The sequence below is a fragment of the Macaca nemestrina genome, chromosome 2 (assembly GCF_043159975.1).
Source record: "Macaca nemestrina isolate mMacNem1 chromosome 2, mMacNem.hap1, whole genome shotgun sequence".
Lineage (NCBI taxonomy): Eukaryota > Metazoa > Chordata > Mammalia > Primates > Cercopithecidae > Macaca > Macaca nemestrina.
The window spans coordinates 138,254,729-138,356,031 of NC_092126.1; the positions used below are offsets into that span (position 1 = coordinate 138,254,729).

Consider the following 101,303-nt stretch of genomic DNA (forward strand, 5'->3'; position numbering starts at 1 on the left):
GAGATAAAAAGTAAATGAAATGACATAGAGTATGAGAAAGAGAAGCACTAATGTCACAGCCATGAATTCCAATGAAGAATTAATAATCAAAATTCTTTGTGATCTATTTTTTCAACAAATATTTAAATACTTATGTTGCAAGCCCTATTGTAAACTTTGGGGTACATCAGCGAACAAAAGAAAAAAAATCCTTGTACTGGTGGGGCTAACACACTAGTTGGGTGAGACAGAAACTAAACCATAACTACTGTAAATAAGAAAATTTTAAGAAAAAATGAAAAAAACAAAAGCAACAACCACAAAAAAGAAAATTATGAAATATGCAATTTTTGATTCACCATTTTTCCTCCTTCAAAGCAACTAAACTTTAATCTCAATAAAAGTAAATATTTAGTAATTTTTTAAATGATTTAATTTAAATTATCCATGTTGGATATTCAAGTGTGTTGGAAAAAATATAAAATAAGTTCTAGTTTGACTTTTCCAAATTTCATATATTTTGCTGTTCAGAAACACATTTTCCCATGCTGGGTGGCACTGAAAACAGACCGTTTCTATGAATCAATAGGATGCAACAATCATCCGCAGGACAGCAGATGCAATGCAAGTTAACACGGGCTGTGTAGGCACAGACTGGTATTTAATTCATGGTGGCAGGAGGGGTAATCACTACCCCTTGCCCTTGCAGTTAAAGCATCATCTATGAAAGAATACAAATCCTGGTTGTGGACTGAAACCTTCCATTAGTCCCATGTGTATGGTCAAGAAAATACCAAATCTAAACTTGCAAGAAGCATGTCTTAGGGCAAAAACAATAAAACAACAACAAACCACTGCAGACATTAAGGCAGCAGTATTTTGAGAAGTACATATCACCAATGTTGTTGACGATATTGTTCGGATGATATTGTATGGGAAAAACATAGATACACACGGTTATGAGTAGAAAAGGCATTCAGGAAAACTGTACTCTGAGAGTAAAAATGTTTTGAGAATACTCTAACAATTTTTTTTTTTGGTTTATATTTCCCTTTTAATGTATACACAAGCGTGATATGCTAAAGATGTTAGCTATATTTAAAAGTGTTCTGCAATATTTAAGACAAAAACTACAGACACTGTAGTAAGAATGGATAATCAGTCAAATCAGCAACTTTTTCTCATTTTCAGTAGAGCGTGAATTATTGGTTCTTCTTATAATCATCAATTATAGATGTCCTAAGTTATATGAAATACAATAATTTTATAACCAATAGCTTTTAACTTTTATTCATGCAAATAGGTATTTTCAAATGGGGACAAAACTATCCTTCTATTTGAAAACCACTACCAAAAAAATCACCCTTTTGGATTTTTACACGTGAACACTCACTGATCAGCAGGTACAAAAGCTAGAGAATCTGCTGCAATTAAACAAGGAAGGTTTTATTCAAATTACTAAATAATACCTGTAAGCTATCAGCAGGAAAATAAAAAATCAATGCACTAGCTCATTTTGTCATTCAGAATAGTTGTCAGGTTTTTGAAAACCATTATATCTTTTTCTTTAACGCATTCATTCTAGCATGATGTAGATTTTTTTCATTTCTACCACTGTGAGAGCTTATTCAAGTTGCTTATAAAAATGATGCAGTTTTCTCTGTGAATTTAATTATGTTTTCGTAGCTGTTGCTGTGTTGTGCAGGTAGACTCGAAGTTTTCAACCACTGTGATTATGACAATTAAGTACAATTGATTGTCTAACAGCATGATTAAAGAGAAATAGCAGGGTGGTTAAGAATGAAAACATGCCTTAACTGCTTTTGATGACTATCACAGTTTCAGTTTCGCTTCCAGCTTCTCTGGTTCCTGGTCTTTAGTTGTAAAGACTATAGACTTTCCTCCCGCTTCCTCCCCCATGCCAAACCATGCACAAGACATGTAAAAACTTAGCATTTTTCTTAAAAAAAAAAAAAAAAAAAAAAAAAGGACACAGACATTTTTCCGTAATTTTTGGTGCAATGAGGAAGGAAATAATTTTTCCTGATGCATCTCAAATTATGCTCAGTGGCTGCCACCTTTAGAGTTTTTTGATCAATTCAGCTATTGACAGATAAAATTAAGTCTTTTTAATTATCAAAAGAATCTGAATTTTCAATTATCGATTTTGATTTAAGAATGTAATACTTGGCCAGGTGTGGTGGCTCACAACAGTAATCCCAACACTTTGGGAGGCCAAGGCGGGGGGATCATGAGATCAGGAGTTTGAGACCATCCTGGCCAACATGGTGAAATCCCGTCTATACTAAAAATACAAAAATTAGCTGGGCATGGTGGCAGGCACCTGTAATCCCAGCTACTTGGGAGGTTGAGGCAGGAGAATCGCTTGAACCCAGGAGGCAGAGGTTGCTGTGAGCTGAGATCGTGCCATTGCACTCCAGCCTGGGCAACAAGAGCAAGACTCAGTCTCAAAAAACAAACAAACAAACAAACAAAAAGTAATACTTTTCTACTTTTATGAGCAAATGTCATTTTAAAAAGTACATAAGGGATTGTATTATTTATGCACTGTATTTTATGTGTTAAATGTCAGTAATAAAATAAATGTTCTCCATATCATATGGTAAAACTACCATTAACATTTCCTCAAAAATTCATTTCTAATTTTATTGCTAGAAGTTTCTCTTTGTAAATTACATAATTTCCTTTTGTAGTTGCAGATATGGTGAAATTACAGAAAGTCTAAATAATACACATGAAGCCATTTCTGAGCAATTGTGATGTATTTGTTACACAGCAAGCCAAGTATACCAGGAAATGCAGAACCATGAGACTTTTAGGTAACAGACAAATTTCTCTTTAATTGGTATAACTTTATTCCACTTGGATGAAATTTCTTTCTGCAAATGTATTGTTTTCTGTTCTGTCTTAAACAGATCATACTCAACTTTATTTCACAGGACCCCCAAATCAGGATCATCTTTACAAACATCAGTTTCTCAATGGCAATTATAAAAATGTAAAACAAAACAAAACAAATGTTTTGTGAGAGCTTTTATGTGCCAGTTAATTCTGTTATGAACATGCGTTTATGGCTGTATTTGTTTTGTTTAAGGCCATCTCTTTCGCCTACTTTTTATTCAAAGTGTTTTTCTTAGTCTCTCCGTACCTCCAAGGGACAAGACTACCAGCTATCTTTTTCACATTCACTGTTTTCTTTCCAGTTTTATCCACTCTTTACTTTCCTTCTATTTTCTTTTCATGATAGCTTTTTACTTTATCTTCCAGACTCTTTCATCTTCTCATGCTTAAGACTTGGCTGATAGTTATCATTAGACAGTAAGAGCAAGTCCTTGTTTGGATTAACATTCTGTCTTCAGTACTTCTTGGCTAGGTTCATTGGTGGGGTTTTCTATTCCCTCTCTGTTAGGACCAATTCACAACGTCAGCCATGCCTGTTATCCAAGTGCTGAATATACACAGTGTTCCTGTTATAAAAATGGGAGCCTTTGGATACCAATTTTATTAGCTTACCAAAATGTGAATTCTCTATGCCAATTTTATATAACTTGGCATTTAGATACATAACAATATTTATGAGGGACACTGTGTGTTGTTGCCAGAGTTTGTTTCTGATGTTCTAATGTCTGTAATTCATGTGCCAACAATATGGCTAATGAGTAGATTAAAAAAGCCAATCTGACAATTACCTGAAAAGAAGTATGTGGTTATTATAGGGTTTAATTTACATGATTCAGTGAGATAAGAAGTTAGTGCTGAAAGCTGTTTCTTAAAAATTTGAAGTTTACCTTCTACATGATTGATATATCTCTGTAACATCTCAGTCTTCTTGGATAAAGTTACCAGATTGATCACAAAACTTATAAATTAGAGTTTTTACCACTAGTCTCTAATTTAACAAGGACCCAAGTTTCACGAGGAGGTATACACTGGCCAAAACATGTAACAAGGCCCATATATCTTTTGTTTTAAAAATATGTGGTCTTTTCTATTGTGAAACTCTAGCATGTGCCTTTGTTTCTAATTATACATATATTTCTCAGCCAAAACATATAATCTTTAGAATTTATTCCCATTTTCTACATGTGAAAACATGAAAGAATTTTATAGATCAAGCCTATGCCCCTCTTTTGTAGTGGTTTCAGTAGGGAGGAAAAAAAAAATCTTTTCCCTCAACCCATCTTAGGCACTCTGTAAATTAGACTAACAAGAGATAGATTAATAAGAGAAAAACAAACAGAAGCTTATTACCGTGTGAATTGTGCATTCTTGTGTAGACAAACGGACACTCAGAAATGAGTAATTTAAGGGGGTAGTTAAAACTTGGGGCTTATATACCAGCTTAACAAAAGAACAATAAATGTTTCAAGAAGTGACAAGGTAAAGGAACATAACTCACTTTCTTGGGGCAGCAAATTGTGGGAAGGCAAATATACGGAAAACTAGATGTAGATAAGGGCTATTTTTATTCAGATTTGTTATGTAGATTCCTTGGTGCTGTCTCTAGCTGATTGACAAGAGAGTTGTCTCAGGTGATTAACTTCTGTCCTTCCTGGTTATTGGGGAGGTGGGGAATGTGACAATTATACGTCCTGCTTTTAAGCAAATAGGGAGGGCAGAGAGCTAATCCTGTATCTTCCCAATTGCTTTCAGATCAAAAATAATCTTTACGCAAAAGTGGCATATTTTGCTACTCTTTGCTTTGTAACTCCTGCTCAGTTCCAAAGCAGTTATATTTTCAAAGCAAGAGAAAATATGATGAAATACACAAGGTTTTTCAAATGAAGAGTTTAATGTAGAGGCGAAGAGGCTGGCTATAGAGTCACACTTGGTTCAAGACCTGATTTCATTACTTTTAATTGAGAACTATTGAGCAAGCCAAACTTTCAATTCCTGGGCTTCACTTTTCTCCTCTGTAAAATGGGAAGGGTTAGAGGATATTAAGGATACTTACAGGACTGTGAAGAGGATTGAGTGAGAAAACACATTTAAAGCACTTATATATGCCTGGACTATATAGGGAACATTCAATAAATGTTAGATCTGTTGACAAAAGGAATCAAACTCTGTAAAATATTTGAAGAGATAATACTGAGCCAAATATGACTGACAAATGACCCATGACATAGACCTCAGGAGATCCTGAGAACCTGTGGTCAAGGTGGTTGGGGCACAGCCTAGTTGCATACATTTTAGAAGACATGAGACATCAATAAAATACATATTAATATGTATATTGGTTCAGTCCAGAAAGGCAAGATTTGAGTCAGGGGCTTCTGGGTTATAGGTAAATTAAAAATTGTTCTAACTGGCAATTGGTTGAAAGAGTTAAGTTATTATATAAAAAGCTGGAATCAATAGAAAAGAATTTCTGGGTTATGATGATAAAGGGTTGTGGAAACCAAAGTTTGATCACGCAGATGAAGCCTCCAGTTGCAAGCTTCAGAGAGAATAGATAGTAAATGTTGTTCATCAGATTTAAGGTATGTGCTGATGTTAATGCTGGTCAGCTTTTTCTGAAATCCAAAAGGGAAGAGAGTATAATGAGGCATGTCCCTCCCTTCCCATCATGGTCTGAAACAGTTTATCAGGTAAATTTTGGAATGCCCTGGCTGACAGGAGGGGTCCATTCAGGTGTTTTGGGAGGCTTAGAATATTATTATTGGTTTGCGAATCATGTAAATATATTTTGAGGGTAACTGTGTTACATTCAGAGATGAAACGAGATGAAACAAGCATTTACAAATGTATTTATTGGGGAAGTCATGATTACATATGAGTTACAAGTAGAGGACAGAGTGATCTTTCCTTATATATATTTCATTGAATAATTCATTTTCTACAGTATACAATCTAACTCAGCTCCATGTGGAAAATCTTCATTATGTAGCCAGGAGGCTCAGGTTTTGCTTTCTAAATATTGTCACTGTGTTGGAAAGAAAACAGGGAATTATATTGAGTGAATTTGATGTTTTACTGTCTTGAAATTTACTGTCTAAAATGAGTTTGTATAAATAGTAGATGATCTTTTAGAAATTGTAACATGTAAAACATGCTTCAGTTAGAAACACGGTAGTCCCCTTTACTTCTAATGACTACAAGTAACCTATTTCAATTTTGACATGATATTTGTAGACTAAAAATAAAATCCTAAGTTCCCACAAGCTGAATGAACTTTCTTTTGGCCAAGAGGACCCGAGAGAAATGTTAAAAATCAAGTTCCTGGTTATGATGGAAAGGGAGATCCAACAGTCCTCATTATACCCTCTCCCTTTTGAGTTTAGACACAAGTAACTCACATTCATGTTAAAATAGAGGTCATAAGATGGCCAAAACAGATTCCTTGTGGCAAAGAAGTACCAAATTATAAATAAGAACTAAGGCCATGCAAAAAAAAGTTAACTCATGCCTGTAGACCATCAATCTTCCTTAACAGGTCATTGTATTGTGGCTGACTCTGACATAGCATTATTACCTTAAATTAAACATTCCTCCCAAAGTACTGGAATTGCAGGCATGAGGGACCACACCTGGCTAACAATGATATTTTAATTTTCTATTTGGAAGCCTTTGTGGGGTAATACTATACTTCTCATATCCTATGTAAAGTCTACGTAAAACTGCTATTTTGTCAAATCAAACATTAAGCTCTGTAAAACTTGGTAGCTCCTGTAAAATAAAATGGAGAACAGGTAGTTATTAGCAGATCATTTTTATTATAAAATGCTGAGGATATGCACAAGGCTTCAATGTGTGGTGGTGCAGGTTGTGCACTGTGCAAGTTTAGAGGACACTATTGACATTATCACACATAGAGAACACCCCTGTAGTTGTGCACAGGACACTTTCACTACCACATGCAGTAGCCCTGTGTGTATTAGTAACCTTCCTGTACTTAATCCTGGGGAGATTTTCAATTTTTAAACAAATATTTGATAAGAAGAATGAGTCCAAAGACCAAACTGAAGATTCATTACAAAGTAGATGGGCAGGATTTTCAAAACAGGAATGACTAAGTCAGTACAAGTGGTGGTAATGATGTAATTGTGCTATCAGTGGCTTATGTATCCCTTCAGGATCCATATGGCAAGATTCTGACACAGACTTTCCTGAAGGGATAGGAAAAATATTTTATTTCAGTTTCTGTTGTTTGTCTAGATTCTGTATCAGTTGCTTTTGAGAAATGAATTGGTGAAATGAACCTTATGTTTTTGTATGTCTGAATTGTTGTAGGATCTTCAGTGGAGTGGCAAGCAAATCTCTCTGCACAAAATGTGGCCATTACATATCAGCTTAACTCTTCTGTCTCTTTCTGGGTCTTTCCCAAACCACCCTCAAACTAATGCAGCAAGATTAAGATATTTTAAGTGACTGGAGACAAAAAAGCTTATTTTATTTGTACCTTCTGCATCAATGCATATAAGTTATAGTATAATATATTTGGATGCAATATCATAGACTGAAGAGCTGTGAACAGAGAAAAGAGTATTTAAGTGTACTAACATATGCTGTGTTCAGATTCAGCTGCCATCATTTTCCTTTGCCACACTTCTGCGCAGAGGAGGAACACATAGATAGAACTACTGTCATGGAAAGGTGAAATAGAGGGAAGAGTTTTCTGGATTATATACTTCTTACCTCTTACCAATTGAAATGATTTTATTTAGTTATAATGGAGATAAGAAATGTCTAATATTTTATGGACTTTACAAACTTAGCTCCCTGATCTACAGCGACGAAAAGAAGAATGGTCGAATAGGGATGGGTATTGGGTAGGTCATTGATTGGGAAACACCACAGGGGCATTCTGGGGCAATGGATAGGTTATATCTTGAATGTGGTGATAATTACATGGGTATATCCATTTGCCAAAACTCACTAACAATGTAAATATAATGGATGCATTTTATTGTATGTAATTTTATATTTCATTAAAGGTGATTTTGAAAAAATGGCTACCTATACCAAAAATAAACATTCCTATAGAAAAATATATATTTTTCTGTATTCTGAAGGAACAGTATTGTATTCTGTATACTGAAAAACACATGAATAATTCTTTTTGGGAATTAACTCATGAAGAGCTGAAAATTTAACTAAAAACAAAAAAATTACAAATTATTTTAAAAATTTTCAAATCATTATCTCTGTGATTGTGTATATGCATGAAAAAATTATTATCCCATAGTTAAATAAGCTAAAAAAATGTATAAATAGTTGGCTGTAAACATGGAGAATTTACTTTTCTTAAAAAATTGTTATATTGATAGAAATTAGTATTTTTTTGAAATATATGAACATGAAATATTCTTTTATTCTTCCCTGACTCTTAATAGCTACTGCTTATTTGAGACTTCACAATTTGAACTCAGACTCGATTGGAACTTTATAACTGGGAGTTCACATTTGTCTTTGGTGTGTATCATTTCATATTTTATTCACTCATTTGATGAAGATTTTTGGTACAAATGAATAAATGTATAAAGTAGGGATGTGCACACTCACATACATACACACATTCTGCAACTCATTCTTCACTTGTTTTAAAAATATTTCAAACATTACTAAGTAAAACTATGTCCAGATCCAAATTCATTTGGTTAATTTAAAACATATATCACCTCTGTATTAGTCCATTTTCATGCTACTGATAAAGACATACCTGAGACTGGGCAATTTACCAAAGAAAGAGGTTTAATGGACTTACAGTTCCATATGGCTGGGGAGGCCTCACAATCATGGCGGAGGGCAAAGAGGAGCAAGTCACATCTTACATGCATGGTGGCAGACAAAAAGATAGCTTGTGCAGGGAAACTCCCCTTTTGAAAACCATCAAATCTCGTGAGATCCACTCGCTATCATGAGAACAGTATGAGGGAAACTGCCTCCATGGTTCAATTATCTCCCACTGGCTCCCTCTCATAATACGTGGGGATTATGGGTGCAAAAGGTGAGATTTGGGTGGGGACACAGAGTCAAACCATGTCAACCTCCAAAGTTTATTCCAAAGGTATTTTGGTAAGTCAACATTTTAAACTTGTTAATTTCAAAGGGATATTATAACACATGTCTTAAAACTTTTAAATTATGAAATATATATGTCAAATTCAGTGAGTCTTGACAAATGCATACACATGCAATCCACAACCCTATCAAGACATAGAACTTTCTCATCATCCCAGCAACTTCTCTCTTGACCTTTTTCATCAATATCTTCTGTCCCTCTCCATGCCACAGATACATCAATATTTTTACTCCTTTCTCCACAGACTAGTTTTGTTTTTCCTAGGACTTCATATAAATAGAAACTGTACTCTGTGTCTAGCCTTCTTGGTTTATCACATGTTTTTGAGTTTCATATACATATCAGTAATATATATTTTTTACTGCTGAATAATATTCAATTGTAGGAATATGTCAGCATTTGTTTATCCATTCTTCTGTTGATGGATATTTAGGTTGCTTCTAACTTGGGGTTATTATGATTAAGAGTATGACCGTTTTTATACAAGTTATTTTTGTGCATGCATGCTTTATTTATTTGGAGTAAATACTTAAAAACAGAATTGCTGGGTCATACAGTTAGAGTATGCGTTAATTTTTGAGACTCTCCTAAACCACTTCTAAAGTGGTTGCATTGTTTTACACTTCCATCAGCACTGCATGCGAGTTCATGTTAATTTTAACAACTAATGTTTTAAAGTTATTAACTTCAAAGAGAATTTGGTACCCAGTATTTTTCAAGAACCATGAGTCTAACTGTCATCAAGTATAAGTGTCAACGAATTGGTCACTGTCATCACAGCTTGATAAAATGTAAAAATTAAAATAAGAGTGAGCTACTTTTAGCTGTAAGGGGTCATTTTGTAGGGCAAGAGTTAAATGTCAGAAACCAAAGAACAATTTGAGCTTCTGCTAATTGTCAGGTGGATTTATAAAAAGGATTTGACTTTACAGCTGTCCTTGGCAGATTTTATAACTACCACATATGCTTCAATATCAGATATATTTTGAAATATTACATAAAGTTTTAGTTGCTCAAAACAGAACTCTGATAACTTCCTACGCTTTTCTTCTCCAAAACCTGCACAAGCCATCATTTCTCACCGACTTAATTGTAAAGTGCATTACCCAGCCAGAAATAAACACCTGCCCTCAATTTTGTCCCAAATCTTTAGAGTCTTTGCCAGTTTTGACATTTCCTTATACCTCTCAAGTCTTCCAATAGAGGTTTTGGGGTCAAACAGATCTCAAATTCTTAACTCTACCCCATACTAGCTGTTAGAAACTTGGCAAATTATTTAACAGAGAAGGAGACAAACAGGAGCAGTAAAAACCACACAAAGTAACACAAATAAAGCACTTAATAAATAGGTAATGCCAGGAATGTGCAGCTATCAGTTATTGTAGCAGCAGGAATCTCGTTCCTGAACCCCATGCCATACACAAAGTGTGGTACTTCGTATTTTCTTAATGTATCCTGTTATCTCTCTGCAGTGCCTTTATCCATACTATTCCTCCCTCTGGCAGGCCTCTCTTACCTTTTGTTTTAGAAATCTAAATCCTTATGGTACTGTCCACCCAAAGGCCACCACCGTGGTGGTGAAACAAACTTACTTTCACATGAAGTCTAACCACCCTTGAGAAACAAATGAAAACATTTTTGATTGCATTGTCACTAATCATGTTTTATGCTACTAGTGAATAAATTACAATGAAAACAAAAGTTGTTTTGTTTTATTTTTATATCATACTCTTTGAGAGCTAGAAATAGTACGACACCATCTCATAGTGCCATCTTTATCATCACCATGGTAGCTAAGTGTTATTAACTGCTTTCTATGTGCCAGACTGGGTGTTAAGTACTGACATGTGTCATGTCATTTAATCCTTATCACTGACCTCCTAAAGTAACTGAAGAAAGCAAATTCTTGCCAAAGATTTTACAGCCTGTATCTAGTGCTCATTGTCTCTCAACCATAGCTGGTGCTCAGTAACTTTAAGTGAACACATCAAATGCACATAGAGAACAATAACAAAAAAATCACCTATATTAGCATCCTTCCTAAACACTTCCTTTTGAATATACTGATTTCCTGTAGTTGATTATTGAGTCTGAGGACGGATGTTGCATAAAAAACAAGCGCAGGAAATGCTACATTCACCTAGAGTTGTGACAGAGATTAACAAGCAATGTGTAATACTAATGTCTAATGTCCACTTCTTTTAAAAGTGTTCTTTTGGCCAGGCGCGGTGGCTCACGCCTGTAATCCTAGCACTTTGGGAGGCTGAGGAGGGTGGATCACCTGCAGTCAGGAGTTTGAGACTAGCCTGACTAACATGGTGAAACCCCATCTCTATTAAAAATACAAAAATTAGCAGGGCATAGTGGCAGGGGCCTGTAATCCCAGCTACTCAGGAGGCTGAGGCAGGAGAATGGCTTGTACCTGGGAGGCAGAGGTTGCAGTAAGCTGAGACTGCATCATTGCACTCCAGCCTGGGCAGTGGAGTGAGACTCCATCTCAAAACATAAAGGAAAATAAAAAATAAATTGTTCTTTCTCCATCCCTATCAATTTTCTCTACCTCTCTCCATCATTAATCCTAGTCTACATATACTTTTCAGTGTAAATACTCACAAATCGGATTATGAGGAGAATGAATGACTGAAATACTACACGAGCTCCTTAAATGTTTATCTGCAGTATAGGATTCAATGTGAATCTACAGGAAAGAGCACCTGTCTTTAGCATTGAATGTTTGTGACTCATCTGAAAATACAAATCTGTTTTTCAGACATTGAAGAGATAAATCCACACCCAAAAAGAAAAATTTCTTTATTTCTCTATGCCCTTGAAACTTTCTCTGATCTAATTAGAGATGTGTTGTCTGCATAAAAACTTGTGATTGAAATTGTTTGCTTCTTAACCATATTATAACTTTAAATATTGCATGCTTTAAAAAATCAATTTATTGAGGTATAATTTAAATGCAATAAAATGAACCCATGTAAGTGTACAGCTTAATGAGTTTTGACAAATGTGTATCCTTATTCAATCACCATGAATTAAGATGCTAGCTGTTTCCACCACCTTAAATAGTTCCTTGATTTCTCTTTGCAGTCATTTCCTCCCAGTTCTACCACCAGGCAACCACTGCATTTCTTTCTGACCCTGTAGATCAATATTACCTCTTTTACAATTTCACATAAATGAAATCATACAGTATGTACTCTTTTGTACCTGGCTTATTGAGCTTTCTATAATACATTGGAGATTCATTCAAATTCATTTTTTTCACATGATATGAGCTATCATAATTTATTTTTTGGTTATCAAGGACATAGAGTAAAATATCAGTTGATGTTCATTTTTTCTATATGGATATTTAGTTATTCCAGTCACTTGTTAAAACGTTTTTCACTTTTTACACTAAATTGACTAGGCATGTTTGTCAACATTTCGATTGGCTATCAACTTGCCAGTCTGTTTTAGGATTATCTATTCTGGTCCTTTGATTTATTGTCTATCCTCACAACTCTGTCTTAACTACCGTAGCTTTAAACAAAGTTTTGAAATTAGAAAATCAAGTAAGAACTTTGCTCTTATTTCAAGCTTGACTTTTTTTTTTTTCAAAAAAATTTTTTTTTTGGTCTATTCTGGGTGTTTGGTATTTTCCTATACATTTTAACATCAGCTTATCAATTTCTATTAAAAAGGAGAGATTTTGATCATGATTGCATTGGAACTATACATCAGTAAGGGAAAAATGGATATCTCAGCAATATTAAGTCTTCTAAAACATGCACAGTGCATATTACCATATTTATTTAACTCTTCATTAATTTTTTTAAATCTTGCAGTTTTTATTGTAGAGATAGCGCTCGATTTTTATTGCATTAATTCCTATGAAGTTGATGTTTTATGATGACTATATAAATGGCATTTTAAAGTTATTTTCTAATTGTTACTAAATAAAATATATAAATGCCATAGAATTTTATGTATATTGATCTTATATCTTGTAGCCTTACTAAATTCAGTTATTATTTCTAATAGTTTAAAATGTTTTGTACATTTCTTCAGGTTTTCTTTTTCTTCTCCTGTTTTTTTTTTTTTTTTTTTTTGAGACGGAGTCTTGCTCTGTTGCCCAGGCTGGAGTGCAGTGGCTGGATCTCAGCTCACTGCAAGCTCCGCCTCCCGGGTTCAGGCCATTCTCCTGCCTCAGCCTCCTGAGTAGCTGGGACTACAGGCGCCCGCCGCCTCACCCGGCTAGTTTTTTGTATTTTTTAGTAGAGACGGGGTTTCACCGTGTTAGCCAGGATGGTCTCGATCTCCTGACCTCGTGATCCGCCCGTCTCGGCCTCCCAAAGTGCTGGGATTACAGGCTTGAGCCACCGCGCCCGGCTTCTCCTGTTTTTGTTTGTTTGTTTGTTTGTTTTTGTTTTGAGATGGAGTCTCGCTCTGTTGCCCAGGCTGGAGTACAGTGGTGTGATATTGGCTCACTGCAACCTCCAACTCCCGGGTTAAAGTGATTCTCCTGCCTCAGCCTTTCGAGTAGCTAAGACTACAGCCACGCACCACGACCCCTGGCTAATTTTTGTATTTTTAGTAGAGACTGGGTTTCACCATGTTGGCCAGGCTGGTCTCAAACTCCTGACCTCAAGTGATCCACCTGCCTCGGCCTCCCAAAGTTCTGGGAGTACAGGTGTGAGCCACCGCACCCAGCCTTTCTTCAGGTTTTCTATGCACTTAATCATGTCCTCCAGAAATAATGTCATTTTCATTTCTTCCTTTTCAATCTGTATACTTTTTTTTTTCGTTGTGTTATTACGTAGACAAGGACTTTCAGCATAATGTTGAGTAGAAGTAAGGATAGCAGACAACCTTGAACTGTTCCCAATCTTTGGGGAAAAAGATTCAGTCTTTTACTGTTGTATGTGATATTGTAGTTTTTTCATAAATGTCATATTGCATTGAGAAAGTCTCATTCTGTTCCTATTTTTGTGAGACTTCCTTTAATTACTATGTGCTAATTTTCATCAAATGTTTTTTATGTATTATTTGAGATAATAATGGTTTTTGTCCTTTATTATAAAATATCCTGAAAATATGGGTGATTAATACCCTAATGATAAAGCAACCTTTGAGTTCTAGACTTAGTATCACTTGATCATGATGTATTATAGATTTTATGTGTTTCCAGGTATTATTTGCTAATTTTGGTAAATACTTTGCACCTATATTCACAGTGGATATTACTTTGCTTTCTTTGGATTGCCTTTGACTTGGTTTGTATCTTAGTAATGCTTCCTTATTAAGTTGAAAAGGAACTGTTATTTTCTCATCTATTTTTGAAAATAGTTTATTTAAGATTTTTATCTTAAATGTTTTAAATAATTCAACAGTAAAACACCTTGGCATGAATTTTTCTTCTGTTGGAAGGCTAGCAACAAATTCATTTTGTTTAACAGACATAGGATTATTTTATTAATTTTTATTTTTCTTGTATCAGTGTTAGTTTTATTTTTGTTGTGTCAGTGTTGGGAAAAAAGTACCTTTCAGGAAATTTGTCCGTTTCATTTGTTTTTATATTTATTGATAAAAATTGTTCTTAAATATTTTTCTCACTATTGGATACTATTTTTCTCTTTTAGTGTCTGTAGGATCTGTATGGAGGGCTCCCTTTTATTACTAATATGGATAGTTTTTAATCACTTCCACTCCATTAATGTACGTCTGTTCTTATGCCAGTATCACATTGTCTTGATTATTGTAGCTTCATAGTAAATACTGAAGTTTAAAGGAGTGTCAGTTCTCCAAATTTTTTCTTCAGTTTTCTGTTGGCTATGCTATTTTTTGACTTTTCTTATCAACGTTAGAATCAGTTTGGTAACATTCACAAAATAACTGCCTGGGATTTTGATTGATATTTCATTGACTCTATTAGACCAAGTAGGAAAGAATTGACATCATAACAATATTGAGTCTTTCTATTTGTTAACGTGATAGTAAACTATGTTCTTCTTTTTCAGTAATTTGTATTTCCATATTCACATTAAAATTATAAATCCATAAAATTCCTTCTTTCCTTCCTTCCTTCCTTCCTTCCTTCCTTCCTCTTTCTCTCTTTCTCACTTTCTTTCTTTCCTTGCTTTGCATTTCAACTTGGTTAGTTTCTCTTGTCCTGTTTTCAAACTCACTGATTCTTTCATCGGCTGTGGCCAGTCTACTGATAAGCCCATAAAAGGCATTCCTCACTTCTGAAACAGTGTTTTTATTTTCTAGCATTACTTTTCTATCTTTCTTAGAGATTCCATCTATACCCTTACAATATCTACCTGTGTCTTAAACATTTTCATTCAGATATAATTAACAGAAAGTAAAATTCACTATCTTAATTATTTTAAAGTGTATAATTTGGCTGATTTCAGTTTTGTCCATTAAAAGTATCCAATACCAGAATATTTTCATCAAAAAGAAAAAAAAATGCATATCTCTCAATTCCCTCCCTCTGCCATCCCCTGGTAACCAAACATTTACTTTTTGTCTTTATGGGTTTATCTATTCTGGACATGTTTTATAAATGGAATTGCATAATGTGTGACCTTTTGTGTTTCGCTTTATTCATTTGGCACTATGCATTCAAGATTTATCCATGTTGTAGTATTTATTAGTACTTCATCTATTTTTGTGTCTGAGTAATATTCTGTCATCTAGATATACTCTAATTTGCTTACCCATTCATGAGTTCCCATAAGTTTTGGTACATTGTGTTTCCATTCTTGTAAATTCTTTAGTAATTTTTGTCATTTTCCTTCTGATTTCTTTGACTCAGTGGTTATTCAGGAGTGTGTTAATTTCCATATATTTGATAATTTTTACAACTTTTTCCTGTTATTAATTTGTAATCTCATTCAATTGTGGGTGGAGAACATACTCTGAGTGACTTCAACCTTTTCAAAAACATCTTTTTTTTTTTTTTTTCTTGGAGACAGGATCTCACCCTGCCACCCAGGCTGGAGTGCAGTGGCACAATCACAGTTTACTGCAGCCTCAACTTTCTGGGCTTAGGTGATCCTCTCACCCCAGCTTCGTGGGCAGCTGAGACTGCAGGCACATGCAACCATACCCAGCTAATCTTTTGTATTTCTTGTAGAGAATGAGTTTTGCCATGTGATCTAGGCTGGTCTCAAAATCCTAGGTTCAAGTGATCTGACAGCTTTGGCCTTCCAAGTGCCTCTTGTAAGTGTGAACCACCACACCTAGCTTGTATGACTTCAGTCTTTGAAAATGCATCAGGACTTGTTTTGTGTCCTAACCTATGGTCTATTATGAATACTTTTCATGCCTATTTGAGAAAAATATATATTTACTCTTGTTGAGTGGAGTGCTATATAAATGTCTGCTAAGTCTACTTGATTTGTAGTGTTGTTCAAGCCCTTTATTTCTTTATTATCTTCTGTTTTGGTGTTCTGTCCTTTATTAAAAGTGGAATACTGAAATTCTCAACTATTATTATTAAACTATTTCTATTATTTATTTCTTCCTTCAGCTCTATCAGTTTTTTTGTTTCCTTCACTGTAGAGCTCTGTTTTAGGTGCATATGTGTTTAACATTGTTATCCCTTCTTGATGGAATGATTCTTTAATAATTATATTATGTCAAACTTTGCCTCTAGTAATAATTTGTGTTTTAAAGGCTAATAGCCACTTCAACTTTTTTTTGTTTACTATTTGTATGGAAAATCTTTTCCCATCCATGTACTTTCAACATATTTGTGGTTTGAATCTACGGTGAGTCTTTCTAGGCAGCATATATTTGGATTTTGATTTTATATCCATTCTTCTAATCTCTGCTTTTAATTGTGAGTTTAATCTATTTAATTTAATATATAATAATTACTGATAAGAAAGGGCTTACTTTTTATGTCTTGCTATTTGTTCTCTATTTGTCATATTTCTTCTCAATTCTTTTGCTACTGCCTTCTTTTGTGTTAGTTACTTTGTAGTATAGCATTTTAATTCTACTATTGTTTCTTTTACCTTAGTATTTTGAGTTATTCGGCCCTGGGGAATGATGATTGACATCTTAATTATAAAAATCTATTTTGAATTAATACCAACTTAATTTCCATAGCATACAAAAACTTTGTTCATATATAACTCTGTTCCCTACCCCTTTTGTGATGCTATTATTAATAAATTTCATCTATATGCATTGTTTGCCCATCAACATATATTTATAATTATTTATTTATGCAGTTGGATTCTATGTCATATAGGAGAAAAAATGAGACCAAAATACATTGATATCTTCTTTTATATACACCTGTATGGTTATAGTCATATGTCACTTAACAACGGGGACACATTCTAAGAAATACATTGGTAGGTGATTTTGTTAATGTGTGAACATCATAAAGTGTATTTACACAAACTAGATAGTATATATGTTTTTATATGTGTATATTTTTTCATTTGTATATATTTTTTCATGTGGAAAACCAAAAATCCCACACTATCACTGAATATCAATTATTCTTCCTACTTGATCTGTCATTGCAATATTGAGTGCCATATGTCAAATGTCTGTATATGTTTCAATATCATCTTATGCAACCACCATCTTATATGTAGGCTGTCATTGACAGCCAAATGTTGTTATGCAGCATATGACTGTATATACTTGATCTCTATTGTTTTGTTTTGTTTTGTTGAAACAGAGTCTCACTCTGTCGCCCAGGCTGGAGTGCAGTGGCACAATCTCGGCTCACTGCAAGCTCCGCCTCCCGGGTACACGCCATTCTCCTCCCTCAGCCTCCCAAGCAGCTGGGACTACAGGCGCCCGCCACCACACCCGGCTAATTTTTGTATTTTTAGTAGAAACGGGGTTTCACCATTTTAGCCAGGATGGTCTCGATTTCCTGACCTCGTGATCCGCCCGCCTCAGTCTCGGAAAGTACTGAGATTACAGGCGTGAGCCACCGCGCCGGGCCTACTTGATCTCTATTGTTTTGGATAAGATATTAGTTGCTAATCTTACCAAGGATCTCCTTTAGGAGCTGAGTTGCTTCTCTTTTGCTGTTTACAGAATTCTCTCTTTGTCTTTGATTTTTGACAATTGACTATAATGTGTCTCAGTGTGGATCTCTGAGTTTATCTTACTTGGGGTACATTGAAATTGTTGGAAGTGTAGATTAATATTTTCATCAAATTTGGGAATGTTGGGTCATTATTTCTGCAAATATTCTTTCTGTCCCTTTTTCTCCTCTCCCTCTGGTGCTCTTATTACGTGTATGTTGCTTTGTTTGATGGTGTCTCAATCCTTTTCTCTCATGTTTCTCAGACCTGAAAATTTCAATCAACCTGTCTTCAAGTTTGCTGATTCTTTCTTCTGTCATCTCAGCTATGCTGTTAAGCATTTTTTGTAAATTTTTTCATCTCAGTTAGTGTACTCTTCATATGTAGAGTTGCTATTTGGTCCCCTATTTGTAATTTCTATCTTCTTGGTGATATTCTCTGCTTGGTAAAGTATAATTCTCATGCTTTCATTTCTTTTGATGGAGTTACCTTAGCCTTGGAAATATTTAAATTGGCTGACTTAAGTGCTTTGACTTGTTAGGACAATGTCTGGATTTTCTCAAAAACAGGCTCTCTTGACTGCTTTTTTCCTGTGTACAGAACATCCTTTCTTGGTTTTTTTCATGCCTCTTAATTTTTTGTTGAACGCTGAAGATTTTTTAATACCATAATGTGGCATCTCTGGAAATTATATTAATCTCCCTTAGGATTTGTTGTGGTTGTTTGTTTAGTAACGTTTTTGAATAATTTTTAAAAATCTGTACTTTTTGCTGTTTGTGGTGATTGAGATCTCTTATCTGTCAGCTAGTGACTAGACAAATATTTATTTATTTATTTATTTATTTATTTTTTTTTTTTTTTTTTGAGACGAAGTCTCGCTCTGTCGCCCAGGCTGGAGTACAGTGGCCAGATCTCAGCTCACTGCAAGCTCCGCCTCCCGGGTTCATGCCATTCTCCTGCCTCAGCCTCCCGAGTAGCTGGGACTACAGGCGCCCGCCACCTCGCCTGGCTAGTTTTTTTGTATTTTTTTAGTAGAGACGGGGTTTCACCGTGTTAGCCAGGATGGTCTCGATCTCCTGACCTCGTGATCCACCCGTCTCGGCCTCCCAAAGTGCTGGGATTACAGGCTTGAGCCACCGCGCCCGGCCAACAAATATTTCTTTAAATTGCTTAAACAAAAAATTTCCTAGTCTTTGCAGATGGGCTCCATGTATATACGGGTATATTTTGAGCACCTCAGCCAGGCAATTTCCAACCCTACCTTAGCTTTCAGTTTCTGCTTGTGCAGATCCTGAAAGTGAGCTAGACATAAGACCTCCCTTAGAGACTTCTCATATCTTCTCTAAGCGTGCACTCAGTTCTGAACATGAATTTAGCCTTCTATATTCCCAATGATATCTCTGAAGTTCACCTAGCCCTTATTCTCCAAAGCATCTCATTTCTGAGCTTTTCCTCCCATGCTATATAGTCTATTTTTTGCTTCCCACCCTCCCCCGATTATCCCCTGCCTTAGTCAGCAAAGACTAAAAAGGTTTTCTGTACATGTTTTTGACAAATACCCTCTGGATGACTTTGGCACTGGGCCAATTCTGAGTTAGGCAAGCCTTTTGTGCCAGTGTTCTGTAATCACCAGAAAGATCCACTAAAGACAAATCTTTGCAAGTGAGGTCAGCTATGCTTTCACGGAAACTGGAGCCTAGAATGCAAGCTGTTATTTTCAAGGCTGCTGAGCTAAGGAGTGAAGTAGAGTGAAGAAATGTGGGTGTTGAGAGAAGAGGATAAGTAAGACTAGCACAAAGCTCACTGTTCTCACTGAGATTCTGTAAGTTGAATAAATACTCCCTGAATTGCTGCAAGCTTTTGGTTCATTTCCAGAGTTCTGAAAAAGTTGATTCTCACAGTCTTTGCCCATTTTTTTGGTTGCTTTTGTGGCTTTTGTGTAGGGGCAAATTTTGAGGACTTCTTACTCCATTTTTTTTCTGACATAATCTTGCAGTCTTATTTGTCTTTTTTTGCATGTTGTTCATTTTTTTCATTAGAACCTTTCACATATTAATCATCGTAGTTTTAAATTTCTTGCCAGAGAATTTTGACAACTGTATTACACCAGTGTCTAGTTCTGTTGTTTGTTTCGTCTCTTAAAACTGTGTTTTTCTTGCCCTTAAGCATGCCTATAATTTTTTTTAAGCGTTCATGGATATGTTCTATCATCTAATAGGAACTAAAGGAAACATGCTTTTAATGTGAGGATATATGTTAATCTGGCTAGGAATTGTGTTTGATATTTGTTGTAGCTATAGGTACCAGAGGGTTCACAGCTCCATTTTATTTTCTTTGTTGTTTTTTTTGGTCTTATTTGTCGACTTAGGTTTTCCCTTAATTCTTTTCCTCAAATACTGTCTTTTGCCACTTTTTCAACTGTAAGGCACTGCTATTGTGTGGAGCTCTATTAGTGTGGTGGTAAGGTATAGGAGAAGGGAAGCATTGTATAATCTTATGATTAAAGCTCAGTCTTTTACTGGGCCTGTGTTTCTGGGCCGGGCTTTGCCTTTTGCAAGTGTTTTTCTAGTGGTTATTTTTTCCCCGTGCTAGCTGGAGATGGGAAGACTGGAAGGGTCCAGAGTAGGAGGAATGACCCTCCCTTAACTGGGAGAAGGCTCTGGTAGGGACTTTACTCTTGAAGAATATACCTTTGTTGTGGAGGATGTTCTGAGAATATGTCACAATGATTACTCTTTCCTTCTCCTTTCTAGTGTTATGAGAGGATCTTTCTCTGATCTTTCCCAAGAAAATCCAGGGAGGTTTTCAGCGGTAAAGTCCACTAAAGTGCCAGGGATAAGAATGAGACCACAGGAGCTTTTCCCTTTTATGCTAGTCCACACTCAGCCTCCAGCAATTCTTTAAAATTACCATTAAAGTGCTTCTACCAGTTTATATCTTCTGCTCCAAGTAAAGTAAGTCTTTGCTTTGTTTCCCTTTATTTTCCTTTTTCTCCAGATTTAGGAGTGGTAGTTAATCCTGAAAATTCAGTTCACCAATGGGTCCTAAGAAAGTTGTTGAGTTTCAATTTGTTTACTTTTTATTATTATTATTATTATAAGGGCAGATTCCAAGTTCTTTTCATGTCAGAACTGAAAACAGAAATCTGTGCATTTATTTTTCAGTTTTCATTTTGTCTGTGCCTCTGTTTGGATAATTTCTGTTGTTTTAACTTCAAGCCCACTGAGCTTTCCTTCTTCAGTATCTCAGAGGATGTTAATTTAAATACATAATATTGTGTATTGCTCTAGAATTTCTATTTACTTCTTTTTTTATATATTTCATAAATCTCTTCTAAATCTCAAGATTTAGACAATGTTTTTGTCTAAATCCTTGAGTGTATGTCCTTCTCTGTTGTATCCCCCATTTCTCTCTTTTCTTTGCTTTTTTATTTTATAAACTGACTGATTTTCCTCAAGATTGTAGGATACAACAGGGGTCCCCAAACCCTGTGCAGCAGACCAGTACCTGTCCGTGGCCTGTTAGTAATGAGGCAGCAGGAGGCAAGTGGCAGGTGTGTGAGCATTACTGCCTGAGTTCTGCCCCCAGTCACATCAGCCACAGCATTAGACTGTCATAGGAGTGCAAACACTGCTGTGAACTGTGCATACGAGGGATCTAGGTTGCACATTCCTTATGAGAATCTAATGCTGGATGATCTGAGACGTAACAATTTCACCCCCAAACCACCACCCCTCACCATTCGTGGAAAAATTGTCTTCCAGGAAGCTGGTCCTTGGTGCCAAAAAGGTTGGGGACATTGGGTTACAATATTGTGTGCTGCTCTTTTGCATATCCATTGAAGCAGTTTCTTTGGTCAGGCAGTTAAGTTATTTGTTGATTATCTGCTTTATTCCTTTTGTTTCTTAAGATCCTTCTTTTTAAGCTTTGGCAGAATAGGTTTAGAATAACCTTTATGCTAAGGCTAGTTAGTCTGAATATTAATGGGTGACTCTGCTGTCTCTGCTGATTGCCTCAATGCTCGACAAAATCTTGTTGCTCTTTGTGAGTTGGGAGATTCTGTTTATAGATCTCCTGCTATTTTTTTGTTTTATTTTGTTTTGCATCAAATATTTTGATGAAATATTTCCGTTGAAAGTAATGATTAGTATTTAGCTGAAGGCTGAACAAACCTATGCGGGTTATTGGAGCCCTTTTTTTCTATAACACCTTCACAACCAATGCTCTGTCCCACGGATCACAACTGATTTAGCTTCCCCAAATTCCCAATAGCATCTCCTCATCTCCTCAACTTGGCAGTATCTCCGTTTACTGCTTGAGTTCCTCGTAACCATGGCATGATCCTGATATTGGCTCCAGGTGGAAGCTGTGGCAATTGTAAGACACCTCATTTCTTCCTTTTCTCTCAGTGGTCACACGTTCTGCACTGCTTCTTCTCCAAATGTGTGAAAGCACTTTTTCTCCCTATATTTGGTCAGTTTTTCTAATTATTTAAGGTAGGAGGGCAAGTTTCATACTAGTAATTCTTTCATAAGAATAAAATTTATCTCAATTATATTTCATGTCACTGAATTTCCATGATATAAACCGCCATAAGTTAATGGTACACTAAATTATGTATGCAGCCACAAAATAACCTTAATTTTATGAAGATTTATTTTTTAAGTTCTAAGGAACTTTGGTTTTCTTATTTGTAGCTAATTCTCTTCTTAAAATTTATTTCTTAATTTTCTGTTTTGCATTCTGTGCACATCCACATATTAATACTGTTTTTCAGATATTCAATTACTTGACAATTGATAGATCTGTTTCCAGAGTTTCTCAGTACATGATCAAAATTCACAAAAAATGTTTAAATTAACTAGAATAAATAATAACATTAACTAATATTTATCAAGACCTAATTATGTGCCAATCACTGAGCTAGATATTTACATAGTTTATTGCACTGAAACCCTACACTGTCTTTAAGGGTAATTACTATTATTTTACTGACATTACAGATGAGAAGACAGATAAAGTAGCAACTATTTTTACATGCATTTTATACACAAAAAAGTAAATGCTTAGAAAAATTACATGCTCACTAGGTCATGAACTTAGGTTCACTTCAGAAAAGTACAAATAGATGTTAGTTTCTCTTTAGGAAAAAATGTGAATTTATTAGGTATGATTTAGTATTTTTCTGAAAAAGTAATTTTAAAACCTAAAGCTAGAGGTCTTTTGGGAGAATATAAAGAACATTTCTCTGTTAAAATTATTTTCAGTATCCATTAGACATTCAAAGCCTCAGAAACATCATGTGGTTTATCTCAGTCTTTTATTTATTTTCATTTTATAGTTATTGGTATCATTATTTACAAATATATTCCCAATTTCTAATTCCTTTATATATAAATATTTATTTATAGTTAAGCTGACCACCATTTGCATTTCTCCAAAGATCTCCTTACCATGACAATCTGTTCTGTTTTACCCTAGACATAGATTTATTTCTATTCCAGCACCTCCCAATGCACTTTGCACATACTCTAATAGTATTCATTATGCGTTTGTTGAATAAATGAGTAAATGCAATAAGAAAGTAATGAAAGCCTGAAGTCTCATGTCCAAGTTCCCTACACCAATTACTTACTCTTTTTGATCATCACAGAATTCACCATCTCTATATCACATAGAGTAGGAACACATTATTATTCTTCCATAGACAGCTGAAATTCTAACATTTTATTCATTATTTCCTCCCTTCACCTCTTTAACCTGACCCCTCTCAATTACAGATGTGCACAACAGACACACATACACACACACTCACACTCTTTCACTCATGGAAAACTCCTTGCAGACAGGAACCACAACTTTTTCTCCTTCCAATATTTTACACCTCGGTTGCAATGAATGGAATCAATGTGTTCATCAAAGACTTCCTACTCTCAAGGAAAGTTCTATGTAGTATGATTTTTTGGTTGCTTAGCAGAGCAACATACGTCACCAAATTAGTTCATATTTAAGGATTTTTGCTGCATGTGACAGTTTATTATATACTCATTTTATTTTACAAAAAAAAAAAACCAGACACAATCCTCATTTCTAGAACTACATTGTAATAGAAAAAGGATCTCAAAAAGTTTAACCCAGGAATAACAATATAATAGAGAATATCTAAAATAATATTCCTTTAATACATAGCAAAGTGACTGAAATTAACTGATATTAGAACAATTCATAGGTTACTGTGTTAATACTACATATATGGTTGGAGGGGAGAGGGAAGTATGATATTGGAAATGTGTAAGAAGGGTTAACATAACATTAAGGGCATGGATTTGGGTATTGGCTCTGAGTTTAAGTGTTAGCTCTGCATATGTGAACCATAGGATCTTGGGGAAGTTAAATATAAATTCTCTGATCTTCAATACCTGTTTTATGTTACTGTTTTGATGATTTAATAATAAAAAGGAATCTCTCCAAAATATTAATTTTCCATTTATACTTTCATAATTGTTTCCATATTTATATATTACCTGTTATTTACTTAATATTTCTAAATGTACCTACATGTTGGCCTTTGTATTTAAAAGAAAAATATAAATGGAAGCTGTATTTCTTCTAATTCATATGAAAATGAATACATAAATACCAATATGAGAAATGTGTGTGTCTCCTAAGTGATACACATAGTATGACTACTGTCCTTGAGTTAACCGTGTGATAATTCTAAATTGAAATGACTTAGAATGGAATGTAGTATAATATATAATTGCTGCCCAGTAAATTATGACTGTAATTATTATTCACAATTCAAAAAGTACAGTCAGGCACTGCAAAATGATGTTTCAGTCAATGATGGACTGCCTATACAATGATGGTTCCGTAAGATTATAATACCATGTTTTTACTGGGTGATCAAAACTCAACAAAGGTTTTTAACTGCCCTGTGAAATAAAGATCATACTTTCAGGCCTGTCATTCAAAAGCCTGGAAGATTGTGTTTCAAGCTATGCTTCCAGTCTTGTATCCTAATACTTGCTTTCATTGAAATTCAACTACGGTATGTGTCACATAAGATTTTGATCAACAACAGACTGCATATATGACAGTAGTCACAAGATTGTGAGACCATACTTTTACTGTAACTTTACTATGTTTAGAAACACAAATACTAATCTTTGTGTTATGATTCAGTATTCAATGCAGTATTCAGTACAGTCACATACTGTACAGATTGGTAGCCTAAAAGCAGTAAGTTACACCATATATAGCCTAGGTGTGTAGTAGGCTGTCTCATCTAGGTTTGTCTGAGTTATACTCTGTGATGTTTGCACAATGACAGATTTGCCTAACAATGCATTAATCAGAACATTTCCCCATTGTTAAGGGATGCATAACTGTATAATAATAATAATAAATAAATGATGTATTATTCAAAGTAGTTTTTAGGGAAAAGATGAAATTTTACTGCAGTGGCTAAATACATTTGGTAAAGGGGTGCCAAAGTTTCAGGAAGTATCCTGATTTCTTTTATGCAAACTCTATTATGAGACCATGTCACAATTTTTGTTTTTAAATACTTAAGAAGGGAAATAATTTTGGTGCACAAGGTCTAGTGAGGTGAAAAGAGACTGCATTTCTAATAAATTTCCACATGCTGACACTGCTGTTTCATGGACCACACTTTATGAACCACTGCTCTAAGTTATTTGGTCCATCTTTCTTTCTTGTCCATTTGTTTATTGCAGTCCATCATGTGGGAATAAATCCATACCTAGAGGGAATAAATCCACATGAAATAATGAAAGACTATTTTAAGGTAAGGAGTGCCTCCAAATTATTTGCAATAAGTTAGTTCTTTTTTATCTTGACTTTGACAACCTAATTCACTGACCTGAGCTCACTAACCCTAATGATTCTGAATCTTAGGATAAATCTCCTACTGGATCTATTTCTGCTTATAGTACTTTAGGACCACAAAACTCTTGTTATCTGGAAAGACCAAATGACATCAATTTTATGAATAGATGAAATGTTCCTGTGCTCTGAATAGTTCAGGCTTTAAAAAAGGTTCAGTCACTAAATACTTTGCCCATTGACATAAAAAGGTCTGAATCACCTTCCACTTCCACCCATCCCCAGTCACAACCATGGAAAAAGGTCTTCGCATTTTGATATATTCTTAACCTTTCAAGGGCCTTAAGAAGAGTTAACTGGGACGAAGAAGACACCCTGGGAAGAATGACTTTTACCCCTAGCTTGAGTTCTATAGTTAACCCTACCCCGTGTTCTATCTTTCTGGTTATCCCCTACTGGTCTCACACACAAAAATGATCCTACTTGAAATTCATGTTTACTACAGATTCATCAGTATCTGCTATGGACTTGCAAAGTATGTAAACATCGATTTCTCCTTTAGCTGTTCCCTTGATTTTAGGTCCTTGTGATGCTTTTGCCTTACAAACCCTGTGAATGGTTCGTCTGGCTTTTCTTTATCTGATCTTTTTCTAATGTTTATGTCTTATAATATCAATTATCACTTCTTTAGCTAGCTGTCATTATTATTATCATTATTATTATTACTATAGAAATGGGGGTCTCACTGTGTTGCTCAGACTGGTATCAAATTCCAAGGCTCAAGCAATTCTGTTGCCTCGGCTTTCCAAAGTGCTGGGATTACAGGTGTGAGCCACTGTGCCTGGCCATGTTTGTTTTTGTGTTTTCTTGTTTTTGTTTTTTTCTTTTTCTTGTTTCTTTCTTTCTTTCTTTCTTTCTTTCTTTCTTTCTTTCTTTCTTTCTTTCTTTCTTTCTTTCTTTCTCTCTCTTTCTTTCTTTCTTTTTTTCTTTCTTTCTTTCTTTTTTTTGTTGTTGTTTTTTCTGTAGAGATGCGGTCTCACCATGTTGCCCAGGCTGGTCTCAAACTCCTGGGCTCAAGTGATCTTCTTGCTTTGGCCTCCCAAAGTGCTAGGATGACAGGCACTGGCCTAGTTCTCATTCATTTTTTATTGCAAATCTTTCTAGCTTTACCTTCACTGCTAAGGACCTAGAGTGAATTTTTCCTGCTAGTTCTCTCAAACCAGGTTTATATTTGATTGTCACATTTGATGATTGGCTTATAACATATGATAAAAATATACAAGGGTTTTCACATGATTCCTGAAGTTTCAGTTAGTGAGTGCTCTTGTTCTCATTCAGTTTTCATTATTTTCTTAATAATTTTTCTATCTGGATTTACTTTAATTGTGTCATTTGAATTTTACGTTGCTTTTTTTTTTTGGAATTTTGACCATCTGAATATTTTCCCTTTTTAAAAATTTGCAATTATATTTTTCAAATTTTATAAATATATATCATTTTCCTATGTGTATAGGAGCTAAGTCTTCAGTTTTGCCAACAGGGACAGACAACTGTATAATGATCCTTAGCTGAAGGTATTACATACTAACTTATGATATTCAAATAATCTTTTGTGTAACCACCACTGATTTAATAACAAAAAGGATTATTGTGTTATTCTTTGAGGGTTTTTAATATGGAAAACTGCTGCTCCTAGTTTGTATCTTTTTTTTTCTGTGCTCTAGTCCTTCCTCCTTTCCCTAACTCTCAATGCCTTCAGAGAACCCTCTGCTATCACAATTCCTAAATCCCTCTCCAAACCTTGCTCCTTTCTCACCCACACAAGAATGCATCCAAGTGGAATCTGCTTTTAGAATCCTTTTCTGAACTTCACTGATACTTCCATCAAAATTGACTGGTCCTTTGCCTCTCTTTGTGCTGTTAGTATATCAGATAAATGAGCTTATTCTGTGTCTGATAATGTATCTTTTAATAATAATAAATGGATAAATGGACACCGTATCAATGGAACATGAAGGTGTCTTAGAGTGTGACTGGACAGCCCAAGGACGGTCTAGAATCAAGAACTGGAGAGCTATTGGGCATTCGAGCAACTATTCCACTTGTTTACTCACCTGTGGATAATATGGTTTCTTGTCTGTTGCATTCGTCTCTTACATGAACAACACAACTGTTTCTCCATGCACGCGTCCATGCCAGAGCTCTCAATTTCATGTTTGTAGTAGAAAACTATATTATCAGTCTCTTTGTTACAAGTCAATAGGATAGAGATGTTGACCCAGGCTGGGATTGATGGTGCAGCAATTTCCAGGAGAAGGTGGTGTAGGACAATTACAACTGTTGAGGCCAACCCCTGGAGGTGAGGACAAGTTTGAGATGAATGTGGATTTTAGGCCATGGTAAATAAACATGGTTATTTAGGTTCTATTTATAAATATGTTTACATGAATCTTCACTTTATAAAAATAAGGCTTGCATATGATAAAACAAAACATAGTCCGATAGTCATTTTGTTTGTTTGTTTGTTTGCCCGTTTTTAAGACGGAGTCTCACTTTGTGGCCCAGGCTGGAGTGCAGTGGCACGATCTCGGCTCACTGCAACCTCCACCTCCCAGGTTCAAGCAATCCTCCCTGCCTCAGCCTCCCAAGTAGTTGGGATTACAGGAGCCAGCCACCACGTGTGCCTAATTTTTGTATTTTTTAGTAGAGATGGGGTTTCGCTATGTTGGCCAGGCTGGTCTAGAACTCCTGACCTCAGGTGATCCCCCTGCCTTGGCCTCCAAGAGTGTTGGGATTATAGGCGTGAGCCACTGTGCTGGGACCAGAGAGTCATTTTACTACCAAAGAAAATATACCATCCCGTCCCATCCCTGAAGTAACCATTTTAAAATTTTTTTTAGTTTGAGTGATGGTTTTCTTTTTTAATTTTTTTTTTTAACTTACATACAGGAAAGAGTTACTTAATGTGAAACTTCACACATTTTCATAAAGTTAACACACTCATGTTGTCAGTATCTGGATCAAGAATTTGCATATTACTAGCACCACGAAAACCTCCCTTAGTCATCACTCCTTTGCCCAAATGTAACCACTACTTTGTCTTCTAATACCTGAGATTAGTTTCTCCTGTTTTTATTTTGCCAATGGAATTAACACATACTTAAGGTTTTTTGTCTGGTTCTTTTGCTCAACATTATGTCTTAGGGGGTTTATCTGTGTTAATTTGCATTGTTGTTAATTTCTTTATTCTCATTGTTGTATGCAATTGTTTGAGAATACGATCTCCATTCTAATGTGGCTGGACACTTGCCTTATTTCCAGTATTTGGTAATTTCAACAAAAGCTGCTAGATATATTCTTTTACACATCCTTAGCTATACATATATGCACATGCCTGTTGGATGTACACCAAGAAGAGGTATTGCTGGGTCATGGAGCCAATTTAAGATAAACTGTAGCAAGTAGCTTTCCAAAGTGCTATAACAATTTTACACTCTGATAATCAGCATATGAGAATGATAGACTTTCTAGATCCTAGACAATAAGTAGGATTATTAGACTTTTTCATCTAAGTCTTTGGCTATATAATTATATTCCATTGTGGTTTTAGTTTGCATCTTCCTATGATTATTAAGGTTGAATATCCTTTCATATGAATTTTTTTCATAAAGTGATAATTAAAGTATTTTGCAAATTTCTTGTTTCTATTTTTATTATTGATACATATTCTTATTGATATATACTATATGCATGTGTGCATGTAATATATATAAATACAATGTATATTGTATATATTCTATATACAAATCTTGTGTCAAATACATGAATGACAATTATCATTTCCAAATTTGTAGATTGCCTTTTCTCTGTCTTAATGGTGTCTTTATGAACAGAAGTCAAATTTATCAATCTTTAACATTACAAAATTGGAGGTTTAATGAAGTCCCAATTTATTGATCTATGACTTCGTGGTAGGGTCTTTCGGTGTCTTATTTAAGAGTTTTTGACTACCTGAGATAACAAACATACCTTCCTGTGTTATCTTCTAGATGAATTTCTGTTATAGCTTTCACATTCAGATCTGCAATTTTTTTGTGTGTAAATTTTAAGGAAGGAGACATAATTATTTTCTTCCATGTGGATACTCCTACACCCAAAACCACTTTTTAGAAGATAATTATCTAACACTGCATTGCACTATCACCTTTGCCACCAATAAGGTGATGATATATGTGTGAATCTGATTATCAAATCTATTCTGTTCTGTTGGTCTATGACAATACTTCATTGTCTTAATTATAGTAAGTATTGCCATGTGGTACCATAAGTCCTCCATCTTTGTCGTCAAGAATGCCTTGTCTATTCTTGGCTTTGCATTATCATAGTATTTTGGAGTCAATGACCAATTTCCACAAAAAATCTGCAGAGCTATTGGGAGATTGCATTAATATGTAGATAAATTTTGAGGAATACTTAGATTTTATAATACTGTACCTTGCAGTCCATGAATATGGAATAGTTTTCATTTACTCATACCTTCTTCAATGCCTGATAATATTTAATACATTTACTGTTCATGAGAGTATTAATATTTGGCTATTAACACTGGCATTATATACTTAACCCAAAGGAGATTGTAGCTATTGATTTCAGATATGCAGTTTAGCTCTAGTTTGGTGGAATGACAGTAAAGAGATGAAGGGAAAAGGTTGCTTTATCTTTTTTGTATCATAATAGATAGTTGGCTAATTTCCTAGACTGCTCTAACTTTGGTAATGTCCTTAACTTGGCATTTTGAAGTGGCTGTGTTGGTATTTGCCTTATGTTAGTGTGGATTTGTTTCTCTTCTAAATCTTTGCTCTAGGATGAAAGATACTTATGTTTAACGTCTAATCACAAAGATTCATGCTGGAATAGAATATAGAATTTCATTTCTAGATGAACAAGGAAGCAGAAATAAACTCTATTTTTCACCAAATGCTCATGCTTCTAGATGAATTAGGCATATGGTTGGTGGAAATGTTTTTTCAGTCTTCCAAAGAAAAATGGTTTGTTTGATGCCTCTAGTGCCTAAGTGAGATATTGTCAAGAAAAGAAAATGATTTTAGCATATCAGTTTGCTGAATTTGATTTTCAAGTGAGAATTTTTACATTAAGAAAAGTAAGGTCTACTTATTTGTCATCAGAAAAATAAGATCTATCAATCTAAAAGATCTATCTATATATCTTTTTTATGTTGAAGACATTTGCAATATATTTCTACCCCCTTTTTTTGGTTCACTGTAGGAACAGATGTTTCACAGCTGACACATCTTGGATAAACGACATGGGATCTACAATATATATGAATTTCTATCTCTAAGATAATATTTATTGTTTTACTATAGAATCAAAAATAAGTTATAAGAGAAAAAAGAACATTCATTGACAAAGAATTCTTTATTCTCTACATTTAGCAATTTTGGGAAACCTCAGTGGATAAGAGTCCGGGTACATTTAGATCTGAATGAATTATTTAATAAAATTTCATATTAATATTAATAAATATTCTGACTTTTGGTTTATGTATAGTATTCTGGCCAAGCAAAATTCTGTTTTCATAAACCTTATAAATCTCCAAATTATTTCCTGATGATGCAAATATGTTCAATAAATACATTCCCAGGAATAATTTAGATATCACAATAATAACAATAGCTATAATATCTGTTTTATTATATGGCCCACATTCACAACAGGCATGCACTTTGTTCTATATTGCTTATTACTAACCTTATGAGGCAAGCAATGAGAATATTTCTATTTTGCAAATGAGGAAGCAGAAGTTCTGAGATAGTAATTGATTAGACCTGGCTCATATGGCTAGAAAAAGACTTAGTGATAGATTCAAATCTGGATTTACTTACTCAATAGTGTACTGACTAATGCTACTGCATCCCACAAGATCTGGCACAAAACACTCATTCTAGCTTTTTTGCAATGAATTTCTTATGACAGCATATTTATACGTATAACAGACATAACTCTTTACCATTGATGGGGGCAGGTTCTTTTCAGTATTTGACTATTAGGAGCAAAAATACTATGAATATGACTGTACTAGGGTGTATGAGTTTTTGTGTTAATATATATTTTCTTTTCTCTTGGAAAAATGCCTAGGAGTAAAAGTTCTCAGATGTATGGAAAAATGTATGTTTAACATTGTAAGCGACTGCCAGACTCTTTTCATTTCTTTCTTTCTTTTTTTTTTCTTTTGAGATGGATTTTCGCTCTTGTTGCCCAGGCTGGAGTGCAATGGCAGCATCTCAGTTCACTTCAATCTCCACCTCTCGGGTTCAAGCGATTTTCCCGCCTCAGCCTCCAGAGTAGCTGGGATTACAGGTGCCCACCACCACGCCCAGCTAATTTTTTTGTATTTCTAGTAGAGACGGGATTTCACTATGTTGGCCAGGCTGGTCTCGAACTCCTAACCTCAGGTGATCCACCTGCCTTAGCCTCCCAAAGTGCTGGGGTTACAGGCATGAGCCACCACACCCAGCCCTACTCTTTTCAAAGTGGATGTACTATTTTGCATTCCCACCCCAAACAACAAATCAAAAGTTCCAGTTCCTTCTTGTTTTTGACACTTTAAAAGAAGTTTAACTAGTCCAGTAAATGTGTTAAAATACTCCATTGCATTTTTATTTTGAATTTCACTAATGACTGATAATGTTGTTCATATTCTCATTTGCTCATATCCATGTGTGTATCTTTTTTGCTTTGTCGGCTCTTGACCATATTTTAGAATCGGGTTGTCTTCTTATTGATTTTTAAGTATTTTTATATTCTAGGTACAAGTCCTTTATCATATATGTTTTTCAAATATTCTCTCCCATGCAGTGGCTTCTCTTCTTTTTTTGAAGGATGTCTTTTGAAGAACAAAAGTTCTTAATTCTGATGAAGTCCAATTTAGCATTTTCATCTTTTATATTCAGTGTTTAATATGTCTAATCTAAGAAAGATTTGCCTAACTCAAGTTCATAAAGATTTCCTACCATGTTTTCTTTTGCAAATTGTATATTTTTATCTATATTTTAATTTATGATCCATTTCAAGTTAATATTTACCTATCCTGTGAAGTAAGGATCAAGCTTTATTTATTTATTTATTTATTGCTCATGGAAATGCAGTCATTCCATCACTATTGGTCCAAGAGGCTATTTCTTTTTTTCCCAGTTGAGTTACCTTGACACTTTCATAGAAAATCAATGGGCTATATAGCTGTGTACCTGTATCTGGACTCTCTTTTTTTGTGCTATTGATCATGATGTCTATTCTTAAGCTAATTTATTGAGTACTCTGTTTTTGTTATAATGCAAGTCCTCCAACTCTGTTCTTTGTTTTCAAAACGGTTTAAACTAGGTCTTGTATACATTTCCATATCAAGTTTAGAATCAGCTTGTCAAGCTCTCCAAAAAAATCCTCCAGGAATTTTGACTGCTTTAATGTTGAATGTAGAGGTCAATTTGAAGAGAATTGACATCTTAATAGTATTTAGTCTTGTGAACATGGTTTAATTTTCCATTTATGTAGGTGTTCTATGATTTCTCTCAGCAATATTATATAGTTTCTCTGTGTATAGCCCCTGTATATATTTTGTTAAATTTATTTTTAAGCATTCATTTTTCAAGTCATTAATAAGTAGTATTTCAAAAATATGTTTTAAAATATATTTTTATATTTGGTTTTGCTAGTACACAGAAATACAATTCAGTTTTTCATGTCAACTCTGTATTTTAAGACCTTGCTAAACTCACTTATTACTTCTCTTAGCTTTTTTGTAAATTCCTTAGAAATTTCTGCATAAATGTATTTTGCATATAATTTAATGAATGTGGATCTTCTTCTTCTGCGCCATTGCACATTTGACCAGATGCTTTTGCTTTGATAGCTAAGTTTTGTGAAATATCAGATAGGTTTTTTGAGCAGCTGCTTGCTCTACTTCTGTCCTTCAAAGAGAGTACTACATTATTTAGTTGTAGCTCAGCTGAGCATTTTTACGCGCCCCGCCCCCAACTTTTTCTAAAATGTCACACATCAGCCCACGACCAACTGGTTTTGTTATAGAATGTGATTGTTAAATAGACCAGAAAAATTCTACTTTTACAGCAGTATTTGTGCAGATATATATCTGCACAAAAATTCGTGTGCAAATCACTTATGATGACTTTCTAATGTGTCAGCTTGAGTAGGCTAAACTGCAACTCCCAGAATTTCACATCTTGTATGTTTCCAGTTAGGCTGGGTCACATGAGAGATTCTTATAGGCGAGCTGGAATTGTATATATATAATTCCAAAGTCCTACTCTCATTATGAATCCTGTAGAGACTCACAATGATAGGCTATTTTAGACAGCTTCTATTAAATGATATTTATTAGCACGGTGACTACTTTGTAAATACCAATTTCAAACTGAACTTTCACTGATACATGCAGATTTTCAGCAATTTTTAAAACATATATATTTATATTTACATGTATATGTATGAACTAAGTTTACAGAGGTACGTTCTGTTGCAATTTTTTAAGTTCACATTTGTAAGATATTTTAAATGATAAGCCTTACCCAGTTAAATAAAAAAATAGGACTCTACTAAAATTTGAAATTTGATAATAATAACATTTGATAATAATAACAGTTATATTTACTGATTGGTTGTTAGGTACCAAACACTGTTCTAAGATTTTTTCTTTTTCTTTCTTTCTTTTTTTTTTTTTTTTAACATGGTTCTCTTTTGCTCTTAATAGCAGTATTATTAATAGGTATTGTTGTTATCTTCATTTTCCCTATGAAGATTCTTAGGCTCAGAGAATTTCAGTAGCTTGTCCATAGTCACACAGCTGGAAAACAGTGAAGCAAGGCTGACACTCTGGAGAAGGCCTCTTGCAAATCTACGTTAGGTTTTAGTTGGCTAGAACTGATTTTAAGTATGAAGATTCTTAGGCTCAGAGAATTTCAGTAACTTGTCCACAGTCACACAGCTGGAAAACAGTGAAACAAAGAGGACACTCCGGAGAAGTCCTGTTACAAATCTACATTAGGTTTTAGTTGGCTAGAACTGATTATAAGTAGAACTCATGTGCAAATCACTCATGGTGTCTTCCTAATGTGTCAGCTTGGCTGAGCTGAACTGCATCTCACAGAATTCCTTTTCATTTGCTCCCGGTTAGCCTGGGCCACGTGAGAGATTCTTATGGAAGAGCTGAGAGGCAGAAGGGAGCCACAGCCACTCTGACACAGTGTCCCTTGTCTGGCTTACCTCTTGCTATGAGGCAGGAGCCAGCCTACGACTGCTCTTCCTTTCCCTGGATCCCCTCCATTGCCTTCTTGGACTCTGAATTGGATGTGTGTGTTTAGCTTCGTGATGAAGGGTCTCCGCACCTGCTGGACACACAGCACCAAGATCAAAGTCAACAAGAACTGGTGCAGCTCTGTTGTTTCATGGACTCTAGCTCATGCTTGTGGATCTCAGCTTGCTAAAACCTCCCCAGCTGCATATCCATCTTTGTTTCCCAACTGCCTGCAGAGAGATTAAGGTCAAATTCCTGCAACAAATTCCTTAAATACCTTGATACACACACACATACACACACACACACATGCACCCCACACGCACACACACACACACAATAGATGATAGATAATGTTATTTTTTAAAATTTTATACTATATAATTAGTATATGTGTATACAATTGGGTATATGTAAAATGTCCTAGTGGTTTTGCATCTCTAATTAAACCCTGAGTGTTATATCAGTCTGTAACAATTTTAAAGTATCAGTAAGTTTGTTGTATTGAAGAAATGATATCATGTCCAATTAAGAGACAATATTGTATAAGGATCAGAGCAGTGTTTGTGTAGTTAGACCTATATTCACTAACAGGCTCAGGCTTCCAAACCATGTGACCATGGGCAAGTTACATAACTGCTCTGAGCTTGATTTTCTTCACTGGAAAAAGAAAGTTGCTGGAGGACCTCAGGAGACAACACGTTAAGTGCCTAACACTTTCCCGAGCATTTAAAGAAATGATAGATACAATTATTTGCATTGTTGTGTTGTCAGAATTAGTACTAAGACATGGGTAATTTAGTCTCTACAAAATCATCAATCCATATATAATAATATTTAATGAGACACAACGATAACACTATTTTCTATGTGGCAGAATCATAAGAGCACTTTGTTCCAGGCAGGGCATTTTTTTTCTGAAGTACCAAAAATACTCTTCTAAGAGGAAAGCTAATTTGTATGTATAAATGAAATTAACAATGGAACTTTAATAAATAACAATCCTGCTTGAACATTTGTGAAAGAATCCCATTCACCTTTTTAAATTGAGTTATAATTCACATGCAGTAAAAGGCATAGATCTCAAATGTTTATTCTGGTGCATTCTAACAGTTCTGTGCACCAAAAGGTAAATAACGTTTTGATTACCCTCCTCCCCCTTTTCAGCCAATCTACTCACTGAGTCCACATACCCTGGTTTCTATCACTACAGGTTAGTTGTGCCAGTTCATTGACTTCATATGAATGGCTCTGTGAAGTATGTATTCTTTTGTGTCTGGATGCTTTCATGCAACGTAATGTGGAGATTCATCCACACTGCTGCACATATGAACCATTTGCTCCTTTTCCTTGCTGACTAGTATTAATTGTATGAATATAATTGTATGAATATACTACAAGTTGTTTATATCATTCTCCTAAGGAAGGCATTTGGGTTGTTTCTAGTCTTTGATTATTGACAAACATTCTTAGCCAGACTTTAGTCAGGCTTCTGTATCTTCTGTTAGGCATATCTGTGCATTTCCTTATAAAATTTAGTTTTAGCAAAGAATCCTGCTAAGTCAGTTTAGCAAGAACATCTCATCCTCAATATCTGATCATTCTCAATATCTGTTCAGTTTCCTCATCCTCCATTATCCGCAGGTGATGTCTGATCACCCCGACCGGTTTTCAGCACAAATCTTGTTGGGCTGGTTTAGCCAGAATTCCCTTTACCTCTGATGTTTCCTCTTAAGTAATTTTCTATGCACTGACCTCCACACTGCTTCATGGCTATAAACTCCCTCTGATTCATGTGGTATTTGGAGTTAAGCCCAATCTCTCTCCCACTGCAGGAGCCCGTTGCAGTGGTTCCTATACCTAATGTGATGGTCCTCAATAAAGTCTTCCTGACTGTGCTTTCACAGGTGTCATTGAATAATGTTTTATTTAGCACGACTATAAGCAAAGCTGCTAAGCACATCCTTAAGTCATTTTTTGATACATTTTCAGTATTCTAAGTATGTAGCTAAGTGTGGATTGCTGATTAATAGGGTGCTGATATATTTTACTTTCTAAGAACCTGCAAAATAATGAATCCGAAGTTCTTGTAATATTTTTTGTTCCCATCAAAATGTATAAAAATTTCAGTTATTTCACCTGCTTACCAACATTTTTTTTTTAATTTAGCCATTCTAGTGGATAAAAAATGAAATCTCACTCTGGTTTTACTTTGCATTTGCTTAGTAACTGACAATGTTGAACAACTTTTCTTGTGTTTAATGGCCAGGTATGTACTTGTGAAGTGTCAATTCAGACATTTGTACTATTTTGTTGGGTTGCTTTTCTTTTTAGTATTGGTTTGAAGCAGTTAATGTATATGTATTTGTACTAAATGGTATATTGTTGGTATACCATTGTTGGTGTATTGATGGTATGTTGTTCATGAGTAAGATATAACTACACTGGAATTTTGCTCACTGAGTTTGTCTTCTTTGGTTTTGCCAAATTCACTAATTCTGATACATGTTTTGGAAATTTTTGATGTTTTATTATGTACAAAATAATGTAATATAGATATAATTAAAATTTAAATTTTTCCTTTTCATTCTTTATGGTTTTTGTTTTTTCTTCTTCTCTTTGGTTAATATATACATGTTTTTATATATAATATACATTTGTTGTGAACATAAGTCTTTTGTCAGACATGTTTGTTGCAAATTTTTTTTCTAAGCTTGTAGCTTGTATTTTTGTTTCCTTAATTGTGTATTTTGATGAATTCCAATATATTCATTTAGAAAAACTTTTATTGTCAGTGTTTTATGTCTTAAGATACCATAAGGAGAGTTTTCAAACTCTTTATGATTCTAGATTTTATAATAAGGTCAATGATTCTTCTTAAATTAATTTTTGTGTATTATGTAAGGTAGTAGTCGATGTTCTTTTTTTTCTTTTTTTTGCAGATACTTAGCTTTTCCGAGATCATTTGTTAAAAGCTTTTCTTTCCTTTCAACAAGAATTTGGCAGCTTTGATAAAAATCAGTTGGTCAAATATGTGTTTCTGTGAACTCCCTGTTCTGTTCCATTGATCTTTTGCCTCTATTTACACCAGTAGAGTGCTATCTTAATTACTACAGTTCCATATATACACTTCTACTTTTTCAAGATTGAGGAGGTTGCAGTGAGCCGATATCACCCATTGCATTCCAGCCTGAGTGACAAGAGTGAAATTCTGTCTCTTTAAATAAATAAATAAATAAATAAATAAATAAATAAATAAATAAGAAAGAGAATGATTGCTTTGATTAAAACAGATTGTTGTCATTTCATTATAAATTTTAGAACAAATTTGTCCATTTCTTTAAAAATCCTACTATGAATTTGATTGGGATTTAGGTCATTCTACTGTTGATTTTCATGAGAATAGACGTTGGTATCATCTAACTCATATCATCGTCCATTTCTGCACTAATTGAGATCATCTTTGGTTTCTCGCAACAACATTTTATAGTTTTCAGAGTAGAGATCTTACTAAATTTATTCCTAGCAATTTAATATTTTGACATTAAAAGTATTTTTAAGATTTCATTTTTTGCATTATTCATTAATAAGATGTAGAACTACAAGGAAATTTTAGTCACTAACTTTGTATTGTTTGGCTTTGCTAAATTCATAAATTCCGGTACATGTTTTAGAAATTCTTATTGCTTTAAATATACACAATCATCTTATATAGATATAATTAAATTTTAAATTTTATTTCAGTCTTTATGCTTTTTATTTTTTATTTTTTTGCTTGTTTTATTTCAGTGGCTAGGACTTCTGGTACAATAGTGACAGCAGATATCCTTGCCTTGTTTGTGATCTTAGGGACAAAGCTTTTAATATTTTATCATTAAGTAAATGTTTTGGTTTTTTTATCAGGTTGAAACAGTTTTCTTATATTTCTAGTTTGCTAAGTCTTTTTATCATTACAATTATTATAATGATGGTATGTTTTTCTTTTGTTATCTGTTAACATTGTCATTTACATCGATTGACTTTCTAATGTTAAATCAACCCTGCATTCCTGGGATAAACTTCATATGTTTATGATGTATTGTCTTTTCACATACTGTTAGATGCTATTTGCTAGTATTGCCATAAACATTTTGAATTTATGATAACAAGTGATATTGATCTAATTTTATTTTCTTGTATTTTCCTTGTCAGGTTTTGGTATTAGTGTTATGCTGGTCTCCAAAATCAAGTTGGCTTGGGTTCTTTCTTACATTTAATATGAAAGAGTTTTCTAAGATTGGTATTACTTCTTTTATACATGTTTGTTAGAGTTCAACAGTGAAGGCATATGAATCCCGAAATTTTGTTAGATGGCTTTTGATTATGACCTCGATGTTGAATAGATATAGGCCTATTGATATTTTTAGTATCCCCTTGTGAAAGTTTTCGTAATTTTTGTTTTTCAAGAAGTTTATCTATTTCATCGAAGTTTCTCAATTTATTAGCATGGTTTTGTTCACAGTATTCTCTGATTGTCCTTTTCATATTTTCAAGATCTATTTCGATGTCCCCTTTTACATTTGTTAGTTAGGTAATTTGCATTTTCTATTTCTTTTATTAAAAAAATTAAACTGCAATAGTTTTAGCGGTACAAGTGGCTTTTGGTTACATGGATGAATTGTACAGTGGTGAAGTCTGGTTTTAGCGCACCCAACACCTGAGTAGTGTACATTGTACCCGGGAGGTAGTTTTTCACCCCTCACCTCCCTTCCTCCCCTCTACTTTCTGAGTCTACAATGTCCATTATACCACTTTGTATGCCTTTGCGTACTCAGCTTGCACTTTCTCTTTCTTGGTCCAGCATGCTGGGAATTGGTTAATTTTATTAATCTTCTCAAAGATTCAACTTTCTGACATTATTCAGTGTCTCTATTATTTGTTTCTTGTTTACTTCATTCCATTTCTTCTTACTATTATTAAAATTTCCTTTGGTTTTAAACTTTATCTGCTTAAATTTATTTTAAATTAATTTAGACATTTTATTGGCCCAAACCATGGTAAACCTTAATGAATGTCCCATAAGAGCATGAAAAGTATTTGCATTCTGCACATGATGATCACAGTGTTACATAGAAATTAATTTATTCAAGTTGCTTGACAGCATTGCTTAACTATTTTGTTTTTGAAGAATTTTTGTCTATCTTCTCTCCATATGTTTGTCTATTTGTTTGTATTTTGTATTCTGATTTTTATTGTCTACTCATTCTGGCTCACTTACCAAGTATATTAGTTTTCCAAGGTTCTGTAAAAATTATCACAAATTTAAGGTTTTAAAACAACATTTTTTTTTTTTTTTTTTTTTTTGAGATGGAGTTTTGCTCTTGTTGCCCAGATTGGAGTGCAATGGTGAAGTCTTGGCTCACTGTAATGTCTGCCTCCTGGGTTCAAGTGATCTCCTGCCTCAGCCTCCCGAGTAGCTGAGATTACAGGTGCCTGCCACTACGCCTGGCTAACTTTGTATTTATAGCAGAGATGGGGTTTCACCATGTTGGTTAGGCTGGTCTCGAACTCCTGGCCTCAGGTGATCCGCCCGCCTCAGCCTCCCAAAGTGCTGGGATTACAGGTGCGAGCCACTGTGCCCAGCTAAAACAGCACACATGTATTATGTCATAGTGTCTGTGGGTCAGGAGTCCAAGTATGGTTTACTTCGGTCCTGTGTTTAGAGTCTCACTAGGCTCAAATTCAGGTCTTGGCTGGCCTGCAGTCTCATCCGACATTTGAGGTCCTCTTCCAATATCACTGCAGTTTTTGGCAGCATTTATTTCCTTGGGCTTGTAAGATCAATGTTCTTACTGACTATTGATTGCGATTTATTCTCAGCAACTAGAAGCTGCCATCAAATTCTAGCCACATGTTACTCTCAAAACACGGCAACTTCCTTCAAAGCCAGCCGGAGGTTCTCTCATTAGTCTTCTATATCAGAATATTACATAACATAGCTTAGTCATAAGAGTGATCATCACATCAACTTCATCATATGGTGTAACCAGATCGAGGGAATGACTATCTCATGGTGCTCACAGCTCCCACCTACACCGAAGTGGAGGAAATTATACAGAGCATGCATACAAACTCGTGGAAATCTTGGGAGCCTTGTTAGATTTTTCCCACCACAATGAAGAAATCAACATGAGTCAATAGACTTGCTCTGTTATATATAAAATTTTCCAAGTGTATGAGACTGCAGTCATAAATTTATAATTAACTGGTGGTTCCTTGCAGTGATGGGTTTGGGCATGGGACCATGGCAGTGGGATCTAGGCCATGTTTAAACAGCTATGCTTTATAATGAGGAGAGGGATTTTAATTGCCTGAGGAATATCTCAGAGCGGAAGCTTGTATAATAGTAACCAGGCACTGCCTTGTGGGAAAGGGATTTTAAAAAGGAATTATCTGCCAAAAGCATGAAGCAAAGAAACTGGAGAGGAGAAGAGGTTGAATGGCATTTTTCAAATGAAATATGCTGCAATATAAGGTGAGCACAGCTAGTAACCCCGGCGTCTTAGGAAAGACCATAAAATTTACAAAAATAAATTTTTATGTTTACTTATTCTGTATTTATGATGGAAACTGTGAAGAGGCTGGATTCCATGCCTGGGTTGAAATAAGGGCAAACCACAATTAATCTGGCAAATGAGAAGAAGGCTGGTATCTCTGCGGCACTGGAAATTGCTCTTTAATCAACATACAGCTTTCCCATCGATTTTGTCACAAGAAAGTTCAGGGAACAACATATGTTGTCACTTTTTCAGCTCCTCTTTTTCCTAACCCCTTTTCTAGCTCTAAATAGAGGTTAACATAATGATTCCCACACTACAGTTTTGGAACTATTTGACTGTTTCTTGAACTTCTAAAAAGCTTAATTGTAGGAACAATTTGCTGCTAAAAGCAGCATTTCAAAAATGTTAATTTTAATTTATTTTAAAAACTGCTTTTGAATATTTATAAAATTCAGAAAAGTATATATAAGAAAATAACAATTATCCATATTTCCCCTCTCTCAAAATGAGCTGCCATGGAAATATTAGTCCATTTGCTTTCTTTCTTTATCTCTTTTATTCTTCCTTCCTCCTCCTCCTCCTTTTTTTTTTTTGAAACAAAGTCTTTCTCTGTCATCCAGGCTGGAGTGCAATGGCGTGACCTTGGCTGACTGAAACCTCTGCCTCCCCAGTTCGAGCAATTCTCTTGCCTCAGCCTCTGGGGTAGCTGGGACTACAAGCCTGCGCCACCTTGCCCAGCTAATTTTTGTATTTTTAGTAGACAGGGTTTCACCACGTTGACCAGGCTGGTCTCAAACTCCTGACTTAAGGTGATCCAACTGCCTATGCCTCCCAAAGTTCTGGGATTACAGGTGTGAGCCACCACACCCAGGCTCCTCCTCTTACTTCTTCTTCTTCCTCATTCTTTCTTCTTTATTCCTCCTCCTCTTCTCCCTTCTGCCCTTCTTCCTTACTCCTTCCTATTTTTTCTTTCCTTCCTCCTCCCCGTTTCCTCTCCTCTTTCTCTTCCTCCTCCTTCTTTCTCTATGTCATCATTACTTGATTTATTTTGTTAAAATTACATTTGCAAGTATAAAGAATAATATGAAACAAAAAATAAAGTACTTATAAAATCAAACTAAAAACAGAGACAATGAAATATATTGTAAAACCGTATCCACCACTACGAACATTAGGTAACTACCATTTCCCATTTTACATCTAGAAGAAGGCTAAACAGAGAGAATGATAGATAAATAGATACATAAAAAGAGATGTAATGACTGCTATTATAATTTAGAAATATTAAATTTGATTTTAAAATTTTATCTAAAAAACAATTTAAAATTGAGCAAACTTAATGAACTTCAAATAAATATTTCTTTATTACAAGAAATATTTCATAAAAGATTCCTTTAGGTTTACAAAAGAGATTATGAAATGTATTAGATAGTCAGATTCCCATTTTTAGCCTGTGTTTGCCTACCGTGTATAATTAGGACATGGGTATTGTCACAGATCTCCTCCTGTTAGCAAATGTGTTGTTTTTATTTTAAATACCTGAAAGATGTTTTCACTGGGTTCAATATTCTTGGCTTATGTTTGTTTCCTCTGGAGCCTGTGTAGATGTTGCTCTGTTGTCTTCTGGCATTGAATCTAACCACAGATGTGTTCATAGTCATCCTGCCTGAGATTTCTCCCTAATAGGTTATTTGTTTGTTTTCCTTTCTGAATGCTTAAATAATTATTTCTTCATCTGTGAGGGACTAACCAGTCTGTTTTTTGGTGTGGAAGGTCTGTGTCAACTTTCATCATTTTCATTTCATACTATTGTTTTATTTTACTGTTGTTATGATGTGATTCTACAGAATTCACACTTTTGTTAATTTGTCTTCTGTTGTGAACAATTATGAGTAATGTTTTTGTTGAGATTTTAATTTTTTTTCTGAAATGAATTCCTGTTTTTTATGCCCTATTTCCTCTCCTTCTTTATTATTTTTTCTTTCCTCCCATTCCTTCGTTCCCTCTTACATATATTTGTGTTATTGCCAAGCTATTTCTTTTTATCTGGCTTATGCTTGGTGTATTAGTCTGTTCTTGCATTGCTATACAGAAATACCTGAAACGAGGTAATTTATAAAGAAAACAGGTTTAGTTGGCTCATGGTTCTGGAGGCTGTGCAGTAAGCATAGCAGCTTCTGCTTTGGGGGAGGCCTCAGGGAGCTTCCAATCATGGTGGAAGACAAAGGGAGTGAGCCATCTTACATGGCAGGAGCAAGGGAGTGAGGCATCTTACATGGTAGGAGTAAGAGAGGGAGACAGAAGGTGCAACACACTTTTAAACAACCAGATCTCATGAGAACTCACTCACCATCATGAGAACAACACCAAGATGATAGTGCTAAGCCATTCATGAGAAATTGCCCCCATGATCCAATCACTTCCCACTAGGCCTTACTGCCAACATTGGGGATTACAATTCAACATGAGATTTGGGCAGGGACACAGATCCAAACCATATATATCACTTAGGCTATTCTGTCCGTGGTTCATTTACCCTTAAATAGATTGAATGAAACGTGACTTTCCTAATATCTGACACTAATTTTTCTCTCCAAGCCAGAAGTGGGGTGGGGGATTGTGTATCTTAACCACATTTCTGCAGATGTAGATGCGATTGGATGATGAGAGATGTGAGGTGAGAGTGAATAAGGAAAACCCAGTTAAGGCTGTATGCCCTGCTTTTGAGATTTTGCTAAAAGTCTTGAGCCAAATTTTGTTCTACCTGTATGTAAGACAGATGTTTCTTTCATGGTGGGACTACCCTTGGTTTTGAAACTTTCTTCAAGTTACTATGCAGCCCTGGGCCCTTTAGTTGATCGCGTCATTTTTTTTTTTTTTTTTTGTTATCTTCCTTGCATTTATTTTCTAATTTCATTACTTTTCAATACAAAAAGGAAAAAGAAAATGGATGCCCACTCAGTTTACTTGATTTCAGATTTTGGGAAGCACTGATAGTCAGTGGTCAAGGGATTTTGCTGACTCATTTTTTTGTGGAGCTCCCAGACAATGAGATCAATGTCAGGAAGCAAGTTTTATCTCCTGTTGCCACTACTATCTGCTAACAAATCTTCTGATTTTTTAAAATTTTATTTTCCGTGTCACAAGTTTTTCAAGCTTATTCTGTTAAGTTATTCCATTTTCCTTGTTTATTATTAATATTATTATTTTCCCCAAAGTGTAGTAGCTCATTTTTTGTGCATCGAGAATGACAATTTTGTGTTATACTTGCAGTCCCCAAGTCCCCAACCTGAATGAATTCAGGGACTAGAACTCCTTTATAAGGTTTTAAAAATATGTTTCTTTATTTCAATTTTAAAAAGTAGTACAGCTTTATTTATATTTTCTGATTTCTGATAATCATTTTCAGAAAAATGATTAAAACTTCACCATTGAGGTAAAATCTGGAATGAAATGAAAATATTCAAAATGATTATTTCAACATGCAAATATGTTGCTTCATTCTCACTTGCTCAGCCATGATAATTTTATTTATAGTTTTAATATATGAAGCCATTAAAGTTGTTCTCTTTGTTAGAGGTTGTCTTAATTTGGGTTGTCACAGATGCAGAACATGAGACAGGGATTTGTGTCTGGTAGTTTATTTGGGAGGTAACCCTAGGTAAGGAAGAGGAAAGTGGGCAGAGAAGAGAAGCATTAACAGCGCTTCATTTTCGAGCCAGATACATACATAATAGCTAGAGAAGCTTTGGAAGCCATTTCTCACAGTTATTCCGCCTGAGGAACGAGGGAGCTGGGTTACTAATACTCTAAACATCTGCTAGTCATTGGTTGAGGGCTGTCTTGAGGTTGTTAATCCTGACATGTTTAGCCTATTGTAGGGTCAGCAAAGCAGTCTTCATCTTGCCAGAGAAAAGTCTCAGGCAAAGCAACGTAGGTGCTGAGAGTTGGAAGATGAGCCAGTGAGCCCTGAATTAGTAATGGGAAATTATCATGGGCCTGATGGCATCTGCTCCAGATAGACTGGTTTTCTGCCAGTTTGCTATCATGTGCTGTGGTGATACAGTAGCCAAATGAATACAAATTGTTTTTAAATTGTGTATTAAAACCTGACAGGATACAATTGCTCAGGAAAGAATAAAATTCTTTTTTAATGCTCATAGAATTCATGGTAGACCCAAGTATCTTGTAAGAAACTAATAATTTATAAATAACAAGGTTTTACCTATTTTACTCAAGTACTTGGCTTAATGTATACTTTCATTTCTCTCAAGTGACTCTTGAAAACACAAAAGTTCGTAACAAACCACTCGAGAATAGTATGTAACAACATTATAAGGCACGTTCTAGGAAATCGCTATAGATGAATCAAAAGAATGAAATTCTACTACAACACTACAAAAAGGAAGAAAATTCACTGAACAGTATTAACTTAAAGAAGTTTAGCTTCTATTTCAACATTGGTTAGAACATTTTAGCCTCTCTTTCCTCAGAAGCCCCATTATGATCATAGCATTGAAGGGCAAATAATAAACCCAGAATGACAAAGAGAATTAAAACAAGTAAGAGCTCAACAGATTTTTAGAAGTTAGAAAGTCTACTGTTTGAGCAATCACTGTATTTCAGTCTATGAAGCTGTTGACCAGAATATGGCCCTAGAAGACTCTAGCGGAGTGAGATGCAGCCTGCAAACCAAAACTTCAGAAAGGCACTGCAATGAGAGTTGGAGGAAAGGAAAGAGAAAAATAATGAGAACGGAGGTAGAAATTGAAGGATTAATTTAAGGTCTGTAACAAAACAGCGGTGCTGAACTTTGCTTAACCAGGAATTAAGCAGCCTAGTATAAATAGCTACTACCAACACAGAAGGGTCTTCTACAAAGTTATTGGATGCAGCTTCTTGGGAGAACTAAGGCATTTGGTACAGGTGATGGTGCCCTGGAATAAAACCAGGACTTTTAATTCTGTTATTTAATTCATCAATTTTTAAATTATGTTATTTAATAGAACCATGTATAACCCAACAGTCTTTCCTTGCCTGATCACCCTAAATTGAAACCTTATAGTTGGTAGCACAGACCTCCTGGTCTGGCTTGCCACTCTGAGAAAAAGTCAATTAGAAAAAAAGCAAATTTATTCAAAGGTAAAAGAAATGCATACCAGCTACCTAAGTATTCATCCCTGTTCTTCATTCTTAAATAAGAAATAATGGTTAAGTATTACCATGTTTATGAAAAAAAATATAGCAATATAAAAAAGATAGCTCTAGATTGAAGAAAAGCTGAAACATGAGGATAGAGATAATTCTTAAAAATGATCTCTTTAAAAACAGAGATATCTTCAAAACAGAACAACAATAAAAAAAAAACCCTAAAACTAATATTAATCTTTCAAAGTAATTAGGAAACTATTGCATTCATAAAATGTGAAGAATAGCTATGAAATATGAAAAATTACAGATCATGAAAATAACTCAAAAATTTGATTTTAAAAATAATCAATTGAAGAATGATTAATAAAATACTAAATTGAAAAATTAAGAGAAAAAATTAATCATAGAAAATATTTTATAAAACTTGAGATATGTTAGGAGACAAAGGAGGGTGGATCACCTGAGATGAGGAGTTCGAGACCAGCCTGGCCAACATAGTAAAACTTCATCTCTACTAAAAGTACAAAAATTAGCCAGGCATGGTGGCGCACACTTGTAGTCTCAGCTACTCGGGAGGCTGAGGCAGGAGAATTGCTTGAATCCGGGAGAAGGAGGTTGCAGTGAGCCGAGACTGCGCCATTGTACTCCAGCCTGGGCTACAGAGTGAGACCCCATCTCAAACAAAAACAAAAACAAAACAAAACAAACAAACAAAAAAACCTTGAGAAATGGAGAGTTACTACAGAACATTCAACACCCGGCTTATAGCAGTCCTAGAAGGAGAGTTAGAAAAGGCAGGAAACAGGAAATAATAAAAAAATTACACAGAAAAATCTAAAGTGGAAGGGAACTGTGAGTCTTTAAAATGAAGGAGTCTGTTGATGAATATGAAAAGAACTACACCCATTCACACGTGTGTGACATCATGAATAATGAGACTATCCCAAACTATCAATCAGTTGAGAATATTTGAATTCGTCAAGACTTTCGACAATATCATTTTGTTACAGGATCCTTGGGGTGTTGCTTTTCTCCCTGGGAAACTCTGTGGCTGCTGGTGCCTTTTTGGCTGAGTTTTGCTAGGGCCCACTGGGCTCATTCTGCCCACTCGACCTGGCAGGTTGCACTCTGCTCACACTATCAGCCTGGATCCCATGCCTGCCAAGGGCAAGCCAGGTGTGGAACAGTGAGGGGTGTATGAGTGAGCAGGCATAGGGTCCAGCCACTGTGCACAGTCAGGCGTGCCAGCTGCTGCAGCAGGGCGGCCGCTCCAGGTGTAGGAACAGGTGCCAACCCTCGGAAGTTTGCAGCTGGACCAGGTGCACCACAAGCAGCTTCCATGGCTGCCACCAGGGAACGCAGTGGTGCCCAGAAGCTTGGAAACTCCAGGAACCACAGGGCTCCAAAGAGGGAGTCACAGCCTTGGCTTGGGGAGCTCCCAGGCCTAGGGTCCCCGAAGGGCCACAGCTCTTTTCTCATTTTCTTCACCTACAAAGTGGCAAGCAAGGCGTGTGTTTTCGCCCTGATAGTGTTATAGTTCTTTCAGCCCTGTTATTTGGCAGGTCCCAAGTTCTTGTCCTGTGTCCAGGAGGAATGCGGCACGCAGACAAGTGGAGGGTGAGCAAGTTGAAGAGGAGCTTTATTGATTGACAGAATAGCTCAGAGTAGGCCCTGGAAGGGGTAGCTCCTCCCTGGAGCCAGTCATCCTGATGTCTGCTGCTCTCAGCAGAGAGGAGGCCTGGAGTGAGTAGCTCGTCTCTACAGCCTGATGTCTGCTCAGCTTTGGCTGAGCCCAAGGCTTTATGGGTCTCAGAGGGGAGGAAGTATGTACCAGTTGGTCTGTGGGTGGCCATGGATACATCCAGAAAAGGCACCACAAGTTCCCACTTCCATTGTGGGAGTAGCAGCCTGGTCCCCAGTCAGGCCCTCTCTGACCTGAAGGTGGGACATCTCCAGGGACCCCCCTCCTTTTACCCAGGAGCCTGTCTGCGTCCCAGTGCCATTCATGGCACCCTGGCTGTAGGTGCCACGGGACAGCTGCAGGCCAGTGCCAAGCTTCCCTCAGCCCCCCATCAGCTTGTCCCTATGCTCATTGCTGCCCAAAGTCCCGAGGGGACTGAGGTGGCAGGAGGCTGGCATATCAGCACTGCCCTGAGCATCTACACACCTGGCCAGGCTGTAACAGAGCCTTGGCTCAGCCCTGAGTTTACTCTGAGACTGAAGTAGGCACAGACAACAGGAAGAGCCAGGCAGTGGAAGCAGGCATTTCCAAGGCTGCAAGGGCAGGGGAGATTTACTAGGTCCCCAAGAGTGCAGGTATGTGTGGGTCTGCAGCCACGATTTGGTCACCTGCAGCTGCACAAGGGCACAGGTCTGCAGCCGTGGTTTGGGTGGCTGCAGCTGTAACCCAGCAGGGAAGGACTCCCTGCCTGCTCCATGGATCCAGGGGTCATGGTCCACTGCTACAGCTTGGATGGCTGCAGCTGCACCCAGGAAGCTCCCAACCCACTAATTTGGAAGGGGTGGGGATCCCACTTGCCCTCACTCCCCGCTGACTCCACAGAGTGTGCAGCCTGGGCTGCACCTCCCTGCTGCGGCTGGCGTGATGGCAGCAGCCGTTCCAGACAGGCCGCCACTGCCATCAATTTGTGTATCTTTTCATAGCACTTTCTTTGATATTCTCTAGCAATATGAAGAAAACAAGAGTGGAGGTTATGAAATAAACAAAGAAAACCTAGTTCATGTGGTCCAGACAAGCATGGATATTACCTATGAAAGCAGAGAGAGTGCAGGGTAAGAGTTTTTGACCAGGTGGTTCTAATCTCAGATTGAAGCAGATATACAGCACTTTAGGAATGATATATTTTAGGGAAAAGGCCTTATGTAATATAGAATTTGTGTGTGTGTGTGTGTGTGTGTGTGTGTGTGTGTATGTCTTTACATATGCATAAAATGAATTGAAACTATGGTGAAGATTTTTGTTGTTTTGGTTTCATTGGCCAGGTGGGAAAAGGAAAGGCCACTGGAGTCCAGGAAGAGCCAAATTACATATAAGAAAATCTTGATCCAAGTATGAATCAAATCAAGACCTGGAATAATTTGAAGCAAAGGAGTATAAGAAAGTCAGTATCTTTATCTTACCTTGAAAATTATGTCTATGTTAACTGAGGTTGAGGGAACAAAAATACAGCTGTAAGAATATTATTCAAAGTTTTATTTTAAAAATGATAATAATACACATATTGAACTCGAGAGGATGATTGTTATTATTATACATTTATATGTCCTCTAATTTAATTATATATCTATATTCTATAATAAACATTAATTTATGCACAGTATGGAAAAGCAATTGTTTGCTTTTTATGTTGCTTTATCCCTTATATGACACTTTATTTAAAAGCAATATTCTTCTATTATTAATGTTTTTGTGATGGAGGATGGTTCCACTTATAATTGCTAAGAATTTTTAATTCACTTCATTATCAAAAGAGGAAAATAAACAAATAAAAGATGACAGTTAAAAATCAAGGCAGATTTAAACCCTAAAATTAATTCTTAAAAAGATTTAAAAGCCAGGGAAAATAGGTAAGAAATAATTTGCAACAAATATGAATTCCCAAGCAGTCAATAAATCTTATACTAGGCAATTCATTGTGAAATGTTTAACTTATTTCAAGGAAAAGAAACCTCAACAATTATTTTAATAACAGATGACTTTCGTTATCTAATTATAAACGCGATCTCTTTGTTGCTATCTTTAATCTATTTTCAAAAGTAATGTTGAGACTATTTCCTATTAAAAATGGATTATTTGAAAAATCTACACTGTAAAATATATTTGCATTTGCACAGTCAATTGTGGTTGTATGATGACAGCTTTGTATCTATCTGTAGTAAAATTTACAGTTTTATTCGAATGGCTGCATGAGACACATTTGTAATATTAAGGCACACATATGTTAGGAATATAATTGGAAAAACTCTACAGAAACCTAACCTGTGCTTCATTGTGATATGTGTCATTTAGGTTCTCTGTGACATGCTTTGTGCTCTACAGCTTAACAGAGATGTGGGACACCTGGAGGGTCAATGAAAAGGATTAAAAGATGGACAAGATAATGATTGGAAAGAGAAATTGGGATTTAGTTTGGCAAAAAAAAAAAAAAAGAGAATAACTAGTCACTTCCGCTATTTTAACTGGGTGACCTTGTATAAATCACAATGGAGGCTTAGTTTCTCCATCCTTAAAATTAATGGACTATTTTAGAATATCTTTAAGATCATTTCCACATCTAAATTGTATAATTGTCAGGAAGACAAGCACAGAAAAGGTATTCTCTTAAAATAGCTTAAATTGAAGCAAGAGAAATTTAAACTAGATATTGTAAGGAAAAAAAAAAGCAACTCTTAAGATTCTTCTGAAAGAATCTTTTCTTCCTATGGATTTAAAAAAAATAGGAAGCTAATTTGTGTGGAAAAAGTATTTCTGTACTTGTATATTGGGAGAGAATGGGAATATCTATTTTAAAAAATTAACAATCTTAAAAATCTAAGTTTTGAAAAACAAAAGTCAGCCATACCTTTACTCATGCTACCACTTGCTCTAGCCACTCCCGACTCACCAACATTTTCATCATCCTAAATATTATTTGTAGGCACCGCCCCCTTCACAGGGCCTTTGCACATGCTGTTCCTTTGGGTTGGAACACTTTTCCATCCCCCTTTAAGCCTAATCATCATAAAGATATCTGTTTAAACATGCTTTCCCCAAGGACATTCCTTAAATTTCCTTATCATGTCAAATGCCCTGTTAAGAACTCTTTTAGCACCAAAATATCTCTGTTACATAGACCATGTCAGAGATGAAATTTTTGTTTTGTCTATTTATTTGAATGTGGTCTGTTTCCTCCATCTCCTCTCTATAACTCCATGATGACAGGTACCAATGAGGATTTCATCGAGGATACAGTCCCAGTGTTTTGACACAGGACTGGCACATGGAAAACATAAAATACACTTATGTTGAATGAAAGAATTAATGTTTTTAAACCCTTGTCCACATTCTAGCAAGTCCTGGCTCTCCCTTCAATATCATTTTTTCCTAGATTTATAATTTTGAGGATCAACAAAGTTCTGTATACACTCATGATTTTTTCCTCTACTTTGACTCTCATATTATGGGTAATCCTTTTTAATTCAAGAATCCTAATTCAAGAAATAGATTGTTAGGATAATGAGATAGTTGAAGAACAATGTCATGCACTATAAAAACAACCATGCCATATTAACAGGGCATGGGCTGTAGTCTAAAATTTGACTTATGTGCTCTGTCCCTTGTTCCTTGTTCTTGCTTGTGTGTAAAATAGGATTAATAATGCAGTATTTGCTTTGTACATCATGCTGGATGATTTTATGTATAAAAATAAGATAATTCCCAATATTGTTGTCACTCTGCTATCTATTAAACTGTGTATATTTATCAAAATATAGCCAAGAAAAGACGCAACAAAGTATGAATAGTTCTCGTTATTGTATGTTTAGAGCTCTTTCTGTAATACAAGCAAAATTCAAATAGGCTTAAGGAAGAAGAATCTGTTAGCTCACACAAACTGAAAATTTCAAAAGCAGTTCAGGTACATCTGGATTAAAAGCCTTAAATGTTGTCCTGAGTCCTTTGGTTTTACCTTTACTCTGCTTTCATTTTTGTTAGCTTTAGTCTCAGGTGGGATCATATGTGGTAGCCAGTATGGCTATACATGGCTATACATCTTTCTCAGTTTCTGCCTCGAATGTCCCAGTATCCATTGGTCTGTCCTGTCTCATATATTATTCCCTGAGCCAATCATTTTGGCATTTGATTAGTTATGCCTGAGGCAAAATCCCCCTTTTTTGACTAAATGGTAGGGTTAATCATATTCACATATGGACTGAATTGGGGGTAGAGAAGGAAGGAAGTTAGAGGTTTTATTGGAAAAGAATGCACTCTTTGGGAGAAAGGGATACTAGAAAGGCAAAATATGTCTACCACAATATTTATCTTGGTACTGGGTTTACCTGTAATCTGTTATGCACCTTTTGCTTCTCCGTATTTTTAAATAATTCTTCAATAGCCATGTAGTGCATGAATAATAACAAAAATACAAATGAGATGCTGTACACAATAGTGTACTCTAAACTCTAGGGATCTATATAATGCAAGAGATCATTATGATTGACTGATTTTTTTTCAAATAGTAGAAATAGGATAAGAAAAAGCATCAACCAAAACATCTTCAATCCCCAGCATTTTAGAATAATTGAGAATGTTCCTGTAATTTTTAAAAAATGTGCCTGATCTAAGGAAATAATTTGAAAGGTTTTTTTTTTTTTTTTTTTTTCTAGCGTAAATCAGTTGTTGCTTCTAAAGGAAGATTTTGTCTATTTACTTTGAATGCCAGTGAATAACTGTGGCTCCTTATGAAAACTCAGCACCTATGTCTCTTTGTACTTTATGGCTTAAGAGAATATTTTCTCATTTTTCCATTTTTGAATCATGTTCCATTATTTTATCTCTAGCATTTCAGACAGTCAGTAAATTGGACCTATACATGGATCTCCGAGTTGATGGAGTCTCTTGCTAAAAAGTGGCTCACAATGATATCATTTGACTTTCAACAGGGTTCCATGAGTGCGTTCTATTGAGCCAATCATACTGAGAGAAACAATCTAAATAATTGTCTTCAACTGAAACTTACTGTGATTTTTATTTTCTCGCCCCCTCATCTTTCACAGTTCTTCAAAGGAGTCAGCTATAGTAGGGTTCTGCGTATGATCAATTTTCTTAGGTCAGGTTACCCAGGAAACAGAGTCTGAGGCAGAGATTTGCAGGCAGGAGGTGGTGTGCTGGGGAGTGCCCCTGGAATACCACCTACAAGGGAGTAATGAAGTAAGATTCCACAGAGGGAAACATTACATTGTGATGTGGTTGGAACAGAGGCCATCAGCTGACCCTACAGGTAGCTATGGAGCTGCAATGACCCTTCAGAATTGTCCCAGATGGAGGCAATGCAGCTGCGCTTTTGTACTCCAACAGAAACCAGTGTGGGCTGCCTCTGGGAAAAACACACGATGTGGGTAAGGCAGCTCCTTTTGAACCAATGCCATTCTTTGTTGTTTTATTCTTTTTCCATTTTTCCTCAATCCAATTTCATGACCTCATTTTTAAAATCAATGTTTAATTTTTGTGAATATGTAGTAGGTGTATATAATTATGGGGTACATGAGATATTTTGATACAGGCGTATAAGGCATAATATTCACATGAGGGTAAATGGAGTATCCACCCCCTCAAGCATTTATCTTTTGTCTTAAAAATAATCCTATTATACTTTTTAGTTATTTGTAAATGTACAATTAAACTTTTATTGACTATAGTCACCCTGTTGTGCTATCAAATATTAGACCTTATTCTTTCTAACTACTTTTTTTTTTTTTGTAGCCATTAACCATCCCCACTTCCCTCCCTCCCAGCCCACTACCCTTCCCAGCCTCTGGTAACCATCCTTTTACTTAATTAGTGCCATTTGTAAAGGGGACTCACCTGTAAGCCTTCAGGAACCAACATTCCTGGTAAATGGAGGAGTACCTCTGTAAGCACAACACAGCTTTTGCTACATATGTCTGTTGAATTTATAGTTCTATTTAGACATTGAAACAAAAATAACATTTGAGTAATCTGAATAATTAGAGCAAAAATCTAATTAAAGGCTTTACTGTTTATATTTAGCTATTAAAATTAGTTTAATTTTCTAGGACGAATTTAGTTACATTTTTTCAATCTTTTAATTCATTCCTAAAGATTCCATTTTTCCAGTATTTTTTTTCTTCAGCCTGTAGAACTTTCTTAAATTCTTACAGTTTAGCTGATCTGGCAACTAATTGTCTTTGTTGTTCTTTGATTTGAAAATGCTTTTATTTCCCATCCATTCCCAAGGTATATTTTTGCTGAATATACAATCTGAGTTGAAAAGTTTATCTGTTTGTTTGTATGTTTTTCCTGTCAATACTTTAAAGACTTTGTGACACTGACTATTGGTCTTGATAGATTTTGATGAGAAATTCACAGCTATTCAAATTGTTATTTCCCTCTGTGTAATATATTAGTTTTGTCTGTAATGTCATTTTTTGTAGTTTATTATGTGTCTAACCATGGTTTTCTTAGAATTTATCCTATTTGGAATTTATTAAGCTTTGAGATTCTGTAAATTTTTGTATCTCACCAAATTTAGGATATTTTCAGGTATATTTCTTCAAATACATATCTGGTTCTGTGAAGAATGATGGCGGTATTTTGATGGAAATTGCATTGAATTTGTAGATTGGTTTTGGCAGTATGGTCATTTTCACAATATTGATTCTACCCATCCATGAGCATGGGATGTGTTTCCATTTGTTTGTGTTGTCTGTGATTTATTTCAGCAGTGTTTTGTAGTTTTTCTTGTAGAGGTCTTTCACTCCTTGGTTAGGTATTTTCCTAAGTATTTCATTTTTTTGTAGCTATTGTAAAAGGAGCTGAGATCTTGATTTGATTCTCAGCTTGGTCGCCATTGGTGTATAGGAGAACAATCCTAAAATTCATATGGAACCAAAAAACAGCCTGCATAGCCAAAACAAGACTAAGCAAAAAGAACAAATGTGGAGACATCACATTGCCTGATTTCAAACTATGTGAGGCCATAGTCACCAGAACAGCATGGTACTGATATAAAAATAGGCAAATAAACCAACGGAACAGAAAATAGAGAACCCAGAAATAAACCAAAATATTTGCAGCCAACTGATCTTTGACAAAGCAAACAAAAACATGAAGTGGGGAAAGGACACCCTATTCAACAAATGGTTCTGGGATAATTGGCAAGCACATGTAGGAGAAAGAAACTGGATCCTTGTCTCTCACCTTATACAAAATCAACTCAAGATGGATCAAGGACTTAAATCTAAGACCTGATACTATAAGAATTCTAGAAGATAACATCAGAAAAATTGTTTTAGACATTGGCCTAGGCAAGGTTTTCATGACCAAAAACCCAAAAGCAAATGCAGTAAAAACAAAGCTGAGTACCTGGGACTTAATTAAATTAAATAGCTTTTGCATGGCAAAAGGAACAGTCAGCAGAATAAACAGACAATCCACAGAGTGGGAGAAAATTTTCACAATCTATACATCAGACAAAGGCCTAATATCCAGAATCTACAACTAACTCCAACAAATTAGCAAGAAAAAGACAAACGATCCTATCAAAAAGTGGGCCAAGGATGTGAGTAGGCAATTCTCAAAAGAAGATTACAAATGGCCAATAAACATATGAAAAAATGCTCAGCCTAACTAATGATCAGAGAAATGCAAACGAAACCGCAACTCGATACCACCTTACTCCTGCAAGAATGACCATAATCAAAAATCAAAAATAACAGATGTTGGGGTTGATGTGGTGAACATGGAACACTTCTACACTGCTGGTGGGAATGTAAGCTAATACAACCACTATGGAAACAGTGTGGAGATCCCTTAAAGAACTAAAAGTAGAGCTACCATTTGATCCAGCAATACCACTACTGGGTATCTACCTAGAGGCAAAATATCAGTATACTAAAACGATACTTGCACACGTATGTTTTTAGCAGCACAGTTCGCAAATGCAAAAATGTGGAGCCAACCCAAATGCCCATCAATCAACGAGTGGATAAATAAACTGTATATGTGATGGAATACTGCTGAGCCATAAAAAGGAATGAATTAATAGCATTTGCAGCAACCTGGATGGGATTGGAGACTATTATTTTAAGTGAAGTAACTCAGGAATGGAAAAGCAAACATCATACGTTCTCACTTTTAACTGGGATCTAAACTATGAAGATGCAAAGGCATAAGACTGACACAATGGAGTTTGAGGACTTGGGGGAAAGGGTGGGAAGTGGGTGAGGGGTAAAAGACTACAAATTGGTTCCAATGTGATGGGTTTACCTAAATCTCACAAATCACCACTACAGAACTTACCCATGTAACCAAATATTACCTATTCCCCAAAAACCTATGGAAATATAAAATTTTAAAAAAGAAAGATAAAAAAATACAGTTCTGCCCTAATCACTTCATTCTTTCTTTTCGGGACTCCAATATCACTTACTTTAGACTTTTTACTATTGTTCCAAAGGTCCCTTAGTCTTGTTCAAGTTTTTAATTAACTTTTTTTCTGTTCTTGAACTGTGGAAATTCTATTGATCTATCTTCAAGTTTACTGACATTTTTGTCTGTAATATGTATACTGTTATTGAGCTTTCCCACTAAACCTCGTATTTAAGATACTGTATTTTCATTGGGTTGTTTTTTTTTTAATATTTTTATTTTTCTGCTGATGTTTCCCATCTTTTTATGCATTTTAGATGTGTTCATTATAAATGATAATAGATAGTCATAATAGCTTCTTTAAATTCTTGTCTGATAATTTCACAATCTGGGCATTGTGTGATTCACAACTGTTGATTGTTTTTTCACTTAAAAGTAGGTTGCATTTTCCTAGGTTTTTCAATGTCAATTAATTTGGGGTTGTATCCTTGTTATTGTTAATGTTGCATTGTATAGACTCTGATTTCTTTTATAATCCTCTAGGGGATGTGGATGTTTTTGTTTTAGGAGGCAATCGATCTGGTTACATTCTGACTGTAAGACCTGTCTGGTTTTGTGGGTGGTGGTTTAAATCTCAATTCAGTTCTTTAAGCCTTCGCTATGCTAGTTTCAGAGGCAAAGCTAAGCATCATTTAATCAGAGCATCTTGTTTTATTCTAAGTAAGTTAAACTCAAGAATTTCATTTTTCCTTATCATTAAGCAATGTCAATAATTATCAATTTAAAATGGAAATATCCTAACTAAAAAACTGGGATGGGATATATCAATTAACTGAAAACCTTGCCTGTTATAGATTTACAACAGAGGATATATTTTTTGAAAGCAGATTTGTTGCATACAAATTTACTTTTTAAGATGATGTGTCCAGCTTCTTGATGATAACAGAAATAATTTATTTCAGGAGGAAGATGGTATCAAATAAGGCTTTGAATTATTGATATCAGTTTTATATTTGATGATATATAATGTTAGTAAGCAATTTTTAAAAGGCATAAATAGTTAAGAATTCTACAATAATAAAAGGAAAATCAGACAACTGAGATTAACCAAGAGAATAACTACACGTTATAATTATAACTCATGATTTGAAAATAATTTTAATTAATGTATTCATAAGTTAAGTGACACAATGGGAAATTTAACAGAGAACTGGAAAATTTTAAAATTCACAATTATTAAACATACAAGTGAAATAACTGAAATTAAGATCTCAGTGGTTGAGGTTTAATAAACTGAATGACTGAGTTTAATTACCAGATTATACAAAATTTTAAAAAGTAAATAAATTGAAAGTAAGGTCAAATAAAATATACAGACAGAAGCAAGGAGCTTCAAAAGGATGGAACATATGGAGAATAACATAATGGAAACTAAGAATGTAGGTAGCACAAATGTCAAGTAATATGTAATTGAACTCCTAAGCAGAGGAAAGAGTAAATTGGGTGGAAGGCAGAGTTGAGAAGAGTGTAACTGAAATGTTTCTTAACTACTTTAAAAATTCAAGGTAGAGATTTAAGAAGTCCTATAAAACCCAAGCAGCATAGATAGAAAAAATATGCTGAGGAATGCCACTATGAAATTGCTGAAAGCAAAAGATACATAATAAATATTAAAAGCAGCCAGATAGCTACAGATTCAGCTAAATCTGTATCAAAATGCCTTCTCTTTCAAAGAAATATACGAGCTGATCCTAAAATTAAAAAGGAAATGCAAATAATCTACTATATATAATATTTTTTAAAAATGAACAAAGTTATAATACATATGTTACCTACCTTTAAGAACTACTATAAAGCTACATTAGTCTGTGGTACTGGTATAATAAATGACAAATAGATTGGTAGATCCAATTAGAAAGTCCAGATATAGATATACCTATATAAAGACAACCAGATGCTAAATTAAATCCACAGGGAAAGGAAAGTCTTTTAAACAATGATGCTGGATCAATTCTATATAAGTCACTCCATACAGCAAAATTAAACTAATTCAGGATGATTTCAAGGCCTGAGTGTAAGATCTACCACCATAAATCTTCTGGGATAAAATGTAGGAAAATGTCTTTTTCATTTTGAGTAAGTGATGATTTATTAGACTGAATACAAAAAGCACTAACCATTATAAAAATCAGTAATATTCACTTTATCAATATTAAAAAAGAAAACTTCTGCTTATCAACAGAAACTATTAGGAAAACGAACAGGCAAGCTGCAGACCGAAGTAAAATATTTGCAATGCATAAATCGAACAAGGTCTTTTTATATAAAGAGCTTCTAAAAATCAATGTTATAAACATAAACAACCAGCCTAGGCAACATAGTGAGATCTCGTCTCTACAAAAAAAATAAAAAATTAGCCAGACATGGTGGCATACATCTGTAGTCTCATTTACTCAAGAGGCTAAGGCAGGAGAATTGCTAGAGACCAGGGGGTTGAGGCTGCAGTGAGCCATGACCATGCCACTATACTCCAGCCTGAGCAACAGAGCGAGAGTGTCTCAAAAAAGTAAAAGAGTGCAAATAACCACATAAAAAGATCGAAACTTTTGAACAAATGCTTATCGAAAAAAGACACAAGAGTGACCAATAAACACAAGCATGTAAAAAATGTTCAATATCATTGATCATCAAAGAAATACAAATTAAAACCATAGTAGTATACTATGTTATAACCAATTAAATGAATATAATTAAGAGTGACAATGTTAAGTGTTGGCAAGGATATGGAGTGACTATAACTCTCATGAATGTCAGTGGTCAGGTAAAATTGTACAAATACTTTGGCAGTTTCTTATAACATTAAACATACATCTATCTCAGGATTTCCATCCCTAGGTATTTACACAAGACAGAAAAATAAAACATATGTCCACAGGAATGTTTATAAAACTGTTTATCACATCCTCATTATAATAATCCCAAATTTGAAACTCAAATGCTTATCAACAGGAGAATAGAATAAACATTTTTTGGTATAGTAATACGATGGTACACTGATTGATAATTAAAAGGAAATAAATAGTACCAATATATGCCATATTGTGAATAAATTTTATAAATAATATTGAGCAAAATAATTCAGACATAAAATACCCTATGCCATTGGATTTCGCATACTTGAGGTCCAGGAACAGGACTATCGCAATAGAATTTAGGATAGTAATACTTTAAATGGAAGTGTGGAATTGAATGGAAAAAGGCAAGATAGTACTTTCTGGGGTGATGGATATGGTCTACACTGTATTTTTCCTTGGATAGTAATTACATGAGTGAATAAATTTTCAAAATCCATCAAGCTGAACACTTAAGATCGTCCATTTTGTTGCATATATATTATAGCTCAATACAAAAGGAAACCGGTGAGATATTGCTACATATAAGAATGTCTACAATTAAAAACAAAACAAATCATGGTAATTGCAACTATTGAGAAGGTTATGAACCCATGGAAACAACCAAGTAGTCCAAGTAGTAGGGCAAGTTAACACAACCAGTTTGGAAAACTAAAGATTAATGTTTGCCAAGCTTTGACTTAGCAAGTACACTCCTAGGTACAGTATATTCAAAAAAGAAATGTGTAGAAAAGGCTGGTCCAGGTTGTTTATAATAGCATTATTTTAATAGCAAGATTTGTGGTATATTTATATATAGCAATGAAAACCATCGCAAGTAACCACATAGGAAAAAAAATCATATGACTGTAATATTTAGTGAAAGAAACGCACAAAGAATAATTACATACCATGTGAGTTCACTCATATAAATTTTGAAAATAATTGTATTTAGGTTGATTCCATGTCTTTGCCATTGTGAATAGTGATGCAATGAACATAAGCATGCATGTATCTTTGGAACAGAATGATTTATATCCCTTTTGGTATGTACTCAGTAATGGAATTGCTGGGTCAAATGGTATTTCTGTCACTATGTCTTTGAGGAATCACTACACTGTCTTCCACAATGGTTGAACTAATTTACACTCTCACCAACAGTGTAAAAGCATTCCATTCTCTCCACAACCTCACTAGCATCTATTTTTTTTTGACTTTTTAATAGCTAATAGATGCTGGGGTTAATACCTCGTTGATGGGATGATCTGTGCAGCAAACCACTATGGCACACACTTAGCTACGTAACAAACCTGCACATCCTGCACATGTATCCTGAACTTAAAATAAAAGTTGGAAATCGAAAAACAAAATAAAAAAGCTACGTAACAAACCTGCACATCCTGCACATGTATCCTGAACTTAAAAGTTGGAAATCGAAAAACAAAATAAAAATTATGAGTTTCTCCGCATTCCTGTTCCAATGTTTTATTTCAATTTCAGAAAGGGCAATTACAAAAGAGACAAGAGAGAGTCTATGCTGTGGATTAGGTTAGGTAAAGAGGAAGAGGAGGCTTAGATAACAAGCGAGTAATTTATATTTAGTTTCCATTTTTACTATCAGAAAAATAGCATCTCTCTTATACATTTGTTCAATTTTTTTCTTCATTGATTTTTACTATATCCTTACTGGAATAAAGTCACAAATCTTTAGCCCCTTGAAATATTTTGTTTTTCTCTTTCATGTGTACTCTGCATGACACTTTTTACAGGTCAATAATGTCGTACTACCTTATTATCTTGCTGAATATTTTATGCATAGGCACTTCTTTTTATATTTGCTTTTACAACTTTGCTGGTTTTCCACTGACTCCCAAATACTAGCTTTCTGGTGATGCTAATTCCTTTTGCAAGTCTGGTATACCCATTTCATTTTTTATAAAAGCACACTGAAATTTCTGATGCACTTTTAAATAGTGGAATTAACATACAAAATTTTGAAATTAGGAAATTATGAATATAATTATAAAAATTATGATTTAAGTATATTGTTGCCCTCTTATTTAATTTATACATAGTATTTACTCATAAAAACTACTGTAGCCTCAGATTATTGCTCAAATCTAATTATATGTCTTACTCTGCCATCCAGTCACTTCAGAGTGAATAATTGCTTTGTAATAAATAAATTACCTTATTAGGAAGATGGGTTACGTAGATATCTACGTGATTCCAAGTATTTTCCTTATGAAGTGCCAGTTTTTAAACAACAACAACATAGGATTCTGAAAAGTCAAGGCTTTTCCATCCATAGATTTTTTCATGTATTTATTTTGTCTGGGAAAATAATAGTTTGTCTTAAATATGTACATTTTACACAAATGCAAACATAGTCGGCAAACAAATGTAAAATGCGATTATGGAAAATGTATCAGTTATCCTTTAAATAGTGCCTACTGTATTATGATACTACATATACAATTTTCATATTTTATATTGATTGTAATTTTCACTATGAATCTCTATAGTAGATAAGACTATTCCACTTTGCCAATGAGAAAACAAAGTCTTAAAGCGGTGAAATGACTAACAACACTGACACACATGCATGGTGGTTCCTCCTAGTGCTGTTGACAGCTGTCCATGGTTGACAATGACTTGCTTAGGGATTTGGTTACTCCTGGCTCATCCAGAGAGAGTAAGACAATCAGTAGCTCAGCAAAGTGATTGGGAAGCTGTAATTGGATGAATGGTAGAGGTATCTGGTAATGAGGCCAAAAGTGTGACATAAATGGCTCATGACTCTGGCTCAAATCAGTTCAGAAATAGTTTTGCTGGAGTATTTTAGCATTAACACCATATAAAACTTTAGATCTCACATTTTGTTAAATCATTCCTAACCACTAACATCGTGGTCAAGTAGATGAAAGTGTGTGTTTGTTCAGCATCTACTTTCTTTCCTTTTATCATGGCCCCCCAACATCAGCACACCACCCTCTTTTTTGGGGTGCCTGGCTATTTTGTATTTCATTTAGAGCTTATGGACTCCGCTTACCCTTCTAGATTCTTCTTCCCCCCATCACATATCAAAATGTTCCTGTCAAGTATCACATATCTTCAAAATGTTGGTGTCTGGTAAATGTATCATGATAGGGTTTATTTTGTATTGAATCCTTTTAAAAAGCCACAATTTTCTGTGACAAGTAAGAATAAGTGGCTTAAGCAAAAAGCAAATTTGTTCACTCAACTAACTAAAAATTATGGTGGTTCTACCATTAAGTAGTACTGTACTCCTGGACTCAGATCGTATCATTAGGGAATTGTCTTTCTGAGTCTCCTAACTGCTATCTGTGCTGACTCCATTCTCAGGCAGGCTCTCCCTTGCCAGCGTACCTGTAACTCCAGACTTACGTGTTAACAGCTCAGTATCTTCAGTGGAAAGAGAATGTGTATTTTGTAATAGTGGTAGAGAAAGACCTGGGGTTCGTGAATCCAATTGGTTTGTTGATATTATGTTGGCTGCTAGAACAGATCACCACCTCATGGTGATATGGTCTTCTCCTTGGATAGATGCTAGGTAGGGAAACAACAACAACAACAACATGTTGAACACACAGTGTATTTTCAAACAAGCTTTAAGGTGGTCATATCAAGATGTATGTAACTGAAAGAGTAGTGAAAGCAATTCTATTTGAGTTTTTGCAGTTTCAGTATCAGAGAACTGACATTCCACGACTGGAATTTACATGTGAGGGTAGATGCAAATGTTTTTTTGGAGTAGGTGGGCTTTAGAAACAGGAACCAACTTCTGCTATACATGCAGTGGCAGGCGGCAATGAATGAACTGTTCTTACTAAGAGCTTGTCTTGGAGTTATGATTTTCTCAACATACATCACAATTCTGCTTTCCTTGTCAACAGCTTTCTTGTTTTCTGACTTTAAAATATTCTAAGGATTGTTGTTTTTTCTTTCTGCTAGATATATAGTCCCCTCACAACCAAAAATGGAGAGGGGGATATATTTGTTTTGGGTTTGGGTAAATACTTCTTGTACATTTTCAAATTCATGTCTTTACTCTTGCATTTCTTGAAAATATAAAACTTATAAAGTTTGTGGGGCCAACAGTGAAAACTTATGGTGCATAATGAAACATGACTAGTTTATTTAAATAGCATAAGTCAAATGTCTCTAGCAACTTGCAAGCCATTAGAGGTATTTCTCAGAGGTATATCCTAATGGCTAACAAGTCAGCATGTAACTGCTGGAAATTTAATTACGGGTTGCCTGTGCCATTTAGAGTTGAAGATAAAGGATCAGGTTTGAATTTTGCATCCAAACTATCCCTCTCTCTGTCCAATCAGACAAGATTTGAGTAATCTGTCTGTTTGTAAAATACAGGAGCATCATCCCTAGAGTTTAATTCAGTCAGGGAAAAACAAAATATGCTCTACTGTTAAGCACATAGCTTCTTTATTGAGAATGGGTCACCAAGAGACCAAGGTGTTTAAGGAAACAGATGGAATACAATAATTCCAAATATAGACCAATAAAGACCAAGGTAATCTTTCAAAAGACAAGTGGGTAAGCAAAGTCTCTCAGTAGCCACTGTGCTGTGAATGCTTGTTAAGAGTTGAACATGTCTAGTTTATATATGATTGCAGGTTCAACATGATTTAGTGGGAAGGATACAAGATATGATTTGTAGAAACCAAAGAAAGGGAAACCATTAAGGAAGGTTTAAGGTTTAAAATGTTTTCAGGAACACTTGAAAGAAAAACAGTTTAGATCATAGCTCCCAATTGGCAGTTACCCCAAAGAGTACAAACGAAAAGATTCCAGCTCATTAACTCCTTTCTTAGAAGACCTAAACAGAAATAAAAAATAAAGAAATAGAAGACCCTAAATCAGGAAAGGGCAGTCCTGGTGTCTGGGTGAACTCTCACTTGTTTGGAGCAGTTGGCCTGGTAGACACTCCATTACTGCTATTTTCATAGACTGGCATGGACTGCTATTTTCGTAGAGGTGTTATGCGATATTCTTTTCATAGTGTCAGAAAGTCAATCTGTGTCCATAAGATATGAGTTTACCTCTCTATTATTTACAAAATAAGAGAAATATTTCTGGATTCTTGGAATTTCCCTTTAACATTTCAAATCCTCCTTGCAGTATATATGCCATATTCTAGAACAGGGATTGACAACATTTTCTACAAAGGGTTACATAAGAAATATTTTGCACCTCCTGACTCTGCCATTGTAGCGTAAAAGCAGCAATAGGCAATATGTAAGTGAATGTGTGTGGCTGTGTTTCAAGAAAACTTTATTTACAAAAGCAGGCAGCAGGCTGGATTTGGGCTGTGGGGCATTGTCTGCAAACCCCTATTATAGAGAACTGTTGATGTTGGGGTCATGTCAATGTAGTATCTTGAAAATGATTGGGTGCAGAAATTGTGGGTTGTAGACACATGAACAGCCATGTTTCAAATTACTGGTTAATGCTGTCCTAGTAGCCTAAGCCACATGGCTTGGAATAATACAGATATCACTATTAACTGATGTAAAGAGTAATTGTGTTATAGTCAGTAAGAGTTGTGATGGTTCTCAAAAGTTTACGTATTTTGATTGTTAATAACCATTTTGGAAACATTGAATTGTAATTTTCTTTACACACACATATAACATATACAAATATATGTTGAAAATTATTTTTTGATACCTATTTTTGGTACTTAGAAAGTGAGGGAACTGAATTGCTTAAAACATTGTGGGTACTAATTATATCACAGGCCTCTTCTGGACATTATTAGTAAACTATAGTCTATTTTATTCTTTGTTGTTGCAACAAGCTGTGTTTTTTGAAACCACATTTTAAAGTTATTTTATTTTGCAAGCTTCTACTTTCTTGTACTCTATGAAAATAAAATATCAAAGTAGTTCTTATGGAAGCAATATAGTGGTTAAAGCCCTTAAGCACGTGAACTTGGAAATCAGATAAATCTATATCATATCTTAACTCTGCCTCTTACTAGGTGTTAAGATTCAGTACAAATGATGCAACTTCTTTCAGCCTCTGTTTCTTCATCTGTATGAAAGAAAAGTGGATAATGTGTGTAAAGCATTTAGCACAGTCTCTAGTATATAGTAAATGCTCAACATTTTACAGCTATTATATTATCTTTAGTAAGATAGGGAAAACCACTCAGTCACGTATTATTGTCACTATTCTTAATATCTTGTTTGATGAGATGGGTGACTATTGATTTTGCTTTTCAAATATCCATTCTTCATTCAACTGGTAATTTTACGTGGATTTTCTTTGTGGTTTCTTGGTAGCTAAGAATGAGACTCCTCTCATCTCTGGTTCAAAGCATAGACACATGACCTATCTCAGCCACAGGATAGATTCAAATGTGGGCACACGACCACCCCTCCTCCTTTTTTTAAAGAAGGAGAAGCTGAGAGGATGCAAGGCTGAATCTATTGGCAGGGATCTTTTGCCAGAAACCACACCTTCCCATCAACTTTTCAGTCCTGTGAATCAATAATTATGTTGTTGTTGTTTTTTGTTATATCCATTTTGAGATGGGGTTTTGTGACTTGTAAGTAAATTACACATGCCCAATGCCCAATACAACTAACTATTTTACATTTGCCAACAGGACAGATTATATCAACCGATCAATGTCTAGACTTTTTTCTTTCTTTTTTTTTTTTCCTATTCCTTTGGTTTTTGACCTCTTGGGGATCAAAATTCAAAGTAATCATTTGGCAAAATCTAAACTTGTTATAAAGATGTGTCAAAAGACAAACTTACCTCAAATTTAGTTTAACACTCAAAGTTGCCTTATTCAAATCAGCTGCCTGCCTATGATTAATCAAAGCTAGGCTGCCGTGATTGGCTGAGACTCAGCTATTTGTTACAAGAGTGCATTCCTAAGTTAGATTTCCAGTTAGTGTATGTACTCAGTTAGGTTGCACTTCACTAAGTAAGACTTCAGATACAGAGGCATCTCCTTTTAGTTTAACAAGATCAAACTTTTTATTTTGTCAGCTGAAATAATGGAGTTCTCAATAAGACTTTCTTTGGGAACATAAAATCAGAGTTAAATCTGGAGAGAAGGTTAAAGACCATCACTCTTTTCCCCACAGGAAAACACTCTGTCCTAAGGGATAAAGTCACCTATCCAAGGTTGCACAAAAGGTTACAAAACAGGATCCGGATTTCGGTTTCTTTCTTCTTTTTTTTTTTTGAGACAGAGTTTTGCTTTACTCTGCTGCCCAAGCTGGAATGCAGTGGCATGATCTCGGCTCACTGCAACCTTCACCTCCTGGGTTCAAGCTATTCTCCTGCCTCAGCCTCCTAAGTAGCTGGGATTACAGGCATGTGCCACCACACCTGGGTAATTTTGTATATACATATATACATATATATAATATATATACATATATATTTATATTATATATACATACATATATTTGTATGTATTAAATATATTTATATATTGCATATTTATATATTATATATATATTATATATATATATATATAGTGTATATATATATTTAAGTAGAGATGGGGTTTCACCATGTTGGTCAGGCTGGTCTCGAACTCCTGACCTCTAATGATCCACCGCTTTGGCCTCCCAAAGTGTTGGGATTACAGGCGTAAGCCATCACACCCGGCCGAATTTCGGTTTCTTTTACATGCAGAAATACCCTTTTGATGTGGATTTGTATGTTCAGCAAGCCATATTGTTTGTGCTACAAGAACCCAAGTGAGTAACACTTCTCAGATAAAAACAGGAGATAGCCACAGATGTATCTGTTTTATACACAGAACCTAATTATACCCATAAAATAATAGCATCTGCTTAGGTGCAGGTAATAGTTTAATATAACTGCCAAAAACTTGTTGGCATTTGTAAGTACATGGAATGCTTTGGATAGCTTTTTAGCTGCTGTTATTTGATATATGCAGTGCTGAAAGCTTTATATGGATTTCATTGAACTTGAATGAACAGAACATATGAGTTTGCAATGATTGTAGGGACTTTAGGAAGTTAACCTCTGTGAGCCTTAGGTTTTGCATTTGTAAGGTGCTTATAATATTAATTTTAGTTTCATGATATAAGTAAACATCAAATCAGCCAATGCCTGGGAGGTAAGTAGCACTGGGCCTGGCACATAATGCCTTAGTCAGCTCAAGCTGCCATAACAAAATATCGTATACTGGGTTGTTTAAACAACAAAAATTTATTTCTCGCCCTTCTAAAGGCTGGAAAGTCCAAAGTCAAGGTGATGACTGCCATTTTGCTGTGTCCTCACAAGACATTTGCTCTGTTCTCCAGTGGAGAGAGGGACATGTTTCTCTCTCTTTCTCTTCTTATTAGGCCACTAATCTTATCATGAGGGCTTCACCTTCCTGATGTCATCCAACCCTAATTAGCTCCCAGAGACCCCATCTCCAAATACCATCACAATGGGGACTAGAACGTCAACACATGAATTCTGAGATGATAGAAATATTCAATGTATGGCACATAGTATATGTTCATTATAGGTTAGTGTTCATTATTAGATTATTATTACTTTGCTACTATGTTGTTCTTTAGCTCAAGATTAAACCTTAGCATAGAGCATAGGCTATTTGGAAATGTTTCTCTCCTCACGTATGTTATGTTTGTTTACAAGTCTGGGATTTTGGTGAGCTTCCTCAGGTATTTTGTCATGTAACAGACTGTGCAATAAAAGTGGAGTGGAGTGCGTGTCTGAAATGGGTAAGAACCACAAGCTGATCTATTTGTATGATAATAGTACAGTTAAAAATAAATAGGCTCTCATACTCCTGAAAAATAAAACTACAATTTCAGGAAGCCAGTGAGTTCATTAGTTTCTTTTAACGACCCAACAAATAATATTTCACACATTGTAGTCTTCCACTGGGAACGCTAAAAAAGAAAATTAAGCTTTGTGTCACAGCCTGAATTCTTGTGGTATGATATGTAGCAATCCTACTCACAACAGCAAGATGTTAGAGAGGGAGAATACCGGGGAATGGATGGTGAAGGGAGGACAGTGTGGGAGAACCTTGAAATCGTATTTGGAAAGAACTCTGAGACGATCTATTTTCCACCAAATGCAAAGCATTTGATTTGAACCAGGTGGTGTGTATATTTCACTAAGTTCCAAAAGGGACTTGTAGAGATCTTATAAAATTTAGGGCCAAATTGGTAGTTTACTTGGCAATATTGGCATCTTTTCAGTCATTATTCTCCATATTGGAAGTTTATGGGTGCTTTTCATCCCATTCACAGTAGCAAATAACCAATAGATCCCGTTATATGGCCAGTTACCTTCTAGACTTATGGCTGTCAAACTTTAACATGCATACACCTAAGAATCACCTCAGAATGCAAGACAGGACTTGACATCGTACATTTCAGACTGGTTCTCAGGGGCTGCTAATGCTGGGGTCCAAAATGACACTTTGAGTAGTGCTGCCGACTGAACTTTCTGCAAGCATGAATATTCTACATCTGGGCTCTCTCACACGTAACTACTATTGACGAACTGAATTTTTAATTTTATTACATTTAAATTTATTTAGCCACATGTAGCTAGTGACTATCTTATTGAACACCACAGCTCAAAGATCAATAAGAAAATCTCAGCTGTAACCCTGCCAGTGTCCCCTCTCACTTCAAGCTCTCCAAGGGATTCCCATTGTTTTTGCATAAGTTAAAAACAGAACTAGCATCTACAAGACTCAGTGTGGTCCGGCGGCTACCACCTCTCCAGCTTCCCGTATCGTGCTTGCTCTCACTGTGTGGCTGTCACCACCCTGGGCTTCTTTCACCACTCTCCTCTCGTGCTCCTTTTTCCAGCAGATTCATGACATCACTTTCCTTCTGCCTCCAACACAACCTTCATTTCTCCTCTTTCCTTAGTTGATTTAGACTCAGTTTTGGGTTTCAGTTCAGAGAAGTTTTCCTTGGAATTCTTAGCAAGGCCAATCACTCACGTTTCAGATTTTCCCCCCTTCATGCCCCTGTTCTGTTAAGAGTCTATGTTTATTTCTGTGGTCATTGGTTAATATCTAGCTCATCCAACAGGCTGAAATTTAATGGGAGCAGGGACTATATCTATTTCTGCTTATCATTGTATTCCTAGCAATCACCACAGGACATGGCATGTAGTGTGTGCTCAACATTTATTGAATAATAATGTTTTAAATATGTATATGCACACACATGTATATATGTGTGTGTACATATATGTAATATATATACAGTCACCCCTGGGTATCCCTGGGGGATTGGTTGTAGGCCCTCCTGTGGATACTAAAATCCATGGATGCTCAAGTCTCTGATTTAAGATAGCATTGTATTTTCATATTACCTATGCATATCATCCTGTATACTTTAAATTATCTCTAGATGACTTACAATGCCTACTACTAAGTAAATGCTACATAAATAGTTATCGTACTGTATTGTTTAAGAAATAATGACAAGAAAATAAAGTCTATACATGTTCAGTACAGAGGCAATCTTTTTCAAATATCTTCAACCCGTGATTGGTGAATCCACAGGTGCAAAACTCACAGATATGGAAGACGACCTGTACATGTGTATGTATGTATATGTATGTGATACACACACACACGCACACAAATTATTTGGGATGCTTGTTAAAAATGCAAACTCCTTTATCTCATGTCTTCAAATTTCATTTAGTAAAAATAGGGCCAGAGGTCCATATTTTTGACAACACTTGAGCTGCATCTGTTACAAGTTGTCTGTGGGCTCTATGCTGAGAAATCATTTTCCAAGGTAGCCCTTGAGGATAGCAAAGTTTTTAGTGTTCTTTTGATGAAAGGGGCACAGAACAGTAGCATAGTCACCCCCCTTCGAGGACTCAAGGAAGAGCCTTCCTTCCTCTCTCATGATACATTTGAGCAAAGCTGGAGCAGAGCTGAGCAAGGCTGGAAAGTATTGCTTTCATAAAACATCCATGTGTAGTTTCATAGGACAGCCAGCAAGCAACTCACCCCAGTAAAAGAAATTATATTAAAGAGCAACTTGCATGGAGTAGGAAAATAACTGGGTACTTTGGTGAATAAAACTGTGATGTAATTGTTCGAAAACACGGCTCCCAATAACATACTGATGAGTTGTGCTATAATATTTAAAAGGACAAAAGTAACATGGCCAATTTAAGGGAAAGCACATCGGCTAGCAAAGGTCATTTGCTTTATGGATGCAAATCATTAGTGTGGAGGAGAAAGCCAGGTGAAAGAGCTGAAATAAATGAGGAGAAATCCAACTCAGCAGGAACCAGCCAAAAGGAAGCTGGCCCCTGTTCCTTTCATGTCAAAGGTGGGATTGAGAAATGAAAGCCTCACTCCTCTATTTTCTCGCCTACATTCTGCTGATTGGAGAAAGCACAGTCTGAAAGAAAATAGAATTCACTTTGTTTTTTAGAAGGAGGTCTGAGATATAAAAGAAGCTTAGTCCTGATTATATGACAGTGCTTCCTTCTTGGGTTTATTCACCTCATTTCCTCACTATGAATTTGTTGAAAGCATAACATTCCCTCTGGAGCCACACTGCCTGGGTTCACATCTTCCTTTCACCAGTTATTGCCATTACCAATTGGGAAAGCTGCTTAATAATGTGCATACTTCAAATTTTCTTATCTGTAAAATGGAGATAATAATACATATACTCCTTGACTTACCATGGGGTCATGTCCCAATAAACCCATTGTAAGCTAAAAATATGTTAAGTCAAAAGTGCATTTAATAACCTAGTTTATTGAACATCATAGGTTAGCTGAGCCTACCTTTAATGTCCTCAGAGAACTTACATTAGCCTGAAGTTGGGCAAAAGCTTCTAACACAAAGCCTAATTTTCAATAAAATATTTTAAAAAATCTCATGTAACTTATTGAATATTGTACTGAAAATGAAAATCAGAAAGGTTGTATGGGTACTCAAAGTATGGTTTCCATATGCATATGGCTTTCCCACTATCATACAGTGAAAAAAAAATCATAAGTGGAATCAGTGTAAGTATTCCGTGGAGTAGGTACAGATAGTCCTCTACTTACAATGATTAATGCTTTTAAAAAGCTTAGAATGACAGTTGCATTGCAGGTACTATATTGGTGTTAACTGGTTTGTTTTTGTTTTTGAGCACATCTTTATCCTGGTAGAATCTGGGGCCCAGTGAAGGGGGGAGATGAGACAGTACACAATAAACGTATAAATAATCACTAACGTGTAATCATAGACATAATAATTATTAATTAATAGAGTGTGCTATAAAATAACAAATAACCTACGAAAAAAGTAAAATTTAGGTTTTAAGAATGCTGGTAAAGAAGAGGATTTTGCAAAGTAGATGAGTTTAATTATCCCAACAGGCCCATAAGGTAATTATTGTTATTCTCCAAAGTAAAAAAGAGGTTCAGCAGCTTTCTCAAGATCACGCAGCTAGTGTGAAAGTCTGAGTCTAGTAACCATGACCATAGTTACCTGGAGGGTCTTGACTGGTCGAACAGAGAGGACACCATGTGGGGAACATAATGGAATGAATCATGCATATCAGGAGAAAAAGTGTTTTAGACAGAGATGACAGTACGAAGGTAACAAGGAGGTACGATCCTGGCATGTTAGAGGAAGAGCAAAAACTCTGTCATGATAAGTGTTGCTAAGGAAGGGGAGGTATTTGATTCAGAGAGATCATGGGAAGATGCAATTCATGGAGACCATTTGCAATGGACTGAATGTCTGTGTCCCCTCAAAATGTGTTTGTAAAATTCCAACCCCCTAGTGTGATGGTATTAGGAGGTAGGGCCTCTGAGAAGTGATTAGGTCATGAGGGTTGAATCCTCAAGAATAAGATTAGTGCCATTTTAGAAAAAGAGGCAATTGCTTGCTTCCTCTCTGCTCTCCACCATGTGAGGATACAAGAAGAAGACAGCCATCTGCAAACCAGGAAGAGGGCTTTCACCAGAACTTGACGATGTTGGAACCTTGATTTCAGACCTCCAGCCTCCGAAGCACTGTGCTAATGACAAATGGCATAAAAGCAAACAAGCTGAGCGAAGATATGAAATGCCTTTTAAGGCTTCAGCTTATAGCCAGGACGCCATCACTCAGTCTATGGTAGTTTGTGATAGCAACCCTATACCATTGTAAAATTTGGCTCCTGCTTAATGATAAGATGGGAAATAATTGAAAGATTTTTTGTATTTTTGTACATGATTGTCATGGGAAAATGTTCAAATATATAAGTGAAAAAACAAGGCACTCAAATATAGAAACAATTTAACTCTAGAAAACAACTTCTGAAGAGAAATACAAAAACACATAAGAGTAACATGTAACAAATATCTTGTATTTGGAACATGGCTGGCTTTTATTTTCTCTTTGCACCTTTTGGCATTTTTCAAATAATATGAAATAAGTTTGTATTATATTTATAGCCAGAGAAATATAATATTATTTTCTAAAACATAGGTGGTAGCTAAGCAACTGGAAGTAAAATATAAATATCTGATAATATGGTTATCAAACACTTAGCCACTTTAGGCATTGTGTACACATTACTGATAGTTGCTAAGGAAAACTTCTCACTGAGTCTGGACAATCTGATTATTAGAAATAAATTTCCTTTACTGAATTGGGGAAAAACACCTCAACTATATTATCTGGAAAAATCAATTTATGCAGACTTGACTTCAGGACAGATGTACTTTATTCTCTCTGTCATCAGAGGTTTTAGTGTCTTTTCATAAACTGGGGATTAAACTTGTTCATTTAAAATTTAGCAGAGTTTTAAGATAGTCTCTTAAATTTCATGTGAAGTTTGGAAGATTATAAATTTAGTCTGAATTGATAAAACATTATGTTCTGTTGGAAAATATTATAATTCTATTATATCTTTGAAATGTTAATTTCATGTTGGGATTTGGATAAACTATAATTATGTCACAATGATATTCCCCTTAAAAGAAAATTATATGAATAGAAGGAGAAAATGGGCAGGTATTTTGCATATGCTTTTATAATTATTCTCTTTCTGCAGTAAATTCTTTCTTCTGTACACATTACAGAATGACTGGCTGTTTTAGGTTAAATAAAAGAAAGTTGTGTTTAAAAAGAGTATTTTCTCTATGTCTTATCCCTTAATTAAAATCAAAGATGCTGTGTCCATTAGGTATCTCTATGAGATCAGTGGCAGATAATTCAAATTAGGTTAAGAAATAGGAAGAAACTATCAACACACATAAAGAAACATAAAGATAGCCCCATCTCTGGAGCTATCTTCAAGGATAGCTGAGTTGACACCTTGGGCCACACTGTGAGAACCTTGTTTTATTCTGTCTCTCAGCACCAATTTTGGCTTTGTTGGCTTAGGTTTAGGTGGCTCTAGGCTCCTCCTTGTGTCAGCAAAGTGTCTGCAGTAGCCTTAACTTCTTATTCTTCCAGTTAAAGACTAGGAGGAAACAGTGAAATTCATTTTTCTGGTAGCTTTTGGAAAAGTTCTGAAGTTGATTCTGATTGGCCCATCTAAAATCATGTGCCCATAATGGAATCGAATTGCAGTGACCAGAGGAATGCCAAGATTCAGTTCACCCTGGAAGTCAGTCCTGATACTACTTTCTCAACAGTGTGGAGGTAAGGGTGGATTTCCAGTTGAAAATCTGGGAAACAAGTGTTGGGGACGTATTCATCAAACACTCACAATATAAATATTGCTAGAAAATCCTTTTATAAGTGTAATAGTCACTTTCTGCTGCTTAACAAACAACCTCAAGTATCTCGTTGGCTTATAACAAATATTTTTCTTGATTTTAAGTCTGTGGATCAGCTCCACATATCTAGTTAGTCAATAGCTATCTGAGACATGTTTCTCTAATGGCAAATGGCTTAAAAGCAAACAAGTTGAACAAAGATATGAAATGGCTTTTAAGGCTTCAGCTTATAACCGGGACGCCGTCACTTTAGGCTACATTCTGTCAGACAAGGCAAGTCACATGGCTAAACCGAACATTAATAGGATGAGGAAATATTCTCTTCCCATTTCAGTGGGAGGTAATGCAAAGTCATGCAACAAAAGCCAAGGAGTTTGTAATTCTAGTAAAGGACAAGGGTGCAGAATAGAGAGCAATAATCCAATTTACCAGAGTAAGTTTCTAGTACTCTGTTGATGACAAGGTTAGCGGTCAGAATTTCTCTCCATCAAGTCTTCAAGTACAGTCCATATTCACTTCATGTAGAGTTTGTTATTAGGATACCCCCAAAATAGAGCTCATCACCATTACACTTCTTTTCAAGTTAAGTTACACACATATATTTATGTTTATTTACATATAAATTAAAATTAAAGATAAGTCATTGGTGAAAAAAAAATCTAACTAATGATTAAAATTATTACTGACATTTTCTATCTAATAGTTTTTGAGTTAACATACTTTACAGAAATCTTCATCGTAGTTCTGGAAGAAGAATTCAAATGCCAATTCCTGGTTTCCAATTGAAATTTTTAAACTACCTTTGATTTGTTCTTTGGGCTTTTTATTTCTAAAAACACACAAAAGAAAGTTAGGTCAAATCATCAATAATTCTGATTACCCTGAGGTTTTATTGGTTAGTGTCATAACTTTAATATAAGTGTATTTTTATGCAGTAATTTGGTAAATCATCTCAGTAGATTGTAGAAAATTACCCACCTTTGTTCTGCCTGATGGATAATATGTTCTAGACGAGCAATTAGGTATTAGCTATACACAGCTGCAGCTCGTTCGACAAATACTTTTTTTCAGTCACACATTTATCTCTCTTTTTCTGGATAAATTGGCAACATGCCTCACATAGGTGTTTATTGTGCTGTTTTCATGTAGTTCCACACTGCTGGCCTAAAACATGTTTGTGCATAATTAGACAAGTATGTTATTTCATCTTGAAGATGAGTTCCAATTGTTATTAAAAATAATTACATAGGCCGGGAGCGGTGGCTCACGCCTGTAATCCCGGCACTTTGGGAGGTCGAGGCGGGTGGATCACGAGGTCAGGAAATGGACACAATCCTGGCTAACATGGTGAAACCCCATCTCTACTAAAAAGTACAAAAAAATTAGCCAGGCGTGGTGGCAGGTGCCTATAGTCCCAGCCTCTTGGGAGGCTGAGGCAGGAGAATGGTGTGAACCCGGGAGGTGGAGCTTGCAGTGAGCCGAGATCGGGCCACTGTACTCCAGCCTGGTCAACAGAGCCAGACTCCATCTCAAAAAAAAAATAAAAATAACAATAATAATAATAATAATTACATAGTACTGATAGAAGACGTTATTTTTATTCTATCAATCCTATGTATTTCTTCATTTAAGCTATCATTTGCAACTATAATAGTTTAAGGACTATATTTCAGGACTTTGCAAATAAGGATTGCCCAAGTATAATAGCATATTTGATATATTTGTTCTGTGTCATTGATGGACTTGCCAATATGTCATAGTGATGTTCCTCTGAAGCAGGATTTTTCAACCTTGGCACTATTGACATTATGGGCCAGAAAATTCTTTGCTTGGGGAGGTGAGGTGGAAGGCTGTCCTATGCATTATGGGATGTGAGCAGTGCCCCTGGTTTCTACCCACAAGATGCCAGTAGCACCTCTTCCACCCCAGGCATGACAATCAAAAATGTCTACGAATTGCCAAATATCCCCTGAAGGGTGAAATCAACCCCACTGAGTGCTACTATAAAGGGATTCCTAATGGATGCTTTCATATATTACAGCAACCCCCCCCCCCTTCACCCTGGCAATTTTATTTAAAATCGTTGACTTGAAATTTACAAAGGAATAAGGAAGACATTGAGACTTATGTATCTCACATAGCATGAATTTGGACTATAATGAATTACATAATAAGAAAAAACATTTAGGTACTTTTATTGAGGTTTTCTATGTAGATGTTTATATGGTAGTGAGTTTCTGGTCTACCAGATTTCTTTCTGTTCCTCTCATTAGAGACGTATTTTTTCTCTCTGTTGTCATTGTTGTCATTATTGTTCCCTCAATGACTATTAATTTAAAAGTTTGCATTTTTTCACTCCCTTAGCTGTGCAGAATATTTCAGAACAGATGCTGTTGTAAGTGAGCTCCATTATATCTATGAAAGCTTACTTTGAGTAGGCAGTTTCTGTAAATGAGAAGGGTCCAGGGAGCAAGAATCCTTTTTATTTGGAGAGAGAATAATTTTGAATTAATTGAACATAGTTATTAAATGATCTCATTCCTTTAATATACCTGTTGGCAGAGACAACAGATAAGGTTTCAAGATGTCATTTCCATGTAAGAATACTTTGGCAAAGTCCACAATCCTGAAATCTAAAAAATTTCATAAGCTTTCATTTAATTCTGAGCTCTCAAGTGTAAATTCTAGGAAAAATATTACATAGCTGAAAGAAAACCTATATTCAAATATGGGCTTTGAATAAATAGAACTGGATTCCAGTTTTTACTCCCACTTACTTCTGTGAAAGTTTGACCAAGCTGCTTAAACTCCCGGAATCTCTGTTTCCTCTTACGTGAATGGAGATAACGCATTTTATTGATGAAGACTGGGGAGAGTGGCAGTGTACTGGCTGTGGGAGGATAAATACATCTTGAAAGTTGCATGTACTTACTCTCTATACTTCCCTTTATCCCAACACCAATGATTTCACTAAAAACTCCTCTCTCAGAGTAATCAAAAACCTACTTACTGATAAATCCACAAAACACTTGGCAGATTTTTTTCTTGATCAACTGTTCCTTTGTTTTTAAACAAAGGATTAGCAAATATTTTGTATAAAGAGCTAGATAGTAAACACTTTTGATTTTGTGGGGCAGTCTCTGGCTTATTTACTCAACTTTGCTATCACAGTGCAAAAACAGTCATAAACAATATTTAAATGAATGTACATGCCTCCGTTCCAATAATACCTAATTTACAAAAGCAGAGAGTTGGCCAGATTTGGCCCATCGGAGTAGTTTGATGACCCTTCCTCTCAACCCCTCACTGCCTTCCTATTTTATTTGGTATTGTTTAACTTTCTGGCTACAAGTATTTTATCTCCTATGTCTTTGATCGCTCCTCCTTTTTTTTCTGGCTTTCCTCCCTGCCTGTGTATTAATTGTCCAAATTAACAAAACACCACTGGGGAAGAAAATATTTGCAAAGTATGCATCTGACAAAGGACTAATATCCAGAATATACAAGGAACTGAAGCAAACCAGCAAGAAAAAAAAAAAAAACCTCAAATAATACCATTAAAAAGTAGGCAAATGACATGAATAGACATTTCTCAAAAGAAGGTATACAAACAGCCAACAAACATATGAAAACACACTCAACATCACAAATCAGTAGGGAAATACTAATTAAAACCGCAATGAGATACCACCTTACCCCACCACAATGGCCATTATTAAAAAGTCAAAAAACAATAGATTTTGGCACTGATGTGGTGCAAAGGGAATACTTATACATGGCTGGTGGGAATGTAAACTAGTACAACCTCCATGGACAAAGATGTGGAGATTTCTAAAAGAACTAAAAGTAGATATACCATTTGATCCAGCAATCCTACTTCTAGGTATCTATCCAAAGAAAAAAAGTTACTATATTAAAAAGACATCTGCATGTATATGTTTATGGCAGCACAATTAACACCTGCAAAGACAGGGAATCAACCTAAATGCCCATCAACCAATAAGTGGATAAAGAAAATATGATATATACATGCCATGAAATACTGCTTAATCATAGAAAAGAATAAAAGAACGTCTTTTGCAGCAACTTGGATGAACTCGGAGGTCATTATTCTAAGTGCAGTAGCTCAGGAATGGAAAACCAAACATCACATGTTCTCACTCGTAAGTGGGAGCTGAGCCACGGGTACGCAAAGGCATACAGAGTGGTGTAATAGACATTGAAGACTCAGAAGCTGGGAGGGTTGGAGGAGGGTAAGGAATAAAAAACTACATATTCAGTACAATGTACACCACTTGGGTGACAAGTGCACTGAAATCCCAGATTTCACCACTATACAATTCATCTATGTAACCAAAAACCACTTGTACCCCTAAAGCTACTGAAATGTAAAAAAAAAAAAAAAAAAAAAAAAATAGAAAAAGATAAATTACCATTGGGAAGAAGAAGTAGCTGTGTTTCAAAATGGTACCTTCATTTCCACTGTCAAGCCCTTACCTTCTGCATGAAGTCCAAGTCTCAGCAAGGCATGCGAGGCTCATTGTAATTTGATCTTTGCCCACCTTCCTATCCTGTCATCAACTCCCTCATTGCCTGCTGTCTGTCCCAAGCTATTTGCATTTTCCCAACTTGTCTGATGTTTTTTCTTATCCCTGGGCTTGGCACATACGAGTTCTTCCATTCGGCAGACTTTTATTTTACCTTTTCTCCTAGAAGAGTTGTATGCCTCCTTGTATTTTATCTTAGTTAGCTTCTATATCAGCATTTCTTGTATTTTATGGTGACTGTTCACATTTTTAAGGTCAGAATGACTAAAATAAAAACTGAAAATAATGTCAATCTCAGATGTTGATGAGAATACAGAGAAGCTGAATTACTCATGTATTACTAGTGGGGTTGTAAAATGGTACAGCCATTCTGGAATACAGCTTGGCAGTTTCCTAAATATCCAAACATCTAATTTCCATACGGCCTAGCAATTGTACACTTGGGCATTTATTCCAGAGACATGAAAATTTATGTTCATGCAAAACTAGTACATGAATGTTTATAACAGTTTTATTTCTAATAGTAAAAACTAGAAAGAACCCATATGTTCTTCCACAGGTGAATGGTTAAACAAACTGTGGTACATCCATATTGTTGATATACACAGCAACCTGAATATTGTGTAATAATTTCCAGGGAATTATGCTTAGTGAAAAAGCAATCTCAGAAGATCACATATTTTATGACCCATTTTATAGTATTATTGAAATGACAAAATTATAGAAATGAAGACCAGATTAGTGGTTGCCAGTGTTTAAGGATAATGGAGTGGCAAGTAGAGATGTGGGAGGAAAGTAGATTTGATTACAAAAGGGCTGTATTTGGTATCCTTTTGTTGATAAAATTGTTCTATGACTTGACTGTATCAATATCAATATCCTGGTTGTGATATTATAGCAAGATATCATTCAGGGGAAATTTAATAAAAGTACATAGGATCTATATGTTATTTCTTACAACTGTATATGTATCTACAACTTTCTAAAATTAAAATGTTGAGTTAATATATATCAGTCTGGTTGATTCTATGAGATAATTATGGTTGGACTACTATGGGAATGCAAAGAAAGGACACTATACCCATTCTTGGAGGTCAAAATACCAGAGAAGGCATTAAGGGGAAGGTGGTTTTTGATTTGGGTCCTGAAGATAGAACAAACATTACACAGAGGAACAAGGAGAAGAAGGTTCTGCCAAGTTGATGAAATGTCAAAAGTCAAGAGTGTCTGGGGCACTGGTCAGGTCATGGAACAATTCATGTTCTGGAAGACATTCTATGATTCATGTCTCTATTCTCCACAGTAGAGCTTAGGTCACTTAATTGATGTTCAGTGTTTTAAGTCCAAGTACTTCAGAGAAACAGAACCAAGAGGATACACTACTGAGAGAGAGAGAGAGAATTATTGTGGGAATTGGTTCATGTAATTATTGAGGTGGAGAAGTCCTGTTTGAAAGCTGAGGGGCCAGAAATGCCAGTGGTATAATTCAGTTGAGTCCAAAAACCTGAGAACCAGGAGCTCCTGTGTCTAAGCGCAGAAGGACATGGATGTCCCAGCTCAAACAGGGAGAAGAAATTTATCCTTCTTCTATCTTTTCGTTCTATTTGGGCCCTCACAGGACTGGAGGATGCCCATCAATATTGGTGACAGCCATCTTCTTTACTCAGTCTACTGATTAAAATGCTAATTTCTTCTGGAAACACACCCACAGACACACCCGGTAATACTTTCACAACTCTCTGGGCTAGACAAATGTACACACAAAATTAACCATCGTAGCCAGGTGTGGTGTCACGTGCCTATAGCCCCAGCTCATCAGGGAGGCTGAGGCAGAGGCTTTCTTGAGCCCGGAAGTTTGAGTCCAGCCTGGGCAACATATGAGACCCTCATCTCACTTAAAAAAAGAAGAAGAAAAAAATTAACCATCACAACTCAGTTAATGTTTGTGTGTGATCCAATGACACTTGAGTTTATTTTTTGAAGTTATGAGTTAGATTAATTTTTAAAACCAGATATTTACTTTTAATTGATCATCTTAATATATTCTTCAATTAAGATAATTAAAATACTAAATTTTAGTCCTAGTACACCAGATAAACCTTCACAGAGTGTGTATATGGTCAGCTTGACCCACCAGTTCATCTTTCCTCCAACCCGTCAATAACCAGCATAGTACACAAAGAAGACCTCCATAAATATTCATTGAGTTAAATAAACCTATGAATGTTGCAAGAAGTCAGCACCTGTTTGGAGGCAAAGACTAAACAATTTTCTAAACCTCAAGAATGTATTTATACAGGCATAATGTAGATTATGAGTGTTACTTGTTTATAACAAAATAATTTCCTTTAAATTATGAAATGTAAAAGTAACTAGAAATATTAACCAAATAAGAAATAAAATAATGAAAATTAAAGATGAAAATTCTAAACTCTGATTTAAGAGTTACAACAACCTTCCTAAGGTAGCCAAGTGATATTCATCTTTTTTCCCCCACAGTGCTCATTCACTTAACCATTCAAAAAATAGATGCAGAATGCTACATATACAAAAAGCGCTAATACAATCTCTAATTATCCTTCTGATTAAATTCTGTAACCTAGACATTGGCTGTGTATATATTACACACACATACAGAGGCACATATATACATGCACTTAGTTTCTTTAACTAAAAGGCTATCTATTCAGGATGAACTTGTTTTCCCAGCACCTACTATTATCATGCCTCCTGTCTTGTACATTCCTTGAGTGCATCTTGCAAAACGGCCTTGTATTTCAAGCTACGTGTTTTTTTTTTTTTTTTAAAGACCTGAACATATTTATGTTGGGAATAAAGTTTAAGGGGAAAATAGCATTTAAAAAACATTTTTTACTGCAATGTGACCAAACTCCAGGATAAGAAAAAAGAGTAAAATATGATTTTCTTGCAGGCCCATTCTGCTTAATTTCAGTATTGGAATTAAGAGATACAACTTATAGAGAACACACACTGCTGCCCCGGCCTGTAGAGAGTTAGAGCAGACTTGATATACTGGTGGGTTGAACAATCTGTCTCTGCCATATGGGCAGAACCTCAGTTTCTTCTCTAGATGTCTCCTTGGCATTTTGTGCCCCATCAACTCTGGCTGCATCTATTCCATTTCTAGGCAAAAAAGATTGAATATAGCTTGAGTATCTTATGCTATATTCTCCAAAGAATAACCTGAGAAAACAATACATATCACATATATCCATAACCTGTTATTGAGATATACATAGAATAATTAGTTGCTCATTAAATTTTGCTAAGACTGAAATAATGCATTGTAACCATGTAAACATGAAAGATTTATCAAAGTTCACAAATGAAGTGGGAAGTGATAACTATCTACAGTCATTTAAAAAGGAAATCTAGCCACTGACAAACTTCTTGATAATTCACAACTCAATCAGGGACAGGAAATAATAAAGTAGTAAGATAATGTGATTCTGATTTAGGGAGATTTAAAAAATGAGAACGGTTTGTTATAGAATTTAGTAGTAAAACTCAGTGTCTAATTTCAATTAATTTTGACAATTAGTTGTAGTTCCAAACAACTAGTTGTAGGGGTAATAATAACTTTCTCAAAAATTTTTAGTAAAATGTAAGTTAAATAACACAAGTGATGCATGTGGTTCAATACTTATTCACACTGTAGTGCTTGATATAAAATTCTAAGATGAAATCATAACATCAAAATAAGAATAGTGTTTATGTTTGAATGTTTGTATTATAATTTCTTGAGTTTTTCATAGTTTTCTATAAAACAAATTTGTGCTAATGTTTGTCTAGTTTGCAACGGCCCAATACTCTGGAGTTGTAACAGTAACCATAAAATTGCAGAAAAGCTTGAAATATTGATTGTGGCCTCTTCTGTAATTCTTAATGGTTTTTTCTTTCTTTGTATCAGTCTTGAGACCAATGAAGAGTGGAAATAAAAAAATATATAAAATGTACAATTTTGTTACCCAGAAGGTTTTCTGCTTTCTGTAGGTACATCCTTTCATAGCCCTAAGTGATCAACACTGGGGAAAGGGTCATGATCTGGCTGACAGAATGGATTACTTTTATAAGTGTCTTAGTCCATTCCTACTGATGTAACAAAATACCACTGACTGGGCAATTTATAAACAACAAACAGTTTGTTTCTCATAGTTCTGCAGGCTGAGAATTCCAAGATCAAGACACCGGCAGATTTAGTGTTAGGTGAAGACCACTGTCTTCTTTCAAGATGGCACTTTGATGCTGTGTCCTCACATGATGAAATGGAGGAAAGGCTAAAGGCAAGAATAGCTCCCTCAAGCCTCTTTTATATGATTATTAATCGTATTTATGAGGACTCTGCCCTTATGATCTCCTAAAAACCCCACCTCTTAATAGTTTATATTGGTGATCATGTTTCAGTTTATGAATTTTATGGGGACACATTCAGACTATAGCAATAAGGGTTGGAGAAATCATTTAAATTAAATAATACATAGATTGATAAAAGAAATACCTTGAGTCTATGAATATTTACTATACATTTATCTTTAAGGCATTCTCTTTTCTCATACTTTTAAAATAAATAGTGAATGATCACTTTATGTTCGCCTTACTTCTTGTTTTAGTCAGCCCTAACTTTTCTCACCTCTCATTTCAAACCACCTCACTATCACAAGCAAAAACTACAACAAGAAAAAAAAAAGTCATACTTTATGGCCCTTGTCCCAGAAGGGAGTGAGCTATCCCAACTTCTTTTCTTTGTATTCCACTGCTAGTTATTTAAAATTTCTACTGGAATGAGAGAGATTACTTTGTTCTAGGATCTCCCCTAAGAAAAAAAACCCTGGTACCATAGCAGCATTGCCATCCAGTCTCTTGAATCCACAACAAAATGTGGCTAGAAATGCTTAGTGCAGCCTCCCAAGGCAAACATTGCTGTGATGAGTGACAAATTGAAACAATGGGAGCTGCTCCTGTTGCCATGGAAACAAGCCTTTCCATCTGAGTGGTTCCATCCCAGTATTCACAATCTAAAGCTCTGCAAAGGTATGCTGGTCTTAACTCCCCTACTGGTTAGCACTGTCTACCAGACTAACACTGCTGAGATGACTGACATGAAAAAACAATTGGGGCTACTCCTTATTGCCATAGTAACCCAGGTTTCTAGTAATTTGCCTTGATGGAACGTTAAAAGAGCTGTGTAGCAGATGTATGCCATACCAAAATCAAATGACAGTTAAAAAGAAGAAACGTGATAAGTTCCTTGGAATTTAAATGCATACCTATTGGGGTAAGTGTCAATGAGGGTTCTGTTTTCTAAAAAAATTATACATGCTACAATACTTCAGTGAATCACAATTTAGATCATGAAGCACTTGAAGAAAATATGTTTATCCTCCTGCAAAGGCGTTTACATAAAATACAATGAAGTTCTCTGAAGAGAATTAGCAAGCACTGAGTTTTTAAACACTGTTTTCTTTGACAGTCTTTTGAAGGAAAGGACTCTATTGAACGACATGATACAGGTATCTCAGTTGAATTAGCTGGCATATTTGTGACTAACCAGATATTGAGATGGCATTTTATTAGCAAAGACATAAAGTTACGATTGATTCATTATCTGCACTTAAAAATTAAAATGAAAAACAGATTTTAAAAAATGCTTCCTGTATAATGGATTATCTCAGGATTTGGTAATAACTTGATATATGAGACAGATATTATATTAATTAACCCCACACAAATTGAGGCAATGGGCATTCTGAGAATAATGGAGAAACTGAGCCTTAATTTTGGACAGCTGGGTTCTATTCTTTTTATTTTACTGTCATACTTCAAATCTATACAACATGTACTTACTAAATATCTTTAGATACTTTAACCAAAGTGTAATTTTGGTGCTAGTTAAATGAATCTATAGTTCCAGATGCCATAGGCCATGGCTATATATACATTCTCTGTTTTTCACTGTGATATGCCCTGTAGTCGTGAATGTGGAGCAGATCACAATTTCTCCTAGAACTAATACTATGACTGGACTTTGAGTTCTAATCAACTAATATGGAGTAGCATGGAGTAAGTCAGAGCCTAACTTATCAGCCTATCACATAGGCAGGTCTAAAACCCATAGCGCTCCAAGATGAAGGGAAAATGAATTAAAATATGTTGTTAGTCCTGTGAGATGTGCATAAAGCATGATATGCATTGGTTACTCAGGGTATCTTGTATACCACAAATTGTACAAACAGCTTCCACAAAACTACAGGGTCATCAGTATGAACTATTGAAAATAAATAGGTCAACCAGTATTTATATGAATGAAATATTTTATTATTATTATTATTATTATTTATTTATTTATTTTTGAGATGGAGTCTTGCTCTGTCACGCAGGCTGGAGTGCAGTGGTGCGATCTCGGCTCACTGATATGAATGAAATATTTAAAAAATAATTGTACAAGGATTATAAATGATGAGTTTGAGTACCTGTTCTAAAATTTACTAGCTATATGATTCTGTGAAGAAAAATCAAAAGAAAGATCAAATCAAATGATTCTGCTCTCAACCCACAACAATCAACACAGCCTTCTGTGACCAAATGTGTGACAATTCTTTCCACCAGGAAGAAGCAAGCAATTCTGCAGTGGACACCAGCTGAGTGCTTTCTAATTTAATTTCCACGCTATCTACCTGGAAGAAAATCCCACAGGTTGAGGGCTCAGTCCCCAAGACTGCCCCTCACCTCAGCTTCTGTTGCAAGCCCCAGGTTGTCTTATCCATGCCTCTGACAGACTTCCCATAAACTGGCGTTTCCAAAACCCCATCAATTAATTTGCTTGAGAAGCTCACAGATCTCAGAAATATTTGTGTTTGCTGATTTATTGTAAAGGATATTACAAAGGATACAGATGAAGAGTTGCATAGGGTAAGGTATGAGGGAAGAGGTGTGGAACTCCTATGCCCTCTATGGGTTGCTCCATCCACCAGGAACCTCCACTGGTTCAGCTATGTAGAAGCTCCCCCAGCCCAGTCCTTTGGGTTTCTATGGTGGCTTCATTGCATAGGCATGATTGTTGTACTCAAGATTAGATACATGTTCTGTGTTTAAAGAAAGAAGGGTCCTTGTTTCCTAAAGAAAAATTTTATGTTGACTTGACCGAAAGTGTGAAAGGTTATTTAGAAAGAGTGTGGGTTAAACTCCTTTTGCTTATTATTCATGAAGAGATATTTACAGCTGATGATGCGCATATTATCTTTAGATTTTATTTTTTAATGCATTCTGGCAGTGACAGCACCTCTCTCCTTTTGTGCTACTCCCCGGTATCAATCTGTTGCTGGTTGCAAGGAGTCCTAGAGCAAACACCATCGAATGAGTAGAGTAAGGCATGTGGAAATGGTTTTAATCGGGCAATTTTAAAGCAAAGGGAGCATGAAATGTGAAATGCAGAAAGTAGTAATTCTTGGCATTAATAAGTTCATCAAACTTTAAGTTAGGAACTTGTAAGGGGGTAAAGGGAGCAGGAGAGGAAATGAAAAACATTTGTCCTTAACGTACCTCCAAACAGTATGAAATAATACAGGGGGGAAATCTCTATAGTATATTCTTAGCTCTTTTTTCTTCTAACCTCATTTCCTGCTATTTTCCCAAACATACTCTAATCTCTGCTGCTCTTAAAAAATACTCAGCCCTTGTTACCTTTGTAGAATTGTTTACGCTCTTTCTTCACTAAGACTGCCAACCCTCCTAGGAAAAAACATTGTCAGAATTTTACTTTCCTTTAGTGCCTATCTCAAAAGGTAGCTTCTTTATGAACTATCCCTGATACTTCCCATTTGTGTATGAGCTCTCTCCTTCTTTTCTGGGAGCCCTTCAGATTAAACATAGAAGTCCCACAGTAAACTATTTTCCACATAAAGGAGAGATGAGGCGAGAATGACAGAAAGTGACAATAAGAAGCCGGAGAAGAACCAACGATGTAAATTGTGCAGATGACTCAGCTTACAATTTCAGACTTAGGTGTATGACACAAACTAAGCTGGATGTGGGATATTTGCTGTTTCAGAAGTGGTCCCCGTTTCTCACATTCCTAGATTACTTTCACCATCTCACCCTGTTGTATTTAATTCTAGTATTTGAAATATATACATGTATATACACTAAATTATATTAAATTATATATATTTGAGATATATATTAAATACTAGATTAAATTACATATATACATGTATCTATTACTAAGTAGCTGCCAAACTCAAATCAAAAGCTACATTAGGTGCACAATTCAAAATCAATTATTTTATTACTGTTAATACATATCCATGGAAGATATGTTCCAAGACTCCCCAGTGGAAGCCTGCAACCACGAATAGTACCAAATTCTATATAGACTAACTTTTTCCTACAAATACATACCTATTATTATCATTATTTATTTTTTGATATGGAGTCTCACTCTGTTGCCAGGCTGGAGTGCAGCAGCACAATCTGAGCCCACCACAACCTCTGCTTCCCGGGTTCAAGCGATTGTCCTGCCTCAACCTCCCGAGTAGCTGGGATTACAGGCACGCACCATCACGTGCAGCTAAATTTAGTATTTTTAGTAGAGATGGGGTTTAGTAGAGATGTTGGCCAGGTTGGTCTTGAACTCCTGACCTCTGGTGATCCACCCACCTCAGCCTCCCAAAGTGCTGGGATTACAGGCATAAGCCACCATGCCTGGCCAAATACTTACCCATTATAAAGCATAATTTATAAATTAGGCACAGGAGATGAACAATAATAACTAATGATACAATAAAAAATTAATTATAACAATATACTGTAATAGAAGCTATGTAATTGTGGTCTCTCTCTCTCCCTCAAAATGTATGTTTTACTGTACTCACCTTCATGTGATGATGTGAGATAATAAAATGCCTACTTGATTTGATGAAGTGAGGTGAATGATGTGGGCATTGTGACTTAGTGTTACACTACTATCGACCTTGAACACAAGCACTGTGATAAAAGCACGAAGTTACCTTGACAGTTGATCTGAGATGTGAGGTGGCTACCAAGTGACTCATAAGTGATGGTATCTATAGGATGAATCTATTTATACCATGGGGATGACTCACATCCAGGTGGGAGGGAGCAGGATGGCATTAGATTTCATCACACTGCTGAGAATGGTGCAAAATTTAAAACTTACGAGTTGTTTATTTCTGGAATTTCTCATTTAATACTTTTGGCTTGCAGTAAATCATATATATATGGTTATTGTTGTATTGTTTTGGTTCCTCGTGCTGCACTGGACTCAATGACACTTTATTTTGTAAGCAAGCTGCCATCAGACTTTGAAGTTATTCAAAGCCCTCATTGAAAACATTTGAAACAAAATATATTAACCTAAAAATTCAGAAAATTGAAAAGTTGAAATGAATCAATTTTTAATGAAATGTCTATAAAAAACACAAAATCAACTTTTCTTGATTGGTGGTAAAATTAGTATTTGTAAAGAATTTTCACAATTGAAAATATGTGTAATGCATTTTTCTCTGTTTATACTAATTTCTGAATATATACGATCCAAGAACCCAAAGAAAAATTTAAATTTAATTAGTTACTTGTAGCTACATTATTTCACATGAAAATAATGCAAATTCTTGCATTTAAAAGTATTCACAAAATATTATTGAAATTGAGTGCTTTATAATGTGTTTGATAGTATATGAGTTGGGGATTCCAGAAGCTAGAGTGCTCACGGCTTTGTAAGATAGCCTTGGGTATCCTTTTTGAGAGATGGTACAGAGAGAGTGCCATCTCAAAGATTTTTAGGAGTAAATTTGATTACACTTGTTCTTCTTCTCACACACTAAGATAGAAATGACCGTGTAAGATGTGACTCAGCTCTGTCTCTATCATGGCACTCTTGTGTCTCCCATTAGTTATTTATGTTTGCTATGACATTTTTATAATCCTTTCCCTTTCCTGTTACTTAATTCCTCCTCTTTTAAGTTATGTTTAGTGTTTATAGTTTAGATCCAAGTTGCTGGGCTCTTAACAATGTAACCGGGTTGACAAAATGTGCATAGACTTAAATGTGCAGGAAAATTATAGCTTAATTATTTTATGTAACTAATCTAAACTTTGTCACAGGCTCTCTTCCTCTGGGCAATGGGGAAAAAACATGTTGCTGATAGTATTATCTCAGCATTTTCCAGTTTTAACAGTATCTTTCAGTTCTAAATAAAACTTCTTTGTTAAATAGTCAGTCAGATTTGAAGCCAAGTTCCTATCAGGGCTGCTTCAACTTTCTCCCTCATCCTTTCCCAAGATGGTATCTGGATGTAAATGAAAGATCTTCATTGTGTTTCACCAGGAAGAGCTGTCTGAGGTTCTACCTGGGATTGGACTCTTCTTGAGAGTGACTGATCTGGTATTTGTGTGTTCACTGGTAGTGTCTGCTGAGTTGCAGTTACCTTTATTCATAGACAATCAGTTATTTCTGCTGCTATAGTCTATGGCTGGTGACCTTGTGGTCTGATCTTTTAGCTTAGTATTGATTACTGAGCCCCACTTCAGTAATTGTTGCTGTTACAAAATCATCCTGAAGTTTGCTGGTGACTGCCACTGAGCCTCATCCTCATGGTCAACCTTATCATTCTTGGATACAAGGTCACTCTAACCATACTGTTCTTAATGGTGAGTGAGTCATTTTTGGGAATCCCCCTAGCTCAATGTCTCACCTCACCATTTTCAACTTGTAATCCATATCACAAAGTTCTCTACAATGTTTTTCTTTCTCTTTACATCTTTCTAAACTCAAACACAATTTCTGTTTTTAAAAAATGAAAAAGACACACACGAACACACACACACACACACACACACAGAAGCTAACTTAAGTTTTCACAGCTCCATTAAACAAGATAACTTTGGCAATTTCTTTGTTTCAGTTCATGTAGGCTGTGTAACAAAATACTGGATAGCTTATGAACAACAGAAATGGATTTCTCACAGTTCTGGAGGCTGGGAAGTTAGAGACCAAGACACCAGCAGATTTGGTATCTGGTAGGGGCCTGTTTTCTGGTTCACAGGTGGTGCCTTCTTGCTGTATCTTCCCATGGTGGAATGGACAAGGCAGCTCTCTGGGGTCTATATTATAATGGAATTAATCTCGTTCATGAGAACTCCATCTTCATGACCTAATCATCTCCCAATGGCTGTCCTTATAATACCACCACCTTACAGGCTAATATTTCAAAATATGAATCTTGGGGAAAGGGGAATGGGGGACACAAATATTCAGACAATAACAGTCTTTGTGGTTCATTATAATCCATTTATCAATACTTCTTATCTTAGGCAGGGGATGCTACAGTTAGTTTTGAAATAAGAGGCTCTACTCTTTTGGATATATGTGCTTGTGTGCAGGAGGAAGGATGATTTACTCAAGCTCTGCTGATCATATTCTTTTTCCAAAGGTGCTATGATGCAGCCCTTACTTATAATTCAGAGGCAGAAAGAAGAATGAGTACTAGTGTAAAAAAACAAATAAAATAGAGACAAAATATTTTTATATTCCACATACCTTTCTGTTCCTTGTTCTCGTTATTTTCTGTAGCCTTGGTACATCCTCACTTTTGGGCAATGAAAAATACTTTGGATCTTCATAGTAAATGACCATTATATTTCCATAAGCTAGCTCAAGTTGATTTCTGATATATTTAATTAAACAATGAATTAACACATCTATGAGGTTTGTTTCTTTCATGACCAAATTACCTGACCAAAAATGAAATAAAGATTTTGATTTTTAGTGTTGGATGCTACAAATGAACATCAAACAAAAGTGGTTGGAAGATTTTAGAGGAAGGATGATCTCCATTTGTAGCTCAGAAGTGTGACAACTCAAACTAGTCTTCTTGCAGTTGTAGTGATGAATAGAATCTTGTTTCTTCATATAAGTCTACACAATGCCAACTTCATATTACCATATTGAGTAATTTAAACAGTTGCTACAGTTGCATCAGAAGAGAACGTTGATTTCTACTGACAGACATCAAAAAGTTATCTGTTTTATTAGTATACTAGTGAATACTAGTATACTAGTGGATACTAGCAGCTTTAAATGCTGCTGATATTTTTAAATCAAAATTGCTGTATTGTCTTTTATTTTTAATGCAATCTTAGCAATATTTTCTAGCTGTCTTGAAATACTGATGTTGGTACCTATTAGCTTTTCCTACTTGCATCCATTTCATTTATTCCAGTTGCTGCATCTCAATTCTTTAGAAACAGTTTCCTCCTCATTTTGTGAAGCCTTTATGAGACTGCCAACCCAGGTATACTAGCTTGCTCTGAGACTGTGAATTGGATCCTGTTCTTTAGATCCTGATGTAGTTTCTGAACTTCCTAAGCCCTTTGCTAATTTTCCTTCAAACTTATAAGTTATACCATATTCTTCTTCAAAATGTCTTCCTATGATAAACACTACTCTACTGTTTCCAATCAAAGAATGCTAATAAGTAAGGCTTATCAATTCTTGATCTGTTAGTTCATTACCATGCTTTAATTCTTTTTAATTAATTATTTTTGTCAATGTCTAAGTCTTGAAAAGGAAAAAATATAATGAAATACCAAAATACAATGTAGGTTTCACCACAGTGTTTAAAGTATTGAAAGTAGAATTATTTCAAATTGTTTAAAATAATAAAGAATAATCAATACAATTTTCTGACAAATACTTTTTCATATAAAAGACTCTGTCATCCGAAATTACTCAACCTAATGCATATAGATTTGCATGTATTTTTCCTGTCTTTTATAGCCTCATGAGAACTATTTTATGCAATAATATAAATATTTATAAATGTCTAAGAGTTACATAAAGTACTTACATAAGTTTTAAAATATTGGAATAATATTTACACATACAGAAAAAGGGAAGAAATACATTTTTGCATACAGATATATGTTGTTGCTTTGTGCGAGTGTGTATAAGTGTGAGTGAATATGTGTTCCTGCTCTATATTTGTTCCAAGTTATTTTTCATAAGTCGTCCCTTGACTACTGTGGGCTTCATATGAAAAGTAGGGCTTTTAAATTATTTTAATTTTTAGGAATAATTTTGGTGTTATCCATAAATAGCAGAATAGAATAGTTAATCCCTATATATTCATCACCCCAAACTGAGAATCAGCAAACAATGGCTAATTTGTTCCTATGGACTCACTCATCAGCTCTTACCACTTTTGTAACACTTTGAAGTGAATCCCAGTCATATATGCTTCCTCTATAAAGTATATATTGGTTAAATGAAGGAATGTTATTCTTTTTTTAAAATAATCACAGCATCATTATTATATCTAAAAAATTGGGGTTTCATTTCTGGTAAATGAGGGTAGCATCAGGTCTACCCTCCTGATAAAATAATTATGGACTTTAGACAAATATCTGAAAAACGATTATCTGAAGGCATTAAAGAGACACCAGAAGCAGAAAGAAATAGGAAGAATTAGAGTCCTTGAAATGAAAAAAGTAAAGTAGGTAAGATCCACATTTAACCACCAGCTGGCAATGTGGAGACTCATGTGAAGAAAAGAGATTCTATTCATCTCTACAGCTGCAAGAAGACTAGTTTGAGTTGTCACACTTCTGAGCTACAAATTGAGATGATCCTTCCTCCAAAATCTCAGAACCATTTTACTCCTTTTTTTTTCCTTCTCAGTCTTGCTTTGTCACCCAGGCTGGAGTACAGTAGCACTATCTTGGCTCACTTCAACCACTGCCTCCCAGGTTCAAACAATTCTCTTGCCTCAGCCTCCCAAGCAGCTGGGACTACAAGCATGTGCCATGTACCACCATGCCCGGCTAATTTTTGTATTTTTAGTAGAGATGGAGTTTCATTATGTTGGCCAGGTTGGTTTCAAAATTCTGACTTCAAGTGATTTTTCTTTGATGTTCACTTGTAGCATCCAAAAGTACATCTGTTCCAAGATGGCCGAATTGGAACAGCTCTGGTCTGCAGCTCCCAGTGTGATCAACACAGAAGACATGTGATTTCTGCATTTTTAACTGAGGTACCTGATTCATCTCATTGGGACTGGTTGGAAAGTGGGTGCAACCCACGGAGGGTGAACCAAAGCAGGGCAAGGCATTGCCTCACCCTGGAAGCACACAGGGTCAGGAGATTTCCCTTTCCTAGCCAAGGGAAGCCATGACAGACTGTACCAGGAAAATCAGGACACTGCCACCGAAACACTGTGCTTTTCCAATGGTCTTAGCAAATGGCACACCAGGAGATTATATCCTGTGCCTGGCTAAGCTGGCCCCATGCCCATGGAGCCTTCCTCACTGCTAGTGGAGGCTTGAGTAGGTAAACAAAGTGACTGGGAAACTTGAGCTGGGTGGAACCCACCACAGCTCAAGAGGCCCACCTGCCTCTGTAGACTCCACCCTTGGGGGCAGGGCATAGCTTAACAAAAGGCAGCAGACAACTTCCGCAGACTTAAAGGTCCCTGTCTGACAGCTCTGAAGAGAGTAGTGGTTCTCCCAGCATGGAATTTGAGATCTGAGAATGGAGAGACTGCCTCCTCAAGTGGGTCCCTGACCCCCCAAGTGGCCTAACTGGGAGACAACTCTCAGTAGGGGCTGAGTGACACCTCATACAGCCGAGTGCCACTCTGAGATGAAGCTTCCAGAGGAAGGATCAGGCAGAAACATTTGCTGTTCTGCAACCTCTGCTGGTGATACCTAGGAAAACAGGGTCTGGAGTGGACCTCCAGCAAACTCCAACAGACCTGAAGATGACGGTCCTGACTGTTAGAAGGAAAACTAACAAACAGAAAGGAATACCATCAGCATCAACAAAAAGGACATCCACACCAAAGCCCCATCTGTAGGTCACCACCATCAAAGACCAAAGGTAGATAAAACCACAAAGATGGGGAGAAACCAGAGCAGAAAAGCTGAAAATTCTAAATATCAGAGTGCCTCTTCTACTTCAAAGAAATGCAGCTCCTTGCCAGCAACGGAACGAAGCTGGATGGAGAATGACTTTGATGAGTTGAGAGAAGAAGGCTTCAGAAGATCCGTAATAACAAACTTCTCTGAGCTAAAGGAGGATCTTCGAACCCATCGCAAAGAAGCTAAAAACCTTGAAAAAATATTAACAAATGGCTAACTAGAATAAACAGTGTAGAGAAGACCTTAAATGACCTGATGGAGCTGAAAACCATGGTACGAGAACTACGTGACACATACACAAGCTTCAGTAGCAGAGTTGATCAAGTGGAAGGAAGGGTGTCAGTGATTGAAGATCAAATGAATTAAATGAAGTGAGAAGAGAAGTTAGAGAAAAAAGAGTAAAAAGAAATGAATAAAGCCTCCAAGAAATATGGGACTATGTGAAAAGACCAAATCTACGTCTGATTGGTGTACCTGAAAGTGATGGGGAGAATGGAACCAAACTGGAAAACACTCTTCAGGATATAATCCAGGGGGACTTCCCCAACCTAGCAAGGCAGGCCAACATTCAAATTCACGAAATACAGAGAACTCCACAAAGATACTCCTCAAGAAGAGCAAACCCAAGATACATAGTTGTCAGATTCACCAAGGTTGAGATGAAGGAAAACATGTCAAGGGCAGCCAGAGAGAATGGTCGGGCTACCCACAAAAAGAAGCCCATCAGACTAACAGCAAATCTCTCAGCAGAAACTCTACAAATCAGAAGATAGTGGGGGCCAATATTCAACATTCTTAAAGAAGAGAATTTTCAACCCAGAATTTCATATCCCACCAAACTAAGTTTCATAAGTGAAGGAGAAATAAAATCCTTTACAGACAAGCAAATGCTTAGAGATTTTGTCACCACCAAGCCTGCCTTACAAGAGCTCCTGAAGGAAGCACTAAACATGGAAAGGAACAACTGGTACCAGCCACTGCAAAAACAGGCCAAATTGTAATGACCATCGATGCTAGGAAGAAACTGCATCAACTAATGGGCAAAATAACCAGCTAACATCATAATGACAGGATCAAATTTAAACATAACACTATTAACCTTAAATGGAAATGGGCTAAACACCCCAAATAAAAGACACAGACTGGCAAATTGGATAAAGAGTCAAGACCTATCAGTGTGCTGCATTCAGGAGACCCATCTCATATGCAGAGACACACATAGGCTCAAAATTAAGGATGGAGGAAGATTACCAAGCAAATGAAAAGCAAATAAAAGCAGGGGTTGCAATCCTAGTCTCTGATAAAACAGACATTAAACCAAGAAAGATCGAAAGAGACAAAGAAGGCCATTGCATAATGGTAAAGGGATCAATTCAACAAGAAGAGCTAACTACCCTAAATATATATGCACCCAATACAGGAGCACCTAGATTCATAAAGCAAGTCCTGAAAGACCTAAAAAGAAACTTAGACTCCCACACAATGATAGTGGGAGACTTTAACACCTCACTGTCAATATTAGACAGATCAACTAGACAGAAGATTAACAAGGATATCCAGGACTTGAACTCAGCTCTGCACTCAGCAGACCTAATAGACATCTACAGAACCCTACACCCCAAATCAACAGAATATACATTATTCTCAGCACCACATCACACTTACTCCAAAATTGACCACATAGTTGGAAGTAAAGCACTCCTCAGCAAATGTAAAAGAACAGAAATCACAACAAACTGTCTGTCAGACCACAGTGCAATAAAATTAGAACTCAGGATTAAGAAACTCACTCAAAATCACATAACTACATGGAAACTGAACAACCTGCTCCTGAATGACTAGTGGGTAAATAATAAAATGAAAACAAAAATAAAGATGTTCGTTGAAACCAATGAGAACAAAGACACAATTTGCTAGAATCTCTGGGACACATTTAAAGCAGTGTGTAGAGGGAAATTTATAGCACTAAATGCCCACAAGAGAAAGCAGGAAAGATCTAAAATCAACACCTTAACATCACAATTAAAAGAACTAGAGAAGCAAGAGCAAACACATTCAAAAGCTAGCAGAAGGCAAGAAATAACTAAGATCAGAGCAGAACTGAAGGAGATAGAGACACAAAAAACCCTTCAGAAAATCAGTGAATCCAGGAGCTGGATTTTTGAAAAGATTAACAAAATTGATAGATCACTAGCAAGACTAATAAAGAAGAAAAGAGAAGAGAATCAAATAGACACAATAAAAAATGGTAAAGGGGATATCACCACCGACCCCACAGAAATACAAACTACCATCAGAGAATACTATAAACACCTCTACGCAAATAAACTAGAAAATCTAGAAGAAATGGATAAATTCCTGGACACATACACCCTCCCAAAATTAAACCAGGAAGAAGTTGAATCGCTGAATAGACCAATAACAGGCTCTGAAATTGAGGCAATAATTAATAGCCTACCAACCAAAAAAAGTCCAGGATCAGACGGATTCACAGCCAAATTCTACCAGAGATACAAAGAGGAGCTGTTACCATTCTTTCTGAAACTATTCCAATCAACAGAAAAGGAGGGAATCCTCCCTAACTCATTTTATGAGGCCAACATCATCCTGATACCAAAGCCTGGCAGAGACACAACAAAAAAAGAGAATTTTAGACCAATATCCCTGATGAACATCAATGTAAAAATCCTCAATAAAATACTGGGAAACCGAATCCAGCAGCACATCAAAAAGCTTATCCACCAAGGTCAAGATGGCTTCATCCATGGGATGCAAGGCTGGTTCAACATATGCAAATCAATAAATGTAATCGATCACTTAATCAGAACTAAAGACAAAAACCACATGATTATCTCAATAGATGCAGAAAAGACCTTCAACAAAATTCAACAGCCTTCATGCTAAAAACTCTCAATAAATTTGGTATTGATGGAACATATCTCAAAATAATAAGAGCTATTTATGACAAACCCACAGCCAGTAATGTACAGAATGGGCAAAAACTGGAAGCAGTCCCTTTGAAAACTGGCACAAGACAGTGATGCTGTCTCTCACCACTCCTATTCAATAACATAGTGTTGGAAGTTCTGGCCAGGGCAATCAGGCAAGAGGAAGAAATAAACAGTATTCAATTAGGAAAAGAGGAAGTCAAATTGTCCCTGTTTGCAGATGACATGATTGTATATTTAGAAAACCCCATCATCTCAGCCTCAAATCTCCTTAAGCTGATAAGCAACTTCAGCAAAGTCTCAGGATACAAAATCAATGTGCAAAAATCACAAGCATTCTTATACACCAATAAGAGACAAACAGAGAACCAAATCATGAGTGAACTGCCATTCACAGTTGCTACGAAGAGAATGAAATGCCTAGGAATTCAACTTACAAGGGATGTGGTGACAAACAGAGAGCCAAATCATGAGTGAACTGCCATTCACAGTTGCTACGAAGAGAATGAAATGCCTAGGAATTCAACTTACAAGGGATGTGGAGGACCTCTTCAAGGAGAACTACAAACCACGGCTCAAAGAAATAAAAGAGGACACAAACAAATGGAAGAACATACCATGCTCATGGATAGGAAGAATCAATATTGTGAAAAATGACTATACTGCCCAAGGTAATTTATAGATTCAATGCTATCCCCATCAAGCTACCAGTGACTTTCTTCACAGAATTGGAAAAAACGACTTTAAAGTTTATATGGAACTAAAAAAGAGCCTGCATTGCTAAGACAATCCTAAGCCAAAAGAGCAAAGCTGGAGGCATCAAGCTACCTGACTTCAAACTATACTACAAGGCTATAGTAGTCAAAACAGCATGGTACTGGTACCAAAACAGAGGTATACAGCAATGGAACAGAACAGAGGCCTCAGAAATAACACCACACATCTACAACCATCTGATCTTTGACAAACCTGACAAAAACAAGAAATGGGGAAAGGACTCCCTATTTAATAAATGGTGCTGGGAAAACTGGCTAGCAATATGTAGAAAGCTGAAACTGGATCCCTTCCTTACACCTTATACAAAAATTAATTTAAGATGGTTAAAGATTTAAATGTTACACCTAAAACCATAAAAACGCTAGAAGAAAATCTAGGCAATACCATTCAGGACATAGGCATGGGCAAGGACTTCATGACTAAAACACCAAAAGGAATGGCAACAAAAGCCAAAAGAGACAAATGGGATCTAATTAAACTAAAGAGCTTCTGCATGGCAAAAGAAACTACCATCAGAGTGAACAGGCAACCTACAGAATGGAAGAAAATTTTTGCAATCTACCTGTCTGATAAATGGCTAATATCCAGAATCTACAAAGAACTTAAACAAATTTACAAGAAAAAATCAAACAACCCCATCAAAAAATGGGCAAAGGATATGAAGAGACACTTTTCAAAAGAAGACATTTATGCAGCCAACAGACACAAGAAAAAATGCTCATCATCACTGGTCATCAGAGAAATGCAAATCAAAACCACAATGAGATACCATATCACACCAGTTAGAATAGCGACCATTAAAAACTCAGGAAACAACAGGTGCTGGAGAGGATGTGGAGAAATAGGAATGCTTTTACACTATTGGTAGTAGTGTAAATTAGTTTAAACATTGTGGAAGACAGTGTGGCAATTCCTCAAAGATCTAAAACTAGAAATACCACTTGATGCAGTGATCCCTTTACTGGGTATATACCTAAAGGATTATAAATCATGCTACTATAAAGACACATGCACCTGTATGTTTATTGTGGCACTATTCACAATAGCAAAGACTTGGAACCAACCCAAATGTCCATCAATGACAGACTGGATTAAGAAAATGTGGCACATATACACCATGGAATACTATGCAGCCATAAAAAAGGATGAGTTCATGTCCCTTGTAGTGACATGGATGAAGCTGGAAACCATCATTCTGAGCAAACTATCACAAGGACGGAAAACCAAACACCGCATGTTCTAACTCATAGGTGGGAACTGAACAATGAGAACACTTGAACACAGGGTGGGGAACACACACTGGTGCCTGTCATGGGGTAAGGGAATGGGGGAAGGATAACATTAGGAGAAATACCTAATCTAAATGACAAGTTAATGGGTGCAGCAAACCAACACAGCACATGTATACATATGTAACAAATCTGCGTGTTGTGCCCATGTACCCTAGAACTTAAAGTATAATAAAAAAAGAAAAAAAAGATACCAAGCAATAAAGTTCATGTTAATACCGATACAGAAAAAGTACAAGTCAAAATCTCCATTTCATTTTACTATAGTAAAATAAATACATAATCCAGTAACATATTTGCTTATTACCATTATCAAGTACTATATACTATACATAACAGTGTGTGCTAGACTTTTACATGACTGACAGTGTAGTGGGTTTGTTTACACCAGCGTCACCACAAACACATGAGTAATGTGTTGTGTTATGATGCTACCATATAACTAGACAATAGGATGTTTTTCAGCTCAGTTATAATCTTATAAGACCACTGTCATAGATGTGGTCTTTTGTTAACCAAAACATCATTATATGGTGCATGACTGTAAATAAAACTTAACTTCCTTTTAAAATTTGAGGTGTTTCCTATAATTTCTCTTCTTTCTATGTTGTCACCCCTGTTCCAGTCACCTAGACATGAAATCTAGTAGAAAGGGCTTTCTTGACACCTTCTTCTAGTGTATTATCAGGTCAATCTTATTGCAAAGTTTTAGTTCATTCTTTCAGCTATTTTCTTTTCTACTGAAATGGCTTTCCTACCCCAAAATAAACATGCCCCTTTCTCTAAATGTAAATATAGATTCATAGGTGAATGGGTGGAATTACTAATGGAAAATAGATCATCTATTTTTTGATGCTCATTATTCTTTCATTTAAATAGATTTATTTTATTAGTATCTTAGCTAAGTTCAACATTTTTTTCAGTCCTTACTAAATGATTGGTTTTTCCCTTGGCATTGAGTAGATTAGTAAAAAAGGAAAATACTCTTCTTGTCTTCAGGGAATTTAGATCTCTTTGAAGGAATACAGTTTATGAGATCTTTTTTATGCCTTCTCCCACACCTCCTCTCCCCTTCTTTCCTGCTATCAGAACTACAGGGGTTTTTTTTGTAGAACAACAATATGTTCAGCCTTAGGGGGTAAATGATGACAGATCTAGGTTAACTCCTGTCTCTGTCTTTCTTGTTTGCCAGATATAACTTTTCTAGTGCTACTTACAGCCATGTGAACCTTTTCTGGCCCGTAAGATGTAAGGATATATTTTTTGAGAGTCTTCAAGCAAACGTTTTATTTCTTCAAAGAAGACATAGACTTGTGTTAAGAAAGACTCAGCAATCCCATTAGTGGGTGTATACCCAAAGGAATAACATCATTCTATTATAAAAACATATGCACGTATATGTTCATTGCCGTACTATTCGCAATAGCAAAGACATGGAATCAACCTACATGCCCATCAATAATAGACTGGATAAAGAAAATGGGGTAATATACCCCATGGAACACTATGCAGCCATAAAAAAGAATGAGATTATGTCCTTTGCAGGCGCATCGACGGAGCTAGGGGCCACTATCCTTAGCAAACTAACACAGGAACAGAAAACCGAATACCGCATGTTCTCACTTATAAGTGAGAGCTAAATGATAAGAACACTTGGACACTAGAGGGGAACAACACACACTGGGGCCTTTCAGAGGATGCAGGGTGGGAAGAGGGAGAGGATCAGGAAAAATAACTAATGTGTACTAGGCCTAGGACCTGGGTGATGAAATGATCTGTACAACCAACCCCCATGACACAAGTTTATCCACATCACAAACCTGCAGTTGTACTCCTGAATTTATAATAAAAGCTAAAAAAAGAAAGCACTTCCCCTTCCTACTTTCTAAGTTTCAATATACTTGTGATATCTGGAGTTTACAGATATGAGGCAATAAGCCTAAGACAAACAAAACAAAAGCAAAACAAAAAGGCCAATGTATCAAGAAGCATCAGTAAAGGGACAGAGTCTGTAACTGATGAAATGATTACACTTTTGAACTAACCTTTGATTTCCTATTTCTAGCCTTTGACTTCACATT

General features: G+C 35.7%; 2 long non-coding RNA genes across 2 annotated transcripts; one reads left to right on the forward strand and one right to left on the reverse strand.

Annotated features, from left to right (window-relative positions):
- Positions 1-5,755: 5,755 nt before the first annotated feature.
- On the reverse strand, positions 5,756-53,842 carry LOC105479598 (uncharacterized). The gene is made up of 3 exons (XR_985985.2): positions 53,688-53,842; positions 28,044-28,282; positions 5,756-5,926 (listed from the first exon to the last, which is right to left on the reverse strand). It is a non-coding gene; the product is annotated as an uncharacterized lncRNA (long non-coding RNA).
- A 93-nt stretch (positions 53,843-53,935) lies between these two features.
- LOC139361781 (uncharacterized) lies at positions 53,936-100,857 on the forward strand. Its single transcript, XR_011619412.1, has 3 exons — positions 53,936-54,066; positions 93,215-93,322; positions 100,415-100,857. It is a non-coding gene; the product is annotated as an uncharacterized lncRNA (long non-coding RNA).
- The last annotated feature ends 446 nt before the right edge of the window (positions 100,858-101,303 follow it).